Source organism: Engraulis encrasicolus, chromosome 24 (genome assembly GCF_034702125.1).
Source record: "Engraulis encrasicolus isolate BLACKSEA-1 chromosome 24, IST_EnEncr_1.0, whole genome shotgun sequence".
Taxonomy (NCBI): domain Eukaryota; kingdom Metazoa; phylum Chordata; class Actinopteri; order Clupeiformes; family Engraulidae; genus Engraulis; species Engraulis encrasicolus.
This window is the reverse complement of record NC_085880.1, coordinates 36,786,383-36,893,696: the sequence shown is the minus strand read 5'-3', so window position 1 is coordinate 36,893,696 and position 107,314 is coordinate 36,786,383. Positions and strand designations below refer to the sequence as shown.

Genomic DNA, 107,314 nt, shown 5'->3' with positions numbered 1-107,314 from the left:
TTTTCTCATTTGCAAACTGGATGGTAAATGAAGAGTAGTCCCCAAAAATTGTTTTGGCTAGGCTGACAGCTGGGAAACTTAATTGTTTTCTCCACGGAGGCGGGGCCAGGAGGCGGGTCGAGGCCACAAGCACAAGTGGAGGACGCAAGGTCGCATATTGGAATGCACCCGTCATCTTCATGTTCAGTCATCTTCATGTTTCCCCTCCCCCTTGGTCAGATAGTTTCTGTAGGCAGCTGTCCTCCTCTCCTCATGGTATAGCCCTATATTGTAGGCTATATAGTTTGTCTGTAGGTGGCGTAAGGTGATTTGAGCCATCAGGTAAAATGAGCCTGATAAGGTTTTGGGATTCTAGAATCGAGAGCCAATGACTACAAAGTATGGCAATCTGTTGCCACAACAGATCATGACAAGTAACAGGGGATTTTATTGGGCTTTGTTACTATGGTGGGTGGGATAGCCTACTTCTTCCAATGAAGGCTGCATCAAAAGTTGCATGGAATTTAGCATGGCACGCTAAAGTTATCCAAATTATTAGTGCAGAAATACACCAGCGGCGATCTGAGCGAGTCGCGCGACGGAAGTAATTGACTTTGTATTGAGTCGAGAGACAAAAGCGATTCTGGAGACTAGAGCGATTTGCGCGACGAGCGCGACAATTTGAAGTTGAAATCTTTTCAACTTTCTATGACGCGGTTCGGCGACAAGCCGCGACAGCCAATGACTGTATAGAGGTCAGTGACCACAGCCAATGGGAATGCTTGAATGCTTTGCCTTCTGCCTGTACGGACATACTCTAGTCTCCTCAATCTCTCGTATCGCTTGCTGCTACACTCTGTCGCTTGAATCGCGTCGCCGCTGGTGTATGGTAACTTACATAATACCAGTAGATAGAATACAAATAAAACAAAGTCTGTTTTCTGTCTTGATGGCATGAACCAGAATAATGGTTGTTAGTATGGTATATTGTCATCCTTTATGGAAAAAGTAGCCTATGTTTATGTTGTTTCAAATGTTAGCTGGATAAGATCTGGCCTGTCCAGTCCTAAAGACTTAAAATAAAATTTGAGGTAATTTTTTGAAAGCAACAAAAGATGGTTTCCTCCCCATTTACATATGAATATGTTTTTTCCTAAGACTATAAAGGCATATGCTACGGTTCACAAAAATCATCTCTTTCAAAGAAGGGTAGGCCTAAAATATCTTTTTAAAGAAACATATACAAGACCATACCTCACAATAGCCTACAGATGATTCAAAAATATTCACAAATCTGGCAGATCAATTTTGAATCTTTGAATCTTCCTTGACTAGGCCTACTATCTCTCATGTTTACACAATTAAGAAATATATTAGCCTACCGGTACTATAAATGTGTGGACTAGACTGCTCTCAGGGAGCTTACCAGCCTCGCGCTCTTGGTTTGTAAGTCATTGGTTACGGGTCTGTGCAGTTTTGCCAGATGTAGGCCTACCATAATTTTGTCCTCTGCATGATCAAAAACACATGATGTAGCCTATGATAATTTTTCAAAGTTTTCATTCAGTTCCTTTAGTTGCCTAATTTCTTCCCAAAAGCGCCCAAAAATGATGATTTTGAGGTTTTAGTGCGATAACTCAACATTTTACATCTGGCAACACTGAGTCTGACTCTGCGATGATCCCCTTTGAAGTTTGCACTGAAAGACGACAGAAAAGTCATTGGGGGGTGCGTGCATTCGTGCGTCACAGTTCAAGACAAGCCTGTTGAAACTGGCAAATTCCGGCTAAACGAAACGCTTTACATTGGTGGCTGGATACAGATTAGTTTTAAAATGAGCCTGGATACTTTCTTTAAGCAGATTTTACTGACTGAGCAGCAGGTGTCCGAGAACTGTCGAAAGCTTCAAGAAGGTAATGTTAGCAAGACATCACAACTAGCTTAGGATAGCAAGTCCTTAGCTTTGACTCTTCTTTAACCACACACTTTTAATCACTCAAAACGCCCACAACTTGCCCACCACAACTTGCGTGATTCCATTCTTCTTTTTGGCATCGAATTTGTAATGATGTAATACTAATAAGCGAAATTAAGATGGTTCATGCTTGGGATGGAGCAATAAAACTATTAGCCTTTTTTTTTCTGGGGAGAATGTCCGAACAAGAATGACATTTATTTAGGCACTTTAGACGAGTACATAGGCCTAATAAAATAACAATGTGAAAACAAAACACCCTACACCCCAGAAAGTATTATTTTAAATGCTAGGCTACTTGTTGAAATACATAGAAACTGAGTAAAACAACATTTCCATTATTCCAACAGCGAAGTTTGCGATTGCAAATGGTCAAGAACAGGTTAAAGTCCATAAAGAACAGCTGGACAGCCTAACTGAAGAATTAAACAAGAAGGTATGTATTAACGTTTCTTTGAATGGCATTTCAGTGGCTTGTTTTGGAGAAAAGTGATGCGACGCAGGTGCCCAAAATAGCCGTATGTCACAAGTCATGCATGGCTCTCAGGGACATATGGGTTCGTGAATGATGACGCAAGATGAGACAGTCTGCAGAGAAAATCTCTGATAGAACCACCACACACAGGTCTGTGCCACCACAGCTCTGCCCAGAAAAAAAACATCTATGGAACTAATGTTATTGGAAAACATGGCGAAGTGCGCACACATGCGCATGCGCCATCACGACCATGAACTTGACTTTCACATGACTTGGACTGGAGTGAGACTTGAGTCAGAATTTTGAGAATTTCATTGTAAACGTGCTTGCCAGACTCGCCCGACTAGTCTGAGCGAATTAGCCAAAAAAAGGGTCAAAGGTGGAAGTAAATAAAGCGAAAGCATATTTGGTATCATTTGAATCGTTGTTTTCTGTAGATTACGAATATTTGGTGCCTACAGCGCAGATTTGTACAGAAAAAAAGTTATGGAGCTTTGAATGGAGCATGGTACAATCTTGGCTCAAAAACGATTGTGAGCACATCTTGATATTAGCTGATATCTCCTAAGTAAATTGAAAGATATTCATCAAACTTGGTGTATTTACCCACTATGTGTCATTGAAAAGTTACAATGACAATTTAGGTCAAGAGGTCAAAGGTCAAGGTCATAAAGGGTTACATATGGAAATGACATGCCGTATTGAGTTCATGTATCCGAAGCAGGCTAATGGTTGTTTACACTCAAAGGTTGAAGTAAATAAAGCGAAAGCATATTTGGTATCATGTGAATCGCTGTTTTCTGTAGATTAAGAATATATGGTGCCTACAACGCAGATCTGTACAGAAAAAAAAATACGGCGCTTTGAATGGAGCATGGTACAATCATTTTTGGCTCAAAAACGAATGTTAGCACATCTTAATATTAGCTAATATCTCCTAAGCCAGTAGAAAGATATTCATCAAACTTGGTGTATTTACCCACTGTATGTCCTTGAAGACCTAGAATGAATATGGAGGTCTAGAGGTCAAAGGTCAGGGTCACAAGGGGTCTCATAGGGAACGAACATTGGAACGAACATATTGGGTTCATGTTTCCAAAGCAGGCTAATGGTTCTTCACACTTAAAATTTGAAGTACTGTAACTAAGTGAAAGCATATTTGGTATCAATTGTATTGTGGCCCTGGTGAGTCCCTATGTGGAGCACATTGACTTAATGACCCTCTTTTATATAGAAGAATAAAAAAATCGGTTTGCCATTTCTGTAGGCAAATGTGCCAAACTGTAACTGACAGCCAAACTTCCCATTTGTCCCTCCCTTCCCAGAGTATCAACGTTACCCTTTTACTTTTGTGTCATGTATTGATATGCCTATCCATGGTCAGTAAAAATAGAAGTCTACACATGCATTTTTATTTTTAGCGAAATATCTTTATTTTTAGCGAAATAAAGTTGCTATAGGCTACATGTGCATGTTCATTTAAAAGATGTATGTTAAGTAATGTTAAAAAAAACAAACAAACAAAAAAAAAACCCGAATACCGTAGGAAGCCATAAAAGGGCATGTATAAGGATTGACATGTATTGCATTATCTACATTTTGTATGAAAAGGTCAACCCCTGTATTGTGAGGTTGTTGACAACACCCAGTCCCACAAGTCAAATTGTAATTTCCGGTAACACTTTATTTTAGGGACACATCTATTAGCACTAATACATACAATATTAATGCCTGTGTAAGTAACTTGTAAGGCATGTACTAAGCAAAATAAGACAGTTGTTAAACATGTATTCACAAATGTCTTGTTCATGTCCAATTAGGGATTTATTACTAATATAACGTTAGTAAGGACCAGTAAGCCTATATTTCTATTTATTAGTAAGTAGTAAGTGGCAGAATACAATGTGTATAAGCTCCCGACACACTGTGTGAACAAACCCTGAACAGTGTGAAAACAGGTGCGGAATAAGGGTCCCTATTCTAAAGTGATGCATTGCTCACCCCAGATGGCTTAGGGCCCCCACTACCGGTCCCCCTCATTACCTAGGGCCCCCACACCACCCAGGCCTGCACTACCTACCCCCCCCCCCCCCCCCCCATATCAGCAAAGTGTAAGGGTATATTAAATAATTCTAACACCTTCAGCTGACTCATCCAATTTTCTCTTGTTCATATTAATATGAGTAAGGGTAGAGTCGGGGCCCTAGGTAGTGCGGGGGCCCTATGTAGTGTGGGGGCCCTAGGTAGTGCAGGGGCCCTAGGTAGTGCGGGGGCCCTAAGCAATCTGGGCTGAGCAATGCATCACTTTAGAATAGGGACCCTTATTCCACATCTGTTTTCACTGTTTTACCAGGAGCTTATACACATTGTATTTTGGCCCTTACTGCTTTCTCATAAATAGAAATCTAGGTGTACTAGGTCCTTACTAAGGTTATATTGGTAATAAATCCCTTATTATATATTATATATATTATATAAGACATTTGCGAATAAATGTCTAACAACTGTCTTGTTTTGCTTAGTACATGCCTTACAAGTTACTTACACAGGCATTAATATTGTATGTATTAGTGCTAATAGATGTATCCTTAAAATAAAGTGTTNACTAATTTCCTATATAGTACAGTAAGGGATGCACAGGATTGTGCAAAGTCAAGCAGCCACACCACGGCCTCTGACAAACTTTCTAAACTTTGTTTTTAGAAGATGGGACTGTTTTAAAAAGCATAACTTCTCCCTCTCTCACTCCCTTTCTATTTCTTGCTCTCACACACACACACACACACACACACACACACACACACACACACACACACACACACACACACACACACACACACACACACACACACACACACACACACACACACACACACACACTACCCCACCTCAATTTCCTTGCCAAAAAACGTTTAAAACACATAAGCCCACATGCCCTCTGTCTTTCTGTCTTTTTGCCTGGGATGAATTTCAGTATTAAGTTGTACTCAGTAAGCTTAATGTCTTGATTCATTATTTTCCATGTCACTGCCATGGATGATGAAATAGGGCTAGAAGAGGGATCTGGCATACGTGCAGATCTTTGCATTATATGTCAGTGTGGTGGGGATCTGGCATCTTGTTCCACTGGATTGCAAAAGCTGATTGACTATAGCATTGCTATAGGCAACAACACACTTACCACATTTTGTACTGCTAAATTGGAAGACAATGCCAGCGTTAATATACACAGAAAATGCCAGAGGGTAGTGGGCAACACCTTATTGACCATTAAACGCAAAGCAATGCGGACCACTGATAGCAGTGATGCAAAGACAAGGAAAATTACAAGAGCATATAAAGATGTGGTTGACTGGATGAAGCAATGTATGTATTGTGGTACGTATTGAAATACTGCAATGATCAGTTAGACAAAAATGTTTCCCAGGTCATGACTATGGAGTATAAAGATTGTGTACTTTCAGTCTGTGCTGAACGAAATAATGCATTGTCAGAAGAGGTGAGATGCAGGGTTATCAACTGCATTGATCTGGTACAAGCTGAAGCAAAGGTATCAAGTGGATCAAAGACCATAATTGATGGAGGAGCCCTACTGCATAGGCTGAAGTGGATGTTTCAGGAGTTGTTTCAACATTATGCATCTTATCTGAAGACAAAGTATGGACAATGTCATGTGGCCTTTGATGGCTACGAAAGTGGCCCCTCAACCAAAGATCATGAGCACTTGAGGATATCTGCAAAGATAGCCCCAAACATTACTATAAGCAGTAATGCAATTGTTCAAGTAACACAAGAGGCATTTTTCAGAAATTAGTCCAATAAATGCAAGTTCATAAATGAGCTGGCCAAGGAATTCAGGTTGTCGGAACATCAGGTTGTCGTACAGCAAAGTGATGGCGACGCAGATGTTTTGATAGCTGAAATGGCTTTGAGGTTGGCAAAAGAGGGAGAGTCTGTAGTTGTCGTTGCGGATGACACTGATGTCTTCTGTATACTGCTGCATCATTGGAATTCGACCATGGGTGACATATTCTTCAGATCAGAAAGGAAAGGCCGGCAGAGGAACCAAAGAGAAGATCAAGTATGGAATATGCGTGATGTTTCAATTGCCAACCAGTCCATCAAGGAACACATGCTCTTCATTCATGCCTGGGGAGGATGCGACACCACTTCTGCAACATATATGCAAACTTCTGTTACTACAGTAAGCTTGTTTAAAATGAGCTATCATGTTGTTTTTGATGTACTGAAGGTTTGTTATAGGGATTGGGTTTTATTACATCACTTACGAACTGAAACTATTACTTTAAATCTTGTACTAGTGCAGATGTTTGGAGTTTTATAAAAGCATATTATTTTGATTTTCAAAGACAACTGCATGAACATATGATGTAAAGCAGTGTTTCCCAACCTTTTTTGTCTTGTGTACCCCCAAGCCTTTTTCGTGGTGCCATGAGTAACCCCTAAGTCAAGTTCTATACCGCTTTCTCTATCCCAATGTAACTGAGCTACATGTATTTGATAAAATTACATGATGTTTCCAAGTACCCCCTGCAGTGTGCTCGCATACCCCTAGTGGTAAGCTTACACATACCCCTGGTTGGGAAACACTGATGTAAAGGTTGAAACAACTGTTATTTTGATATAGAAAATAAACTTCATTGTGTTTTAATCAGTGTCTTTGTCTTTTTATGTCAATTCACATGTTAATGCTATAAGCTGTTACTGTAAGATGTGAGCTACATTAAGCGGTAACATCATGACCTTTGACCTCTACTTTTGACCTTATGACCTTTAATGCCTAATCAGTTTATGTATAGGGTTGACGACCTGTTGTGGGTTTAATAACAATCTTTCAATACATTTGAGAGGTTAAAAAAACAGATATTTTATGTCAAGTATGACCTTGCGTGACCTTGACCTTTGACCCCCGAGACATTAACTCCTCCTACTTTCATCAAGAACTTATGGTGAGTAAATATACCAAGTTTGGAAAAGATCCTTTCACTGGTATGGAAGATATCAGCTAATATACCTATTGGTGACATCATACGATTTTAGCCCAAAATGCATTATAATGTGTTACATTCAAAGCTGAATAACTTTTTTTCTGTACAAATATGTGCTGTAGGCACCTGAAATTCTTATTCTGTATAAAATTACGGAAAGATTGATACCTAATATGCTTTCGCTTTATTTACTTCCACCTTCAAACCTAATTCGCTCAGACTATACCTGTAGGTATGCGTTTCGGGAGCTCCAGTACTATGTGTGTGGTGTAGTTCCGCTTAGCTCCACCAGGGGGCTCCGGGGTCACACACACACACACACACACACACACACACACACACACACACACACACACACACACACACACACACACACACACACACACACACACACACACACACACACACACACACACACACACACAGAGACTAGATAGAGAGAGAGAGCTGGGGCCGGATTCACAAAAGTTTTCTTAAGATAAATCTTAGGAAGATTCTTAACCATGCAGGTAAAATGGGACAACTGCTTGTCTGCTCCCTTTCATATAAGTAATGGGGTAAGACAGGGGAGTATTTTATCACCCATATTATTTAATTTTTTCATGAACGACCTGTCTCATAAACTAAGATCATGTAAAACTGGCTGTATGGGCAGTACAGTTATTAACCATCTTATGTATGCCGATGACTGTGTTATTTTTAGCCCTAGCTCAGCTGGTTTACAGCAGCTCCTCAATGAGTGTTCTATGTATGGGGAGCTGCAAGATATAAAATTCAATGAGCTTAAAAGTGTGATCATGATATGCAGGACTCTGGAAGACAAGCACATGACTTTCCCTGAATTCAGACTTTCAGGTAAGGTCCTAAACACCTGTAGGGAAGTGAAATATTTAGGACATGTTATCACTGACCAACTGACAGATGATGAAGATATTTATCGTCAGTGCCGTATGCTGTATGTGCAAGCAAACATATTGGCACGAAAATTTGGTAACTGCTCTGTAAATGTTAAGTTGACCCTCTTCAAGACATTCTGTTCTCCATTATATACTGCGCATCTATGGTTAAACTATAAAAAAGCCAGCTTCCAGAGATTACAAGTGGCCTATAATGATGCTTTGAGGATACTTCTAAGAAGACCTAGATGGACTAGTGCAAGTGAGTTGTGTGTGAGCCATGGAGTCAATACACTGTCTGCATTATTGAGAAATATAATGTATAGATTCATCTGTAGGCTGAATGACTCTAAAAACCATAATGTTGTTGCAATGATAAACATTTCATACAGTGACACTCGCTGCACATCCCAGTTTTGGAAGCACTGGTATAAGTGCTTACTGTAAGAGAGTCAGTATGGTTGTTTTTTAAAGTTTATTTTTATATTGTTTGTATGCTATATGTCTGTATGTAGTCTTGTCCTGTTCTTGTATCTTATCTGTGTTCTTTGCCTGGATGGACCCAGAGTCTGTAATAAAGCAATCAATCAATCAATCTTAAGAAAAAAACTAAGAAGTTCCTAAGATTGATCTCAACTGAAATTCTTCAATATTTTCTTAAGAACAATGCCAGTTCTTAAGAACTTCTTAATTTCTTCCTCACTTAAGAACTTTTTAGAATAATGCTTCTTAGTTGCCATGACAATAAACAGGATTCTACCTGCCCCAAACACTAAGTAAGCCTAGAAAAAAACTGCTGGTAATAATGTAATACATTATCAGAATTATTTCTATTACATTATTACTATGATAATTATTATTGTAATAACAATAACAATAATAATAATAATAATAATAATAATAATAATAATAATAATAATAAATGATAATAAAAAATGATAATAAAAAATAAAAACAATATACTTTTTTTATAATAGAGGATATATAAAATGTAGGCCTATCTAATATTTTAGTTGAACAAGCTGACTACATTCAACACTTAAAGTCCCATTGAATACAAGCTTGTTGACTAAGTGAAAAAAAATATATATTACACAAAAAAATATTACACACAGTCACAAAACATTTATAATAACCATATATTATACTAAAAAATATTTTGTTGAATTGTGTTTTGTGAAAATGGGTTCAAATAAATAAAATGTGACTGTTAAGACAGGGTGTAGGGTTGTCTTAAATTTAAGAAGAAAACTAAGACCAATCTTAAGAAAATAGTCTTCAAGAATCCCAGTATTCCTAAGTTTTTTCTTAGGGAAAATCTTAGGAAGAAAGTTAAGAAACAACTTAAGAAGTCTGTTTGTGAATATGGAATCTTCTTAACTTTTGACTTAAGTGAAAAGTTAAGAGAAAAGTACCAGTTAAGAACTATTTTGTTCTTAAGATTCTTTGTGAATCCGGCCCGGATGGGTGAGAACCAGGCTATAAACTTCCAACTTGACTTTGACTTGGATACTATTTATTCAGGCTTGATTTGAACTTTGCAGTTGTGCTCAGAATCTATGGTGACTGGTTAAGAAATTTGGAAAAAAAAGAAACGTGTAAGTTAACTCGACTTGGCTAGTGCTACTGTTGCATGATTTAATAATACCCATTATGTTTTCAGAAAAACTGTCAATGCGAATCAAAATAGATAATTTCAGTTCAGTTCTGCAAAGAATAGTAATTCAATTGCAAGTGTAATACAAATCAATTGCAAGTCAAATTGTGAATAACCTTTGTTTTTGTTTGTTTGTTTGTTTGTTTTGATTTGTTTTAGGGTTATCTTCTTACTGAGCTGACTTTGCAGCGTAACCTTCTAAAACAGCTCAGTGAAGAGCTGGAAAGCAGAAGAAATGAGATTCAACTGCAGCAGCAGAGGTTCAGGGATGACCAGGTATTCTGAAAGGACTACACAGAAAGCAAGCCATGCAAATGTTTCTTGTGAAAGCTATAAGAATTCGATCAAAATTACTTGAACAAAAGTAGGTTTTCGGTTCATGCTTAATGCTTGAGATCTGGCCAAGCATAGTTGCACTTAATTGTTGTTTTGTCGTGGTATCACAGAGGCTTGTACAGACCATAAAATGGAAAGGTTATCTGATGAAGGTCTAATACTGAGCACAATGTCAGTTTCTACACAGTAATGTTTCCAAGTGTTATGCTGTTGCAGTCTATACTGCTTACAAGCCTTGTTTACCCTTGTCTGCTATCTTTGCAACATGCTTTACAAACCAATATTATTTTTCTTACACCTCAATTGAAAACACGGGTGACTATCGAGTTGAAGAAGCTTACAATGTTCAGTTAATACATGTTTTGTCTTGTCTTTTAACGTTTTTTAAAGGAGACACTGAAGAACTGGGAGGTGGAAGAACAAAAGGCATTCCTGGCGGAAGTCAGAGTGTTCAACAGTGAGAATTGTGTGCTCAGTCGGAGGCACACGGCCCGGCATCATAAAAACTCTGCTGAAATGATCAGAGTGACCCAGGAGGCCCATGACTTGTGTAAAGGTGAGGAGGAGAAAAGAAGAGGAAATATAATGCATCCAATTAAGTTGCATTTGTGTCATATCGGAGTGTGTAGAACCGTCTGCACTCAAAATGGAGAAAATTGGAAGGTTGCTGTAGGTGTTTCAGCAACTGAGATCAAACACGGTCTCAAGACTCTCATCTTTTGTTGTCACCTTCCTCATATTAAGTCTCACAAATAAGAGGAGGAAGCAGTGAAACTGGACCACATATTATGTCCCTTCTTCGCCATTGTCAAATGCTGCTCAAGTCAGTGCCTTTTTCTCTTAGATGTATTCATGCATGCATTCTTTGACTTTATTCTTTGCCTTTATTTCATAAGAGTAGGAGACAGTATACACATTTTTCAGTTTTTTGTAAATACTATATACTTGCATGGAAGATAAAGCATCCTACCATTTTTCTAGATGTTAAAGACACTTTTGTCAAGTTGTAGCCACCAGATTTTACAGAAGCCATTGAATGAATCAGGCCTACAAAATGTATTTAACTCTCAATCGAATCCTCTCTGAATTTGTATAACTTAAATAGTTGTGTGAGTGTGTCATACATCAATTTTCTCATATTGGGACTTCGATATTATTTGTGATAGTAAAGTAAGCTCAACCTCATTGGAAGTTTGCGGGTTAAAATCAATTCAAAGATGTAGTGAGGCTAGTCATATATGGCTGTGAACACCAGATGGCTCTACAGCCACGTGAAATACAGAGCCGGCTCCTGTGAAATACAGATAATGCTCATTAATGGGAGCGTGGGGAGCAAACATGGCGTCCTTTAAACATGTGACCAGCCCAGAACCAATCAAAATAGCGGGATAGCTCAAACGTTCGAACCCATAGTTGGCCAGACTCTCTTAATATACGGTTCTGGTGAAATAAGTCTTACAGCAAAGTCAGCATGCAATACCACTGTAGACCAGCAGGTGGCTCTAGGAGCACATGCTCAACAGAGCCTTTAATAAAGACGGCTCTGATGCTCAAGACTTTCTACCCTGTAGCCTCACGTCACGTCTTATTCTGTTGTAAGGGACTGCTTGAGTATTTGAGCAGCTCTGAACAGTATCTTGACTTAATATTCCCAAATTTATTTTTGCCGTTGTCTCAGTGGGACGTGGAGGATCAAATCTGCCAGTTGATATGCCATTTATTACAATATTGGAACACAGCAAAATAATAATAATCAAAATAGACCTGTAATCTGAATGCTGTCAACCGGTATTTTACATCAATCAGTAGAACTGTGGAGACCAATCAGGACCATTGAACTATGTAAACCAATACACACATGTGAGCATTTTGATTGAATTGAGTTATATGTTGATGAATCATCCTTGTGTCATAGATGGTGACATAGTGGGCAGCCATATTCACATATTGTAGTTTACACTCTGTTTGCCGTTCCCAACATGCCTCTTCAGCGAGGGCGTGATCCTTAGGCCCAGCTCTTGTTTCACACAATACTGCACGCATCTCTGCATTTTGTTGCATCACATTGCAACATGTCAAGCTCTGTCTGGTCACAGTAATATATTGTTTACCTGACTCTAATTTATTGTACTGGATTTTCATGCTATTTGTATGTCCTCCTACTGGTGAAATGCTGCTTTTCATGGCCAAGGCTTACTTGCAAAAACAGACTAAGAACTGTCTCAACGTGACTTCCCTGGTAATATATAGAACAAAATAAAATAAATGATTAAAAAGGGTTACATTTTGGTCACACGCGGCAGGCCTGGGTGCAACGGTGACATAGCAGTCCTCCTTATATCCTGGCAGAGCCCTGGCACCCTGCTGCTAGACTTGTAGATCAAGGGACTCTGGTTGCCAGATGAGGCTGATGATTTCCAGCCCAAAAAATGCTCAAAACCCGCCTAGAAGCACAAAATCCCGCCCAATTCTTGTATTGATTTCTATGTCAAAAATTGGGCGGGTTTTTCTGATAAATGCCATTTTTACCCGCACATGGCCATCCTAAGCAGCACAATTGGGCGGGAACCAGCCCAATCTGGCAACACTGCAAGGGACTCTGGGCCACTGGCTAATCCCAACATCCATGATGTCAGCACGGGCAAATTTCAGGCAGCGCCTCTGCTGTTCCAACGTGCAGGCTGGACTGGTTGTCTGGAATACAGGGCATTTGCCCAGTGGGCTGGCAGACCTCAAGGGCTGATGCTACTGTTGTTTTTTAAAATAATTTTGTTAAAGGTGCACTTTGTAATCTTTTTAGTAGTTTATTTGTCGAATCCATGCTGGCCATTCACAAATGTTACCTTTTTCACGGAGACTAACCAACATCGAATTCTAACAGCGTTTTCACACCTGGTCCCTTTCAGCTACATAAGCGAACTCAGAGTAGTGACTCAGCATTTTTGCCACATATGTGAACGCTCCAAAGCATACCCAGACACCTCAGAAGCTCGGTTCGCTTATGAGTTCTGACTAGTTACACTTGTGAGTGTAATCAATTAAGGAGGGCTCTAGAGGACCGGGTGTGATAAAAAATAAGAGTGGCACACCACATAAAAGCCTACCAGGACCAGAAAGATCAGGAAGTTCTTTTTGTAATTCACTCACAATATGAACAAAAACAGAACTAAGTCCTTTTGTTGTTGGTTCTCTTTTTAGTCCTCTTAAAAAGGACTGAGTTTGGTTCACTTAAAGGGGACCAGGTGTGAAAACCCTATTACCGCAGAAATACACCAATGGCGATCTGAGCGAGTCGAGCGACGGAAGTAATTGACTTTGTATTGAGTCGTGCGACAAAAGCGATTCTGGAGAATAGAGCGATTTGCGCGACGAGCGCGACGATTTGAAGTTGAAATCTTTTCAACTTCCTATGACGCGGTTCGGCGACAAGCCGCAACAGCCAATGACTGTATAGAGGTCAGTGACCACAGCCAATGGGAATGATTGAATGCTTTGCCTTCTGCCTGTACGGACATACTCTAGTCTCCTCAATCGCTCGTATCGCTTGCTGCTGCACTCTGTCGATTGAATCGCATCGCCGCTGGTGTATTTCTGCGGTTAGTATTCATTATTGCTGTGTCTCAGATAGTGCACTTGTGCACTTCAGGCACTGTTTTTTCAGTGTGTAATTAATTCGCCATGACCACTGAAACATGAACACTGAAGTGCAGAGGTGCATCATTTGAGATCCAGCATATGACTGTGAAAATTTGATTTTTCATACATGAAAAGATGGATCTTCTCCATGTCCACTATTTTCAATTTCCAGAAATATACATTTGTAGCTGCAAAACTTACTGTACTTTGATCATACTACAGAATATTAGTTTATTACTTAGTAAATATTCATGAAAAATAGGCAGCACAGTTTCAATGAGCAGTATACGTATATTTACAATACCTACTTTGGCCACAATCCTACACAGTGCGTATGTGTGTGTGTGATATTTGTCAATGTCTAATGAAAGTGAAAGCCCATTGGGAAACTCCAACTCCCATTGTCATTGTGACACAGCACTCCACAGCACACAAGTGAACACTGCACACAACGAAATTGCATTTATGCCTCACCCGTGCAAGGGGGCAGCCCTCAATGGCGCCCCTAGGGAGCAGTACCATGCTCAGGGCACCTCAGTCATGGAGAACACTGGTTGATTACTCCCCCAACCAACCTGGCAGGTCGGGAGTTGAACCGGCAACCTTTGGGCTACAAGTCTGATGCCCTAACCGCTTACCCATAACTGCCCATAATAGTATGTATGTTACGTTTAACTGTACATTGGAGACTGGTCAAACACAATTTCAAACTTCTGTGCTAACCCTGTTACATAGATTTTTGACAATAAAGTGCACTTGACTTGACTTGACTTTTAAGGACCGTCCCACATTATAGAGCAGGCAGCCCCTGCTCTACCTTCAACATAGACCAGTGTTTCTCAACCTTTTTTTAGGCGAGGCACCCTTTCAGTTCATGAAAAATTTCAAGGCACCCCAAACCAATAAGCCGTAACATGGCATCGCATCCGATACCACAAAATCTTACAAAAGTAACACATTTAGAGACGTCACACGACCTACGTTCGAAGTTGCAGCTGACTGGGGCGACCCATATTTACTTTATTTTGCATAAATGGCAGATTAAAGATTCCACTGACTAGCATTAACTTATCAATTTATACAAATATGTATTATATTACATAATTTATTTATCAGCCACGTTTCCGTGGCACCCCTGAGGGGGGGCCCCGGCACCCCTGTTGAGAAACACTGACATAGACAGTGGACTAAGTCAGTCCAGATTAATTACAGAGGTCTATGCCAGTGTGAGGGGCCAGTGGAAGCCAAAATAAATGTCCTGGCCGTTTTTTTTGGTGCCAGTCCAGCTGTGGGCAAATTTCAAGCAGCGTCTGGTCTGCGCTGTTTCAGCGTGTAGTGGGAAGTGTAGCCAGTGCCACTGCAGATCACAGTCATGGTAGCAGACGCCTGATGATGTACAGACACAAAAAGAGCATATGGAACCAACCTGCCCCTTTTGCCCCCGTGGAGGGTGCGCAGTCGTCTGTCTGAGTTGAGCAGAGTGAAGAGGTTTGTTGTTAGGGTGTTAGGCGTCTCCAGGCTCATCTGGATATTCTCGTTAAACTCCCTCTTGTCTTGGTTTGCAATCACTGGCAGCAATGCTCATACCATTGTCCTGTTTGTTTAGCCAGCAGCTGCATGCACGAAACGAGCACTGATATCTCTACACACCATACCAGTTGTCTGTTTCTTCTGCCTGTAATGTAAAATCTGGACAAATAATGTGTTGTCCCATTTCTGATATACAATAATATAATAATATAATTATATATAACAATATCATGTGTTTCTATTTACTCATAGTACATTTCCACCATCTCCCACAGCCAACTTGTAAGGGTAATGAAGCTAAAAAACCTTATACAGTATAGAGGTCATTTCAATTACTCACAAATTCTCTTTGTCTGCCTATTGCACTGTGGCTAGTTAAAGTAATCATAGTAGTAGTAGTAGTAGTAGTAGTAGTAGCAGTAGTAGTAGTAACAGTAGCAGCAGCAGTAGTAGTAGTAGTAGTAGCAGCAGCAGCATCAGCAGTAGTAAGTTAGTAGTAGTAGTGTGACGGTGGTCATCTTGCACCTGTTCACCCCCCCCGGGGATCGAACGTGCGACCTCGTCAACTACAACGGTTCGGCAATGGAAGACACAGTACGATACCGCTGGGCCAAGAGACTAGTCTCTCGGCCCAACGGCACGAGACTGTATGAGGCTATCGGAGGGAGGTTTACCAACGTTCCACGCCAACTCTGTGCTAGTTAGCCTCCGTTACACTCTCCCCCTTAAACCTCACTCCCATCCCGGGTCATACGGCACCACTGTGACGGAGGTCATCTTGCACCTGTTCACCCCCCCCGGGGATCGAACGTGCGACCTCGTCAACTACAACGGTTCGGCAATGGAAGACACAGTACGATACCGCTGGGCCAAGAGACTAGTCTCTCGGCCCAACGGCACGAGACTGTATGAGGCTATCGGAGGGAGGTTTACCAACGTTCCACGCCAACTCTGTGCTAGTTAGCCTCCGTTACACTCTCCCCCTTAAACCTCACTCCCATCCCGGGTCATACGGCACCACTGTGACGGAGGTCATCTTGCACCTGTTCACCCCCTCGGGGATCGAACGTGCGACCTCGTCAACTACAACGGTTCGGCAATGGAAGACACAGTACGATACCGCTGGGCCAAGAGACTAGTCTCTCGGCCCAACGGCACGAGACTGTATGAGGCTATCGGAGGGAGGTTTACCAACGTTCCACGCCAACTCTGTGCTAGTTAGCCTCCGTTACACTCTCCCCCTTAAACCTCACTCCCATCCCGGGTCATACGGCACCACTGTGACGGAGGTCATCTTGCACCTGTTCACCCCCCCCCCGGGGATCGAACGTGCGACCTCGTCAACTACAACGGTTCGGCAATGGAAGACACAGTACGATACTGCTGGGCCAAGAGACTAGTCTCTCGGCCCAACGGCACGAGACTGTATGAGGCTATCGGAGGGAGGTTTACCAACGTTCCACGCCAACTCTGTGCTAGTTAGCCTCCGTTACACTCTCCCCCTTAAACCTCACTCCCATCCCGGGTCATACGGCACCACTGTGACGGAGGTCATCTTGCACCTGTTCACCCCCCTNGGGGATCGAACGTGCAACCTCGTCAACTACAACGGTTCGGCAATGGAAGACACAGTACGATACCGCTGGGCCAAGAGACTAGTCTCTCGGCCCAACGGCACGAGACTGTATGAGGCTATCGGAGGGAGGTTTACCAACGTTCCACGCCAACTCTGTGCTAGTTAGCCTCCGTTACACTAGCAGTAGTAACAGCAGTAGTGGTAGTAATAGCAGCAGCAGTAGTAATAGCAGTAGTAATAGCAGTTGTAATAGTAATCAAACACAGATTCATTCAGCTCATTATAGTCCTCTTCAGTTCTTCAGTTTAAAAAAACAAACAATTTCTCACTCATCAGCTACAATGACCAGTTGACCACATTACAACACATTCACTTAATCCTTAATCTTTTTGATCCTTTGATCTTGGAGTCTTATCCTCATGTACTCTTTCTCTGTAGGCTCTGGCTTATGTAGTCTTTGTCTCCTTAGATACCCTCTTCTGTCTATTCTTATATTTCTAGTGCATATTTCTATACTATTTCTATGGCATATTTCACAAGAAGGCCTGCATCATTATTGCTGTTTCCTTTCGTCCTTAAGGTGTACATTGAGGTTGAGTTTGAGGCGTCTGTGTGGTCCAGTTTGTAGTCCACCCAACTCAAAGTTATAGGCTAAGCTAAGAGTTCCACTTGACAAGTCCCTGATTTGTGTACTGGAGCACAGGGCTGTAGTACTCGAGACTGGACTTAACACTATTTTTCTATGGACTTGGACTTGTCTTGGACTCGCTATTAGTTGGACTCTGACTTGTCTTGGACTCTCTTTAGTGTGTCTCCTAGATTCTAATATGGAGCTTGAAATCCAGTAACATAGAAGTTTGTCTTCACATCCATGGCATATAAGTTACTTTCAAACATTCACATTATTGACATTCATACTTTTCATTGTTTAATTGTTAATTACAATGCTAATTGTTGGATTGGATCTTTTTTTGGACTCCATCTTGTCTCCGATTCGAACCTCATTGGACTGGGACTTGTCTCAGATTTGACTATTCTGGTCTTGGACTTGTCTTGGGCTAGCCTAGCGAGCTAAACCCATACAGCCCCCGGGAGTAAATTCAATTTGCGGCCTCTAGGGGTGTCTAGATTTCTAGGCTAGTCTTGGGCACTACAGAGGTGGACTTGACTACAGCCCTGCTGGAGCATATACTGTCGCAGTCAGTAGTGTTCGAAAAATGTTTTTTCAAGACCCATTGTTTCCAGACCATTGTGGATAGGGCTATGCTTCAGTGGTAACACTTTAGAGAAGACTTTCTTCAGTTCCCACGTGACTGTGCCCCAGAACAGAAATAATGAAATTGGGTTAATTTTAGATCATGTATTTATATTAGTGGGGGTAAGACACGATTTCAAAAATGAGTGGTGATCATTGCCAACTGATCTTGTGTTGGAACGGAAAGATTTTTTTTTGTGCGAATTTCAGTGTTCTATAATCCTATAATTTGATATGGTAATGTATTAATAATTAATCTAATTTCATATTTTATCTGTAGACTTGGAAGCAGAAGTTAAGGAGGCCGTTTCCCTGACAACCTCCCTGAAAGCTGAGAAAATGGCAGTTAGCAGGAAGCCTCTTGAAGACAAACTTTGCCTGAGGTAAGCAGATTTGTTTTTAAATCTACTCAGAAGATTTTCCTGAGATGGATATACATAAAAATGAAACAACTGTTTAAAATAAAACTAGGTCATTGTATTCAGGGCTGGCACCAAGTGGCAAGGGGGCACCAAAGAATCATAGCAGAGGGGGCGGAATTCAACCAAATAATCGTATCATCAGATTCATGTTTTAAATTAATATTATCATCATAGCGAAAGCACACTGCCAATAAAAACCATGTGGGCTTGAGAAAAAGGAACAACTATAGTTTGTATCCCCATGCCAACCTCCAGCCTCTAACCCTGTGCGCTTTGTATTTGCTTGTGATGTTGGCTTGATTATGTCCTCTTTTGAAAGTCGCTTTGGTTATAAAGCGTCTGCCAAATGTAATGTAATGTAACCCTATTTTTTACCCTCCCAGCACCATTTCTAAGTGGTATGTTCTGTTCAATAACACTCCACACAAGACGATGCTTGCATGTTGCTTGCTTATGTTTGGGAAATTGTTAAAATGACATTTGTTTAAGTTTGTAGTTTAAGGTTGGAAGCGATCTTTGATACTAGTTGTTGCAATACTTAAGTTTAACCCATTAATGCTGGATGCTGCATACGTATATGCTGCATTGACCTTGGTGCATAGACGCTGGAGTCAGGCTCATGAGATTTGAGATTTTTAGATTAAAAATATGAGTAAGACATTCACAATATGAATAAGACATTCCAATGCAAGAGTTTTTATGTGAGTTTTTTCATGTTTTTATGTGCTTCTGAGGCTGAGATATTAAGGTTATTATAGGCTGAGGGCACCTTTTCCTAATAAAAAGGGCGGTTTTTTTTTTACAGGTGCCTTAGGTTACAATGGGTTAATACAGTATCCACCATTATACAAACCTTCAACATATTATTTCCATCACAGACTATTATTGTTGATGTTATTTTTTTGGTGATTTTCATTAGGTAGTAGAAGCTAAAAACGTTGGCTTTCTTCAGGGCCAGTCCACTGGGCCTCCAACTGTAGCCCAGATCCTGCAGGGCAGCTGTAGAACTCGATGTAATTAACACAAAAAAGTGTGTCAGATCCTGTTTCACACTGTGAAACATGTTCAGTAGGTACCATCTTTAATATAAAGAACCTCTTGTCTTCTTTTTGCAATTAATCTGGACAGAATTTCCATAGACGTCAAACTCTGGGTGCCGGTTAAGTCCTTCAGTGTCTCTTGTGCCCAAGGACGTCTGTTCTGTCTGTTTTGCTCGGTGGAGTATGCCAGAGGCTAATCTCAGCTGTTCAGGTAGTTCTGGCATCAGTCAGTTTGTGTAAAGCATTCAAGGGAGTCATCGGATGTTTCTTCTTGTCATGTTCTTTATTAGCGTGTTTTTTTTTTTTAAGTGACCGTGGCATTCTGACATCAAACTGATGAAAGAACAAAAACTGCTGGTCTTTGTCATCTGTTCTTTTAAGGGGGGTCATGACAAAGCGATGTTTGACAGCATTATACAGGATATTCATTAACATGCAGATTAGTCTCTGTTGGTCCCTGCACTCCACCCTTTGGCCACACGTAGCACTAATAACGCTGAAAACACACACGCAGACAGAGGATTACCCCTGGCAACAGCCACCAATTTCTACTTGGCAAACAGTGGTGATTTTAATTGCCAGCGCAGTAGTTGGCTGGCAGACATGTATTACTTTTTTTGCAATAGCAGATTCTTGTGCGTTTCTCACTTAGTTTATGGAGGGAAAAAAAGTGTGGAACAAACTGACCAAGAACATACTCGTTTGAGTTTAGGACACTTGGGTGGCATGTTGGAGTCCGCCACTGTTGTTTCGTTTTCAAATCATTCTTAAGCGGAAACACCAATGGCTGCACTTTAAAATACAGTATATAGCCAGATATATTTATTACATTTTTCCAACTTTTACAACAACATAGATTATACTGTATATACATACATCAAGCAACATGGAGTGGAAATACATTTTAAAATTTAAACCGAAACAAAACAACATTAAAAAGGAGCTAGAGAGAGAAAGAGAAAATAAAATAGAGAGAGAGATTGTGTGTAGAAAAACCCCTCCTACAATACAATCAGAAAGTTGAAATAAGCAGCCTATGCATCTTGTACATCTTGCTGGCTTTTAAAAGGAACAGTCCATCATGTTTCAATAATAAAGTGTGTTCTTCTCTGTCCTGAGATGAGCTCCTCCCGACCTGCCTCGTCTTCGGACGAGCCCCCAGTCAGCAATGCGAGCGGCCCAAACTCGTTAGCATTAGCTTGGCTCAGCTTTGCCGATGGACTCATTCGGTACCTTAAGTTAGAAGTGACCAAATTGTTCCACATGCTCCCTGTTTAAACACCCCTACACGACTAGTAAACCGATCCAAAAGTTGTTGCACAAAATGAAACATGGCAATTTCTAACCTAGATAAAGAAATGGCACTGTAATGAAAGGCTGACAAGAACACACTTTATTATTGAATCACGGTGGACTGTTCCTTCAAATAAGTCTGTGAATTGTTCCTGTAACTTGTACCTTGTACCGGTAGTTTCCCCTTTTTAGCATAAGTCCGTTTTTTCATGGGTAGTGTTGGAGAGACTCTTGAACCAGACATTGACAGAAGGTACCTCCATGACTTTCCATGAGATGGCTACAGTGTGTAGGCTACGTAGCTCATTGAGACTCCCACATTCTTTTCACATTTGCAGCGTTTTAATTACGACGTTTCAGTCGATTGACCTTCTTCAAGTAATTGGAATTGGGAATTGCTTGAAGAATGTCAATAGACCGAAATGGCGCAAGTAAAACGCTGCAAATGTGAACAGTGTGCGAGAGCTTTCTTGTGTCAATTTTGGTGACCCAGGGGTTCCACTCCTACGCACCTGGCCTAAGGAGGTGTGCAAGAATCCTAAAAAATAGTACAGTGTGTAATTAGCACAAACTGTATAGACCATCTTTTTATACCAATGGCTGCCCTTGGTGGGTATTCATGCCAGTATTCTTTGAAGGTCAATAGAGTGATTAGTTGATTACTTTGATAATAAGGGTCAGAAAGGCAATGATCTGTGATTTTTAAAAAATATTTTCTTACTCAGATTTACTTTTATTTTTCAGGACAATGCACATTAATGAACATATATACATACACACATATATGTAAATACACCAGATTATAGCATAAATGCTAATTTCCATCTGGTGTCCAAAATAGGCAGGCTAGGTGTTTACAAGCAAAGAAAAATATGTTGTTTAGATATCTCCAAGTTATCTGCACTTTGTTTTACCACAGACTAAAGGAGGAGGTGGGCTTGCACAAGGAGGAAAACCTTCTCCTCCAGCACCAACATCTATCAGCCAAAATACAGCTACTGGAAAAGGTAAAGGACTCCCCGTATGAAAAATAAATGCATGAAACTAACAAAATGCTTTATATGGGGTTGAGGAGTCTACTATAAAAATGGTCCATTTTTTTGTTTTCCTCGTATAAGGAAGGCACACATGAAACACCTTGTAAGTGGGTATATTTTCCTCTGAGAAGCACTTGAGTTGTCATAGGATCTCTGCAAAATACTGTCGTTGAGAAAGGAAGGTCACTCTTATTCTTTCATGATTGTACTATTGGGCCTTCAGGTTTGTAATATTCTGATATGAATGATTTGTATCCATAGAAATTGCTCCACATGGGTTAAATATACTGAAGATTTCCTGGCAGGAAAAGCAGACAAATCCAAGTGCAAACCATTTTTGGACTGTTACATGAAAATTTCAAGGTCTCACATTTACTTTCAATTTCTTTTATTATATTTTCCATGCGCATGCATAGTATACAGTTATATACCCTCTTGAAAAAAATAAATGGCTGCAACACAAGAAAGTCAAAAGTGTCTGAGTACTAAGTTGTCATTTCATCTCAAATAGGCACCCCAAAAAATATTACAGTTGTTGTACAGTGTGCCTGCTGCTACTTGACATTTTATAGCGGCTGTGAAAAACTGCAAAGCAAAGTGGCAAAAGAAGCGGCCCTCCTCCTACTGTAGGTTTTCCAGCCGGTTTAGTTCTCATGGCTTGACAAAGACTTGAGCTGTAACCCAGTGGATACCAAACTTTGAACCTAAAAACGTTTTCATGTATTGGGTGTTCTTGGATGAAGGGGGTCAGTCCAGTTCAACAAAAAAGTTTAATCCAAGAAACTCGGGGGCGTTGTGGAGCTCTAGGGGGGACGTTGAGAAGAATACAGCTGAGAGGGGGTGGTGCTTAGTTGACGTTGAGAGGCATTAGTCAATTTATTTTTTTAATACTAAGGGGGGTGTTGTCAGGCTTATGATGAGGTCAATGGGGGCGTTGAGTGGCTTGTGATGGGGCAAAGGGGGCGTTTGTTCAAAAAAGGTTGAGAACCACTGCTCTAGTGAAATTAGCGAAGCGAAGAGAGGCTAAATTCAGTGTTCCATTCAGACCGTGCAATGGTCAAGGGGTCATCGTGGTAAATCCAACCGATTAAAACATTTATGTTGCTGATTTGAGTGGCCACCGCAAGAGAAGTTGGCGCATCATTTGCATGATATTAAAATTGGCTAATTATACAGTTCGCTTGCCTTCACCCCACTTTGCCTGTCTCATACGAATGAATAGCAATTTCGCATGTATGTGTCCTCGTGTAAGCAACTGGACACTCTTTAGCCAAGGAGAAGCCCAGATGCTTAAAGAATAACTCTTCATAGCAATAACAATAACAATAGCAATAGCAATATCAACACAATTTCTGTAGTATATTATCATACATAATTCAGTCAATGTGCTTGAAAGGGAAGAAAGAGAAGATAAAAGAAAAATATTATAGAAAGTAAAGGAAGTATTCTAGAGAGTAGATTTGACCAAAAGGTAAATAGATAGATGAAAATGAAGCTACTTTGTTAAAGCTGTTCATTTCTTTTTAAACCATGACGCCATTAGGGCAGTTATCATTTGAAAAGGAAGCTGGCTCCAGTATTTGTCAGCGTAATAGCTAAAATCTTTGGGTAACATGCAGGGCTATAAATTATCTTTTTTCATGACCAGCCAAAACAGATAGTGGATGCTAATCTTACTAGCCAAACGCACACTCACTAATGGGTCAAAGTGGCTAGTAAGTTGGTCTTTACTGGCCAAACTGAAATTTCACCAGCATTTGGTTATTTGGGTGGTGTTAATTTAGCGCCCTGGTGTTCCTGTGCAGTCCCACCCCCCCCAACCCCCTCGGTCTCGAACTCGACACCTCCACGCCACACTCTGCTAGTTGACCTCTGTTACGCATGACCTGGAACAATGGTAATTTTCATAGACATATGTCCTGTGTGCTTAGTAGCAGTGATTTTGTTGAATGATGATGCCCGAAAATCAACACACAAAGGTTAAACAATAATCTGCAATTATAATCACCATGCGGGACAGGCCTGTGATTATGCCCATGCTTCACACGCATGCCTATTACGTAAAGCATCCTGATTAGGAATGGATGCAGGCATGTGACTCCCAAACCAGGGGTACGTTTCTTGAAAGCATAGTTGTTGGCCAGTTAGCAACTTCAGTAGTTGCCAATGGGAAATTGCATTGCAAACAACAAAGTGGCTAATGTAGTTAGCAACTCTGGTTTCGAGAAATGCACCCCAGAGTGTTTACACTCCCTCTTCTTCTCAGAAATAAATAAAGTGCAGTGTGTGTGTGCATGGGCGTGCGTGTTGAAGGGTCCCATTCAAAGTCAAATGGGACCGCAGTGGCCAACATTGTAAAGAGCTATACAGCACATATGTATGGTCTGAGGATTAAACATCAAGAGATTATCTTAACTCGCTGGAGTATACATGATCAGCCTCACAGGGGGGGAGGGGAGAGTAGAAAGGATGGGAAAAGGCTGCAAAGATGTTCAAATTTGACATAAAATGGTGCGCATACTTTTCATCTGTCTGTTGAGAAGTATCCCGATTTTCAGTGTTTACAAAAATAACGATACCCTATCAAATTTGAGAAAGAGAAAAAAAAACTAAGCATATGGATTAATGATTATTACCACAGTAATAGTACATGTTCAATGGCCATTATAGCTACATCGTTACACTAGTAGCTGGTGTGTGGCTGGCAGCCCCTTAAAGACTGCCCCGCTGTCATCACAGACCAAACTCATACATACATCATGAATAATTAAAGAAGCAAAGGCTTCAGTGGTGTGATAAAAGTCAAACTCTCTAATGCGAAATGTGTGGGTTTTTTTTAGGATATTCATTCACACCCAATTCAGTATTGGTCTTTTTTTTTAAAAACGTGGCTTTGCCTTTGCCTCCCTTATCCTGGCTCATCAGTGAAACTGAGACAGTGGCGGTGCTGAGGAGGGACACTGAGGCAGACATTGTGAGCCTATGATCTGTTACAGCGATCTAATGCATCACAGCAAGAGTCTGTCTCTCTCCTCTGCACAAGCTGCCAGTATGCTCACAGTTTTGTGTGTGTGTCTGTCTGTGTGTGTGTGTGTGTATGTGTGTGAGTGTGTTGTGCTGTGTAGTGCATCTGTCTGATCTTTCAGCTTCATACATTCTGTTCATGTTGTGTTTTTTTTCTCTCTCTCTCTGTCCATCTCTTCTTTTTTGCCTCTGAGCAGCACTGACATTTTTAACTGATCTGTCTTTCTCTCATATAGCCCTTTTCATTTTATTATTCCGAGCACATATCTCTCTCTCGCACATACACACACTGGCAGCCCCTCCCAGAATGGAGGCGGAGAATGTTTCCTGAGCTTGTGGAAGGAGCAGGTGCAGAGCAGCCCCCCCCCCCCTCCTCCCTTTTTCTCCTCCACACACACACACTCGCACTGACAAACACGCACACACACAGCACAGACACGCGCACACACACATGCACATGCACACACACACACACACACACATGCACACGCGCAGCAGCCTGCTCCATCCTTGCTTCGCAGCGTCCATTTTCTCCTCCGTCTCCTCCTGCCAGTGTATGCTTGCTTCAGAGGGAAGCGCTCTCTCTCCCCTTCCCATCACCATAGCCACAAGAAGGCTGTTTCAATACAGCGTTGTTAAAGGAGGGGAGGAAGTTGGGGAGAGGAGAAGAGGGGAGGGGATGGGGAGCGGTTTCTGCCAAAATCTAAGGAAGGCTTAGCCGTTTGACTTGCCACTACTGTGAGGGAAGCCAAACCATGAACTGGGCTGCAGCTTTCTGCGCGAAAGAAAAGAAGCATCCATCCACCATCCCCCACTCACTCTCGCTCTATTTCTCTCTCTCTCTCTCTCTCTCTCTCTCTCTCTCTCTCTCTCTCTCTCTCTCTCTCTCTCTCTCTCTCTCTCTCTCTCTCTCTCTCTCCCCCTCCTGCCTCTCCTCCGATGGGCTGTTCTCTGCCCTACCCCTCCCTTTTTCTGTCTCTCTCTCTCTCTATCTCTCTCTCTCTTTTTCTCCCTCTGTGGCGGAATGTAGCAAGCGCGGATGCATGCGAGCTACCCACCAGAGGCTGCATTAGCAGACATTGGAAAAGGATTGCTTGACTGACCCAACTGTACCACAGGACCATACCCCCTTAGTGGACAGATGTGACTGGATTACTCTGGAGATTTATTATTTGGTGACTGCTCCTTTTTTCTGGTTTTCTTTTTTTTTAAGGGGAGGAGGAAGGCTTCATGTATGTATAGATCTTTTTTTCTCTCTCCCTCTCCTCCTCCTCCTCCCATCCATGATTGGGTTCCAGATTACATAAATGTGCGTTTGTTTTAGACGTGAAGAAGGCGCACCACCACTGGTAAGTGGCGAGGTCCAAGATGGTGATCAAATGAGACGGTATATTATCCAGGCAGAAAAAGAGGCTTTCCAGGAGGACCTGGCGAGCTGACTCAGCGTTAGGGGCAGTAGCAACGCAGAAACAAGACTGCAAATCAATTCCATCCAAATAAGACGTTGTAAAAAAAAAGAGAGAGAGCGAGAGAGACAGAGACAGAGAGAGAGAGAGAGAGCAAGAGAGAGCCTGTTGTACAGACAAGAAACTGAAATATTATGGTTTTGTCAAATTCTGGTGCTAAATCACTGCATAAATATCTGGTCCTCGTAAATAAATGGGAATGTGCAGTCGGCTTGGGTGTAGCAGCAGGGTCAAGGAAGCAGCAAAAACAGGATCCACAAGAGGATTGTTTTTCATCTCCAATCGAGGATTCCTTCGTTTTTTATTTTCTACCCATCCCCTGTACTGAGATGTTATAATTGCTGGTTTGACACACCTTTGCAGCTGGGATATTGGACAATGGATTAATCCACCATTGCGACACTGCCAAATGTCTGTTTGTGAGGGTGTGTGTGTGTGTGTGGTGCATATCTATTAATGCTGCCTGTGAGTTAAATGTCTGTCGCTGGTTTACCGATTCCATCTGTTCTGGATAGCAAGCACTGCATGCATTGGAAGAGGTTTTTTTTTCCTTCTTCTTCTTTCTTTCTCGCATTGCAAGTACCGTATTCAATCTCGACATCCATCCGTAATGCCATGTTTCAAACGAGGTTAACCCTTGCCGCGCCGCTTGCGAGATGAGCGAGAGTTCTGGAGTGGGTGGCACCGCTGGGGCCATGATCCTGGAGGAGCCCGAGGAGAGGGGACGAGCTGGGAGCCACCAGCAGGGCGCTGCCAGGGGCCCGGGTCTCCTGCGCTGTGGCCCCTGCGCCCTCTGGCCCAGACAGCAGACCTGGCTGTGCATGGTGCCCCTCTTCATCGGCTTCATCGGCCTGGGACTGAGCCTGATGCTCCTGAAGTGGATCGTGGTGGGCTCGGTGCGCGATTACGTACCCACGGACCTGGTTAACCCCAACGCCAAGGGTATGGGGCAGGACCCGATATTCCTGTCCAAACCCAGCACCTTCCCAAAGAGCTTTGACACCACCACCACCACCACGGCCGGCACGCGTGTGGTCAGCGCCACCGCCGCGCCGTCGTCCAGCACCACGGTGGTCAACGTGGGTGGGCGAGGCAGAACCCGAGTCAGCTCCACCACGAGCAGAACCACCATGCCAGGCAGGCAGGGCACGCAGAGAACGCAGAGCACGACCATGCGCCACGGGCCTCACCCCCCCTTGCTCACCACCACCACCGCTGCTGTTAGCACCAAGGCTAACCAGGGTACCTCCACCTCCAGTTCAAAGACCTCCAACCCCACCGTGCTGCACGACTCCACACAGCTGTGGACGCACGATCACAACACCAAGCTGCTGGTCGTCACACCTACGCCCACACACAACAGAGGGACGACACGTAAGTCTGCTGCTGTCTTATTCTGGCACTTCCTGTGGTACTTGTATGCATGTATGGGTGTATGGATGTATGGATGAATGAATGATCTTTGCCATGCAGGGTCACGGGATGCAATGTTGAAGGCCATCATTTCATATACAGAGATGTCCATTATCGATCTGTTGTGTGTGTGTGTGTGTGTGTGTGTGTGTGTGTGTGTGTGTGTGTGTGTGTGTGTGTGTGTGTGTGTGTGTGTGTGTGTGTGTGTATGTGTGTGTGTGTATATATTACAGCAAAGCATACTTGCTATTTTTGTGAAATATTTCAGCAATGCAGCAATTTAGTTATGCCAAAGAAAACATACTGTCCATTTTGTGTGTCCCTAATACTGTTCCATTGTCAGATTAATGTGGCAGTCCGAGACTGTGATGATGATTCCAGAATGTTGTCTTTTTTTCACAAACCGACTGTGGATGTCACTGTTATGGATGGCTTAATCTGAATTATGGGCTATTAAGAGCAGAAGAAGACACTGTCATGTACTATTCAGCGTGGAATCGATTCTTTCAATTTTAATTACAGTTTAATTACAACTACAGCATGCCAGTAGGAAGTTGATGCCCCATTAAAAGTCAATTCATCTGTGATTTAGTTGAACCATGCTTTTATCTGTAATTTCACCTCGCCCATTTTGCCATTTGTTAAATACTGAGGATGATTCCCAAAATGGGGACTTTTCACTCCCCTGATTTGTTTAATTTGATAAATGATCTCCATGTAACGGTGCAATTCCTTGCGATTCATTCAACAAGCTGTCAATACGATCACACCACCATTGATATGCAAATTTACCACTCAACACTTCCCAACGTCATCTCTACATGTCAACACATGCTGTACAGTACACTATAGGTGTCTGAAACTATATGTACCTGAAACATATGTTCTCACTGGCATGTTACAAAAATAGACCTGCTTTGGCACAGGCAAGAGGTGAGATTCGTATACCACCTGTTCCAGTAGAGTCCTTAGTGGACCACCTGAGGGCTATTATACTGGATGCATTTATAAGGATCCAGTGCACCCAATGCTCGCTGACCGCTGCCCTCAACAAACTGTTGAGATTTTGTGTGCTTCTTTGGGCTTTAAAGGGACACTGTGTGAGATTTTTAGTTGTTTATTTCCAGAATTCATGCTGCCCACTCACTAATATTACCTTTTTCATGAATACTTACCACCACCATCAAATTCTAAGTATTCACTATGACTGGGAAAATTGCACTTTTCATACATGAAAAGGGGGATCTTCTCCATGGTCCGCCATTTTGAATTTCCAAAAATGGCCATTTTTAGCTGTAAAAATGACTGTACTTGGACCACACTAGAACATATTTTTTTATTACTTAGTAAACTGTCATGTAAAGATCACATTTGGCAATAGGCAGCCCAGTTTCAAAGAGCAGCATAGTGGCAGTACCAGTACCTTTTTTGACCATTTCCTGCACAGTGTCCCTTTAATGTAATCATTTGGGCCCATTTGAAATGTAATGAAGCCAATAACGTAATATTGCTCTTCCAATATTGTAATAACCTTCTGCCAATAACGTAATGAGGTATTTTGCAGGTCATTACGTTATTTGCCTTACAATAACTTAAAAAAGCTATGATAGCTGTTAGAGAATGACAGGAAGTGAGTGGGGAGAGAGACGGGGAGGGCTCTGCAAATGACCCAGGCCAGACTCGAACCCAGGTTCGCTGTTGTAGGAGACCAGTGCCCAGCTGATAGAGCCACAAACTGTTGAGGTTTATTATGCTTATCGAACATCCACCATCAGGGAGGTTTTAGGTAGGCCTGTCACGATAACAATTTTTGCCAGACGATAACGATAACAAGAAATTATCGCGATAATCGATAATATTGTCTCTCTCGCCATTTTCAAACAATATAATGTGCAATAAAAAACACTGCTATGCAAGGTGCGGCCTCCTTCTTGAAACATTGAATGTAACATTTGGGCCAGCAGACTCAGAGGTTTAAATAATTAAGATTGACGCCTGCTCCAAGAAGAAATGTGTCAAACAATATAATGACGTAAAAATGCAATAAAAATGTGACTACACCCCTTCACATTTTTAAAGCATCACGGCGGGGGATATATGTTTTTAAATACATCCTCATGGAGCACAATAGGCTCTAAATAGGCTTTTTTGTATTTATTATGAAGGTAAGTTATATAGTCTTTCTTTAACATTTTCTGTTATTTATCTTTCTCAAGCACACTGAATGGCTTATAGGCCTATCCATGGTGTGATGTAAAATAACCTACTGGTGGGGTATTGTTAATTCACAAATTATTACTTAGACAGCTTATTTCAAACAAATGCACGTTGTTACTAGCTAATTGTCAGTCAAAACCCAAATCAGCCCTGTTAAAGGCATTTCAACATCAGCAAAAAGCAAAAGAGCATGAACAGATGCACAAGTTTCAGCTCTCTCTCTCTCTCTCTCTCTCTCTCTCTCTCTCTCTCTCTCTCTCTCTCTCTCTCTCTCTCTCTCTCTCTCTCTGATACCCTCGACCGGAACAAGTTGCAATTCTGCGCACTTTAAAGTCCTTTATGAACGCCCATACATTGATTCTTATGAGTTATGAGTCGCCATGCCTCTGTTTCCCCTGTAGCGCGCTCAACCGTTCACATTCTCCTGGTGTGAAAGATTTAAATCCACAAATCTTATCTTCATGATTTGCTTGCGGACTGCCTACTCATATTGTTAGGTCTAAATAAACAAGAAATATAGCGAAAATCACAAAAAGAACAGACAACGAACGTCGGGGTAGGAGGCGCATTGAAATAATAGTGGAAACTCGGCGAGGTTTAAAATAACAGCCTCAGAGCAAGTTTGTCGCGACGGCACCACTATTTCATGTTTGCACAAACACGTCTTCGTCGTGGATATTGGGTTGCTGCGCATGTTTCAAAATGAACATTTGCCTCCGTGTTGGAGCTGTTCATTCCCCTCTCTGAGGAACGTTGCAGATGCGCTGATTGAGACTGGAAGAATATTGCGCTCCTAGTCTAGCGCTGATTCTTTGTCGAGGCTTATAAGCGACGCGCGGGAACACCACCGTTCTATTTCAAAGACGCAAGTAGCCAGATCAATGCACTTTTTTCCAACCAGAACTGCACTGAAACTTAAAATTACACCAACATTTAAGCGTCATTGCGCTGCGTTGGTCTATAACGCGTCATCAGTAGTCTTATGGCTACGGTAGAGAAAGGGAGAGAGGGAAAACAAAACATCACGCAAATAACTTATCGTTACTTATCGGGGCCAGAAAAGTGATCGTTCTTGTAAAAAGTTATCGTCCGATTTATTGACTTATCGTATATCGTGACAGGCTTAGTTTTAGGTAGCCCTTTCATGTAGATGGCATCGCCAGCGATACGGTTCACTATTTGCTGCAAAAAAAAGCTTAACAACATTGCCTAACCACTTTGCCATGACATTATCGGGAGTCTTAAAGTAACAGACTAAGACATGGTCATTACCATTTTGGTGACGATAAGGATATAGCACAGACCCTGCATGAAAGGCTTGGGGGCTGGTACACAAGGTAAAAAGGCAAAGGATTATACATCAGTACGCTGAATGTCTTCAACGTTAATTATCGAATATGAATCATTTGTTAGGAGTTCAGCAGATGGCACCAGATTTTATTTAAAAAAAGAAAACAAAAAAACATTTACACCCTCGCAAAGATCTCTAATTATAAAGACTCTAATGACTGTAGGGGTGCAATAATAAGTACATCTGCATTGTGACTTATTTCTTGGAGTACTGCATCATTAGAATTACAGGTGTGACTTCTCTCGACTGCTTTCAGGCTTCTCCATGGTAGTGAATATAACATTAGTCTATAGCTTTACTTTCTGTGTGTGTATGTACAGGGCACTGCAGGAACAGTGACAGTTTAGGGTGTGTGTGCATTGTGATGGCTTCTCAATATATTCTCCTTATTGCATTGTTTATTGCTTTAATCAGAGCCAACAGACTGTTATGTATACACTGGCAAGCATTGCTGTCAAGGGGTCAGGACCAAAGTACTCAACCGCAGAAATGCCAACAGGTCAGGTGTACACACACATTCAGCGGCAGCAGACAAATTATGGAGGAAAATGGGTGAGCCACAATATGCCATGCCGTCTAGTCTTAAATGTTAGACTGCCCTTTTCAGTAAAAGTCTTTGAAAAAAAACATCACTCCTTGTAATGTTACAAGTTAAATGGTACTAGTTGTGACAAGCAGTAGGCTAGCTTAACATTCTGTACATACTGAATATACTGAACATACCTTAGCAGTAGGCTAGCTTAACATTCTGTACATACTGAATTCCCAACATGGGGCCAGCTCTATGTTCACTTCCCACAGCCCATTGGTCCCATGGCCCATTGGTCCCACAGCACATTGGTCCCAGCTTATTCCTGCTGCTCAATGTTCCCACAGTTTTAAGAAATTATTCAAATATAAGCCCTATGCTCTACAACTCAATGTTCCCACATTTCCAAGTAAACTAAGAGAACATGCCTTTGGAACATTGGGTCTACATTTTAATAAATGATTAGAAATGTTGGAACATAGAGCAGCAGGAATATGCTGCGGGACCAATGGGCTGTGAGAACATAGACACACTTCCCTGAACATAGCAGTAGGCTAGCTTAACATTCTGTACATACTGTAGTGTGCAGTCTGCAATGGATGTAAAGGGGGACAAAAAAGAACACAACCAAATTCTCACTGTGTATCGTAGTTGTGCATTCCATAGCCTTGCCATGGCTTAACGTCCAAAACTGTTTATCTAGTTCAGTGGTTATCCATCTACAGTGGTTGGCTGCATTGCCTTGCGTTCACTTTGCATAAAGTTGTTTTGGAAACTAAAGTATGCACATCTTTCGTCATGTGGAAGAAGTGCACCCCCATATAAACCCCTCTAGGCTGTTCTATCCAGCAAATTACACAATCTTGGCGAGACATTCATTTCACTGCATTACAATATGTGGACCATTCGTAGTGATAACAAACAGTGTGACGGTCCGTCCACACACTGTGGAAAACATCACTCCTTTACAAAAGACTGGAAGTTTTCTTATCTCAACCCCGCCCAGACCCTAGGCCCTTTTTTTTTGGTGTTGTTGCTTATTTCACCCAAGTCCCAAGTAGGGATGGGATAACGGTATCGGTGTATCGGTATCAGGTTCAGATATCAACACAATTCAGAGATCGGATCGGATCGGAATTCTCTCAAAGTATCGGAATTTTCCTAGTACTGACATTGAGGTGTAATGTAATTCAGGTGTAATGTTAATTTAAAGTCATAACACTTGCATATGAGTTTTCAGGATGGGATTGTTACTTTTTTACTTGTTACTTTTTACTTATTAATTGGTTTCCTGTTCTTCTGACTTCCTTTTCTGACCAATAGTCATCTTGGGCATACCTCAAGTTGAAACGCATGCATACATGTGGTTTTGGTATAGGATCGGAGTAGTATCGGTATGGGCAGATACCCAAATGTAGATACCGGGATCGGATCGGAAGTGAAAAAATGTGTATTGGTGCATCCCTAGTCCGAAGTCACTCCTCTGTGTCCCTGACGGTCCACCATTTCAGCAGACGATATTAACTGCTGGTGCCAGGATGACCAGCTGCATGACTGAGACTGCTGCCACGGCTGCCACTGCAGTGACACAGTGATGAACTTCTCCGGGGGGGCCGTCGTGCACACATGCCTATCCCCCATGATAACACCCCATAGCCTAACGCTCGTTATCACAAACACATGACTCCCCCCGATTATAATGCTCTCTGATGCTGTTTACATGTACGGTTTATGGATATTTTTGAAAACAAATAGTTTTTGGCCTCTTGTTTACATGTAAACAGAGTTTTAGAAATATCCTTTCAAAACTACCCTCCTTCAGGGGGCTAAAGCCACATTCACATACAGTGCTTGCTTCTCGCTCACTTGCCTACTTGCCACTCGCTCATGGAACGTTCGCTGAACCTTCCCACGGCTTTAACTGCCAATGCAAAAGCGAGAAGTACCGAACTCTGCATTCCAGTTGGTTACTCGCCTCACTCAAAGTTAAAATATTTTCAACTCGGAATCCGCCCGCATCGCATTGCTTGAACACTCTTCGCCTGCTCGCCTCCTTGCCCCGCTGGAATACATAGACATTCTGTTGACTCCACTCACTGAGCGAGTAACTAGTAGCGATGTGTGTTAACGAGGCTTTAACCCCTTAAGATGCGGCTTTATACATTTGTTGTTACCAGTATGGTAATGACCAAGTCGTGGTGCATTACTAAAGGGCCTGTGTTGTGTCATAGTATTGTAGTGCTATGGTAGGTACATTTCAATGACTATTACAGCGTGCCACTGGAGGTACGGCGCGCATTAAGGGGCTACATCTACCCGTCACAATGGTGTTTTTATTTTTACCCACATACCCTGTTTATACGTAAACTGATACGTGTAACCAAGGCCTCTATGCCATAGGCCAGGGGTGGGGAACCTAAGCTTATATCTTGAGGGCTGTTTGAGAAGATGGGGTCTGTTTTAAAGATGGCTGCCCTCAATATAGGTCTAAAGTGCAGGGTGAAATCCTGGTTTGTGTTTGTAGCATGGCCCTTGGAGGAATTTGAAATGGCCCCTCGAATGAAAAAGGTTCCCCACCTCTGCCATAGGTCCAGCACTCTCTATGGTATGGTTGGCATTGAAGACCCACTCACAACAAGCACATGTAGTAGGCCCTCGCCTCTGCTTCAACTGTACCATGAATGGGAAATTAATTGTCAGAGTGACAGAATATTGTACTATACAATAGTTGAAGGCTTAACTACTCAGTATTTTCCTATATGTACTATTCAATAGCTGAAGGCTTAACTGCTCAGTATTTTCCAAGTATGGTGTCATCACCATGTAGGGTTCTGTACTAGTAGGTATGATGATTTCACGGGCATTGGCAAGCTCTAAGTTATAACAAAACTGTCGTCTGGCATGACGTAAAAGCTTATGCGGCTGGAATTGATATCGGCTAGGCTACATGTGTTAATCCACAACCTCATGAAAATACCGAAAGGCAGAGGGATTTGAACCGCTCTGAACTACTTTGAACTTAAATCTGTGGCAACAGCTAAGCAGTGTTTCTGTAAACTTGCATTACGTACATGATAACCTACTGGACCGGCAAGGGGGGCAGGGCGGCCATGCCATGCTGAACGGATTAGCTGTTTATTGTTAACTCATGTGAGGGAGGGTTAATGCAGATTGCCCTGTTATGAAAGCGTTTTTTGTTTTTTTTTGTTTTTTTTTATAAATGTTTTCCAGATCTGTCATTTAACATAGTAGATTAGTTTTTATGTGTCAGTTTAGTCTGTGTGTAAACTCCCTTCTGCGCCAGTGATTGTGTGGACTGCAGCGCCTCTTAATATGTGCTCCATGTGTATTAGGCATAATCCCTCTTAATGTTATGCCCACAGAGGCTGTAAACAGGGGGCCATTGCATTTAGACGCTGCAGTCGCTTCACTGCTATGCAGTGCAGTGTATTCCATTCGGATGAAGATGTGTTCAGGGGGACATTGAAATGCATGGGAACCGAGATCTTACAGCACTATGCGCTCACACGTTATACAGCATACTATATTACATTACATTACACTTAAGCGACTTACAGATATTACAGGGTATTGGTTCCGGTCCTTCGAGCAGTGTGGGGATAGGTGCCTTGTGCAGCCCCTTAATGCATGCCATACCTCCAGTGGCACACTGTAATAGTCACTGAAAAGTGAACCAGTACTACAATACTATTGCATTACTGTACATTACATTTAGCAGATGCCTTTGACCAAAGTGACTTCCAAGGAGAAAAATTTAAGCAAGATCAGGGTAAGGCATCACAGTACAGTTGCAACACTGACAACATTGTCCAACACAAAGTAAAGATGACGTAGCAAAAAAATAAGATGCATTAAAAAAGTGGCAAAAAGTAAACAAAGACATAAAGGCATAGCGTGTCGTTGCAACACTGACAGCATTGACAACACTTGAGCATAAAATGAAAAGAAGGGTAACGTGGAATTTTTAGATAGTAAACAAAGACATAGGTGCAGTGTACAGTTGCAGCACTGATAGCAATGCCCAACACATGGTAAAAGATGTGAAAAGGATGTTAAAAGCAATTTAGGTACATAAAATATGTTAGGTACGGTACATAAGATGTGTTAAAGGAGTGGCTTAAGGGAAGAAGCTAAAAACTAAGTAAAGAAGCTGAAGAAAATGAGGCCATGAGGTGAGTAGAGTCAGTTATGTTCGAGGGGAGCTTTCTCGGAAGAGATGAGTCCTCACTAGTTTCTTGAAGGTTGAGAGGGATGACCCTGCTCTTGGAGCAACTGGTAGCTTATTCCACCATTGAGAAACAATGACAGAAAAACGTTTGGACTGGGGTTGCCTTGTGTGAGTAGAGGGCAAGGCTAAACGGTTGGTATTGGAGGAACGCAACGCCCTGGTATAGTAACATATGGCTTTAGCATATCCTTTAAGTAAGCCGGAGCATAACCTGCTGTAACTTTGTAGGCAAGGGTCAGAGTACTATGACATAACACAGGGCCTTTAGTAGTGCACTACGACTTGGTCATTGCCGTTCTGTTAACAGCAAATGTATACCGCCGTGTCTTAACGGGTGATGGGCACTTCAGCCATGGGGGGAGGAAGGGATTGGTAATGGAATGGAAGGGACTGATAAAGCACAATTGACTTTTGAACCTGCAACCTTGTGATGTGATGTCCAACTCCCTAACCATAACACCACGGCGCCGCATTACAAAGACTTAAACCTATTTACTAAATGGGGTACATTTTATAAGCCACATTGCTCAGCTTTTTTAAACAACATTCTAAGATGTGATGCGGTATGTTTTCAGTTTTAACATTTTGATTATCCCCATAACTCCTTATCAGGCAGTGTTACTGCTGTATTTGATTGCCCTGTTATAAAATGGTCTTAATGTTTTTTTTTTCATATGGAGCATCTCTTATTAATGTAGCTTAGTAAACATTTTTATGTGTTAGTTTAGTGTTTAGTGAACTACTGCTGCCCACTAACCTGCACTGCACTAATGGCCATGTCACACTTTATGTGTATGAGGTATAATCTCTCATACAGCAAGTTTAACACTAGCAGTAAAACAAGACACCCCCCCCATCAAACATTTGGGTGACAACCCACCACTGGAATTAAGATTGTTACTAAGGTTGTGGCACTGTCTACAATACAAGGAGACCTGTTCAGTCAGTTTGAGTCTTTGTCCATTTGACTTTGTTGCAAAGTCCACAGGAATAAATGGGCTATGTAGATTTGGAAGTACACCACAATGAAGATATCGGTTTAGTCCAGAACTGTATAACTTGGCAAGATTAGCCTGAACGAGTACGTTGTATTACAGGTCGCCTTTTCAACTGGTTTGGATGATGCATTGTGCAATGCTCTCTACGCCAAGTAAAGCACCCAACAATCATGTAACAATCATGCAATTACCGGTTATTTCAGAATGCATGCCTGAGGAATAGTCTGCTACATACGGTATGTTGCTATATCAACTCAAATATGCCTATTACTCTACTCCGAGTCTATTTGTTTAGATTTGTCTATTTTGATTCATCTTTTCTTTGAAATTGGTTGTGGTGCCTGTCAGTACGGCCACAGTCCTTTATTTTACACCATTAGTGCTTGTCTGCGCTTCATTCCAAATGTGGGACCTTGTCAGGGCTGAACTGGGGGAGAAAAAGGGCACAGGCACTTTTGGCTTAAAGGGGCCCCTCATAATGAGCGGTGAAAAACTGACTCACCAGTGGGCCCCACACCCCCGTGGGCCCCTATTTTCAGAAATGTAAAAAAGGGACATATATAACGGTATATATATATATTTTATTATTATTATTATTAATACTTTTTTTCATTATTTTTTTTACATTTCTGAAAATAGGGGCCCACGAGGGTGCAGGGCCCACTGGGAAATGCCAGATGGCTAGTCCAACCCTGGACCTTGTGACTCACCATTAGACCTAGGTCAGACATGGGTCTAACAGGGTCAATTGCGCTGTGAATGCCGTGACCTGGGCTGACACGTGATTTCTTATGTCATTACTTCACCTTTTGGCAACTAAACACAGCGTCTCAATAGCCACAAGACAATCTATATATGTGGAAAGGCAGTTCATTTTTTTCCAACCCTTTTTGTTGTTGTTGTTTCCCTCCCTGATTATGTAATATATTGTGTCATATGTGGTCTAAGGATGAGCTGTTTCATTTTTAAGGATGTTGAAGGAGACTGTTCAAGGTCAGTACATCCACAGTTTCCCCCGTTCTTGTGGTACATCTCAAGCATTTTTCCAGAGGTGTGTTAAAGATGGTGACAATGTTAAAAAAAAAAACATTGATTTTATTTTCTAAAGCCAAAGAGCCAGGTCAAAGTTGTTTTGTGCATGACTCCTCTTTAAGTGAGATGTCTTCAAGGCAGATGTTGGCTGTATTCATGCTTTAGATTCTGTTCAATTGTTAAGAAAGGTGGCCTGAATTACCCCCAGACCCGATTCAAAGTAGAAGTCCTTGCAAGAGCTTGTATATGAGCACCTTGGCTGTGCTATCTAATGGCTCAAGGCCAGCATTAGGTATGCATGCGGCCTCAAAAAGGAACTGATTTGCTAATGGGGGCGAGAGATGAAGTCATATTTGAGAGCGTTATTTCCTCTTGACTTCCTCAAGATGTGCTTCAAGCATGCATGTTTGCATACACCCAGAGATGAGCTAATTTGATGTTAGAGGTCAAAGTCAACAGGAAAGTGTGTACGTAACCTTTTTCTAAGCGTTTTTATCTCAAGGCTGTATCATGGCGTGTGTGTGTGTGTCCGTGTGTTTCTGGCTTGACACAAACGCTTTTTAGCTACCCCGGTTTCCCAACTAACAATATTCACAATTTCTCCAGTACTCTAAAATGCATGTGTTGTTATTATGTCATGGATTTTTAATTTCTAGTTCTATTCTAACAATGTGTGGTGAACACAAGAGGAGCTGTTTGGTCGTAGGAGGATAACACGAGTGCCTAAAAGCTATTTCAACAATACAGATGAATGGAGAATGAATGCCATGCATCTGCACAACAGTTTATTGACCTTCAAGATTCCTGAGGTGTCATTGGTTGACTATTCTCTATTCTACCTCTTTGTCGCTTCCTCTGCAGTTTGTGACTAGACAAATGCAGGAAGGGATGTATTGAAGTATTGAGTAGGCTGCACTGGTGGGCTTTTTACTGGTGATACAAGTTCCTCAGCAATGGTCAACAATATATTGGTTTAAAGTCGAGTAGTCAGTAGGTAGGAGGGCTGTTCAAAAGGGTTTGCTTGTAAAAATGATTTTTTTGTTCGAGTTATACAAGAAGCTGCTAATGCAAGAAATATGGTGATATTCGGCAAGCCCAGCCTTGAATAGACCTCTCTTGTTCCTTTATTTCAGCAAATATTACGGACTGCATTTATATAGCGCCTTTCTGCTCATTCAAGCACTCAAAGCGCTTTACAGTGTATGCCTCACATTCAGCCATTCACACACCGGTGGCCGTGGTTGCCATGCACGCAGGGTACCACCCTGCCACCAGGAGCAACTTGGTGTTAAGTATCTTGCTCAAGGACACATTGATAGGGTCACACAGAGCGGGACTCGAACCTGCAACCTTTGGGGTGCCGAACGACTCCTCTACCACCTATGCCACCACTGCCCTGTCCACAAGAGAAATCGTTTGCCATACACTCTCAGAAATAAAGGTACAGAACTCGTCGCTGTGGTAGTACCCTGAAGGAGGGTACCATTGCGTTGCTTGGGCGGTACCCCAAAAAAGAGGTGTGTTGAATTTCTTCCAACGTCGACCAATGTTGCAAAGTACGCAATATACTTATATGCTGTCTTTTTTGGGGTACCACCCAAGCAACGCAATGGTACCCTCCTTAGGGCACTGCCACAGCGCCGAGTTCTGTACCTTTATTTCTGAGAGTGTAGTGGTGCACCCTTCCACATTTGGGTTAAATAATACCTTCATGTAGCCAGGCTGTGCCCTCCTAGTGACACAACACGAGACTTGAACGTCGATGATAATCAGGCTAACCTTCATGGTGAGCACCCTCTCCCCTTCAGCCAAGTATTAGATTTTGTATCATTTGCAGTTTAACTGCAATTAAGATTTCAACAATTAGACCATGCTGTTTCTTTCGAAGTCTAAATAGTTGCTGTTTATCTGTGCTGTCATTCAGTCTTTCTGCACATCCGTGTTTTCATAGGCCCATTCAGTAAACATAATGATGTAATTAAGGGCATGGGTGTACTACATGTGTTTGCTCCTGTTTGGACGACCTCACGCGTACACTGTACACTGTAGGCCTGGCTTGTCTGCAAATACATTGAATCCATGTTTCATTTATATTGGCATAATAAGCTGTGAATGCAACCCACGAGTACAGTATATAAAGACAAATACACGGGGAAGGAGTTTTCCGGTGTGCTTGTTATTGACTTTGCTGTTTTTATACGTTTATTTAAGGAGTCAGCATCATGGGTAGCCCATGTGAAAAGCAGCAGAAAACAAATTATTGAAAATCATTGTCAGCCTACAGTATGGCACAGGTAGGCCTTCCACCTGGCATGCACTTTACATTACATTACATTGTCAGTTGCTTTGGCTAAAAAGCGTCTGCAAAAAACGCAATCATGCATAGGCCTACTCATCATCATATGCAAATATAATCATAGCCAAAATCACTAGCCTATACAAAGTGCACAGGAAATAGAACAACACTTATAGAACAACCAGTGTGTTCCTCACTCATGCTCAAGCAAACAGACCCGTTTCATATATGTGTTATATGTGTGGGCTTACTGTCACATAAGGTAATTTGCTGATATTACTTTGAAATCCATCTCTTGTCAAATCCAACCACTTCTTCAGCTGCCCACCTCATTTGCCAACCAAAGTAGATATGAGGCTTCATCAGTGCATCAGTGTCAGATTTACTGAGGCGGTCACTGAAAACAGTAAAAAAAAAATATATATATATAAATATAAATATAAATATGTCTCAAGCTTTTGAACTACCTCAAAAACAAGGATCATAGCGTGAATATACTCCATTTTATTTAATGAGATTCTGAATAAATGCAACTGACATCCTCAAAGGGTGGGAACAGCAGCATTGAGGAGGGGATGATAATAATAATAATATAAATATATATATTTGAGGAGGGAATGATAAAGTATCAGCCAACGACACCATGACCATCACCTTTGGTGCCGTCTCCAAATGCCAAAATATATTCACCATTAGAGACCGCAGCAAGCTACCCAGACTGATAATGCAGATGAAGGCAGTCGAGGGGAGCTGGAGCTATCAAGCTAGCTCCCCCAACATACAGTCTGTAGAGTAGAGAAGAGTAGAGGAGAGAGTAGTGTGCCATTTATTAATCCAGAGAGAAATTACACACAATAGCATAAATACAGAATACACAAGGGATTACACATATCATTTCACATATATTAACCATATAGCACACATACACATACACACATACACATAGCCTACAGCAGTGGTTCTTAACCTTTCCCCCTAAAGCACCCCCTTACCTGTGCCGAAGACAAGCCGCGCACCCCCAACACAAACTTTTACATGTGTATGCAATAAAAAAATGATAAATGAGTGATTAATTACAATGATTTTCGCTTGAGACATGAATCAATACCTGAATGACTTTAAATGGGGACCAAAACTTGTTTAATTTGGACTTAATTTGGCCTAACTATAATGTTTGCAAGTATAATTTTGGTAAAAACAAAATTCCGTGCACCCCCCGGAATCTCTGGCGCACCCCCAGGGGGTGCCCGCACCCCAGGTTAAGAACCACTGGGCTACAGTACATACACATCATGTCAATCAGGAAGGACATGGCTATTTTTGCCCCACGTCTACACAGCACAATTAAAAGTATTACAACCTCAAAAAGACACCGAGTGGTATCACTGAAAGTTTAAATATATGAAAGAAGCGAGAATAGACCTGACCAAATTATTAGGCTATTTGTGACTGGCTGGAGCGTTCTTTGGGGATAATGGACAGACTGCTGTGTCAGTGCAGTATGTCAGTAAGTAACAATGTTTTCGATTAAGCTTTAATGCTTTTGTGCCTTCCTTTTTCTTTATCTATGGATAGAATGTGCTAAATCGTAATAATTGTCTGCTTCCTTTTTCTTTTAAACACAGACATAAATTACTGCGATTAAAATGGCAATGAGCACCGATTAAACAAAACCGAATAAGGATAATTACTCTTTTTCTAGTGAATAATCATAAGTCAAGCATATAATGGGCAGATCTCCCTGTAAGTCTAATCAGTAGAAACCATATGACTTCCTAAACGTCTGTTCATCTTCCACTCAGACCTAGTGCTGTTTCCAAACTGAGTTCAGCTCATTTGGTTCAAAGGCTCAGTTGAAAAGGGCCAAGTGTCTTCAGCAGTTAGAAGGAGAGGAGATGTAATGGTTTGAATGTACTACATAGTGGAGACTATGCACTGTAACATAATCACATGATTCATGGCAGAGGCGCTCTATGTTGGATGTAGGACTGCTCGATTATGAGAAAAATCAATATCACGATTATTTCAGTCAATATCGATATTACGGGGTTTTTTTAGACGATATTTCTTTGAAAGACAATCAATTGTGTTTTTAAAAAAAATCACAATCTTCCCTCCCTTCAGCAGTGTGAGTGGAGGGCCTTAGAGAAACACATAGTAGTGTTCTGCACTGTGTTGGGTATAAGTCTGATCTGTGCTTGTAATGGTTCAAGTGGAGGGGAATGTATTGCGCTTAGCGTAACCTACCTTTTGGCAGTATAGACAGATGACAAAAATATTGTTTTAACTCGATATTATGAAATTTGATATAGTTTGACAGCAATATTGATATCACGATATAAATTCGATATACTGCACAGCCCTAGTTGGATGTAAAGGGAAGCTTATGCAACAAGTATTGGCAGAGGACGCGCTCAACTTCTTGGAAAACCGAAAAGCTTTTGGGTGCGAGATAAAAAGCGTCAACTTAAGGAAGAAGAAATCCGCACTCACAAACTGCGTCTCATTATTTATTTATATTACCACCATGTCCAAAAAGCAAACGCGTTTCGGCTAACAAGCCTTCATCAGTGCGTGGTACCAAGCTTATGCAACATCCATGATGTATGAAGAGAGAGGTAGTGAAACAATAGAGTATGGCAATCACGATACATTATACAGTAATTGTACCGCTGGAATCATCGCCTAGTTTCGTCATGGCAGGGGTTCAAGGTAAACATGATTTAACACAAGTGTTAGGCCTAAATAGAGCCTTTCCCTTTTAAAACAAAAACATGAAAAAACAATTGTTTTCTCCAGAGTCCAGCCAATTTTGGTCAGTGGTGAGAAACTGTGACACGGCGTGTAGCTGCTGCTTTTAAGTGAAGTAGGGGAGGGGACGTCACTGTTTTAGTGTGTGACTGAATCAGTGTTGACATGCAGCCCATTCCGCCGTTCTTTTTTTCCTTCTGAAAGAAAAAAAAAAGCGAAGAAATTTCATTACGCACATCTTTCAGTGAAAAGAAGGTCTGGAAGCTACTTCTTGTATCTGATTTGTGGGGTTTGTTAGCTTGTTGTCAGCCTTGCTGTGTGTTCCCAATGTTTTTCTTAATCACCATCCAATAAAAGGTTGCCAACTAGTGCTGCATAATTCAGATTTAAAGTTACTGCGAGATTGTTTGGAGAGACCTGAATAAATAATAGAGAATAAATAATGCAGTTAAGGCTTACTTTTTATAACCACCTGCGTAACCGCCCGTGGTCCCACAGTTATGGGCAACCTGGAAAAGCCACGGGATTTCTAGAGCACAATGTCCAGACCTGGAAGAATGATGAAATTTGATTTAGTCTGTAAGGACGGAGTAGAGACAGACAATAGACGTAATGTGGTTTATGCTATTGTGCGCTTCTATTTTGTCCCAGAATTCGATTTTCCACTTTTATTGTTCCCTCTCAAATCACACTCTATCCTCTATCGCTTCATATTTAAAATGGTTGTCATGGTGAGAGAGAACCTTATTTTACCAAGAATTGGATTATTTGAAACAGCTCCGTAGCCTGAAGCACTCAAATGTTTGAAAGATCCTGTCAGAGGTCATGGAAGTTACTTCCAGGCTCTAGGAAAAGTATTAATACATTTTTTCCTATTCAGACTTTTTTTATGTAGGCCTAGCATTTCTGTGTGGTTTTCTTGCCTCCTGTTTTCTTTTTTTCCACCCTGGTTTCCCTTGAATTCTCGTCACAGTGAATAACTACAGTATAACCATGACTTGCAATATTGCAGGTTGATATGTGCAAGTCATGCATTTTGCCATGTCAATTCAATACACAGAGTAGCCTACGAACACAGTGCGTGTTATGTTTAGCTCTCTCTCTGTAGGTGTTGAATTAACACTGTAAAATGACTGTGTATTTAGGAGCATATCTATCCACCCACGGCATCTGTATGTAGGATTGGGGCCACAGCTGCTGTGCTCTGCCCTCTTTCTATTGGCCTGAACAGGTTTAATGACTGGGTGGCATATCCACCAGGTAGTGTAGTAGGTTGTGGAGCAGCAACTCGCCCTTCAGCTGATTGCTGGTTAAAAATGTCCAGCCCGGTACTAAACTGTTGCAGATCATGAATTTGGTGGGGTGATTGACCCCGAATGGTCCGTCGTCCATTTGCTTAACCTGAAAAGAGACCTCGACTACAGTTCCATACACTTCAGTACCCGAAATAGGAGGATTATGCTGATTTTGATCAAATGTGGGACACAGTGTTTATATGAGCACAGAGTAATGGGGTTATTAATCTCAGTATTCATGGAAAAAAAGAAAAAAAAACTGGTAACATCCCCATTTTGTTTTCAGTGTTCAATTATACCTTTCACTCTAGCCTGATTACTAATAGCAAGGTTCTAACATGTCTGTGTGTAAGCAGACTGCTGTCTGAGTCGACTCTAGTATTGGGGATAAGGTGTACACATGACATTATTATCTCTGTGTATATCAGAGTGTTCCACCCCGCATTATACTGGTTTCTCAGAAACTAGATAGGCTTTTATTTGGGAGAAAATGTTATATTTGCAAATGCAAAAGTCAGGATACTCAATATACTGTATCTAAATGATATTCAGGATAATGAAGGGGATGTAAACATACATGGTCCTAGACAATTGCTCTGCATTTTTTTTTTGACTGCAAGGGCACAATAGACTTTATTTAGGACTAGAGCACTTGAAGAACATTTAGGACTTGGAACACGAGGCATTTTTATGAATTTTATGTTGTCACAGAAGTGTAGTCACAGGAAGGTCTCCGACGTTCACATTCTCTTAAATAAATGTTCTTTTAAGGGGAGAAATGAAGTCCAGATAAAGGAAATGCATGTTTTACTCTACCCGCCGGAGCTTAATGATGAATTTCACTTGGTCATAAATTGAGTTATTTGCATAATTCCCCCTGAACACTTTGCAGAGGCCTGCCTGCATTATGCCATATAAAAACCTCTTGCCATGTCAACGAAAGATAATATAAAGAAGATGCCACCAGTGAAGGAAGTAAAAACATTCAAAATACTGTTCAATAATCTTAAAGTAGAGGCAGTAATGGAAAATGTCAGAAAGCCAGCTGGGGCAAAACATTTGTATGTACGTACACGTAGTACCGTCCTGCAGTCAAAGCGGTAGCATATACCAGTAGTCTACCATAGACTGTTTGATGCTAGTGGTAAAACAGATTCTATTGGCTTAGCTGGGATAAAAAGAATAAGTTATTTTTGTACTTGCAAATCTGTAATGCCTGTAAATCTGGTACGTACAAACAAACAATATCCATACAGTACATAGTTGTTGCTCATCATAAATTATATTATGGAAATCTTTTAAAAATAGCTGGATGGAAGCAATTACATAGGAGATGCTCCCTTCATTTAGCCAGTTCAGTTTACACATTATTACGTAATTGTTATATAACTTTTGTAGGGTATGTGCAACAAAGTTATTCTAGCGCTCCACGTAGAAAATATGGTAGTGGTCATTTGGTATGATCTCAGCTTGTGCAATAGCTGTAGAATGGCTCTGTCTGGTCAGTTTATGTCTTTCTTTTACCTTTTTAACAATGACATATTTTTTTTATCTTTTGACAAATACTTTCATAATCTTAATGTGGACTAAAGAGTCACATACAGCAGTTTGTAGTGAGCTACTCTGGCCTGATTAAACACTTCAGACAGAAAGAGTCATAGACGCTTAACTTAGACGCCCACAGTTCAATTATGGATGTACTGTACTGTATACATACATTACATTACATTGCATTGCATTTGCCACTTGGACACTTTTTACCCAAAGCGACTAACAATCGAGGACATACCGTCATCATAGCCAAGCCAACATCACTAGCATATGCAAAGTGCACAGGAAATGCAGAAGACTAGAACAAGTGCAGATGATAAGTAGAGTTAGGGTTTTTTTTTTCTTAATTGAAGTAGAGTGCACACACATCATGTCAAAGAGTCTGGCCTGGGACTAGGGCAGCTCAAGCATTAGTGTGTAGTAGATAGTCACGAAAGAGGAGAGTCTTTTTTTGCTTCTTGAAGGCTGAAAGAGATGTGCCTAGTTTTGCTGCATACAAGCAAATCCATTTCAGCAACCGAATTGTAGGGCTATTCTCTATATTTTAGCGTGTTGAAAGCCGCTTGTCAGAGTGGCGTTTCGCTAAACGAGGCGTAACCCTGGAGGTGCCAGACTGAGGGTCGGCTATGAAACCATTCAGGGAAAAATGGCACAGGGCTTGTAGCTCTGGGCTGGTGGCTCCCTTAAGCACCCTGGGCAATAACCACGGCTCTGAGATGCCCAGTGTATCCCCGGCTAATTGTGCACATACACTTGAGCAAGGTACCATCCCGCCGCACTGCTCCCTAGGGTCGCCATTGAGGGTTGCCCCCTTGCACGGGTTAGGCATAAATGCAATTTCGTGGTGTGCAGTGTGCAGTATTCACTTGTGTGCTGTGGGGTGCTGTGTCACAATGACAATGGGAGTTGGAGTTTCCCAATGGGCTTTCGCTTCACTTCTTCACTTGAATGAAAGAATTAATGAATTTATTTATCTTCACACCATCCTTTAGACTTTCAGTTACATGTCATGAAAAAGGTATATCAGTGTTGAGAGAAAGGGTCCCCATAAGAAGCTAAATACAAGCAATACTGGGCACTTCGCATACAATGTGCACAGCCCAGCAAGTAAAGCTGTGTAGCTCTGTGTGCTTGGATACACTGCAGGTTTCCCTGCTGTACTCTCTCCTACTGGTTGGTCAACATGTCATCATGCATAGGCGTATTTATGACACGCTGATTTGAACCCACTATCGCGTGTGTCCAATACGCATTTTCAAGTTAAGTCGTGCTCCACAACGCCCTGTGACAGGTTAGGTTTAGGGATGGTTTTGGTTTAGGCACAATTTAGGTATAAATTCGCCTAATCTCGCTGTTCTTGGCAAAAGTAAAGCAGCAGAAACATTGCTTTACTGACAGGTTAGGTTTAGGGGTGGTTTTGGTTAGGGCACAGCAAAGCATATTTGCGTTTAGTAACAGAAATGTGCTGTGACAAAACAAAATCGCTGACACGGCGGGAAAACTGTGCAAACCTCCTCACGTGTCAAAAGTGCATGAAAGCGCTTTACCATTGCGTTGAGGAGCACGCTTTAACTTCAAAATGCGTCGCACCAACACGCTGAATGCACTAGCGTGCGATACATACGCTAAAGCAGTGTTTCTCAAAGTGGGGCGGAAGCCCCCCTAGGGGGGCGCGGAGGTATTGGAGGGGGGGCGCGTGAAGTTATTTTGTTTTGCCATTAAATCAACACATTCACTTTACATTCGCAAAATATTCATTAATTTATTCACTAATATTTAGAGAACATCATAAGTAGGCTATATATTAGGCTTTAATAAACGTTACTAAGGCCTATTTATTTGTATTTTCGTAACCATTTTGCTTGAGGGGGGACGCAGACAGATACCCTTCCTCTGAAGGGGGGAATGGCAGGAAAAGTTTGAGAAACACTGCGGTAAAGCATGATGACAGCCTGGGTTGGTTGGCACCTCTGCTCTGTAGGCCCTCTACTGAACGTGACATGGGGAGCGGCGTCCTCTCCCCAGCCGTCACTCTCCTAAACGGCTAACCAGATAATCTACTCTTGTGCCTCTGGTCTGGTCTCACACTCTGGTGTCTCTTGTTTTATTTACAGGACACTATACTACGCTGCACTGGAGTGCTTTTCATACGGTGTCTTTATTATCGGTACCTACAGTACATATACAGTACACTTTGTGTATTTTGTGTACTTTGTGTGCTTTGTATGTCTGTGTGTCTGTTACCATTTCCAGAAGTGTTTATGTGCCAACATTGTGTGTGTGAGTGTGTGTGTGTGTGTGTGTGTGTGTGTGTGAGTATGCGTGCATGCGTGTGTGTGTGTGTGTGTGTGTGTGTGTGTGTGTGTGTGTGTGTGTGGTGTGGTGTGGTGTGGTGTGTGTGTTTGTGTGTGTGTGTGTGTGTGTGTGTGTGTGTGTGTGTGTGTGTGTGTGTGTGTGTTACCATATCCAGCTATCTTTGTGTGCCAACATAGTGTGTGTGTGTGTGTGTGTGTGTGTGTGTGTGTGTGTGTGTGTGTGTGTGTGTGTGTGTGTGTGTGTGTGTGTGTGTGTGTGTGTGTGTGTGTGTGTCTGTTACCATATCCAGCTATCTTTGTGTGCCAACATAGTTTGTGTGTGTGTGTGTGTGAGTATGCGTGCATGCGTGTGTGTGTGTGTGTGTGTGTCTGTTACCATATCCAGAAGTGTTCGAGTGCCAACATTGTTAGTCTGTGTGTGTGTGTGTGTGTGTGTGTGTGTGTGTGTGTGTGTGTGTGTGTGTGTGTGTGTGTGTGTGTGTGTGTGTGTGTGTGTGTGTGTGTGCGTGCGTGTGTGTTGCCATATCCAGCAATCTTTGTGTGCCAACATAGTGTGTGTGTGTGTGTGTGTGTGTGTGTGTGTGTGTGTGTGTGTGTGTGTGTGTGTGTGTGTGTGTGTGTGTGTGCGCGACCCCAGTGTGAGACTGTGTGTGTGTGCATGTGCGTGTGTGTGTTACCATATCCAACAATCTTTGTGTGGCAACATAGTTTGCCAGTTAATGTTGGTTCTGATATCAGACATGAAACAGGTGCCTGAAAAGGGAGGCTCTGATTGCCAAGTTCTGCTTCTGCCCAGATCATCACCATGGTAATACCTCACACACCTCCATCATCTTTACGACGGTATCTATGGTAACTACAGAGTCTTCACAGCTGTTATATGGCTCCATTTAGAGGTCTTATTTATAGCTGGAAAGGAAAAATACACGAACAAATGTTATTTTTTGCTCCCCTGTATTTTGTGCGCCACTGTCACTCTAGCAGGGTTCCCTCTATCTAGGTAGCCTGAATACATTTTTTTTAAAAAGAAGAAAAAACAACAGTGTAATTACAAATCTGTCTCAATAAATTGTATAAATAGGTCACTTGAGCTCAATGATTTAAAACAACAACAACAAAAATAATGGAAACTCATAAATAATATCGCTTTAATGAGCACGCATAGAAATGTTTGAAGCTATACTGGTTTAAATTTGATGGATTGCATTTAGCTCTTTGGGCCTAACAGAATAGGATAAGAATACAGTCAAAAGAATGGACACAAAAGAGGATTTCGATTTTTAATGCATGAATGTGTGCTGCTGGAAAGTGAATATATGCTAGCTGCCGGTATGTGGTCGGCCTTTTCTTTCGCGTGACTCATGGCACCAGTGTGGGGTGGCGTGGAGGCGAGCAGCATGTGGCCTTGCCGAGAGAGAGGGAGAGAAGGACAGCCAGCCAGGCTGCATTAGATGGCAGCCTTCAGCTCGTCTACATTTTCTCTCTTGTCTCTTTTTCTGGGCATGTTAAGGCACGTTCGTTCTCCTCTACAAGGACATCACTACCCTTTAAAAATAACAATTGTAACTTAGTAGAGATTGTTACTACTCTAACTCTATAACTAGTGAATGGTGACATATCGACTTAAGAGACAAGGACATGGTGTACAATATCATTGGGATCACTTGGAGGGGGATTTTTCTGAGCTACAGTATAAGATAATGTGAGCCGATGGATTTCTTAAGAATGTACGGACGTCAAGCTATCCGCTTGTGGATGTTCGTGAGAAACAGGCGTTATCGTTGTCCAGTTGTCTAGTCTGAATGGAAATATCTTTATAGTTACCATTGTAGATGTGAATGGATTTTTACTCTTCAGAATGACATATGATTTGCATTATTCACTCTGACCATGCTGCCGACCATGTCCTTTTGGAATATCTTAAAGATGCACTGTGTGGGATGGTGGTCAGAGTAGGTATTGTAACTACCCTGCTCATTGAAATTGTGCTTCTCATTGCCAAATTTGACCTTTTCCTGAATATTTACTGAGTAGTATTCACTAGTATCACCAAAGTACAATACATTCTGCTGCTAAAGATGTCTATTTCTAGAAATTCAAAATGGTAGAGAATGGAGAAGATCCCCCTTTTCATGTCTGACAAGTGCAATTCTCCCTGCCATAATGAAAACTTAAAATAGGTGGTGGTTAGTATTCATGAAAAAGGTGAATGGGCAGCATGAATTCTGGAAATAAATTATTGAAATTATTACACAGTGCATCTTTAATCATCCCACCACTCCAATGGCACAGTCTTTATCTGGATGTCTTAATCTACAGAGCTGTCTGTAATCTCACAGACAGTCCCGGAGGAAGCTTTTGTTGCCCACCTTTAACACCTCCAGAACAACAACAAAAACACCTCTATGAACCAGGAAATAGAACATCGGATAATATAAGAAAAAAGACAGTCCAACTGCAGGTTTTTTAAAAATATGTTTTCTCCGATCTCCTGCATTGCATATAGTAAACTCAACAACAGCATACCCTTCTAATGGTTTCAACACACCATCAGATCGACTCTCTAACGCAACCTCCATCGACCATCGGGTTCTGGCCATCCCCTGACAAACTGAGCGTGATCAGAGACTCTCTGGCGTGATGCAATGCGTCTCCCTTGGACACTCCAAATCAAATCTACACCTGGTCCCCTAGGCCTTACTCCTTGACCTTGTCCTCCTCAGCTCTCCTCTCCTCCCCCTTGGCCAACTCATCAGCTGCCATGGAAGTAATTTCCATCGCCATGCTGATGATGACACATAGCGCTACATCACAGCAACATCTATTAGCTCCACCTTCATCATCAGGGTTTCTTCAACAAACACAACCCTCCTCCTCCTCATCATCATCTCTTTTTCTTCCCTTTAGGGCTCTGTTGCTAGGCGACCATAGATCTCATTGTCATAATCATATATATATATATGGAATAACCTAGATACCATATTGCAGTGGTTCCCAACCTCTTTTGTCACGGGACCCCATTTTGACGTCCCAAATTTCTGAGGACCCCGTACACATTTTTTCATGACAAAAATGAAAACATGACTGAGCTACAAACCTACAGATATTTATGACAATCTAAGATTGTAAATGGTGTTTTACAGAGAATATTGAATAGAATGCTATATTACTTCGTAATATTTGTCACTATTCATCTTTCACACACTTTCAGACATTTCAGGCGACCCCATTTGAATTCCAGGCGACCCCCAAATGGGGTCCCGACCCCTGTGTTGAGAAACACTGCCATATTGTCTGTCGCGCTCTCGAAGGTGAAATACGTTCATGAGTGCTGTAGCAGTAGAAAAATGTCCACCGTGTTTCTGAGGTTATTTGGTTGCGGCTACAAGGCCAGTGCCATTTGTTGCCCGGGGTGCAAGAAGGGATTTAATATTTAGAAATCCTAGGCTGTAGCCAACAGTGTGTGTGCTTTTAAGCATTTCGTTTGTTCACATAACTTCAATCAGGAAAACAAGAACTAAAATGGAGTCACACAGCTAAATGCTAATAGAAAAAAATGTTTTTGAAATAGAAAATGGCTCTGTACATATGCCAAAGACATAAATATGGGGATGTGGAGACTGTGTGAGGAATCTAATTCACCTAAAAGTCCAATGTGTTTTTGTTTTGTTTTGTTTCTTGTTTGTAGTTTTTCCATTAACATGTAAATAGGACACCTGGCATCATCTACCCAGCATTAGATGACATCTTTCGACCTCTATTTTCAACTATTTTTGTTGTCATCTGTTTTAGCCTCCTTACAAGTGTGCCTCTGAGAAAGAAAATAGTGTCAATCCCTCGAGCCCACACCTAAAATATTATGCGATCATATCAATGAGGGATGAGAGGGGTTGTTTGCTTCAATTTTTCACCTCAAATTTTCAAATGCAGGAGAGTGTCTAAATAATTGACACAATCTGGAGATGGATCCTTTGAAAAATTTTGCAGAGTTTCTCAGATTGGATGTTATTGCAGGTGAGGCGATCACACCAATGATTGTACATTCATGTGTACTGTAGGCCTACTTGTGACATTCATTTTAATTTGATTAACACCTTTTTTGAAATCGAAATCTAGAGTTGAAGATGGAATTTGAATTGTTTTTCCCCCAGTGTTGGAGGAAAAGGACAGACCTGGCCTACATTCCACATTTGAACAGGGCTGCTGACTCACATCACAGAGATTATTCATCTTCCTCCAGATGAGATCCGTGCTTCCTCCTGATTGCCGATTTTTCATGTGGCAAGAGAGAGAAGCAGACGTTTCACACCTCCTTCACATGACATTTATTTTTCATTTTTGTGTTTTAAAAAAAAAAACAGCTTCCAACGCTGATGGCGATGAATAGTTCGGATTGGACTTTGATCGACAAAACATTGGGGCTATTGAACTGCATTAGATGGCTTTATACTAGGTCGTGTTTGTTGGCAACTGCAAATTGCAACCTATAGGATGGATCGCATGTAAGGACACATTGTGAGTATGCATTTGCTATTCCGTGTCTGTGACATTTGATTGCAACATTAGGTTGGCTGATCATTGCTATTTCAAAGCCTGCCTTTGGTTTGGTGTATTTTGTGCACCTTAGATCACTGATAGGGAGAGAGAAATTAATTGCTTTCCCACTTAAAACAAGTGTTCCATTGTAGCAGTTCAAAATTCATAATTCATAAACATCATCACGATAAGTGCTGTGTGCTACATGTACTTTGCAGGGTAGGGGTGGCAGTAGACAGAGGGCTTTAAAATTTGGTTGCACAATATCCTTCAGGGACGTAATCAGCACATCAAATTCGATCTGCTGGGACAGAAACAGAGGCTGGATGAGGATGAGGAGGAGTAGGAGGAGAGAGGCTGCATTCGGAGCATTGGGCTACTTCAGGCTGGAGCAGGACGGGGAGCAATTTCCCTGCTTGCTGTTGATCATTGGGCCTCTGATCACAATGCACACTGCCAGCTAGCCATTTTTTTTTAGGTTTTTTTTTTACCGGTTCTGACGACAATAGTGAATTCACCGCACCGCACAGCACAGCACAGCAGTGCTTCACCGAGTGGTGGAGACAGGGCCGGATTAACGCACAGGCTAGATATGGCTGCAGCCTAGGGGCCCCCACCTGCCAGGGGGCCCCCTGATTGGCCAAAAGTGGAAAATGACAGAATTGTGACTGTGACAAGATGCAATACTGGAAAATGAGTGTTGTGTTGAGTTCAGTTGGTAGACGTGTGACCCTTAATTCCTACCTCGTAATTATGACACTGTCTATGTAAAGTAGACCCAAAGTTTGCCCTACGCCGGGGGGGGGGGGCACAGCAACTTGTAGTCTAGGGCCCCCCTAGACCATCTTAATCCTTCCCTGGGTGTAGGGGAGGATTGATGTGGCTCCTCCACTGTGTGGGAGCTCCCGCCTGTGCTGTGTGTGATGATGGGCATTCTATCCTGGCCGGCTGCTGCCGCCGTTGGCAAGGTGCTGCCTGCTGGATTGGGAGCGTTTGGCCTGCCAATGGCTTCATGATGCTAAGCCTCTGGGTGCAGCTCAGCTCAGCTTCCGGGATTGCAACGACTGTGTAATGTGGTACCCACTAGAAAGTCCGCCCTTTGACTGGCAATTCTTTTTTCTTTTTTTCTGGTGTGTGTGTGTGTATGGTGTGACCATCTCTGGGGGTGGTATGGTACGCAGTGTTGCCAGATTGGGCTGCTTAGGCTGGCCGTCTGCGGGTAAAAATGGCGTTTTGCAGCCAATTGCAATTTTTGGCCATAGAAATCAATAGAATTGGGCAGGATTTAGTGCTTCCAGGCGGGTTTTGAGCATTTTTTTGGGCTGGAAATCATCAGCCTCAACTGGCAACTCTGACCCGTACGAGGGACCTGACAGTAATGCAAACAAGCCTGGCTCTTTCGTTTAGCAGATAAAAACTCATGTTTGCTTCCCCAGAGGGTTCGATGCAGAATTGAGTGTTCTCTCCATACTCGCTATACAGTCCACCCAGTGGTGTAGTCTACGTAGAACGTGGGTACATGGAGAATACCCACTTCTAAATTTCAGGGATTTCAGTATACCCACTTAAAATTGATTTATCCATTATTTTGAATGGCACAAATATATACAGTATACCGACTTCAAAACATTTTCAAACATACAGTATACCCACCATAAAAAAGTAGACTACACCACTGAGTCCACCCCCCTCCCCAGCCCCCACCCCCATCCTGAACAAAGCCTAACGTTGTGAAGCTCTGGGATGCTGGAATCATCCAGATAGATAGTATACAGTATATCCTGATACATCTGACCCCACAGGTTCTATTCTGTCGCAGATGAGGGCAGAGGCGATTCTAGGGTAAGTTGGGGCCCCAAGCAAAATTTTAAAAAATCTTGAACATTTGCAACAGATCGCCACTACTGCAGTTTAATATCTTAGCTGCTGTTACTCACCACCTGTAGGCTTGGGGGGCCCAGGCGGCTGCCTGCCTAGCCTGGTGGTGACAAGACACGGCCCCGGATGAGGGCTCCCCGCTGTCATGTGATTGTATCTCATCTGGCTCTTTCCAGGGACCATCCTGTTCTCACTGTAGATGTGGGAGCTGCAGGACTTTTCAAAGTCAGATTGTCAGATTTTCAAGTCTGATTACTGGTGGGGGAAATAAACCCTTTTGTACAGTATTTCCCCTCATCTTTGTGGTTTACTGTATGCAGGGCTGCTGACAGCTTTGGCTGGGCCTGGAACAAAGTCATCCAAAAAGGCCCCACTACTTACTACATTCAATGTAATAGGGACCCAATTCTTCCCCCCCAACACACACCCCTTCTCCATGGGCCTGGGACAGCGGACGCCTTTGTCCGCACCCTCCCCATTTGGCTTGCCTGACTGTACTGTATGTAGTACCGTACGTCAGCGTTTTTTTGCACGTTGCCCTGCACATGTATCGTAGCTCTGGGCTCGGTTCTATAAGGACCTACCTGTGCTGTGGGGGAAGACCCCCAATTGAGGTGCCAGGAGAAAACCTTCAGGAACCAGGACAACGGCCATCTGCACCATCTGCAGAAGGCAATGCAAAGCCTGCTCTGCTGGCCTCCAGCCAGTCACAAGAGTGGGCAGCGAGCAGCGAGAAGCAGCAGCCGCAGCAGCAAACCCACCCAGCACAGGAGGCCTTCCATGTCACGGAGGCATATATTTCCTATTTTTGCAATGAGGGAGCAGTTGCCTGGCAACCTGATTTGTGAATACCCATTTAAAAACAGCCCTATTTAACAGACACACCAATTACATTTTAAAGAGTACGTTGACTACCGTATTTACATTGAGTGAGCATTGAGTTGAATAGAATAATTCACAGCGTTCAATGTTTAATAACGTGTTATTTGCAGTCGTACAAAAAGTCAACAATGAAGAATTCAGCATAATAAATAGGCCTAATATATTTGTGTGCACATGTTGGTATATTAAATCAAGTTGTTAAACATAGCAGCGTCTGCTGAATGAATCCAAATCACATTATATGAATGCCTAGTCAAAGCCAACAAAATGTGACTCCAAACAAATTTCCAAGAAATCGTTTTGAATGTGATCTGAATTTCTGGGGACCATGTGTGTGCATGAGTGCACATTTGAGGGAGAGAAAACCGCATCAACGTAAAAAGCAATGCTGTCAGCTCCGTGTGTGCTTGTTTGCAGTCTATGTGTGTGCGCCTCTCCAGAAGCGTCTGTAAACAAATAAATGTTGTCAGCTGTGCTGTGTCTCTCTGTGTGTATCTGCATGCAAGAGATAGAGAACAGGGGGCCTGCTGACAGCAGTGTGAGTGTAATACGCTCACAAACACCCCTCTCAATGCTGTCAGCTTGCACCCTCCTCGTCTGAGAGGCCAAAGAGGCCAAGTCACAGCTTTTCTCTCATACATGTGTGCACTTGGAGATATGAGGGCAACAGAGGACAACAGTCTCTCTTTTTGTTTGTTTTTAAATCACAATCACAAATTGTGGAATAATCAACAAAAACACAGGAGACGGAAAAATAAATGACACACTTATTGGACAATTGATGAACGGAAGAATTTGTGTTTTGAGAGCCAAAATGAAACGGCATGCAGGTCCCAAATTGATATAATTGACTTGTTTGGCTATTAGTTGTCATAGCAGTCGTTGTGATGGGGGAGCCAATTTGTACAGTAGAAAATGTCATCAAATGATGAATATGCGCCAAATTTCACGGTTTCCGCATCAAGTGGATATGTGTCAGGTTTTTTTAGCATCCCCTGTGGATGGGGGTTTTGGTATGCGTCCAATTGCCTGTCATAAATAAGAGTTTTATGTGCCGCTGTTTCAGCTGGCTAATATTGACTTCTGAAATGTGATTGACCATTACTCAATATCAAATGTTAAGCTTCAGCAGTTCTCGAGCGTCTGCGAGGATAGAATTTGGTGTGCTTCCAAGGAATGATGTACAGTGTAGCACATGTTTGGCTGTCGCGATGAGACGGTATTGACCACACAGAGAAAGATCGGGTTTTAAAAAGTCATAAATCCAAAAATCCTACATCGCCAGCACAGTTTGGTGAATGAATAAGTAAAGCTACGTCCACACATGTCAGAGCTCACTACTTGCTTACTCACGCAAAAGTTCAAACTGTTTCAACTAGGGCCTTTTTGTACAGAAACTCAGACCCCCGCAACATTGCATCGTGCAGCCTACTCTGACTGCTGCACGTCTTGCACTAGAACTACACGTGTTACACGTTATTGCTGCTTAACAAGTGATGTGTGGACATGCAAGGTTAAAGGATAAATGTGGTATAGCATTTTCTGAAGTGACAGAGTGTCTCCCACTTAAGGTTTGATGTGTGCTGCTGTCTCCGTTATTTGGCATTTTGCAAATCCCATTTGTTTCTTTGATTTATTTATCTGTTACATTAAAGAGAACTCAGAAAATGGATAAATGTACTTTATACTGAAATTAAGCCTTTGAGCGCCTGATTTGGACAGTGCCGATAGCCTTAAGTAACAGATTAAGACATAGCCATTACAATTTTGGTGACAGTGAGGTTATAACATAGGCTCTGCGTTAAGGGGTTGATGTATACGAGAGGCGAAAAACCAATGTGTTTTCAAAAATATCCATATTCTGTAGCCTATGTGTAAACGGACAACACAACACACACACTCCCTATAGAGCCTAGGGTATCATACGACACAGATGTTGTTGTTGCTGCTAGCAGTGGCCATTAGAGTAGCCTACTGCCAAACAACCCAAGAGGCCTCAGCCCACTTTTGATCAAAAAGCAGTCCTCTTGTTGTTTTCTGTTTGGGCTCCCTGTGAGAGCAGGGGAAATAGGGTTGCCGCGACCTCTAAGAGCAACAGCCCAAACGAAGGTCATTTCCCCTCTGAGATTTCAGGACACGATAGAGGAGTCAGTTGCAACCGGTCCGAAAATGTAACCTCTGCTGCCAGCACACTTTTTTTTTTGAAAAATGTTCAGATGGAGCAGTGTGCAACTGTTTATACATAATTAAATTTGGATTATGAAAATATGATAAATTCCAAGATACAGTATACTGTATGTATTACAGATGGTGGCAACCTTTTAGAATGGATTTTAGATCATTTTAGATTTTAGATTGTACAAAATATTGTGATGTTGTTAACTCTTCTCAGAAAAGGACACGAAGACGTAATTAACTTATAGCAGATATGAAGCCCATGAAGAGACCCTTAACAAATCCCCAATATTTCTAGACACAACATTCATGGCCAGTGACTGAACAGTAGTTTTCAAAGTGAGGAGTCCGCACACTTAAAATCCTTTTTGTCTTTTATTATTTCATGGCTGTATTACGTTTCGACTGTCGAAACATAATCCAGCCATGAAACAATTAAAGACAAAAAGGATTTTAAGTGTGCGGAGTCCTCACTTTGAAAACTACAGTCGGCCTTTGTCCTGCACCTTTTCTTGGGATGTGCAAAATCCTCTCCTTCAATAGTGACTGAACAGTTGCACACAGGAGGATCCCATGGTGAAACACCCCCATAAAGCCGGTGCTGGCGGTGAACATACATGGAAACAGATCTGTCCAACTCCTTCCACACCAACACGGCGGTAGTCAGTCAGGCAGTAGCGGGCGGCGCGTAATGCACTATGGTCTTGGTCATTGCTATTCTGGTAACAGCAAATCTATAACGGCGTGTCTAAACGGGTTTAGTCACATTGCTTGAATCATTCATTTTTAACTAGTACAGTAGGCCTACTTGGGGAAAAAAAACTACGCAATCTGAAAAAGCCTTGCTCAGATATGTCACCCCCTTCTTAGTCTTAGTGGCTCACTGACTGGTCTGATTATTTCCACATAGTCACCTCCTCCAATAGGCCAATCCACATCATACCTCACAGTCACCTCCTCCAATAGGCCAATCCACATCATACCTCACAGTCACCTCCTCCAATAGGCCAATCCACATCATACCTCACAGTCACCTCCTCCAATAGGCCTATCCACATCATACCTCACAGTCACCTCCCCCAATAGGCCTATCCACATCATACCTCACAGTCACCTCCTCCAATAGGCCAATCCACATCATACCTCACAGTCACCTCCCCCAATATCCACATCATACCTCACAGTCACCTCCTCCAATAGGCCAATCCACATCATACCTCACAGTCACCTCCTCCAATAGGCCAATCCACATCATACCTCACAGTCACCTCCCCCAATAGGCCTATCCACATCCCCCAATATGCACGTCATACCTGATGACACATGCAGTGCTATAAGAAGCAAATGGAGCATACAGTAGGAGGAAATTGCAGACACACACACACACACACACACACACACACACACACACACACACACACACACAGAGAGAGACATACACTTATTTGTCTAGTGTTCACAGTATCTATTTTGCATTTCCCCGCTTTGATGATCAAAGTTATGAGGTTGTTCTGTTGTTGAACTATTCAACCTGAGTGTAATATATGCGATTTGGTCAGTTGATGGTTCTCACTAGATGAAAAGAAAGATTAAAGAGAAGGTTTAGACTGGAAGCAGTCTTGCTGTCTATTACTGTGGGTGAAGACCTATTCTTCAGACATGATAACACAACTGATTTTGTCAGGAATCATCATGAATTAAGCATGAATGCGAAGTTTAATTTTGTCTGGAACGTTGTCAACCTTCTCACGGTGAAGTAGGCCGTCAGTCTTGCATGTTGCCAGCACGAGTCTCTGCCGGAGTTTATCAGCTTTAACTGTGATGTATTTTCTTTTCTTTTTTTGTGGTCTTTTTAGACTTTATTTGATAGGACAGTGTGAGAGCTGTACAGGAAGTGAATTGGGAGAGAGATGGGGAGGGGTCGGCAAAGGACCCAGGTCGGGAATTGAACCCGGGTCAGCCGCACGGCAGACAAGTGCCCTACCGGTTGGCCACGGCAGGTCCAAGTGCGATGTATTTTCAGACACGGAATTACTGCCTGCAACTCCTTTGTAGTAATCCTTTAGATTTATACAGAAGTGTCAAAAGTAAAAGTATGGGGCATTGGTGTAAGCAGCACAGCACTGGCACATTATATTACTTAGCTGTTACAAGAGTGTGTCCATTGTACCTAATGAGGTAGGCCTACCCGTGGAGGACTGTGTTGTTACTGACAAACACTAAATAGGGGGACGCTGTGGAACAGCGCGCTAAGCCCCCCACATTTGGACTTGCATGCCCACCCACGGGGACCCCGGTTCGAGTCCGGCCAGGGTCATTTCCCGATCCTCCCCTATCTCTCTGTCCCATTCGCTTCCTGTCACCATCTTTGACTGTCCTCTCAAATGAAGGCATAAAAGACAAAAACACTAAATGCCTAACAAGAAAGAACCCACCATAATTTTGATACAACCAGTGCAGAGGGTTTACAGTATATCAACCTACAAAGCGGATTCCAAAAAAGTTGGGACACTTTGTATTTTGTGAATAAAGTCATAAAGCTGGCATTTTCAAAACATTCAATATGTTAACGAGATAGAACATTATGTACAGACAACAAATCAGTTGTTAAAGTGAAGCAGAATTATTGTTTTGAGGTAATTATGTGATCATTTAAAATTTCACCCTTGCAACAAATCCCGAAAAAGTTGGGACAGGGCCAATAAAATGCATTTTATATTAGATAAGACTAAACACAACACAAGGGATGAGACTGAACTGAACAATACTTTGACTGATGGCATAATTTTATTCAAAAATTAGATATTTTGATGGGCGAGACATGATTTCAGCAGCTCAACTGATAGGTGTGTTCTTCAACTTGTTTACCTTTTTGTTATGCTTAATATGGGCATATCCTGACTGCAAGAAAACAATTTGTGTTTGATCTGTGTGACCTGTTTACTCTTATGATGGAACCACACTGTTGGAACATAGTAGAGATTTAAATTTGCCATCATTAGGGGACAATACCTAAAGGCGGTGCTCCAAAATATAATGCCTTGGTAGCTATGTTTGCTGTTTAAAGTCTGTATGTATCATTTAATATTCATTTTAATGCTCTACATGAGTAAGAAGACCCTAACCAAGTCACCTCTGCACCCCCTTACCATCGTATATGCTGTCTTTCAGACTGACCACTAAATCAAGCTGAAGTATTCATTTTCTATATAACCTGGAGGGTGCATGACTCCATAATTTTCAAACAGGATTAAATATTTTCCATCCTGTAATCAGAGGACAGTTTCACATGTCTCCTAGGTCCATAGAATGAGCTTTTCTGCATGTAACACTGTTTAATGTCTGCATCATGTGCATTAATCAAGTGTTGTGTTTATGGTCATTTTTTTCGAGAGCTGTCATTGTTGGAGTGTCATAGTTTGCTTATTGACCACAAGTATGTCATGATCTCATAACTCATGCAATGATTACACAGAACTCTATACTACGGAAATAGGCCTTATATGCCTGCAATTGTGATAATTCAATCTTTCTGTGTAATAGATAAGTAATTAGTCCGTCAAAATCTTCACTGCTGAGTGCCACAGCCTTTCTGTGATGGTATTTTAGTTGTGCATTAATGTTGGCAGTCAATATAGTTCCTTTTAAAATATTCTTCCTTGTGTTATTTTTAGAATTATCCAACTATTACAACATGTTTTGGCCCTGTCCCAACTTTTTTGAGATTTGTTGCATGGGTCAAATTTTAAATGATCACATAATTACCTCAAAACAATAATTCTGCTCGACTTTAACAACTGATATGTTGTCTGTACATAATGCTCTACCTTATTAACATATTAGATGTTTTGAAAATGACAGCATTTTGATTTTATTCACAAAATACAAAGTGTCCCAACTTTTTTGGAATCCGCTTGTATAGTACATGGAGGCAGAATGTGATCCCTGGGGTTCTGTTTATAGTTTTAATATTGACCTGTGCTACTGCTATTCGCAATGAGAAACCAACTATTTTTGCGTTGTTTCTTTGAGATAAATTGAAAAGCACATGGTATTTTTAGAAAGTCAGGTTCTGAAGTTTGAGAATAAAAATATACGTGACAAATATTTCTCTGAGAGCAGTTAAATTCAGACAGATCAGAAATGATGCAGACATTCAAAGCGGAGCTCAATTTACCAGGCAATGCCACAAATCGTCTAATTACACCGAGAGAGGGATGCGAGGATGGGAGCAGGATGAGGATGAAGAGGAGGAGAGGAAGAAGTGCCTTGGTCCACATTTCCTTAGCGATAGAGGAACTCAATGTGGCTAACCCAACCCCAAAACATAATACACTTAAGACAAATGATTTACTGCTCTGTGTTAATATGCGTTAACGTCAAATCATTAAAAAAAAGAAAAGAGACTTGGCCTTTGATTCAAAGCATCCATAAACAGCCCAGTGAATCCAAACTATGCATCTTTTTATATGCTTTTGTTCTGGCAGTCTTGCTGTGGTGTTACCTGCATTGCAGTGGAGCTAAAATTAGAGCTGTCTCGGAGAAAGAGCAGCCTCTAGCTCTCACATCACTCACTATACTGTGATCACTACAATAGTCTCAATAGGTTTTAATCAGGAGATGGAGGAGAGAGCCATGGCTAGCTAAACACCAGCAACATTACACCAACCAAACCATTATGAGAAGCTACGTACGCGCTGCAGATAGTTACCCAGCTCCGGTGTCAGAGAGAAGCAGCTTTAAGTGTTGTACGTACACGAAGATGTAGTGGAGGTTGTAAATGAACTTGTCGTCATGCTTGCTCTACCTGATGTGCCATTATCTTGCTGTGAAGCCTATACGGGCCAACTCGCAAAAGCAGCAATATTTCACCTTCAGCACTGAAGCCGTTGGAAATGGAAATATTTGCATGGGAGCCTGATCCCACATTTATAATGTTTACATGTTGACAACATTGATTAATCAGTGGCGTAGACAAAGTGCCTTTTAATATAATTTTGTTTGCCTGAACCCCTGCAAAACCCTGTCCTGTCCTCAGTCCGACGGTGGTACTCCATCAAAATAGCCAATTAGTTTATGTTTATCTATAATGATGGCAAATTGTTCATGTGTTGATAAATGTTAATGGGTGTCAAATCATGTTCTGTAAAGCCAAGATAAAATATAAAATGATAAACTGTAGCCTGATGTATTGTGTTCATTGTATTCAGCATTTGGCAGCACCTCGGCACTGCTATACGAGAGGTCTTACAGAATGAAAAGACACTTTTTAATGAACCATATCAACCACCTTCACCTTGGCAATGTCTTGAGATCACTTCCTTTTGTAAGCAAACAGCATTTTTAGGTCTACAATAAGCTGATTTCAAAGTTATTTTTTCTTTCCCCTATTATGCTCAAGCATGTGACAGAAAATCGAGCGCTGAATTATGTCCAAACCATTATACCATTTGCGTAAATAGTGCTTTCTCCACATTCTCGTGTTCATATACCGGTCTGCCTTCTTTATATTATTTCAATATTTTACTGCAACTGTTCACATTGACTTTTGCTTCAGTCCTGATTGATTGATGAATTGATTTTAGTTGACATTCTCAGTTCTTATCTAAGAAAATAAATACATGATTGAGTTCCATATAAACTGCACCACCACCGCATCCTTATAACCATTACTGTTGATTTCTTAATCTTAATTGTGTTGGATTGCAATGTGTTGCCATGTGAAATACCATACATGTCACAGGAAATAATTAGGGATTTTTTTAATCACTTAACGATCACCAGATGATTTTTTTAATCACCGACGACTAAGCTAAGCTATTGGTGTCGCTGCCAGATTGAGATGTAATCAAATGGCTTTTGCCTGCGGCCCTTCTGAGCCCGCCCGCCTGCCCGCCCGCCCCTGTTGCAACGAACACCATGAACATTCAGCAAACCACAAACCAGAGCAGCAACAAAGCACAAGGCCTAAGCGGCCCTAGATACAGCAGCAGCCAATGAATCAGCATGGCACGGGCAACACTTTTCACAGGGAAATATGGACATAAGCGGCCCCGGAAGGACAGTAAACCCCAAAGCTGTAGGCTGCAGACACCAGAATATGAAGAGATGCAGCAGCACAAAGCAATCCTTTAACGACGTCTGGTGGTGGATGAGGCTGAGAGGAGAGGATGGAGGAGGAGGAGGAGGATGTGGAAGAGGAGAGGAGGATGGAGGATGGAGGAGAGGAGAGGAGGATGTGGAGGAGGAGGAGAAGATGATTAGGAGGAGAAGAGGATGGGAGAGAATAGAATAATAGGATCTGCAGAAGAGGGGAGGAGAGGAGAATATAGAGGAGGGGAGAGAATAGAATAATAGAGGAAAGAAAGAGAAAAGGGGAGGAGATGAGAATAGAGAAGATGAAAGAGGAGGAGAAGAGAGGATGGAGAGAGGACAGGAACAGAGGAAAGGAGACGAGATGGGAGGAGAGGAGGAGAGGAGAGGAACAGAGACGAGATGGGAGAGATGAGAGGATGGGGGAGGGGAGGAAAGGAGAGGAGACGGGAGGGGAGGAGAGAAGAGAGAGGCTTGTACCTAGCCTGGCAAGACAGACTATAATCTGAGAAGTATAAGTATGGTCTGGCAGTGAACCGTTGGCAAAGCTATGGAGCCAATGGCTGATGTTGAAACCATGTCAAACTGATTTACTGCTTGTAATAGTCATGTTGTCAGGGTACTAAGCCCACCCTAACCACTCACTACACAGATTCAAACCGAAGGGAAAAACACGGAGTACACGGATACAGCTTTTGATTTGAGAACAGAGGGAAGTCATGGGTAAGTGATGGGTAAGCGGTTAGGGCGTCAGAATGGTAGCACAAAGGTTGCCGGTTCTACTCCTGACATGCCAGGTTGGTGGGGGGAGTAATTAACCAGTGCTCTCCTCCATCCTCTTCCATGACTGAGGTACCCTGAGCATGGTACCGTCCTGCCACACTGCTCCCTTGGGGCGCCATTGGGGGATGCCCCCTTGCACGGGTGAGGCATAACTGCAATTTTGTTGTGTGCAATGTGCAGTGTTCACTTATGTGCTGTGGAGTGCTGTGTCGCAATGACAATGGGAGTTGGAGTTTCTCATTTGGGCTGTCACTTTCGCTTTCAGTTGAAAAAGAGATTTTAACAACCCAGCGGCCATACAGGCCCTCCCACATGGCACGATGTTAGACCAACAGGCAAAAAAATAGTTTGAGCTGCTAGGCGGTTTGGTCTAGTTTGCTAGACTAGCTGATACCATGGCACACTGGCAGACGCCCGGTACTATAGCCTGCCAGAAGGCACTGTGGCAGTGCCAGAGTAGCAATAGCAATAGTAGCAATAAGATTTGTATAGCACATTATCTGTCATTCATTGTGCTTTGAGAGGAAAGAAAGAGAAGACAGAAGAAAGATATTGTATAAAGTATTATAAAGAGTAGGTCACTATGACCAAAGGCAGATGAAAATAAAGCCGTTTTTAATTTCTTTTTAAAACACAATGCTGTGGGGCCAGTTCTAATTTGAAAAGGAAGCTGGGTTCCAGCATTTGGCAGCGTAATGGCTAAATGCCATTTCGCCCTGTCTGGATTTTACCCTTGGCACAACCAGTAGAGGAGACTCTGAAGGCGTAATGTAAGTCATCTTTTAGAGTAGGCTAGCTGCTGCATCTTCGGCCCGGTGAGTCAAGACAGCAGAGGCTCCCAAAATGGGGGTTGTTTTGCAAGGGGGACGTGAGGAGAGAAGGGAATGTTGGAAATAAAACCCATTGAAAACGTCTGTGTTAAGGGGGCGCTGTGGCTCAGCTCGCTAAGCCCCCCCCCACATTTGAGCATACATTGCCCACGGGGACCCCGGTTCAAGTCCATCCGGGGTCATTTCCCAGCCCTGCCCCATCTCTCTCTCCCAATCATTTCCTGTCTACTCTCACACTGTCCTGTAATAATAAAGCCCAAAAAGCCCCCCAAAAACTACTTTGAAAAAAAGAATGACTGGCTTGTTACGCCTCTGTTGCTCAATATAGAAATACTGAGCAATGCTTCATCATTTTTTTTTGTTCTGACTCATAGGCCAGATTAATGACTCAAGATCTGTAAGAACTAGCTACACCTGCAAAATAACAAAGGGAAATATACTGTATAGTCTTTATTATTTGATTTGAACAAATGTAAGTGAGGGAAGCAACAATGTGTGACAGAATACTCTGCATCGCTCCAATTTTTACAGTAGTGTACATTTTATGTACACCATGTACATTTAATCTGATCTTTTTTTCTGAGGTCAAGCTTTTTGCAATGTGTTGCATCAAAATATTCTTTGCTGCCCACTGCTAGTCAGAGCTCCTGAACTCCTTGCCAACAGTCTTCATACTAAACCGTATATGGTCTTATATTCTCTACAGATGCCCATTTAAAACCAGTGCTGGTGAGTGCCTTTGTGCCTTTTTGTTCTGTTGCTGTCTGCGTGGATTCATTACCTTGTAGGCCTACTGTCGGGTGGGTGGAACCCACACAATTTGTTCTCTCTTTCTAGGAGCATTTTGTATGGTCCCTTGTAATTGCATGTTGTGCTTAACAACAGCTCTTAGCAGTCTCATAATCACAGTATTCCTCACCGGGCTCGTATCCGGCTCTATCAGCTGTAATTTCGGCAGTCTCTATTGATCAAACTATCAAAATCATTTTGAAGTAAAGTAGAGCCCATTATTTTCCCATATGTAAGAACTGCGTCTGATTTTTCCTCTACTTTCCCTCTACTTTTCTCATACTGTGTCTGTTTCTTCTTCCACTTGCAAGGAATGTGCTGTGGTTGCTGAGGCACAAAGGCAGCATAGGCCTACTAGTTAAAACACTGTTCTGCCCTACAAAAGGCAAAGTGTAGTAGCCAACATTAAAACTGAGAAAAAGGTCTTCAAAGTATTGGTAGTACTTTGGATATTGCAGATAATGCAAATTTGGATAGATTTGGACCACAAGGCTTTATGGCAAGATTAAAAAGGTGTTATGAAGAGCATTTTTAGTCTAAACTTATTTTTTGACAAAATATGTAGTTACTGCACTTTGCCTTTGTAGGGCAGATTGTTCTCAGATGCGGGTACCCATGCTAAAATGGCTGCATTGATTTAACATTAAACATTAAATGATTAATATTAAAGGTGCACTGTTTAGTATTTCACACCATAGACCTACCACTTGTATTCACTGCCGACCCAGTCTTCTTCATCTTTCTGTTGTGTACATCTTTAAAATAAAATAAAAACCTCTCAGAACAAATGCTAATTGAGGTGTTTAGAACACTTACCCAAATAAAGCTAATTGTGGATCGTGACTATGTGCATAGCTAATTGTCTTGCAAATGATTAACAGGCGTAACTGATTCCCTGGCTGCATTCAGTACGACCGACTCTTCTTATGTTTTTTCCTTCTTGTCAGTCATGTAATGTGTGCAGTGCACTAAACTCCTTCTTTGCATGGAGGCCTACTGGTAATTCTTTGCTGATGCCACCCAGATCCTTTACCAACACAACTGTATTATCATGCGGCCTCTTGTGGCAGTCCAACAACGCACCATAATCTTTTGGATTATAATCTTTTGCAATGTTTTTGTTTGTTACCAGCAAAATGTACAAACATTGTGCACCCAGGTCAAATAGGATTTTTTTTTTTTTTTGGTTTATATCAGCTATATACACAGTACTAAAACAAACAAACAAGCCAAAAAAAAACATTGGTCAGCTGGCCAGATGCACTAGATGGTATATTTAAATCGGCATGGAAAGGTCACATTGGCTGCACACACTGGACACACGCGGTGCCATGACTACGTGAGGTTATAGTGTACATTTAAGACCGAGACAGTGTGTAGACAAACAAAGACGAAGCAAAAAGAAACAACCCAATAACTTGACTTGTCACGGTGCACCTCGTTCGCGGTGTCCAGTGATCTGGAAAAATATAATGGTGAAGTAGATAGGAATGTGGCAGCACAGAAAGCAAAAAAATGCAGACTGTTGTATATGTGCAATGTGCAAGAATGCATTTTGTTTTGCTGGCAAGGGTCCGATTGCATTTGGGAAAGTTTTTTTTCCCCATTCTGGACGCAGGCTGTTTACTTGCTACTTGGTGGCAGTAGGAGAGAGGAGTGAAACGGATGTGTTGTGTCTTTCACGATGCCTACAGTATTGATTGGTTTTAAAGCTTATTGATTGTTTTTAAGGCTCTAAATGGGCGGGCCCCGCCTTGCAATACGGATCTTTTTCAACTGCATTTAACCAGTGCGGCCTCCCTGGCTATTCAGACCGATCCTTCTCACAGAGTGTGGCCTATTTCTAATGTTCCAAACCAAAAGGAGACAGACAAAGCACTTGCAATTGCTCCTTCATGGCCATGAAATAGATAGGCCTACATTTTAGAATCAAGTGTGGTAGTCTTCTTTACCATGGTGTTTTTAATTCTAGGCATCGTCTCACTCACGCCATCTCCCTGAACCCCCAGCTTCATTGTGCTTGCAGCTGACTCTCCACTGATCTATTTGTTTATAGTCTTTTGCTGGCCCGATGCTGCTTTTGCCTGCTTGCCTACCTAGAGTAAAAATAGATTTACGTTTTTATACATTTACATTGATCGATTTTCTTTTGAATGTTTTACCTAATTGTACAGCGCCCATATGGGTTTATGATGTCTTTTTAAATATGCTTTATAAGTAAAATACGCCTACGCAGTGCTTACTTACCGTGCCGTTATATTGCAGGCAGCGGTTGGCTGTTGTAAACGTGTGTAATAGAGGCAAGAGAGGGCCCCGGTGACCTTTTCAGCTATTCTCATAATCTGTTGTAAGACCTTTGGGCACAAAGTATAGCGCGGTACCCGAGCCACACTGATGATATCGATGAGGATACAGTAGAGTACTGCACGGTACATTCAATAGTCCCTCTGAAGAAGGGGTTTTTTTTGGAGGGGGGATGGGCTCGCCATTAGGAAGTGCAGACAGGCTATTGGACTTCCTTTATGCTAAAGCTGATGTGCAATGGAGTGTGTGTATAGCCAAGGAAGCCGACAAAGTGGGACTAAGGGGTCAGTTGTCCCGGGCCCAGAATTGGGTCCTCATTACGTTGTATGTATTGGTTGAGGGGCCCTTTCAAATGACTTATAATATAAAATTGACTTGACTTGGCTTGACTTTGTCCCGGGCCTGGTAAAAGCTGTCAGCGGCCCTGTGTATTAGGGCTGTGCAATATATCGAATTTATATCGTGGTATCAATATTGCTGTCAAGCAATGTCAAATTTTACAATATCGATTTGAAACAATATATTTGTCATTTGTCTATACATCGAAAAGGCAACACATTCCCCTCCACTTTAGCCATTGCGAGCACAGAGTAGACTTACTACCCAACACTCATGCAGAACACCACAGTGTGTTTCTCTATGGCCCTCCGCTCACACTGCTGAAGGGAAGAAAGATTGTGAATTGTTCAGCAAAATGATTTGTCTTCAAAAGAAATGTCATCTAAAAAAATTGTGATATCAATATTGACTGAAATTATAGTCGTGATATTGATTTTTCTCATTATCGAGCAGCCCTAGTGTGTATAGCTGTGCTGCTTCCGGTAAACCAGTCTCAGCAATCATTCATTAACCGCTAACCCCTTCAAATTAACAACTGACTAGGCCTACTGTTGTGAGGTGCAGAGTGAGTGAAGGGTTGTTTGTGCACCAGTGGCCACCTCCTGCCTTTCTACGCCGCTGTGCCATTCAGCTTGTGCTGAGTCTTGATTAGAGAGCGGGTGTAGCGCTTCAAAAAGGGAGAAATCACCATCATGAGAGAGAGAGAGAGAGAGAGAGAGAGAGAGTGAGAGAGAGAGAGAGAGAGAGAGAGAGAGAGAGAGTGAGTGGCGGCGGATGTGTTGTTGGTGGTGAAGGCTAGTGGAGCCTGCCTCCTGTAAGTGTCGTGTGCCCTTGGTTTGTTAAGTGGCTGTTTCCTGAGTGTGACATGTGCATGTTGTGCTGTTTTGATGGCAAGGGACTATGCCTGAGAATGCAGTATGCATTGTATGTACATACAGCATCAGGGCTGTACGTACTGTACCGTAAATGCTTAGCCTTTTTCAGTAGGAGCACAGGCTCTCACACACAAACAAAAGCAAATAAGGAGCACTAGGAATTCAACTCAATAGGTGACATCATGTACAGTACAGTAGCCTACGTAGTAACAGGAGAATTTTTCACAAGCATCACAACCTGCGTAGCTGGGTGGGTTTTAGAATGCATTCCCCTGCAAATTACACGTGATGGCCCAACATTTATAGTAGAGCTTGTGACGTATTTCAGTAGGAGCACAGGTGCTCACACACAAATAAAAGCAAATTAGGAGCAGTAGGAATTCAACTCAATAGGTGACATGTACTGTACGTAACAGACGATTTTATCCACAAGCATCACAACCTGCGTAGCTGGGTGGTAAAGAGCCAATGTTGGGAACGGTGACTTTTAAAATGCATTCCCTTGGCAAATTACACATGATGGCCCAAAATGTATAGCATAGAGCTTGTGACTTATTCCTTGAAAGTCCTGTGCAGCCCTGGGCGTGCTTGCTTTGAATGCGTCAGTAACCTCTGTGTGGATGTCTCGATACCTTGATGGATGTTGATGGTGCTGTTGTTGAGTCAGTGCCTTCCTGCGTTCCAGTCCAAGCACTCAGGAATTCACCTTTGTGCATAGCAATCTTGATAATGCACCATAATAACACACAAATGATGATACTGTGTGTACCGTACAGTATGGGGAATGAGAACTGCATCAGTCGGATACTGGCTACGGCAATGGATCGCGCTTGGCTTGCTGTGCCTGGACCTAGTGACCTGGTGTAATATGGGGTTGAATATGGGGCCAACCTGACCATGAAAGCATACATTGGATCATTTCAAGTGCATTTGGACACGGTGCGGGAGAACACCTTCTCCATTGGTTGTAAAGCCAATTACAGTGATATGTATATATATATAATACAGTATATAAGAAACACACACACACACACACACACAATGAAATGTCTCATGTAAACGTAGCAATTCTCTGAGTACTTCAGAGGCGTACCAAAGAGGGAGAGCACAGTGTTTGGAAAGTAACTTATTTTATCTTCCACAAAGGACTTGTAGAGGAGCCAGATGTCCACCATAATCTTCAATAAAGCATTGCAATATTAGCCATCGCAATGAACTGTGCAACCCTGTAAACTTGTACAGTATGTATGCAAATCTGCAAACTTGCATTTTGGCAACCATCCTGAACCCTAATAAACGATATGTTTGCACATAGTTCACTTTATTTTTATTTGCCAAAAGCCAATAACCAATACGAGATGGTGATTGTGGATGGAACTCCACAGTAAATGTTATTAAAATTTGATAATGTGCCTGTGGAGTGCGTAATACCACACAGTTTTGCATTTATGTGAATTTTGATATAGCCTAGCCTAGTTGTTATGCCTTGATCATTTATTCACACACTTGATATGCTGTATAAATTCTTACAGCGTTGTACAGAGATTAACGTTTTAACTCTTCAAGCTCCTAGGCCTTTCAGATCCTGAGAGTTTGCTGCAGTCTGTCTGTGGCAACAGCAAATCTAACTCAAAAGCATCCATGCAAAAGTGACACACATTATGCTCATAAATAATCTGAAAAATTCTGAGTAACAGTTAAGTTAGACCCATTACGTGTTTTCTGAAATGAAATGATAGGAAGTGGGGCCCTGCTGTGGCCAATCGCTAGGGCACTCGCCTGGCATGCGGCTGACCCAGGTTCGATTCCCGGGCTGGGTCCTTTGCTGACCCCTCCCCGTCTCTCTCCCAATTCATTTCCTGTCCACCTCTCACACTGTCCTGTAGAATAAAGTAAAAAAAACAAAAAAAAAACCCTTTTTTTTAAAAAAAGGAAGTGCATTCATTCACCTTTCTTCTTGTCCTCTACCCAACAGCGTCACCCACTCTGCCACCGCTGCGCTCGGAGCACTTCAAGCAATGCCACGAGAAGGACCTGACGTACTGCCTAAATGACGGGGAGTGTTTTGTCATTGAGACTCTGAGCGGATCACACAAGCACTGCAGGTAATTCACCACCAAGAGCCATTATAGATTTCTGTAACAGCCTCTCGCCGCAGAAAGGCTGTGAAAATTATTTTGTTTTTGCTTTTATTTATTATTTATTTTTGATGTGCCATACAATGACAAGCTCTTTGGGCAGTGAAAATTATTATTTTGCCTGCATCCGTTGCATCAGCAGCCTGTTGTAATGCAATGTAATGTGGTACCCTGAAACTACTACACAAATTCACATTCTATTGTATTCACATTCCATCTACTCTATCTTTTTCCCCTATCTCTCTCTCTCTCTCTCTTTTGCAGATGTAAAGAAGGATTCCAGGGTATACGCTGTGACCAGTTCCTCCCCAAAACAGACTCCATCTTGTCAGATCCGAGTAAGTTCTTTCACTTTGAAATTATTTTTCTTTCTTATTGTTTATGGAAGGTACAGTACAGTACCTCAAACAAATACAAAAATATGCCTCGGGTGTGTTCGTAAGTCGGTTGCTACTAGTATTCGGATGGTCATGCAGTGGCCAGGATGAGAATCTAGGGAAGGGAGGGAGGGAGGGAGGGATCCATTATAGTTTGCTGTGCTGATGATGATGCATCCAGGCCTCACTGGCTCACTGCTTCATTCATAAAACACAGGATTATGAGAATGAAGTCATATGCCTGCAGGCTACTTATGCCATTATTCCTTTCTGGATGCTCTGATTGTTCCAAAAAGCTTTTTCTTCTTTCTTTTTTGGGGGGGGGGGCAAATCCGTAAAGGTAGTCTGTAGTTAATATTCATTTGACATATCCGTGGGCATAAAACATTTTGGTTAGCATTCAATTCTCTTTTCTCAACACTGTCATTGCGTGATTGGCTCTCAATGAAACCTACTCATTAAAAGTGTCGTACAGTGATGGGTCAATTATTGTTATAAAATATATAACATTTAGTATAATAACACAGGCAGTCATTTACTCAAAATCATCATTTGAATCAGAGTTTCAACAAAAGGGCCATGGCCAGTGGCATGATAAGAAACAACACCCCAAATGGCCTGGTCTGATGACTCTGAATAGAATAGAATAGAATAGAATAGAATAGAATAGAATAGAATAGAATGGAATAGAATACAATAGAATACAATACAATACAAAGCCTTTATTATTGTAATCATCATACACAGTACAATGATATGAAAGCCTTCCTTCAAGGTTCACACAAACGAGTACAAAAGAATAAATAAAGTTCAAAGTCCAAAGTTCTTTATTTGCCATTTGTGCATGGACTAGTAGTCCAGGCACATAGAAACTCTGATCCAGGCCCTCTGAGTCAATACATAGGAAAGGAAAAGGAAAAAGACAAGAGAAATGTTTTAAGTGTTGAAAAAAATCAAAGAGATCAAAAGAATTTAAAAAATCAAAGTAATCAGATGTTCTTTTTTGCCATCAGTCTGACTGTTGCTGGGAAAAACTTGCTTTTTTGGTAGCGATACTGTCCGCTCTAGGCCTACTGTGTCTCAGCTTGTACGTGCAGTGCTTGTTTCTGAGCAGAGAGTTAGCTGGATAGAGGGTCTTTAATGATTCTCTCTGCTCTCTTCTGGCTGCGCTGTACATATGGAGTTCATAGAGGGAAGTGCTGTGCCTATAATCCTCTCTGCAGTCTTTATTATACATTGCAGAGACTTCCTTTCAGCCTGTGTGATGTTGCCATATTGTTCTAATATTAAAACTGTACTTCACTAAAAGGACACTTATACAAACTGAAGTACACAGGAAGACAGATAACTGATAACAACATGGACAATTAGCAGGCTAATACGTCTACATATTTCTCATGACCACCTGAGCAACATCCAAACATCAAAGGCTGAATCCAATATGGACGTGGAAAAATACAGTATGTCTCGTAAACTGACAGTTGACAGCCTGCTTTGAATTGTTTTCGACTCTCCAGCAAAACAACACAAAAAAACCCAGCCTTGTCAGAATTACACGAGGCATTTTCTTGCAATATGACCAATGTCTGACACATTTCTATATGACGTTTTGTGGTGGTGGTGGGGGGTGTTTGAGTTTTGTTGTAGCTGATAGATGTTTTTTTCTTTTACTTGAAATTTGGGACGCTCCGAGTGCTCTGTTCAAATCCTGACCTGAGTGTGACCTGGCCCTCTGCTTTGGGCTGCTTCCTGATCTCCGAGTTGAAATTAATTTGTGTCGTATGCGGGGGGAAGTGTCTTAAAAGATTACAAAGAAATGTGCTGTCATCCCCAGATCGGATGGAAATGTTTTTTTTTAATCAGAATACATAATTTACCAGAACAGCTCACCGTGGTAACGCTTTAGGCAAATTCTTTCATTTTGCAACAAGTTTCTTAGCAAAAAAAAAAATGTAGAATTGAGATTTCATAGTCATGCATAGAATAACCCTTTCAAATGCAATGTGATCATCAGCATTTTAATATTATTGTTAACCAGACTATTACAGTAGAGTTGCAGGATTTCTAGTGGTTACATCATACAGTGATGTCAAATTCTGGTAATCTACTTATGAAAAAGGCTATGCAAGTTCTGCCATAGCATGATACTTCTCAGTGCAAAATGAACTACACTACTTTTTTACAAAACAAAACCTGTAAGCCCAATGTCCTTCGATCGATAACAGAACCAAATCTGGAGATGAAAAGTATTAGACCACTTTAGAGCATAATGTTAAACTTAAAGAACTTCAAATGCTGCTGTAGCATTTTGACAACTCTTTGTAATGACTACAGGCTCTCTGGCATGATTTGATCATTAAATGTGATCTGATCTTTATCTCTGTCACTGAAAAAAAGTACAATGCACTAACACTACAGCATGGAATAAATTATACACGTCACCATCAGGCATCCAAACTGGTTCGTGTAATATATATATATATATATATATATATATATATACAGTATATATATATATATATATATATATATATATATATATATATATATATATATATATATATATATATATATTTGAAGAGCTCTTTTCCAAAACGCTATATCCACCATTTTTGTCTCTTTGCATTTTAATTTGGGAATTGACTGTTAAGAGGTCCTATCATCTACGTGTGAATTCTTGCCATTCAAATGTTTTCAGAACATACTTTAAAACCTCTATAAAAATGTATTTTGCAATGCATTTCAATGGAATGCCCAATACAAAAATGTCAATTTCCCAACATTCTATGAAACGGATATATCTCATTTTGGAAAAGAGCTCTTCATATATATATATATATATATATATATATATATATATATATATAAATATGAACCTTTGGGGTTAATCACTTGTGCAACACTCCTCTTTCAGTATTGTCATAATGTCAGTGGGAATGGTTTCATCCATCTCTGCTGTTAATGGACCAAAGCATCTACCATACTGCCCTGCCTCTCTCTGCTTTTCCTCTGATATTAGAGGACATGTCTCAGAAGTTAGTAAGAGAGGCCTGCAGAGAGGTGTGATATGTCGAGAAAAGAAGAGGAGACGTTTTTTTTTTTGTTCTTAATAAGCAACATCAGTAAGTTAGCATGCACAGCTTAGTCGAGCTATTGGAATTCATCGAGTTAAGCTTGGTACTGGAGTTGTGGAGGAATCCTTGCATACAATGCGTGTGTACATGCATGCAGTGTAGTTACATTAAACGGAGATTAAGGTCATGTAGAGATATCACAACCAGAATGGGGTAACACACACACACACACACACACACACACACACACACACACACACACACACACATACACACACACACACACACACACACACACACACACACACACACACACACACACACACACACACACACACACACACACACACACACACACACACACACACACACACACACACACACACACACACAAATGCCTTTGCATGTGTAGTTTCTACTTATGCACAAGTAGGAAGTGATAAATGACACTCAACTTTCCTCAAATATCAGATGTCAACAAGGTTTTAGGAATTAGTATTTAGTGGCACACAGTAATCAATGTGGAGTCATTCTGACTTACAACGATCATTCTGACAGTTATCATGAATTCCTTTCAACTGGATAACACATGCATAAAACAGGATATCGTGTGCATGTTGAAATGCCGTTTTGTAAAAAAATTGTTTGTTCTTTTTTTTTCTGTTTCCCTGTTTGCGTTTGCATCCCTTGCCATCTGGATTCTCCGGGCCTCCATTTGTGCAGCTGAACATTTGGGCATTGAATTCATGGGTAAGTATTTATCAAATTAAACCTCTATTAATTACTTCAAATCGTGTTTCAAAGTCATCGGTGAGTAATGGGCTGTGGTATTGCTTCAGGCGTATTTTTTTTGTGCAGCGCTTAACCCATTGATGCCTGGCTGCAAACACCTGCAAAAAATGCCTGGCTAAATGCCTAAGCCAATTTTGGGAACAGGCACTGTTAGTCTGTAAAAAACCTTAATATCTCAGCCTCTGAAGCACATAAATAAAATATTAAATAGATTGTATTTAAAAGCTAAGACCCTCATCTTGCATTAGAACATGTTCATTCAGCTCCACGCCACCATTTTTAATTAAAAAATCTCATACCTCATGAGCCTGAATGCTGTGTTAGGCAGCCTCAGGCGTTTGGCTCAATGTTGTGCTTACACAGCATCTGCCATCAAAGGGTTAACTTGTGCTTCTACGTACTCATAATGAAACTTCAGACTTTTACCCACACCCCCACAATTACCTAGCCAGGCTCAGTTCCATTTCACTATGACAACAACTAGTTGAAAGAACCTGGCCAATGCATCAGGCTACCTCTCACCCACGTCGTACTTTGTTATTTTTTCTGATATTGTTGTTTTCAGTGGGTGGAGTTAAATGTAATGCCAAAAGACAATGTGCCCATTTAAAATGAAGAATTCACAGTGTCTATTTTTTTTTTGTAATCCTCCCAAGCAGTCGGTTGTAATGCCTCCCACATTTTGACAGGTTGTTCTATGTGTCTGGCAGTTACAGGACTTTGTCCATTAGCCCAGTCAAGCCTCATTTATCTGAATTATGTTTTCGAGTGAGCAGAGCAGCACTGGATGTGGCCGGAATGGAAACATCTATTGGGCTTAGGCCCTTTGATGGAGGTAGTTAGATAGCTCATCAGGATCACGTCTTTAGTCCCCATCGAGAAGGCATTCGGTCGGTGGATTAATCACTCTTTAACCGGGTAGTCAAACTTTGGTTTTATTTTGAAGGGGATCAAATCTGATCTGGGTTTGTTTCAAGTCTTAATCTGCTGTTTATAAATGAACTGTGTAATTAATAATGAAAGAGCCCCGACCATGTAGGACAGCCGCTGTCTGAGGGGAGAGACACAGTGTTCTGTAATACATTCATGTCTAATTGGGTGACAGTACCGTATGCTGCTGCTGAAGCCGCAGCTCATGACAAGGAATTGCCTCTCTGGATGGGGAGGGACGCGCACTACACTACCAGAGTAAACAGGGCTTTGATGTCCCACAAGGGGTGTCAAAGGGCCTAAAACTGTTCCAGATACTTCATGCATTGCACATAGTTTAAATAGTAGAGGTGCTGCTAAAGTACCGTACCGCTGCTGCTGTACTCCTGAGGACATTTGGATGTGAATCACCAGATGAATTACCTCCCGTCATTTGCATACTATGATAGGGGGATGTGGGATGGAAATATCGCCAGGTGGCCAGAGAGGGAGAAGGCATATAGGCATTCGAACCAACCTGGGCACCATTTAGTTTGGTGTCTGTGTGCGAAAAAGATATTTTGGGGGGTATTATGTCGTATGGGAACAGAAGTGGGGAGTAGATATACCGCTCAATACTCCACTGAATAGTGGAGCCATATGGCATGGGGTGTTATCAGCAGGGTGCAGACCCACCCCACAGCCCTGCTAGACTTTCCCCCCGCAACAACAGGCCAAATACCTAGGACTCTACTGTCAATCATCAGAAACCTTTTTTCTGTTGACGACGGGTAGAAAAAAAGTCTTCAAGTTGGGGAAAGAGTCCAGAAATCCTGGTTTCCCCATCACCTCGAATACCAGTGGCCTTTTGATATAATAACCCAACCTATCATGTAATTGACATATGGTCAATTACAGGATATTCAGACAGACGATCCGAGTTTTTTTGGATGTGATGTCATTTTTGAGACCTGTCTCTGCTGACTTTTTGCAATCAGAGTTGGCCACGAGGCGGAACAGTGGAAAAATACCAACTGGTGCCAATCTCTCGGTGAAAATGCCAGTAAGTAATACGTGCTACAGGCCAATCTTTGGCAGAGCCGGTGGAGCGAGGAGAGCTTTAGACAGGAGCAGGAGAGAAAACGCCTGTAATACCTTCGCTACACGGGGAGGGGCCCTGTAAGATCAGATGGGGGGGCCCTGTAAGATCAGATGGGGAGTTGTACGCCAGTGGGTGTTTCCTGAATTAAGCACAGCAAAGCGCCTGGTGCAACAAGGTGCAGAGTAGGGTACAAGATTACGGGATTGCTTGGTTAAGACATGTGTAGGACCCACTGACTGACTGACTGACTGGTAAGGTAGCAAAGGTAGCTTATCTGGATCTTAGGCTGATCTATACTTGTGTGTGGCTCTCAGACCACAAGACTAATCCTTGTCGAAAGGTGATAGGGATTCCTTCATTTTCAGGCTACAGGGAACATCCATGCTTTAAAACTGAAAATGAAGGAATCCCTATCCATACCATACTGCATGCCGCACCACCAGTGGCACGCTGAAATAGTCATTGAAAGGTTAATTACCACAGCATTGCTCTGCTATGACATAACACAGGACCTTTAGTAATGCGCTATGACTTGGCCATTGCATTCTGATAACAGCAAATTTATAACGCCATGTTTTAACAGGTTGATTTGATTTGACTTGATTGATTTGATTTGATTCTTTAATGTCCACAGGTGTGGAAACTTGTCTTCAGTTTCACCATTGTAAAAGACATACAGTTACACATTACACATTCAAAGACATTACACATTTAAGACAGACACCCCATTCCACGCAAGAACAATGCGGGAAACCACTCCAGTAAATGGATGAATAAATAGGTGTAAGGAATAAATACATCTAAAAATGTAAAAAAATAAAAAATAAAATAAGATATTACAAGGAATAGCAAGTAAATAAAAAATAAATATCGGTACACAACAGTGCGCATACAGTAGCAATGCACACTTGAGGACTGATATGAAAATTGTAATCATGAAAAATAATATTGTCAAACTCTAGTGTGGTAAATACACTGGAAACAGCTTTTGAAGCAAACTCCCCTAGAACATGAATCACTCAGACGTTATGCAAATGTGTTTATGTTTAAGGGAAATTCAAGGTTCGACGGCAACATTAACAGCACAGTGATTTGTTTTTTTTTCCCCACAATCCCAGTTGCATTTTTTGTACTTCACTACCCTGGGTACAATTAAACATTTAAATGCATCCGAATGCCTCTGTTACAGTTTTTTTTTTTGTGCTTCAGTATCACCAAATCGAATCGATCCTTTGTTACAGCAGCCTTGGGGAACAGCACAGGCTTGGGTATAGTGTAGTGGTAAACTGTGGATTGAAGCCATTGTGTTTTTTGGGCTTTTTTGTGTCTCCAGAGAGTAAAGCAATTTACAAGAGACAAGTGCTCTCCATCACCTGCATCACCACTGGGATCAGTCTGCTGGGGACCGTCTGCATGGCTCTCTACTGCCGAAACAAGTACGTGTGACTGCATGACACACCACTCACTCTACCAGGGCTTGACACTGGCACCTGCCAATCGGCCAAATGCTGGTAAAAACTTGGCTGTGGCTAGTAATGCTTTCAATGTCACTAGCCAATTTGGCTGGCATCTTATTCCTTATACATACTGTACAGTATCATCGTAGCCTACATTCTGTTGCATGCCCCTTGTGTATCAATGGTTTGTATGTAAGTTCAAGAAAAAGCTCAGCAACTCAGTTTCTATTTGCTTGATATATCTCCACTTGCCACAGTGGCCGATTTGCCTGGTTAACACCAGACCTAATCACAAGTGAGATTGTCTTTCAGATCGAAACGATTGTGTAGAACTAAAGGCAGTATGGGAGTTCCCAGGCTAGTGGCCGATGGGCGAAAAGGTTAATGTCAAGCCCCGCACTCTACTGACATTAAGACACGTTGTCATTCATACAGTATGGCTACATGACACACCACTCCACCGACATGAAGGCACGTTATAATTAACACAGTATGACTAGACTAGCTATACACTAGCCTGGTCTTGGTCTGGCCTGTCAGCAGTGGTGTAGTCTACGTAGAACGCGGGTATACGGAGTATACCCACTTCTAAATTTCAGGGATTTCAGTATAACCACTTAAAATTGATTGATCCATTGTTTTGAATAGCACAAATATACACAGTATACCCACTTCGAAAAATGTTCAAATATACAGTATACCCACTTCAAAAAATGCTCAAATATACAGTATACCCACTTCAAAAAATGCTCAAATATACAGTATACCCACTATAAAAAAGTAGACTACACCTCTGCCTGTCAGGTTAATAATACATACCACTCCACCGACGTGAAGACACGGTATCATTCATACTGTATGGCTATAGTATCATGACACACCACTCCACTGACATTAAGGCACATTATCATTAATACACCATGGCTATATGAAAAACCTCTCCACTGCCATTAAGGCACATTATGATAATACTGCATATTAGTTCAGTACATTTGTGGAGTGTTAACTCCAACACTTAGAGAGTAGATTGTGACAGCGTTGCTCCTACACTCTAAATGTTGAATTAACACGGCAACATTTTCTGTATTACTGACACTACGGAACATTGTGATAATACTGTAGCTATTGTGGTTTGTGCTAGTAAATTGGAGCTATATAATCCAATAGATATGATTCATGTGCACAGCATCAATGGTTCAAAGTGTTTTTTTTCCTTAACATGCATTGATTTTGTGTGTTTTTCTTCTACTCTAAAAGTGCATTGACAGCAAAAATATACCGCCACAATCTTTCAAACACAGAAAATACAAAATGCTAAATTAAGCAATTCTGTTTTCTCTTCTTGCTGTCCTCTATGTCAAATATACTGATAGGAATAATTGCCTGAGCAGCCAGTGACGCAAAAAAACAGTGGTTGTGATATGATCTGAATAGTTTGTTTGAAGCATCATTGTGTCAAACTCATGATCTCTTCTGACTGCTGTTGAGCCCAGGACTTGAAAGGAATTATCAATTTAGACTCTGGGTGCCTAAACACAGGAGGCCACTTTGTTGATTTCTCTGGGCAGATAACAAATTTAAACATAAAAGCAACTCATTGTGTCATTTTTTTTTTAAAGAGAGGCCGACTATATCTGTGGTTGTGATTATCAAATAAAGAAGAGCAGTCAACAGCCATCTCAGATCATAAGTGGCAGCTCAATCAAATTGCGGTTTGTAAAATGATTCGAAAGAAGAGAAAGGATTTTGAGGAATGTCTTAAACAGCTCATGGGGTCAATCGTTGCCTTTTGGATCAGACGGTTGTGGGTTCAAATCCCACCTTAATCAGCAAGTAATAGCTGAAGTGTCCTTCAGCATGGCATTGACAGCGGGCAGCTGTGGCCTAGTGGTGGGCAGCTGTGGCCTAGTGGTTAGAGAGTTGGTCTTTCAATCTGGGGGTTGCAGGTTTGAATCCCCCCGACCTCTCCCTGCATCTCCATCCATGGCCGAAGTGCCCTTGAACAAGGCACCTAACCCCACGTTGCTCCAGGGATACAGTAGATACAACTGACACGATTGGCTTTAGGCTACGTACTGTATGCCAAATGATAGACATTTGTAGCACCCAATTAAAATCTGTTGTCAATTGTGATTAGGTCTGGGGGTGACCAGGCGACTGTTCGAGATTCTAGAACCAGACCTAATGCAATTATTCCTATCAGTATATTTGACATAGAGGACAGCAAGAAGAGAACAGAATTCTAGAACCTAGAAGGTCATGATAGTATCATTCTTCCTTTAAAAGTGCAAAACAACATGAACAACTCAACATTTGCACCACGTTTGTGATTACATTTTTAAAAGAAGTTCTAATTCTGAGAGACATGGAGAGGAAGGCTGCAAGCCTGTACGGCTTCGCAAACCTTAAATCATTTCCTTCATCGAATGAAGGTTAAGTGGTCGGAGAGATGTTTAATTTAAAGGGACACTGTGCAGGAAATGGTCAAAAAAGGTACTGCAACTATGCTGCTCATTGAAACTAGGCTCCCTATTGCCAAATTTGATCTTTTACATGAATGTTTACTAAGTAATAAACGGAATTAACTAGTATGGTCCAATTACAGTCATATTTGCAGCTAAAAATGGCTATTTTAGGAAATTCAAAATGGCGGACCATGGAGAAGATCCCCCTTTTCATGTACGAAAAGTGCAATTTTCCAGTCATAATGAATACTTACAATTTGATGGTGGTGATAAGTATTCATGAAAAAGGTAACATTAGTGAGTGGGCAGCATGAATTCTGGAAATTAATAACTAAAAATCTCACACAGTGTCCCTTTAAGTGGCTGGAATTGTGACCTGGCAATTCGGCTACGTGTGGAGCATAGGGCTGCGTCAGCTGGCTGGAGTTGTGACGGGAGTTTATTGGTGTAGGAGGAAGTTACAGACTGCAAGGAATGCATATGAGGTGCGAGTTGGCAAGAGGAATACATAAAACAACAAAATGAAGGTGCTGCGCAGTCTGCACCGGATGCTTTTTCCAGACGATGACGTTTGAGTCTGTGGTGTTGATCAGTTATCGTACTGAGAAGACTCCTCCACACTCCACTTTACACGCTATCCACCCTCACTGCTGTACGCACAGCACACCTGAAGTCTCCAAGATCTCTGAGCTCAATCAGTGTCTTTGCATGCCTGATTTGTGCTCACTGGTTGGTGACGTGGTCCAGATTCAATACCATCTCAGAATCAGTGGAGCTCACTTTTTTTGTATTAACACTGTAATGCTGAGGATGATAGGAATCAGCGGTCTCATCTCATCCTTCGTCACTTCTTCCTGCAGTGCACTACTGATTGTCACAGACAGTCTCCTACAACCGTTTCACAGCACTAGACTGATTATCATCGGTTTTTTGAAATCTCTTCGAGACTTGGTCTGACCAAGAGCATAACAATTTACATTTCCCAAACGGCATGGTTGATCCGTCTCCCTTGGTTGTTTCCTACTGGCTGTTTACTTCCTGAAAAAATGTGGGAGGAGTTCCCGATTTATTGGGAGATCAGAAGCGATATTTACATAGCTCTTGGCCTGACTAGAAACAGCACCAAAGGTGTTGCGTCACTAGGAGGGCATGGCCTGGCTATCACAGCACATGCCGTAGTTGTACAGTGTACAAATGTATGTTGGTGCTTCAAATCCCCTTATGGGTGTACATGGTGCGCTGATCCTCCCCTGTCTCTTATTCAGAGCAGAGGACGGCCAAACTCTGACCTCAAATAGCCTCCTTTTGTCTGGTCAACTTCAGCCGCGGTTCACAGAGTTGCATCTTGTCTGGACAACATGCTGTGCCGTTCCCCCCCACAGTCCGTTCACACAAGTGAACAAGGAGATTTGACACCACAGGCCTAATCAGCAATATCTTACAGTGTGTGTGTTTTTTTCCTGAACAGAGATTTCTCTTGACAAGGGTGAGACCATGTGCTAGACCCTTATGACACTTGTGTTTTCAGGGAAGGGGTGTGTGTCTCACACACCAGCCTGTCGAACAACGTTCTCACAATGTCGAAGGAGTGAAATCCTCCTCTACAGTGCTTTTCCCTCATCTGGAATGTATTATTTCTCTATTATTTTAACCCTCTGAGGTCTAAGGCTTTTCAGAGGCTTTTAGGCTGCTTGCACCACCCTGACATTTTCAAGTATTTTCATTTCATATATATATATAAGGTAAGCGTACCCATTAAGCCCATGTACCCTTTAAGCCCACTTTCAACTTTGAGGTCAATTTAAAGAAAGGGAAAAGGTGAATTTTGTTGTTCATCACCCTATCCAATTAAAGGGTTTAGTAACTGACAAAATGTTTTTTATTGCAAACAAATCATATTTTTTATCGTCGAGTTATCCCCGTCCAAGTGAACCCAGTCTCAGGACTACTGACAAGAAGTTGCCTCAAAACTTTGCTGTTTTGGGACATGTCAGAAATCATAGAATTTCAGCTAGTTTAAGTAAAATATTTTGAAAATACTTTCATATTTAGTGAACTAAGAGGTAAATGTAATGATTTTTATATATATACATGCAGTGTTTTACTAAATTATAGCATTTCCCTTCAAATGGAAAGATGTGTTTTATGAGCGAGCAAACGCCGATATTCTCTTGATACAACCACACACCATCTTTATCTTACTCTACCGTAAGACTTAAGGTGGTTAGGTATGAATTCTAAGCATATTCCAGTTTGTTTGGCATTGATCTTTAAAGAAATGCATCATGAAATGTTTTTGTGGAGTTGATTATTTCCATAAAATAGCTTTTTGTATAGGCGGGCTTAATGGGTACAAGGTGGGCTTAAATGGTACACCCCATTGAAATGCATGCAAGTTGGCATGCATGCTAATGAAAAATGCCTTTGAGGGACATAAAAAGTGCTGTACAATCTGATGTAGTAGGTCAAAAAGGGGTAATGTAATGAACTAACAATAATCAATAAGAAAAAATAAATTTCTCTGTTTGGATGAAGAATTTTATGAAGTATATGAAGTAAGAGATGCTGTAATGTTTAATTAGGTTTTATGCATTATTTTTTTAGCAAATCTTACATTTTGGAAGAATATTTTGATCTGAAACCATTTATGCCATGTAGGCTACACTCTTTAAACTCAACTCACACACACCTCACCAGGTATTTTGATAGAGAAATAACAAGTGGGCTTAAATGGTACCAAAGGTACCATTAAAGCCCATTCAGACTTTTCACTTTTCTCGTAAAAAAATCTTCATATTGTACTTTGAAATATTCATCAATTCAGTGATAAACATTGAGAAGAGAGGTAAATCTTACTATTTAAGAAATCATTTCACAAAAAAATTGTGTGAAGATGATTGAAAAATAAAGAAATTTAGATTTTGGTGGGCTTAATGGGTACGCTTACCTTATTTGGAACCTGGAAGGTCTGAGGTTTCTAATGGTGTGACCTATACATTTCAATGACAAAAACTCACAGAGTTACAGATTTGTTTTTGGAGACCAATTGCCCTCTGAAGGGCACTCGGACCTCAGAGGGTTAAAGGTGCACTGTGTAGAATGTGACCAGAATGGGTACTGCAACTACGCTGTTCATTGAAGCTGTGCTGCCTATTACCAAATTTGATCTTTTCATGAATATTTACTAAATAATAAACCAATATTCACTAATATAACCAAAGTAGGCCTACTGTAAGTTTTGTAGCTGAAAAGGTCTATTTCTTTAAATTTAAAATGGAGGACCATGAAGAATATCCCCCTTTTCATGTATGAAAAATGCAATTTTCCCAGTCATAACGAATACTTAGAATTTGGTGGTGGTGGTATGTATTCTTGAAAAAGATAACATTTGTGAATGAGCAGCATGAAGTCTGGAAATAAACGTAAAAAAATATTACACATGCACCTTTAAACCTTTAGTATTCAGACAGGGTAGTGAGATTGAGAAAGGGAATGGGTGGGGAAAATGAGAGAGATGGGGAAGGATTGAGAAATGACCTCGGGTCAGAATCGAACTTAGATTGACGTCCTGTAATCAATCAATCAATCAATCAATCAATCAATCAATCAATCAATCAATCAATCAATCAATCAATCAATCAATCAATCAATCAATCAATCAAAGTTACTCATATAGCACATCATCATAATTGTCACTCAATGTGCTAAGGATTGGAGGGGGGAAAAGAAGAAAAAACTATATTGTGGTATAGATAGTAGATACAGTAGTTAACTATCTATCACCAAAGGCAGATGAAAATAAAGCTGATTTTAATTTATTTTTAAAACAAGATACTGTTGGGGCAATTCTAATTTGGACAGGAAGCTGGTTCCAGCATTTTGCAGCATAATGATTAAATAATACCATTTCACCCTGTCTAGATTTGATCCTAGGCACAACTAGTAGAGGAGATTCTGAAGACCTAAGACCTACTAGGATGATATTGCTCAAGCCTATCTATTGTATAGTGTTTTGTGCCTAAGCTATTCAGTGACTTATAAACTAGATTTCAACTGGACTCTAAATCTCGCTGGTAGCCAGTGCAATGACCTACTTACTGGAGTGACGTGGTCTCTTTTCTTTGTTTCAGTTAGAATTCTTGCTTCTGCTTAATGGTACAACACCACCTTGGCCCCCTGAGCCACCATGGCACCCCTTGGAGTTCATCCTTGAAGTCAGCAAAGGCATTTGGTCTTGTCTGACCTTTTGAACTCTGAGATACTGTCAGCAGCAGCAGTCTGCTCTAGCAGACTCTCAATCACATTAGCGTCAATTTAGTGTCATGTTAACAATTTCACAGACTTGCCTGTTCACCATCCATCCATGCCTTTCTCTTTTGCACTTTGGCAATGCAAACGCGGCACTCGGCTCGGCTGCACCCTATTCTTTCCCGTCGTCAGCCCTAAAGTGGTTGCTTCATGCGTTAGATGTTAGCTGACAGAGCCGTCTGCCTTGGAACCTGTAATCTGGCTGATATTTGACATCACACGCTGGCTTATTAGGGCTTCTCCACTTCGAGGACACACACTTGTTTCAGGAATCAAGATAAGCACTTCATCTGCCTCAGCGATAATGCTTTTGGACCTCCACCAAGTGACTCTCTTCTCTCCGCTTCTCTTCCACTCTCCTCTTTGTCTGGTAGAGATCCTATCTGGTCCTGGCCTCTGACAGCCATCAGATCAAGCGCTCACTATCTCTCCAGTTGTACAGTAGTCTGCTTGCTGGAGTGATCAGTCTGTGGTTCCCAAACTCTGGTAACACTTTATAGTAATGGGTGCATAAAAAGCATTATGAACACTTGGTGAATAATTGACTAATGATAAACAAAACATGAACACATTTTTAAGTTATCTACTAGGTTCTATTAATTCTTTATAAAACATTTACTAGTAGCATGTTCTAGATTTTACAAACCTTTTAGTATTTTTTATTCATTTACAAAAAAAATTAAACATAACATAACATAACATTTCCGACTCATTTACAAACATTTGTTAATGTTTTGTTCATCATTAGTTTGTAATTATTTGCTAAGTCTTTATAATGCTTTTTATGCATCCATTATTATAAAGTGTTAGCCAAATTATTTTCTGCTGAGACTCTCCTTTCACACCTGATTTTCCTGATAATAATGTTTGTTCTTTAATGTTGCTAAATTTTAATTTGAAATTCATAGGAAAAGAAAAAACATTTATTAACCATAAACAGTAAAAAAAAAATGCAGTGAGTGACCTAAGAATATTTTCCTGACACCGTCACTACCCATGCCCCCATATTCTAAATGGCAATCCTTTTTTGTTCATCAATATTTATTAAATTTTAATTTGAAATTCATGGGAAAAGGGACCCGCTGCTATACGTAGATTACGCCTCTTGAGCTTCTATGGGGAAACACATATCAGAGTTGGGGGAGGGGTAGGGCTTCCTCGTCAGACTTCCACTCACCTCCCTGTACCGGAAATTACGATCATCACTTTACTTTAATGCCTTACTGCTTCTTCTTCTTCTTCTTCTTCTTCTTCTTCTTCCGTTTCCGTGAGCTCATTTTAAGGCCTCTGTTTTTTATTGCGCCGGTTGTCTTAGCGTGATCCTGCTCATCGCCTCCTCTGTGACATCAAGTTTGAGTGCCACGCAGAGCTTTTGAGTGCCCTGTCTCACTCTTCGCATCATGACACAGTGTGTGTGTGCCCGAGCTGAAATTGCCTCTTGTGAGTTTGTGACTACATTATGCCCATCAATTATTCCCGGATGCACTTCTAACAATGGCATGCTATTAAAGGAAGACACTCTGGTGGGTGGTGTCTCATAGAGCCCCGGCCAGCCTATTCTTCCTGTGATGCCGCACACAAAAATATTCCATAACCTGCTACAGTCAGTCAGTCAGTCTTGCCAGGCTGACGCAGTGCTGCAAATTTCCCCAGTATTCGGAGCTAATTAGCATTTCAAGCAATTCCAGTGGCTTGATGTGGTGAGTTTTATGCCTCGTTCTGTTATTGGTCTAGCTTAGTGTTTCTCAAAGGGGGCTCAACAGTCCCTCAGGGGGCATTGGAGAGCCCTATGGGGGCACTGAGAAGGATACTGCTGAGAGGGGGTGTCCTCAGTGGCAATTGGGGGGGCATTAGTCCATCATCTTATTTTTCAATATTAAATGTTCACTGTGTAAGATGTTTAGTAGTTTATTTCCAGAATCCATGCTACTCATTTACTAATGTTTTTCCTTTTTCATAAACACTTACCATCACCATCCAATTCTAAGTATTCATTACGACTGGGAAAACTACACTTTTTATCCATGAAAAGGGGGATCTTCTCTATGGTCGGCCATTTTGAATTTCCAGAAATTGACATTTTTAGCTGCAAAAATTACTGTACTTTGGCCATACTAGTAAATATTAGTTTATTACTTAGTAAACATTCATCAAAAGATCAAATGTGGCAATAGGCAACCTAGTTTCAATGATCAGCATAGTTGCAGTACCCATCCTGGCCACATTCTACACAGTGCACCTTTAAAGGGGGCTTCGACAGGCTTATGAGCAGGTCACAGGGGGCCATTGGGAGGCTTATGATAAAGTCGAGGGTGTGTTTGATCTAAAAAGGTTGAGCAACACTGGTCTAGCTCACAGCTAAATCAGAGTCAAGACTCGTCTGATTCTGGCTTCAACCACAAGCATACACAGTCATTTCTTAGACGTGGCTGGGTTAAAGGGGTATGCCACTATTTTGGGGCTTAATACAGTTAAAATCGTTGGCTGGGGTTTATAAAGGTGGTAAAGTGTCTAATTTTTCATGTGAAGCGTTGTCTTGCTTTAAGACAAGCTAAAAGATGGATTATGTCGCTAAGCTAGTGAAAGTCAATGCATCCATGTAGCATTGCTACATGCTACACGGATCCATTGACTTTCACTAGGTTAGCGACATGCTCCCTCTTTTAACTTGTCTTAAAACAAGACAACGGCTTACATGAAAAATAAGACACTTTACCACCTATATAAACCCTGGCCAACGATTTTAACTGTATTAAGCCCCAAAATAGTGGCATACCCCTTTAAGCTAGCCTGGTTCTCCCGCAGCCCCTTCGTGCATTTTCGCTCAACTTCGTGAAACATCCATCTGCGTGAGAACGAGGTTAGGGTTAAGCCTGTCCTCTGAAAACGCAACTTGGCCAGGCTAACATTGCAGAGCTTTGTTCTGTCGATAGCCATGCTAGGATAGTCATGCTAGGATCTCCTACAAAAAATTGACCAGGGCCTCAGGGTAATGCTGGGACTGATCCCCATGTGATACAGGGACATGCAAAGAAGGGCCCCTGCCCTTTTCATCTTTGATGTCTAAAGGGCCCTTTTCACATTGCTTTTTTTTTATGTAGCCCCTTAATACTCGCTGTACCTCCAGTGGCACGCTGTAATAGTCATTCAAAAGTACCATACAACTACCATAGTGCTACAATACCATGACATAACACAGGGCCTTTAGTAATGCACTACGACTTGGTCATTGCCATTCTGGTAACAGCAAATGAATAACGCCCTGTCTAAATGGGTTAAAACGGAATTAAAATGACTGAGTCTATGTAGGCCTATGGTTTATCAGGTCATAATAGTATAATACATAATGTAATTGAATATTACAACACCATAACAACTATACTTTTAAATCAGTTGACGTGTTGTTTGGATTTTTTTTTTGGTACATACACCTCTTTTGAAAACCCCTCCCGCCCCTCCTGAGGTCTTTGCATGGCCGGGCCCTGATATGAGAAACCGCCAAATATAATATGATGGCCCACTCAAAGATGCCGGATGTGTGAGTGTGAGGGCCACACCAAGAGCATCCTCTTCAGTTCTCTGAATTGTCACAATGCTGGCCAGGGCACTGCCCTGCAATAGGAGTGCTACATGGCCCAATGCATCATGTGGTAGATTCTTCTGCCCATAGATCTGTGGGTTTGAAAAGCAGTAGTGGTATTGGTATCCTCTCCTCTACTTATACCATTAGAATAGATCAATGATTTTGCTGTTTCTTATTCTGAGTACACTGTGCTCTTGGCATTGTTAATGTGCGGTTCTGATAATATCCAAACGAGGGTGTAGAGGGGCATGAAAGAAGGTGTGGTAAACTAGGCGCTGAGGATGGGTAATGTTATTGGTGTTTCATTTTCTGTGTGAAGCCTTACTGTCACTGGCAAGGTGCATTGAAGGTTCTGTGCTGCTATCATCTCTTCAAAATAGTGGTTTGGACTGGAGTAGGGAGTTTGACTGCTGGATGACTCACAGTAGTCTATTTGGCTGTCAGCTCCAAGGACAGTGAGAATGTACATCCCCTTACTCCATTATCTTACTGTTGAGTTGGCATCAAGCTTTGGAGGTACAGCACATAAGTATCTCCCCATCATTAGGCCTATTATTAAATGGGATCTTGCAGTACATAACACTGTTAGCTGAGATAGATACTTCCATACACTCTCTGTAACCATGGTATGATTTGAATGAATACACAATACCGAAAATTATCTGTCTCATTACACTGTAGTGTGGATAGCAGCAGCATATGCTTATGTCACAATGTTAATTTACTGCATGTCATTATCTTCCCCACCCAGACGACGCAGGGAAAAGCTCCAAGTCCATTTGAAGGAGGGCCACAACCTCAAGAATTACCTGGTTAATGACCCTAACCACAAACTTTGCTTAAGAAGCTTACAGCCGCAACACGTGAGTATAGCCTACATATGTAACCTACATTTGATCAACATTACTGGTAGCCGTATTTTCTAATATCTCAGATATGTTACTGTATGAAGTTGGATGGCACAAATTAAAAAAAGATTTTGAAACAGAAACGTTTTGATGAAATGTATTCATATCCACATCAATTGATGCGATTATGACTCCTTTTTACTGTCTCGGGGGACATAGAGAGAGCGATTTTGATTTGAAAAATGGCCAGATATATTAAGTTGTTCATGACACCAATTCATCCTCATGATGTTCCCAAGGCATGTGGGATTTTAATGGCCACACAGTGTGAACATGATGGATGACGCCTAATGGCCCCATCATTGGCACGCATGGAGAATATACAGTACCATGACGCTTGTCACAGGTTATCGTGGCCGGATGAAATAAAATGGGATTATTATTTGGTCATATTTCATTCTCCTATCAATTATTTATCTCAATAAATGTGCAATTGCCTGGCCATTTTGATTCAAATCAGGCTTTGATATGATATGCAGGGGTTTTTTTTAAACAAATTCAACATCTTAGATTGCTATGTTACTGTACATTTCAAATCCGACTTAAAAGTACACTTATTTTTTTTAAAGGGATTACATAACAGTAGTAGGGCATAATGTATTTTTGCTTTTTGGCTCCAATTCCCACAGTACTGCAGAGGCAGCAGCCTCAATCAAGCACACATCGGCGTGAAGAGCCAGCCGGGTTTCTCTGAGGGCACAAGGGCTCCATTCACCCAGTCCAAAGACCCTAAAAGAAATCCCACTTGGTAAGTGTTGTCGATATTACTGGTACTCACTGTCGTTCACATTCTTGTCTGTGCCCTCACAAGAATTGTTTAATACAGGCATAGTTACTGTATGTGTTTACATTATGGAGAGTTGTCCATTGTGATCGAGAATGTCCTGATATCAGTCTTAAGAGTTCAGCTGCAGAGTAAGCAGCTGGAGCAGTCAAAGGAAACGTCTAGAAACGTCTTCCAGCTCTGAAAAGCAGCCCAGGTGCCGGCAGCTGAAGTCTTGCAGCTCTAAAAGGCAGCCCACGTGCCGACGCCTACATTCGCTTTTGAAAAGATAAAAAAACAATCTTTGAGGCACTCCTTACTAAAGTTAAAAAGCCTTTATTTAACACTGGCTACATGCCTACACGTTTTGACATTTGTTTGACTGAGATAAGCTTGATGAATAACAGTCTTCACAAAAAATCTGTTCAGATTTCAGTTCACTGCTTGTATTTTTGCAGCAAATACCTTAAAATACCTCAACTTAATTTAAAATAATCTTTAAAAAACATGATGTTGCGCTGAAATTCAATGAGCCATTATTACCGTAAGGTCAACACATCCAATGCAAGCATGGGATGCAAGGTAAGAGGTATACTGCTTTCAAGATATTTCTCTTAAAACACAGCTTATAAATATGCTGACCATGGCGTGCACTAGGTAGCCTAAATAATTCACAAGGCCGTGTATGCTATGACATCAGCATGCTGCTGCCATGTTCCAAACACAAGAGAGTGTTGTGTGGACATAGTGGGTGTGTGTGTGTGTGTGTGTGTGTGTGTGTGTGTGTGTGTGTGTGTGTGTGTGTGTGTGTGTGTGTGTGTGTGTGTGTGTGTGTGTGTGTGTGTGTGTGTGTGTGTGTGTGTGTGTGTGCACATACAGTACGTACTTACTTACTTAGGCCCATCACTCCCAATGGAGCATAGGCCATCCACAACTTTTCTCCAGTCAACACGGTTTTGGGCTGTCCTTTCCTTTCACATACAGTACACTACCCTTCAAAAGTTTGGCGTCACCACATTTCACCTCGATACTTTTTTGTGACAAATTAGCTTATTCCACTTCAATTTCAGTTCTGGCTTGAAATAATTGTATTTTATTGTGTCATTGTTCTCTGAAATGAGTACATAGAAGAAATAAGCAATTTTATCTTGGAAACTGTGGAACAAATTTATAGACAACACATTACTATGAATTACATTCAAAGCTATGCACAGAATAGACCAATATGTATCCTTCACTTTGGACTAATCAATGTGTAGACACCATTTGCGGTTCTACACTGATTCACTCTCTGTGCGAGATGCTGTCCAGACTCTAACGCCATACTCCAATGAGCTCTATGAGCCCCATGCATGCAACACAGGATATCTGCTCCTGGGTCAAAGACGTCTTTGTCATTCAGTGTTACGGACACCTTCCGCCGACTGTAACTGCAAAAAAAACATGATTTTTAAATTGTTTCAAGTGAATGGATGACAGCCGAGGCTTTCATGAATTCCCTATAACAGTAGATAAATAAATAAAAAGAGTCGTGTTTTTTGCAGTTGCAATCGGTGGAGGGCATCTGTTACACTGAATTACAATGCCATTTTGCACGTCTTTGACCCCCCAGTCAATCCAAACATTGCTACAAGTATACAAGTCAAGTTTATTGTCAATTTCTTTACATGCACTGGTCATACAAAGAATTTGAAATTGCGTTTCTTGCTCTCCCATGCAGACATAGACTAATCTAGGTAAGGACATAGACAGTATAGACATAGACAGTACTCATACATGGACATAGACAGTATGGACGTAGACATTGCTCATACAGACATTTAAAGTGCAAGACTGGACAACAGAAGACTTGTAGAGAACATACATTAAGAGGAGGTATTTTGTTGTTCTTTTTCTAAAAGTCCTTTATAGCGTTCTGACATAGTAATAGTAGCATTTGAAGAAATAAATAATTAAAAAAGGTTTTTATTAAATACACCAGCAGCAGTATGTGTGTGTGTGTGTGTGTTTGTATGTGTTTTGTGTGCGTGTGCGTGTGTGTGTGTGTGTGTGTGTGTGTGTGTGTGTGTGTGTGTGTGTGTGTGTGTGTGTTTAGTGCAGGTAGAAAGTGCGGTGTGCGTCTGTGTGTGTGTACCTGTGTATGTGTGTGTGTGTGTGTGTGTGTGTGTGTGTATGTGTGTGAGTATGAGTTGTGTGTCAGTGTGTGTATGTTTGGGTTTAGTGCAGAAAGTGCAGTGTGCTTGTGTGTGTGTGTGTGTGTGTGTGTGTGTGTGTGTGTGTGTGTGTGTGTGTGTGTGTGTGTGTGTGTGTGTGTGTGTGTGTGTGTGTGTGTGTGTGTGTGTGTGTGTGTGTGCATGTGTATGTTTTGAGTTAGTGCAGGTTGAAAGTTCAGTCACAGATGTAGTAGTGCAGGTGGAATGTTCAGTCGCAGATATGGTGGTGGGGATGAGGGGGGGGGAGCGTTGTCAGTGGCCTGGCTGGCTAGAGGCTGACAGTGAAGGGAGAGTGGGTTGAGTGTTCAGTATCTTGATTGCTTGATGCATCGTGCTGCTTGCAAGCCTGGTGGTACGGGAACGGAGGCGCCTGTACCTCTTTCCAGAGGGCAGGAGGCTGAACAGTTTGTGTGCAGGGTGGCTTGTGTCTTTGATGATCATCAGTGCTTTTCGGGTGAGGCGTGCGGTGTAAATGTCCTGCAGGGAGGGGAGTGGTACTCCAATGATCTTCTTCGCTGTGTTCATTGCTAGATGTTATACATATAATTTGAATGGGGAGAATCTAAGCTTTCCAACGATGCATGGCACCTGCTTGCACACGAAAACATGGCCGAGACAATGGATCATGAATTCATAATATCAGGTCTCATTACTTTCATTCTGATAGAAATTCATGCAGCTGCTTTGGCTTGAATTTGTAGTCGAAGTTGCAAAGCAATTAATGACATACACCTGCGATTGGACAGAAGGACTGGAACGTAGCTTTCCAACGAGTCAATGCATTCTCTAATAGACCAAAGAAATGTCTGTAGAAAACGGATTAAAACACATATTCTTGTCATAAATGTGTGAAACAGCATAGTTAGATTTCACTCTTCTGTCCAGTTAAACCAATTTTTCGCTGTTTAGTACTTACCTTTGTATAGTATTTATATATGGAATTTTAACATAGGGATGTACTCACATTTGTTGAGACATTAATGGATGTAATTTGAATTATTTTGACTGAACAATACGGTTGTATAAGTTGTAAAGTAGCTACTTTTCATTGTGTCAAAGTGAAATTTCTTTACTGTTACTGTTTCTTTACTGTCCCATGAAAAGATATACAAATCTGCAGAAATGTGAGCAGTGTACTCACTTCTGTGATACACTGGAACATATTGTGCTCCTGGACACCTTAATTTCCCCCTGGGGTGAATGTGGCTACTAAGGCTGTAACGATACACCCAACCCACGATTCGGTTTGTATCACGATATATGACCCACGGTTCGATATGCCCCACGATTTTATTTTATTTTTAAATGAAAAAAAGAAGAAAATAAATTATAGGCCTATATAGGCTATATATATGACTTCTTTTTGCATTTAGGCCTACCTGCCTACATTAATTTTGTAGGTGTACCTAAATGATGCTGCAGATATACCACTGCAACCTGTTCCCCAGGTGTTGACATCAAAGCACAATAAGGGATATTAGTTCACCAAGGAAAAGTAGGCTTCTTATTAATAGGTTTAGATCATATGATGCTGAGATGCTGACCGTGTGTGAGGGAGACAGAGACGGAGAGAGAAGGGTCAGGGTTCCAGTAGGTAGCCTATTAGTCTAACAACTGTCTCACATTATCAAACATTATCAAATTAATATCCAAACATTAACTGAAACAACACTGGTCATATTTCGTCAGGAAACATGTTGTGTAAAGTTACTTACAAAAATGCAACACTTAATTTTGATGTTTAATATTTTTTAAACTTTTTTGATCGTGCAGCAGCGCGCGCACGCTTATACAAACAAAACTCGAAACTCAGTTAGCCTATGTTCTCACTATGCAACAGGCACGTTGTCCTTTGTTTGGTTTTGTGATTTGACATTTTGTCAAGAGCGGGAATGGATGCAGGCTGAAATGGAGCATGTTTTCGCTAGGCAGGCGGTCAATGCGGGGAAGAATAACGCTGCCTATTAATATCCACATCGACCTCAACGTTCGCCCGACTTCAGACACTTCCCTGATAGAGCGTCGCGTGGTTTATGAATTTGGGCAGGCGGAGCATCTCGCTCTCTCGCTCTCTTTCTCTCTCTCTGCTCAACGTCTATCTCCACTCAACAGCATCGGCGCATGCATGAATCTTAACACCTTCACACGTTTGATAAAGCCTTCTTGGGTCTGTTGTTCATTTCTGTGCTTTACCTTCCGACGTTTCCAAGTGTTTCGTCTCGCGGAGGTTGCTCAGGCAATTGATAATAACAAATGCACGTGCTGGTTGGACGGAACATTTTATAAGAGAGGGATGAATGGAAGTGTTACTCGCACATGTGCGCCCCTTTTCTACTTGTCTTTTTTAAGCGCATATGCAAACATTTGCCTTTATGCTGCTGTTTTCTAGACTGAGGGGTAACAACAGAGATTTTGTTAGGGAAGAACTTTGGTAACAACTTTTAAAGGGCGCATCGCGATTCTGCGAGGCAGTTTCGCGATAGGGGTTCGTGGGTCTGCGTACCGCGATACCTCGGTTCGATGCAATATCGTTACAGCCTTAGTGGCTACTCTACTCTAAAACGAAAAGCACAATTCCCACAATTGGTCAGTGTCAGTCTGACCCAGTCTGGCTGAAGTCAGTCCATTTTTCTTTCCGGTTTTGTTGCTCCTGTAATGCATCTAATGTAGTTTTATTTAATATTGCCCTATGTTCCCCAAGACTGTTTTTGGTTTTATTGCTGCTGTAAACATTAAGTGGTTCACATTGCACTCATGTTGTTTGGGGGGAGAAAGCTCTGGAATGACAAGGTATTGGCTGATATGGGCGGGCAAAAGCAGTCTGCGGAACTTGTCTTTTAAATGTTAAGGTTCAGTGGACAACAATCAAAATTTTAATTTGCAAAATTGCAGTACATTGAGTTGTACACCGTACGGTATGTCATTACGTGTGTGCCATACCATTACACGTTCCAGAATTTAAATTGATACAGCAGCAGCAGATGTTTCAACTAAAATCATAAGAAATGACTAATTCATAATTCCGGCAAAACAAGTCATGCTGTACACAAACGGTTTCTCGGCAGATGTTGTTGCATCACTGACAGTCTCCTAGCTGCTGCTCCCGCAGCCAAATGTGTCGTACAGTGTGTACAATCTACAGTATAGAAACCTTTAAATAGACATTTAAACACGAGACAAGTAATGTGTTACCAAGGCAACACTATAATAAATACAGAACATTGATTTGCAATATTCCATGTAGTCAAAGTATCTGACAACGCCTGTGCTGTTGCTTGCAGTTTTTTGACATGAAAGTGAAAGTGAAAGCCCATTTGGGAAACTCCAACTCCCATTGTCATTGTGACACAGCACTCCACAGCACACAAGTGAACACTGCACACTGCACACAACGAAATTGCATTTATGCCTCACCCGTGCAAGGGGGCAGCCCTCAGTGGCGCCCCATGGGGAGCAGTGCGGTGGGACGGTACCATGCTCAGGGTACCTCAGTCATGGAGGAGGATGGGGGAGAGCACTGGTTGATTACTCCCCCCACCAACCTGGTGGGTCGGGAGTCGAACCGGCAACCTCTGGGATGCAAGTCTGACGCCCTAACCGCTCACCCATGGCTCTGCAGTCCTGCACTAGTCTACCAGATATTCATGTCCTGTTTACACCATAGAGATACAAGCACACTGCTGCACTAGTCTACCAGATATTCATGTCCTGTTTACACCATAGAGATACAAGCACACTGCTGCACTAGTCTACCAGATAGTCATGTCTCTTTTACACCATAGAGATACAAGCACACTGCTGCACTAGTCTACCAGATAGTCATGTCTCTTTTACACCATAGAGATACAAGCACACTGCTGCACTAGTCTACCAGATAGTCATGTCTCTTTTACACCATAGAGATACAAGCACACTGCTGCACTAGTCTACCAGATAGTCATGTCTCTTTTACACCATAGAGATACAAGCATACTGCTGCACAAGTCTGCACATTCTTCTGACACTCTGCTCAACAGCCAGGGTCTCCTGTCCAGACATTCTGGTTCATAGGACAGGAAAGTGTAGCCTGCTGGTCCTGACCATCCCATAATACTACCATTTCAAGTCTCTAAACTTAGCGGAAGTACATAGGATGGTGTGCGAGGCTAAGGAAAGTGTATCTACAGTATCCAACATTGAAAATGTGAATGCTAGGAAAGGAGAGTATACACGTAGATGCAACATTGAAGATATTTTCCTCCAACACTTGCAACTGTTCGTTCTATCTACAGTATATTGTATGTATACTGTATACTGCCCCAATAGTATCATGCTTTAAAAGGACATTAGAAACAGCTTTATTTTCATCTCTCTTTGGTGATAATTAGTTATTTATCTATAATATCTATATATCCACAATACAATACAATGCAATATTTTCTTTACACTTTAGCGCATTGAATGACAGTTATGTATGATAAAGTGCTATGTAAATGACAGTTATGTATGATAAAGTGCTATGTAAATGACAGTTATGTATGATAAAGTGCTATGTAAATGACAGTTATGTATGATAAAGTGCTATGTAAATGACATTGACTGATTGATTGATGCTAATTCTGCTGGCCCTCTCTCACTACCCTCGCACTACAGTACACTAGCACTACACACCACACGGTTTTAAATATTGTGTCCTGATTGACCGCCATTGTTATTGTCCATTTTAGTGGGGAGTCCCTATCTGTCGGCTCGGAGAAGACTACTGTCAGCTGTAAGATGCCACCCATGACAAACGGACTGCTGAACCCCGCTTTGGAAGAGAAAGGACACCCGCCATCCACCTACCAGTATCTCCAAGAACCTGAGTTCGCCGACAGAGAAGTTGAGTCTGTGAAAGGGTAAGTACTGTAGCAAGTATTTACATTCGATAAGCTCACGGGAGCTCAGTTTTGACTGCAGATTTTCATCTGAAAGGGCACCAGTAAGGGAACATTCTGAGAAGGTTGCTTTCTTTGATTTTTTCAGGGTTTTTTTTTAAGTCTACTGTGATTTTGACAGATACGACTGTAAAAGCCAATGGAATGAATCACTGTTTGATCTATTGTAGGTTTTTTGGTGTGTGTGTTTTTTTTTCCTTAGAAAATGGCGTTTGATGCTAGTTACCTGTGCATATAAACTCACATTAAGAAAAAGCTCTTAAGTTCACATTAGTGAACATGGTAAAACACCATAGACAAGGCTGGATTACTGCAGTGGTTCTCAAACTTTTTCAGCAGGGAACCTCTTTTGGGCTTTAGAATATTTTCCCCACCTACTGTCAGAGGTGTCTTGAGTCAAGTTAACGATGTCATCCATCTCGCCACATCTCTCTGCCCTTCATGCCCTGATACTGATCAAGGCCAACATGGCTGAAATGTTGTTGGCATGTTCATTTAAAAAAATATATATATACTTTCTTCAATATCTGAGAGTGTCTCTGCTAATTCCTCTCTTCTATGTGGAGCCCGTTTAGCTGTGGATATTCATTCCTTGCGGCCACTTACAGCCACTTCCTATAATACTCTCTGCTTATGGTACGTAGAGGCTTCAAACGGTCAGTTGCTCATGGCAACCCCGACTTGCTCTCATGGACAGATCATGACTCCATTATACTATTTATTCCACCATTACATTACACTTAGCTGACACTTTTTTTTTTTCAAAGCGACTTACACTTATTATTTAAGTAGCCTACAGGGTATTGGTTATAGTCCCTGGAGCAGTGTGGGGATAGGTGCCTTGCTCAAGGGCACCTCAGTCATGGAGTGTGGTGGGGAGTGGTAAGGGTGGGATTTGAACCTGCAATCCTCTGATCTAAAGCCCATCTCTTTAACCACTAGGCCACGGCTGCCCCACCAAGTATTTTGCAAAGCTGGGGTGTCAAACTCAGGCCCGGGGGCCAAATCTGGCCCGCGGAGCCATTTCGTGCTACTCGCGAGATCATTTCAAATGTGTATTACAGTTGGCCCACATACACCATTAATGTATAGTGTAAAAAGACTTGAACAAGACATTTGGTGTGTCACAGGATGTGCAGATACATTTGAACTACCATATACGATGGGAAAGAGTGTGTGTGAAATTTAACTATGAGTATGAAGCGCATGTACGCATATTTTTAGTCCAATTAAATAAATTCAAATTGAGTTCAGCCGCAACTTTGTTCTAGATTTTTATTTTGGCCCTCAGTCAATTTGAGTTTGACACCCCTGATGTGAAGCATCAAGTGCGATGTATTGCACAGTATTTATGCCACCAGGTATTTTTGCAAATATACAAATTACGTGCAAAGCATTTGGTGTTTTCAACAATTGTAGTTGAATTATACATGCAGTGTTATGGCTCGAGACTGCACACCAGCAGTAAATCAAATTGTGTGATGACCATGACAAAATGAGACACTGAAACGATGGCCACTTTTCATTGTTATTTTTAAGTGATCTACCGTATGTTGTGGATGAAATGCTCCTCTGAATTTGTATTGCACCTCATCGCATGTACATAGTATGGCCTGTGATTTTGTCAGGTAGGCTATATAGAATTTTAACAAGATGGCAGGATGCGGAAATGATTGTTACCATGATTGTTTATCTTGAAAGCTGTAATTTTAGAGTGAGGAGTGCGCACACTTTAAAGCCTTTTTTTTTTTTTAACAAAATGTAATTATTATTTTTCCATGGCAGGATGACTGATGAAGACAACAGTCGAAAATTCATCCTATCCTGCCATGGAATAGAAAAACAATTTTTTTTAAAAAAAAGAGTTTAAGTGTGCAGACTCATCACTCTAAAATTACAGTCCGCCTTTGTCCTAGACCTTTTTCTTGGATGTGCACAACCTTCACTGTCAACAGCTGTTAAAAGTGTGTCATTAAAAACATTTCGGGATGGCATCATCCTGTCCTGTGACTCATCTAGCCAGCTCTGATGATATTTGCTCAAATGAAAGCTGTTGGACTGCACAGTCATCTTTAGTCAGTTTGACGATAAATGAGAAAGATGTGGTGCACAGGAAAAGGTTACATTTATTTCTTTCTCTCCAAGCCAATGCCTTATTGGTAATGCAGACTCAGAGAGACCTTATTGCAATTTGTTCATAGTCTAGGTGGTTTTTGGTGCTTATGTTTGAATCGATGAATTGTTAAGCTACAGATATAAACAAGAACAAATGTTTCCCTGTCAGATCTGGTTTAACCCATTTTAGCCTAAGCCCTTTTTGGGAGAAGGGGCCCTCTGCCTATTAAAACCTAAATATCTCAGCCTCCGAAGCACATAAAAACATGAAATAAGTTGCATTTAAAAGCCAGGACCTTAATTTTGCATTATAATGTGTTCATTCAGCTCTAACATACCCACATTTTTAATAAAACACCTAAAATCTCAAGAATGTCACTCCAGGACAAAATGGTTAAAATGTGGGCCACGCTTTGTTGAAAGAATGTTTTAATTTGGCCATTGTCTGTCTTTCAGCCCTTGCCCAATATACTTTACATTTACATGTTTCAATTTCTCTGTTTCTCTTTTTTTCTTTTCTTCCGTTTTTTAGGCATAACATCAGGCCTAAAAGTTACCAAAGACAGAGTTCCCTTATCAGCGTGAAGTCAGGTGGTGGGACCAAGATGGAGAGCCAGTCGGCATGCCAGTTGGAGCGGGGCGCCTGCATGCTGAACGAGGCCTCCTGCTCCTCCTCCTCTTCCTCCTCATCTCCGTCTCCGTGCCCACACCATCTCTTCTTCACCAGCACCGTACCCATCATCCCCTCTGTGCTGAGGAACGAGGACGAGGCGTTTTGTATGCAAAGCAGCTACCACGCGGCGGACACCGAGCAACGGATCAGCAGCCCATCCGGCCCTCCCTCCTCCTCCACCACCTCCTCCTCCTCCTCACAGCCACAGCACGGCCCCATCACACAGGTCACGGACCAGTACCCTCCGGTACCTCCACCCACGTCCACGATGTCCTCCTCCTCCTTAAGCACCACACACCACCCCAGACAGCACACCCAGATGGCCCTGCTCCTGGACGAGGCTCAGGAGCAGCTCCACGCGCTGGTCCACGCTACTCAGCACAGGAAACACAGTGAGGTGGCTAGCACTAGCACCGCCCCCTCATGGCCTAGAGAGACTGTCTGCATCCTGCTGGGGGGCGGGGCTAGCGCAGGGGGCGTGGCCTCAAATGGACCCACTGAGACCCAGCTATTGAACTCCAGAGATATGTTGATGAGCAAAGACTCTACTCAGTGTTGCAAATAATACAAAAACAAACAAAAAAATCTTGTCAAGTGTTAAGGACCAACTGATAATCACTTGTGTCTTTACAACAAGTCTACATGAGGACCTTGTGGGAAAAATATGTTTTTCAATAAGTATATATACAAAATTGAATCATAAATGCATATGTATTAATACGGGGGGTGGGGACAGTCTGAAATGATTAAAAAAAAAAAAACAATATTTATTTGCATTTCTAAAATGAAAATACAGTCTGTCATGACCATCGTGTTTTAACTGTAAAAAATATATGAGAATATATACAAAAATGTGAATATGTGAAATTGAGATGGAAACGGGGAAAGATTGAAACGTTGTAAAGTTACTGTACTTTTTTGTGTCAACCACACCAGGCTCTGTAGTACATGATTAAAAAAAAGAACAGTTAAATACAAAGTTCTACCACTACCTTTATTTCTGGTCCATTACTGATTTTCGTCACCCTCTGTCCACCACTGTCACCCTGCCCAGCCCAGGGCTATAGTTCCTTCAGTTTGGTTCAATAGACTACTAGTAAAGACACACAGGCAAGACTTGTCAATGTACTAACTACAACACACTTTATGGAATGGCTGGATAAGGAGAATGTAATTGTAATCGGACTGTATTGCTCCCATTTGATCAGTATGGTTTTAAGTGGTCTTGGTGTTTTTTTAATCACTCCCATGCCGCCACTGAGACATGCTTGAAGAAATGTAGAGAGAGTCCAAGACAAAGAAAAGGCTGGCATGCAAAACTGTCAGCACTTGACTTGAGTGCACTTATGCGAATAAAATACTTGTGCCACTTTAGTAACAATCACGTAACCCAAGGACACAATATTCTTGAAAGTAAACTGTTTTTTTTTTGATGAAGAGAAATAAACAAAGTTTGTGACCGCGGCAGCTTAGATGGGTTAATTGGATGCCGCCAGTTGACATGTACGTGCAATGACCAAATATACTCGGCAAAGATGACCTCGGTTTGGATAACAATGATGTGGAAAATCCTTCTCATGGTACCTGGGCATGGTGGACACAGGCAGTGAAAAGAAAAAACGTTCACATTTGTTAAAACGGATAAATTTGTTCAAATGTCTCAGTTCAGCTCATGACCTATTGATAGTTTTTAAAAAATACAAAAGCCATGGATATCTCCAGCCCGTAGCACAGCACTGTGTCGTGATCTATTGTATTCTCTATTGAAGATTTTTAAAACTGTTGCCTGAAACAAAGAGATGACAGCTGTTCTGATTGTTTGAGCTATTTAAACATTAGAAAAATTTAATATGTATCAACATTCCTTCATATTCCATTTGCAGTATTTCATAGTGTATGTACATCATTATGACTGTTTTCATTCAAAAAAAAATTTGGAGGTTAGTGTATAAGATGTTTAATAAAACTTTAATGTTTACAAGATGTATAGAGCCTCTGGTCTCAAAAATGCTTAAAAAGTACTGGTGCATGTTGTGTTTGAGTTTTTATACTTAATATATTTCTGCAATAAAACATTATCAACTGTATTAGGATGAATCAGGTAGAGGTCTTTCTTTTCTGTGAAAGTCAGTGATGACAGTTGTGATGAACCTCTAGATCTATGTCCATGCCTACTGTATTCATCTACACTCATGGGCCACAATATTAGGTACACCTTAGGTAGCACTGGTTTGGAACCCCCTTTTCCTTCACAACTACCTTATGGTAAATGGACTGCATTTGTATAGCACCTTTCCACTCTTTCGAGCACTCAAAGCGCTTTACACTGTATGCCTCACATTCACCCATTCACACTCTCATTCACACGCAGGTGGCAGTGGCTGCCATGCAGGGTACCACCCTGCCACCAGGAGCAACTTGGGGTTACGTATCTTGCTTAAGGACACATTGATGGGGTCAGGCAGAGCTCCAACCTGCAACCCTCTGGTCGCTGAACGGCTCCTATACAACCTGAGCCACCACCGCACCTTAAAGGTGCACTGTGTAATTTTTTAATAGTTTATTTCCAGAATTGATGCTGCCCAATCAGAAATGTTACCTTTTTCCACGAATACAACCATCAAATTCTAAGTATTCCATACGACTGGAAAAATCACACTTTTCACAGTACATTAAAATGATCTTCTCCATTGTCTGCCATTTCGAGTTCCCATAAATAGACATTTTAGCTGCAAAACAAACTATACTTTGGTCATACTAGTAAATATTAGTTTGATTTTTAATAATGTTCATGGAAAGATTCAATTTGGCAATAGGCAGCACCACTTCAATGAGCACCATCAGTGCAATACCTACTCTGGCCACCATCCTACACAGTGCACCTTTAAAGGATAATGCTGGGGTTTTTTTGCAATTGGGGCCTTAATTCTGATGTAAACTGTGTATGTATACCACTAAGAACATGGTACTTCCGTGTGATTTTGAGCACTGTGGTAGAAATTAGGTTGGACGATATGATACTCACAAAATGCCATACAACGAGAACATGCCAAGAACATACACCCATGCCATTACACCACCTGTCTGAACCATTGCTACGAGGCAGGAATCGATGATTTGATGTTGCCAAATTCTAATCCTACTATCAGAGTGCTGCAGCAGAAATCAAGACTCGTCAGACCAGGCAACATTTTTTCAATCTTCCATTTTCTAATGTTGGTGGTGATCCTGTGCGAATCATAACCTCATTCTTGTGTTCTTTGTGGCACCCGGTTTGGTTTTCTGCTGTTGTACCCATCTGCCTCAAGGTTTGACATGCTGTGCTTTCAGAAATGCTCTTCTGCATAGCCTACCTTGTTATTTACTGCAAATTACTGTTGCCTTTCTATCAGCGCGAACCAGATCGGCTATTTTCCTCTGACCTTTGGCATTAACAAGTCAATTTCCCCAACAGAGCTGCCGCTGACTGAATATTTTCTCTTTTTCTGACCTCTTCTCTTTTTGAGATGCCACCATGTGATTGGCTGATTACAAATTTGCGTCAATGAGCAGTTGGAAAGGTGTACCTAATAAAGTGGCCGGTGAGTGTGTTTTTTATTATTGTGGTTATTACATACAATCTGTGTAATATCATGTATTATAAATGAATATAGGCTTATAGATTGTAATAGAATTTTACAGAATTCCCCTGAACAATAGAAACTCTGACAATGTGAATACATACATCTAAGAAATGTATGGGGGGAAAGAATGCACCCACACACACACTCACACACACACACACACTCAATACATACGGATATACTCTGTGTTCCAAGTCAGTGTCCTGCGGCTGTTCACTCCACCGACGACCCATGTGAAGAACCTTGCCAATGTAAAGACGTACCAAACAAGTTCCGTCAACCTTCATGAATATGTATGAAGCCTAGAACCTAGCACAGTTCTAATGTTTAAGTGGGTTATGAAGCCTAGAACCTAGCATGGTTCTAATGTACAGGTAAAAGTGGGTTATGAAGCCTAGAACTTAGTATGGTTCTAATGTACAGGTAAAAGTGGGTTATGAAGCCTAGAACTTAGTATGGTTCTAATGTACAGGTAAAAGTGGGTTATGAAGCCAAGAACATGGCATGGTTCTAATGTAAAAGTGGCTTATGAAGCCTATAGCTAGCACGGTTCCAGTGTAAAAATGGCTTATGTAATGGGGACCCAGTTCTGAGCACCCCCCTCTCCCTGGGCCCGGGACAACTGGCCTTACATACATACACCCCAACTGACCCCAACACACCCCAATCCCCTATCGGCTTCCCTGACAGAGATGTAAGTAAGTGTGGAAACTGAAGGCAAGTCTGGGATGTGTTCGTGTTTTTGCCGAGTTCATAACTAGCACATTGCTGCTGCTGCCCCTCTGAAATGTCAATCATTCTCCTTCTAAATCCATCATGCTGTGTTGTTGCCAAGCACCACACAAAGCAACAGTTACGTGAACAAGGACACATACTACAGGTATACAATTCCACCTCTTAGTAGATCAGGGGACATTGGCCGACACAAACAAACAAAACAAGCTCTTTCAGAACAACTATGTGAATGCGGGGTAAGTACTCTTTTTATTTATTTTTTTTACTTCAAAACTGTGAGCATCTGGTAGTGACACAGGGCTTTCCCCAATTTGTTCATCACAGTTCCTTAAAGCGTATAAATCAAAAGCGGGTACAACACACCATCAAAGCCAACTGTGGCTCGCTCTGTGACACATAAGCTGTTTTTTTAAATTATTTTTTTATGAACACAAACAGAATATTTTGCTTTGGGAAATGAGTCTGTTTTTCGTTTTTTCACAGGAAGTTGAACACATACAAAGCACAGCTGGCATTGCCTACGGAGAGGATGCAGTGGCGTGTAGTGATGATGATGAGGAGGAGGAGGAGGAGGAAGAAGAGGATGGGGTGAGGGAAGAAGGCCTGCAGTGGTACAGTGAGGAAGCAGATGAGCATGAATATGATGATGATGATGATGGTGATGATGTAGTGATGAGGCCTGCAGCGATGTGAAGATGATGATGATGATGATGATGATGATGAAGTTCAGTACTCAGGAAATAGATATTTCTGGTTGCAACAGTTTGCCAGTGCCACTACAAAGCAGATGATCTTGAAGTACATGACACCAATGAGCAGTGCACACTAAGTTTCTCTTTCAACCCCAGGGAGCAAGGCACTAAGGGCTTCTGCACACCGGCTCCGACAAAGTGCTGAGCACTGCTCAGCTAAAATTCGATTCCATTGTTTTCAATAGAACCACGCACACTGGCGCCGATGTCTGTGGACATTCGCCGATGTCGGAAAGCAATTAGAGACAAGTTCTATTTTGTCGGCGCCGCCCATTGACTATCAATGCAATGTTCGGGTGAAATTGGGTTTGGAGGTCCGAA

At 41.7% G+C, this 107,314-nt stretch overlaps 2 protein-coding genes across 3 annotated transcripts; both read left to right on the top strand.

The window, feature by feature from the left end:
* Nucleotides 1–1,652: 1,652 nt before the first annotated feature.
* Nucleotides 1,653–22,581, top strand: LOC134440998 (coiled-coil domain-containing protein 172-like). 2 transcript variants are annotated; one of them, XM_063191182.1, is made up of 7 exons: nt 1,653–1,892; nt 2,305–2,390; nt 10,154–10,270; nt 10,721–10,886; nt 18,608–18,710; nt 22,002–22,089; nt 22,381–22,581. In XM_063191182.1, the coding sequence occupies exons 1-7, from the start codon at nt 1,814–1,816 to the stop codon at nt 22,399–22,401; spliced, it is 660 nt and encodes a 219-aa protein (XP_063047252.1). In that variant the 5' UTR covers nt 1,653–1,813; the 3' UTR covers nt 22,402–22,581. The 2 variants fall into 2 exon arrangements, with proteins under 2 accessions (XP_063047252.1, XP_063047251.1); XM_063191181.1 differs by lacking the exon at nt 22,381–22,581 and having other exon boundaries at nt 22,002–22,367.
* Nucleotides 22,582–26,175: 3,594 nt separating this feature from the next.
* On the top strand, nt 26,176–103,962 carry LOC134441837 (pro-neuregulin-3, membrane-bound isoform). Its single transcript, XM_063192245.1, has 9 exons — nt 26,176–27,983; nt 72,066–72,195; nt 72,493–72,566; nt 76,403–76,429; nt 79,816–79,918; nt 91,047–91,158; nt 91,833–91,951; nt 98,886–99,056; nt 101,743–103,962. Exons 1-9 carry the CDS (start codon nt 27,266–27,268, stop codon nt 102,446–102,448), a joined length of 2,160 nt encoding a protein of 719 aa, XP_063048315.1. The 5' UTR covers nt 26,176–27,265; the 3' UTR covers nt 102,449–103,962.
* Nucleotides 103,963–107,314: the final 3,352 nt, after the last annotated feature.

Excerpts from the sequence above, each read along its gene's own strand:
- LOC134441837 (XM_063192245.1), top strand. The coding sequence starts at position 27,266 with ATGAGCGAGAGTTCTGGAGTGGGTGGCACCGCTGGGGCCATGATCCTG. Across the intron at positions 76,430-79,815 it reads TTTGGGCATTGAATTCATGG|AGAGTAAAGCAATTTACAAG; the intron begins GTAAGTATTTAT and ends TTGTGTCTCCAG. Across the intron at positions 91,159-91,832 it reads GAAGCTTACAGCCGCAACAC|TACTGCAGAGGCAGCAGCCT; the intron begins GTGAGTATAGCC and ends CAATTCCCACAG.
- LOC134440998 (XM_063191181.1), top strand. The coding sequence starts at position 1,814 with ATGAGCCTGGATACTTTCTTTAAGCAGATTTTACTGACTGAGCAGCAG. Across the intron at positions 10,271-10,720 it reads AGAGGTTCAGGGATGACCAG|GAGACACTGAAGAACTGGGA; the intron begins GTATTCTGAAAG and ends CGTTTTTTAAAG. Across the intron at positions 18,711-22,001 it reads GAAGACAAACTTTGCCTGAG|ACTAAAGGAGGAGGTGGGCT; the intron begins GTAAGCAGATTT and ends GTTTTACCACAG.